A 130333-nucleotide genomic window follows, 5' to 3' on the forward strand; every position below is an offset into this window, starting at 1 on the left:
GATGGTGTGTTGTTTGGAAAATTGGTTTCGTCAAATGGTCATGCAAGGGTATGCCACGGGAATTTTCACGCAGCTCTCCAAACCGGGATGCGTTGTGTTGGTGGCGGTTTGTGCTCGGCACTTTTCCGTCAATGCTTCGGGCGAATCACGACGCTAGCATTCTTGGAAAATAGTTCATTTCTCCATTTAGAAAGGAGTATGAGCCAATTATTCCTCTGACGTTTGCAGCATTTTTCGAGCGTAGAAAAAAATATTGAAGGAAAATGGCAAACGACAGATAACTTAACAGATTCAAAGATTGCGATTGGGAATCATTTTATATTACGATTCATAAATTGTTCAACCTTACCGCAAACTTGACCTATGTGTGGACGTAAAGTTTAAAACATTATTACGCAAAAATCCTTAACCAACGCTTCATATCTTATTGAGTGTTCAGTAAACGTATCTGCAAATAGTAGCTTTGCACTTTGCAGTTTCGAACTGTCACTCTATCCGGCCGCCATCGTTGAAGGAGGATAGTCCAGTAGAATGGCATTACAAATCGGTATCAAATGCGGCTACCTTGCACCGGTTGGCCCCAGCCGTACGTCAATTAGTTTGAGAGCAAAAGGTTATTTATTGAGCGATAAAGTTAAACAGACTATTGACACGTACAAGATGGAGATACACATATTCTGATGTGCTTCAAGGGCCAGGAATGTCATAATGGTTGCATATGCATATCGGTGTACGTAATGGAAGGGAGAGAATTTATTGTACGTGTTGTACTTGATTCGACTCAAGTGCTAGTTGCTGTTTTGCTATGTAAAATAGTGCAGTGTTTATGGTAAGCTGGAACAAAGTGCATGAGAACGTCTCCATTTCCTTTGTGAACTTCTGTGAGAACATCTAAATTGCTCGTCTAGTGTTAGGCTAAGTGCAAAATATTGTTTTCTAGGTACAGATAGCCAAATCATCATTATTTAAATTAGATATCCTACATAGAAATCAACCCTCGGGCGTAAACAAATCCTCAAGGCTTAGTGTCAAATCATTCTGACGTTTGATACAGCCATTTGACAGTTGAAGTGGCAAAGAATACAGCTACTAAGTGCTTAATTTCCTCGATTCTTTGATCTGCAACCAGAGAACTTTGTCACAACCATCTTTCGATCTTCAATCGGGTTGTTTTTTTTTTATGAACTTCCTGCTCCATTCTCCATCTTCCAATTCTAGCAGAAGTAGATGTCGTACTATTTGGTCTTCCAAAACAACTAACTGTCTGCCATTAGCATTGAATCGATCGTACGATTCCACTCCCGGTGTTTTCAGCGTTTAATTTTTCTTGCTTCCTCGCCCAACATCAGCTCCGCACACACCCTTGGAAGGAGTTGTAAAAGAAGAGAGTTTGGCAAAGAGTAATCTCTCCCTATAATCCCGGGGCAGTTTCTATAATGGCCATATAGATTGGTGCGTCTGCCATGTTTGTAACGACAAACGTTTTTGTTCCGTTTACCCTTTTACCATTTCCCTCGTCAATCCCCGTACACCATCGGTCTCCGGTAAGCGCAATGAATATGGAATACGGTTTCGGTACCGGGTGAAACATGCTCTGCGATGCGCGACTCGCTCCGACTGCCAAACGTTGTTGGCGCACCGGTATGGCCATATTTGTTCCGAGGATCCGCTTGTGGTCGGATCGTTAGAGCAAAACACGGTCGCTCCGCTGAACATGATCATCATGATTCGTTCGTTTACTTTATGGCGAGGGGGGGGCAAAGGGCGCAGTGGATGGGGCTGGTGGAAGCCCTTGTCTGAGCCGCTATAACAAGTTAATAAAACTGTAACGGATATTGTCGGTTTGGTGCAAATGGTGAAATGAAGTCACCAGTGGGTGATCGTGGCTGGCAGGGCAACATAAAGGCAGAAGAAATCGCCGGGAAGGACGAGACCCGCACAAGACATCGATGAATAATCGATCCGATCCGGTTGATCAGGCTCGATCAGGCTCGGAACTGGAACGGATTGTGTTCGCTTTTTTCCACCTCCACCCCCTTTCATTTGCACACTCGTGTATGTGTGTGTGTGTTTGTGATGAGGTGATGAAGCTGACGGCCAAAAAAGGGGATTTACCTGAGCTATTAAGCCCGGGCAGCTTCCGCGGCTACGCAGAGACACCACCAGCAGAACCAGAAGCGCTCGCTGCAAACTTCTGCGCGAACGATGAGTTCAATTTCATGGCCATGGTGGGCCCGTGAGCGCGAAGGATGATCCACCAAGCAAACCGTCGCTTCGACGCTGGCCTAAGCCTTCGGTTGTGCCTTGATTTATGTAGCATTGTTCGTCGCTCCGTTTCGTTAGTTTTCTTGCGATTGGGAGCGGTTTGAGGTAGGTTTACCAGCCACCCACCCTCCCTCCCACCCACCGACATCCCTTCAGGGTTGTCTCGATTTTAATTTAATGGGTTGCATCGTGTGTGTTGCAGCGGGTTCGCGACGAGAGTGCATCGTTTGGTACGGTTTGATTGCAGTCTCGTCCCACTCAGACAGACGGATGGATGTGAACGAGCGCGAGCTACTTTATTGCCGGTGAGGATTGGATTCGTTAATCTTACATCGGCGTTTGTGAGGGGGGGGATGAGTCGACTGTCTGCCAGTGAGAAGGTTAAATATTTGGACAATCAAACAATTGGTAGTTGAAGTACACCGGCAAGATGGTTCCGGGTTAAGGATAGGGTGAAATTAAATAGAAAACTGAGATAGAGTTGCTGTAAACTTGAAGATCAGTGGTGAGGAACGATGTGATATTGAAAACATTTTATTACGGCATGTGAACTTGTGTGCTGGAAACACCTTTACGGACATTAAAATGGGGGCTATAAGTGGTTGTAAGCCAGAAAATTGGAAGAAAAAAAAATCCATTTCCTGCAACTAACGTCTTACGGAGGGAAAATAATTGTGCGATATTAAGTTGGCAATTATCTTGAACCATCACTAGAATTACTCCTTAACGGGCCGAGCTAAGTAAACGATCAATAAAGTGTAGCATTAAGACAGTCTTATCATACTGCTCGCGTATGGTAACGAGATTCGATCAATTTCGCTCTCCCAGGGAACGTCATAAAGTGAAACGATCAATCTAAACACACAATCGCTCGTGTCTGTGAAGCCTTGCGCTATAAAGTACAACCTCAGCGCTTTGCATACTGCAACCGAGATTAACTCGTCCAGAGGGCAGATAAACCGTACGACATGATGATTGAACATTTGCAGTTTTGCAACTAAGCGTACGCGTACCTCGGGTACGGTTCTTGGTGGAGGCTCCGAGATCGTAACGACAACTGCGCCACACGGTGTAGATCACACCCACACGCTTGCTCTGGAGCCAAAGCACCATCTGCAGGCAATCTAGAACCCGGTACGAGAACTAGGAAGCAATAGCGCCCCGATGCATCGTAAAGCATCTGGATGTGATGTGGTATAAATTATATACCCGACTTCACTGCACGGCGCAGCGGTGTCTCCGCTGCGTTGGTTGTTTTTCTGTCGGTGAAAAGAAGTTGGAGATGCGCAGCAGCGACCTCTGGCATCCGTTCCCCAAACCTCATTAGCGGCAATAATCGAAGCGCACCGCGTGTTCGTGTCCATCGTTTATCGTCAATGTTTCGACGTCGTGCGTCGGCTGTGCTGGGGCCCGTCCACACCGAACGTTGGCGAAAGCTGGTGAAAACGTTTGGGCTCTTCGGTGTCTGGAGGTCCCTGCGTTTGGCGAATCGAAGGAAAGATGATTTATGACTCACCGTCATACCGGAGGTGGTGGTTGAGATTGCAAACGGCAAAACGTACTTGCGTTCGCTGCGTTCGATGCGCTGCAGCTCTTGGCAGGCGATTTCGTGCCGGGTATTCTGAACCCGGCGTCCACAAAATACCCGATCCGGTGGGGTTTTAGGGGTACACGGACACGCTCATCAGCACACTTTAAAGCGCACCAGGGCGCGTTCTAGGGTACCGATGCCGATCCATCATCGTGTCTTCCTGGGCGTTCGCGTCAATCGATGGGGAAGAGCAACGCCTTCGACGGTTTCGCGGTGCGGTTCTGGTGTCGGCAGCGATAAGCCCCCGATTTGGTGGGATGCTTGATGGGTCATAAAAGCTCACCCCCCCCCCCCTCCCCTTCCCCTCCTCCCAAACAGTGTTTGTGTACGTGCACAATTGTGCACGGTTGTAGATCCCTGGACCAAAAGGTCGATCGGTGGGTAGCGTTGCGATCATTGCCAGACGAGCGTGGCCATCATGAGTAGTGCAGACAGGATCTACCACAGGTCATGTCGTCGTAAATCCGTCCATTTGGCTGTCAGTCAGTTAAATTGAAAGAAGAAAAAAAAAACACCGATCAACACACTCACGCACCCAAAACATGTCTGGCCGAGCTGCACCGCGTGCGTTGCTTTGTTTTGTTCCTCACGGGGGTTGTTGTGTCTTCTCCACTGCATAACCACTGCCGAGCGTTGATCTCCAGTCCAGTTCGCGCTTTGATTCACCTCCCAGACGGTGCACGGACAGGATAAAGAAAGGTTAAGCAAGCAAAAGCAGTCAAACACACACACAAGGATTTAATTTGCAGGGACGGATCAGTCCCGAAAAATGTATCGAAGGTGCGAAAGAATTTAAAGTGCAATGCCGGAGTGCATTAAGGCAGCGATTTATGTATACCGCAGTGCCGGGTTGCAGTGCGGTAGCTCGGTTTTGGTGTTGGAATGGACGGTACAGAATGGTATTTTCCGTGCTTGAACACGTTCGCTTGGGGTTTTTTTGCTTCGTTGGCTGAAAGTAAATAAAAATTACGCGCACTTCACGCCTCGTTTTGTGTACTCATTAAGCGTCACCTTTTGCGAAAGGGTAAAACAAAAACCCAAGCAAAAAGGGCCACAACAGTGTCTGAGTGGTAATTGGCAAACAAGGAACGCATGCTGCACACCGCGGTGTGAAGGTTAAATTGTATATCATGAAGTTAATTTGTGTCACGTCAAGATAATGAGGAAAATGGGTGGAAAATACATTAATGGGGGGTTAAATGTATTCAACCTGAAAGAGGTAAAGATGATAAGATGGTCACTGTTTACTTCCAATGTTAAGCAACCTAGCGCTAAAGTGCAATATTCTCTTCTCGCTTCGCTCGGGGTTTTCGTTCGTTCTGTACCAACATTGACGCTTTACGCGGTTTTTCTTCCCATTTCCCAATCGGATGCAATTGTTTTCCAGTCACCATGCAAATCGCCATCGAAAATGCGTTTCGAAGCATTTGCGCGAGTGAGTACAGCGGCGACTTGCCTTTAACCGCCGTCTGCCGATCTTGTCAGCGATGCCTTCTCGCGTCGTTCGATTCACAACCCCGCCTGAATGAACTCGCGCTCGCTTCTCGTGTAGGCGAACCCTTCAACGCCGATGGGTTCATGGCTGTTTGCTAAAAGGCTTTCGATTGTACGGGTGAGAGTTGCCAGGGGGGGCTTTTGGGAGGGGGTAGCTGGTAATCAGTGAGCAGGGGAATTGGGAACAAGGGAATTATCTTATCCTCAGCTTCTCCCACGCACCGTCCCCGGCCGCCCCGCGGTAAGCATTAGCTTCCAGTGGGTTTTGGGGTTCTTGGATTCTGGTCAGTTTGGATCGTAGTTTCGTTGATCGCTTTAACCGGTTCGCCACACCGGCTGCGGTACAGTCGCCTCCAGCCGGCTAACCATTCCGTTTGGTTAGAAAACGGAAACTCGGAATCGTTTATGCATTGCAAAATCTTCAAGCTGTGCAGAGAGCCCCGGGTGAAGTTTTGGCGCGTGGAAGTATCAGGAGCAGCAGGAGAAGAAAGCTACAGCATAGTGAGCTTTCTCATCCGGTGCCTTTACGCTTCTTATCCAATGCGCGAGCGTTCTTGCAGCAAGCGCTTGATCCTACAGTCCCAGATATTCCCGTCCGGTGAGATATACTACCAAACTCCCTAGAGACACCAACACCTGCTTTCTGTGCAAGTTACTTACTTCGTTTTGATACAACTCCGTCCTGCTTTGTGCTAAGTTTAGTGTTGTGCTTTATGAATCTATTGAGAAGAGTCATGCATAAGCATCTTTATTGAGGAGCCATTCAGATCAGGAATCGACTCTCAATCCTGCATAAATCCTCAGAGCAGTGGTGTGGACCAGTGCTCTGGATGTCCTAAGCGAAATGATTGGAGGTTATTAATCTTGGATTATTCTTGAATCTTAGACTATTTCAAAGAGAGATTCAGATTAATTTCTTTCGGTTCGAAGATTCATTCAGATTCATGAATCAGAATCAAATTCACCCGACATTAGCTAAGACGAATTTTTGAAATATTTCACGAAACATTTCATCATACTCCACACGAGTAGGTTCTTTTTCAATGTTGATCAACATTCAATCTTGTTTGTTTCGGTGTGTTTTCTATCTTTATGTTGGATTGTTGGACAAACAGTAAACATAAGTCAGAAGATAACCGAAAACATCTTTTTCTTGTATCGGTACAACGGCCGGGTCGTATATCTTAAAACCGAAAACAGCTGAAGTCATACGAAACTTCCAAAGAATTTGGTTCCAATTGTGATAACGATTGCGAGAGCACAGCCAAGCGTTCAAGGTGAGAAAACACTATCTCCTGTATGTTATGAGTCAACAATCCACATATCTCCTTCGAGAGTAAAGAAGCCAGAGCACTCGTACTACTAAGCTTTTTCATTTGCTCTAATATAGAGGACTGATCAGTTCTATGGCACGAATGTGTTACAAGTCTGTCAGTCTATTTACTAACTTGCTGATAAATTGCCGTGTTTTGATAATTCGTGTGGTTCATGAGAATTCCGAAAGATGGCCGTCAAACTGTATCACAAATTCTACAGATAATATTCTTCGACAAGACGAATATTTGAAAGCCTTTAAGTCTCCAAAAATCTCTGAAAAACTCTTGTCCAAGAAGCCTTTCAGCGAGGATATTGCAGAGATTCCAATACTTTTTCGCATCTTTCCCAAAACGAGACTAGCAAACCAGGGCCCGGGCAAGAAAGCCCACACGCTTCGAAAAGAAAATCACACACAATCGACACAATCGAGACGCTCGGAGCGAACGGGCCCCACGTTTCGAGTCCGTGACCACGAAGAGCGCGCAAGAGCGTTGCCGTCCATATGCGCGTCCCGGTCGTCGAACGCGCTGCGGCTGGCTGCATGCAAGTCTTCTCTCCCCTGTGCCGAGTGGAACATAACTCCACCACACCCTGGGTGTGCCTCCACCCCCCACCGCCGCTCAGTTTGCGGCCCGTTTCGAGCCGAGTCTTTGACTGTTTTCTTCGTGCGCGCAAGTGTGCACTCGCGTAGCGCGCGACGAACCGCTCGCGTGAAGCTTAACCGGCCCCGGGCAGCGTCAGTATCGCGTTGGCGTGCAACCCGAACGGACGTGAAATCGTAGACGTCAGGTCAGGTTGTGGCGTGTTTGTGATCGTGCGTAACCATTTTTGGCCGTGTGCGTGCGTGTGTACATTTGATGCAGTGCGTGTGGTGCGCCAAATTTATGCACCGAAACAGCATCCACGAAGTGCCGAAGAGTTTGTGCGTGCACGACAAAACTAACGCTTGTCTCCATATCAATTCCCGTCGGATGCGGTCTATTATCTAGCCAGTGACATTCACCCTTCCTGGCAGCGTTCCTGCAAAGGACCGCTGGATGTTCTGGAATTCTATTTTGCACCGATTTCATCTGTTTCGCTTGCACGAATCAGCAAAGACGACCCCCTGCAAGGAAACCAGGCCCTCGTAGCCGTGGAGAGCGTACCGATTCGCGAATCACTCGAGGGCAAGTAACAGTTCTTTCACCCGAGACACTGCGCCGGGAAAGGAAATAGAAGCGGAATCCAGCACCCAGGCACGAGCTGGCTGCATACTCATTATTTCTGTACACCGTAACGTTGAAGCGCACCCGTTAAATAGAGCAAACGTTAATGTTCGAGCTTTGGCCGGTGTGATCTCTACGGGCATCGCAGTACACGGCGAGTGGTCAAAATCGCTTAAGCAACAGCTGGACTTGTGGGGTTTTTTTTTTCGTACCGGAGTGCCACTCGTCGCCAGCTGGCAACGAGTGCCCAAAGTCCCTGGCGCCACTGTATCTGGAGCAAAGGTGACGGAAGCGGCGAGAAGAAAAAAAAATCATCTGAAGTGACTCCGCACACAAAGTTGCCCACCGTGTGTCCCACCGTACCGGACCGCAGATCAAGGTTATTGGACGAAAGTTCACCGAGCCAAATGTCTGCACGGGCCGTACGAGCCGCTTGAGACCACAGTCCGGCGGATAAAGTCCGCGCGCCATCTGTCATCCTACCAACGACCCGTGGGGATTTGGTTGGAGTAGCTCAACAGTCCGCGAGTTGTACAATTAAACGGTGCCAAACACAGTGCAATCAGCGCTTTTTGCCTACAATTTGGGCACCGGTGTGTGTGTCTCGGTGTTGTGTTTGCCCACGTTGAATAAGTGTTGTCCCCGCTGCTCGTGTGGGACTGGGGCGGTGCTCAGCGAGTGAGCCTAAATCGATCAATCGCAGTAAGCGTGCAACGAAAAAATTACGAACTCAGAATCGAGCTAACGGAAAGGTACCTCTTGTAAACTCGAGCTGAAAGCAAGTTTCAAACCAGGAGAACAGCGTAGTTTCCTCCAGAAAAGCGGAAAAGCGATCAGTGTGTGTGTGTGTGTTTGAGTGTGTGTCTGTACGCCATTGTGTGTGTTTATGGTGCGTGTATCGTTCCGTGACCGAGAGCCCAAAATTTGAGGGTGGAAAATTGCCCTTCCACATTAAGGTATCGCCCGGAGGAAACGGCCAGGAAATAGTGTATTGACCGTAATAAACGAACCGAGAAATAAACAACCCACGAAACGAACCGGACGGACCGCTTTGATTCGTCGCTTCGCAACCGCTCCGTGCGTCATCCGGGAGCGTAAATCGCCCGTACCGCTTCGATAAAGAGGTAAATATTAGCCTAGGTTTGCAGTATGGAAACACCGCAGAAAGATCGTTTCGTGGTGCTTTAGACCGGTAGCACCGGTACAGCACCCAGAAGCACGATCGGGAGGGAATGAGTTGGGAAACAGGAGACGGGGAGCGTGGTAAATTCTTAAGCCATCCGTAGAACGTGCGGCGGGGGGGGGGGGGGGGGGGAGGGTTGGCAAGATGCTGCGAGGGCTTGCCAACTCGCCCTCACAGCGTCTCGCACTCGCGGCATCCGGTTGGGTGGGAGTTTGTGGCCAAATCGGGAAACTTGGCCCTGCGGGCGCACTGGCAAGAGGTTGGCCCACAGCCTAGATATCTAGCGCGGCACACCGGTGTAGGTTTTGTTTTTTTTTGTTTTGTTTTTGCACCGTTTCACCGCACCGGACTGCTTCGTAATTAATGATTCCCGAACCCCTCCCCCGGGTGCCAATCGGGTGGGGAAACAGAGAGCTGGTCAGAATTTGTGTCACATCCACGTTTGCCGCAGCTGTAAGTGTTTGCACATTCTTCTGCACATCTGTCAGTGGTTTCTGGCTGCGCGGTACAGTTTGTGCATTGTTTTACGGTACGTGGTCGTTAATGTAAATAGATCTTTGCCGGAAGGCAACCTGAGCACTGAAGCCGAATGTCGCCGAAAGGGTTCGAATGCCTGACATTGTTCTCCAGTTTATCTGCCATGAAGAAGATTCGCGTATGCGCGATTTACCCGTACCATCCGCGTTCCTTTTGTGGGAATGAAGTGTTTGTTCATGATTGGGTGTGTTGTTGTTTTTTTGTTATTGTTGCTTATAGCTCCCGTAAGTTGTTTTGAAAATAGAAACCAAATCATTGCCGGTGTCGTTTCGCTGATGGCGACATTGCTGCTGTTATGGTGGATGCGGCTCCCATCTGGTCTGGCCGTCACGTACACTGCCGCGCTGCCGAAACAATTTCAGACGTGCGCATCGCCGACAGTCTTCCGTTGAATCCATCCAATCCAATCCACCCATCGGACGGGTCCGCCAAATAAGGACCGTATCAATTATGACACCTGAAGAAGCACTCTGTCCACCGGCGCCGATCGGTATATGACAACGTTTCGTTTAGACTAGCCGATTGAATTCTTAAGTAGCTGCACCGTACGAAGCGCTAGAAATGTCCATATCGGTAGAATAAAATTAGCACCCCGAAGGGGGCAATGAAACTTACTGTGACTAATGGTGATCGATTAATCAACGGAGCGCACCAATCGGTTTGTGTTAAACAACCTACCCAAAGGATACAGGCGGATAGTGGAATTTCTTAATGGGGCACACATCTTGCAAATCTTTGCTGGGATGGTGCTTTTCTTTCACACCATCCAGGGTGAGTGATTTATGTGGACAGATGAGTGTGATTAATAAGCGACAAACCTTGCACGGGGGAAAAGAAGGACGCGTATTTAATTACAACTATCGAGCCGCTGAAGGCAAAATGTCTGTTCTTTTCACTAAGTGGCCGGTGGCTTATTAGCATAGCCCTAACACGGGAGATATGAGCATCGTCTGACCTAGTTCTTCGCACAAATAAATCACCCAGGGCCCGAGCTTTCCCGTTGCATTTTCCTTTTCTCCCCGGCGATGGTTGGAAATTGGGTCAAGTTAATAAATATTGGATCGCAACCTCGCAGATTGCAGATTAAATAGATGCCGAAAGTGAAATCTTGATCGATCGGCCCGATCGGTACTACACAGCCGGCGTAAAATTGCACCCTGCGTTTAATGGGCCCGCTTTTACGCCGTAAAAGAGTGCCGGCGAGCGGTTTTGCTCTGTGATCTACTTCCCAGCGATGGGCAACGTCTGTTGGAAGATCACATAACAAGCTTTGTTTGATTGTTTACCAGCTTCAATGGCCGATCGCAGGAAATGACTAATTCCTTCGTTGTGCGCCGTGGTTTGTTTACGCCGTAAGGTTTCACCTTCTTCTGCCTCTACGCTTGAAGTTCCGTGGGCGTGTGCGTCGGGCAAAGGTTTGGTGCGTTGGGATCGCTTTGCTTTGTTGGAATTGTGTCACCAAACATCTGGCTGCTCTTTTGTGCTCAGGAGCGCCACGAAGTACTATCTCTCGTGCACAGTGCAGAAAGCGTTTTGACACGCACCTCATTCGTCAGGTTTTTGGAATAGCCGGTGGCTACATCGTCGATGCGTCAATGCCATATTTGTGCACATGATACGGCCAGATGAAATGTGAGTCGAATCGAATAGACACGGGGGCTGACGATACGACGTGGCGATTATAAACTCAGCATGCAACATAAAGTTTAATGTATCAGCTTACACAGCCGATCCATCGTTAGATTTCGATTCTTACTGCCCTTGAACTTCTGTACGGCTGGTTACCAACATTTCTCGTCCCGGGAATGGTCTCAGAACCGGACGGAAGGGTTAGTTTGCAGTTTTATTTTTCTGTTTCATCTTCCACTGCCATGTGCAGCTTAAAAGCTTCACGCAGATCTTCCTCTCCTGATTATTAGCGCCCACTTAAGCTGGCCGCCAAATATGGCCACAGTTTATCAACCGTCAATCGTGGCGGATGAGATGCAAAAACCCAACCAAAAAAAAGAAATCCTCGGCCCGGGCGGGTGAGGTTGATGATTTATAGATGTAGCCGCTGGTTGATAAAAACCAAAAGCATGTCTTCATTAGTCCTCGTGGGATCGATTCACCATTAAACCGTACGCGTTGCGAGTGGTTTGCTTATCATGCCCGTCGACAGCTGCATCCCGTTCGATTGCGCAAGAAGGATCCGGGCCGGAGGCGCGCGTTTGAGCGCAGAAACAAAAGACTTGATTGAAAAAGCGACGAACCTCGCTTGGTTGCTGCTTCGTTGCTTGTGCGTTCTTTCCCGAGCGTGGCGGCACACCATGGTGCAAAGTTCAAAATGTCAGCGTTGACCAGTTTAAGGAGGTTTTCTTCGTCCTCTGTACACTTTTGTTCGCTGCGAAACGGTTTTGTGCAAAAGTTTCGGCACACTTCAACCGGCATCCTTGACGTTTGAACCGGCTTTTTTGTGGTTTGTGACGAATTTTCAACATGCCGACAAGGACTGGGTTGGCATTGTTGGACAAACAGGTTGTCTTGAGATTAGTGCTACAGTGCTTAGCTTAACTATACGGGCAACGAATTTTTCAAAATTTACTTAAAATTGCTTCATAAAAACTTAACGTTTGGTTTCTGCCTATATTAAGGCTGCTTTACGAAGCCTTAAACCGAATATTTTTTTTTAGGTCTTCCAATAAAAGTTGTGATGTTTGTGCCGTTTGTCTCGTTTTTTCCTGTACGCATCTTTTTTCCACCGCAATTTTAGCAAGTTGGTGAGGCTCTTGTACTCATTAAAAAAGTATTTGTTCAAGACATACATACACCATTTCATTGGTATTTCAAAAAGGAACATAAAAAATAATAAACATAATTTTTAAACACTTTAAAAATAAATTGAAATACCAAGATGTGTCAAATTTCCATCTAAAATACTTAAAAAGCAATTAAGTAGAGTTAAATATACTTTTTATAAACTGCAAAAAAAATTTTTTTTGCTAACGCTTGTTTAAATAAACCACTGATATTTTATTTTTTAGATTTTTAAACCCATTATTTAACGCTATAAAGGTTTTGTTTTCTAGGTGTCCCTATAGTTGTGTTGAGCACTGTAGTGCTGTTCAGTTTTTGGCACGTGTTAGTTGAAAGCCGTTTTTGCAAAACTGCATCTCAATCGCTCAAAAAATCCATCGATGGCGTATGGTTTATGTTTAGAATTATCTAAATTAATTAATCACGTACCAGTTCTAATCTCCCACACTGTTCATGGTAAGCATTAGTGTTTAAGAGTCATCGACTCTCAATAGATTAATGAATCCTCAGAGCCGTAGCGCATCAGCTCTCTGAAGGTCCTAAGCGAAATTGTTGGAGATCATTAATCTTGGAAGATTCATTAATCTCAGAAAGCGAGATTCAGATTCATTCATGCAGGTCAAAGATTTATTTAGTTTTATAAATTTAGCTCAGATGTACCCAACATCATCATAAGGTCAAAAATTAATTTTCGTTTACCACACACACACACTCAACCAAACCGGATCGTATGATGTGGACACGTTGCAAACTGCATTGCATCCACTTTCGATTATTATTCACACTCTCGAGCAGCTATTTTCTTTCCTTTGTGCCGCGTATTTTTTTGGTTTTCGACGCCCGAATGATTCCTCGAATTATTGCTGCACTCGCGATCATTATCATACCGTGGCGAACGGCATGTAGCTTGTCTTGCGGTGTTACGTTTCTGGTTCCGCTCGGTCGGGCCGGCTTTAATTGAGCTTGAAAATGATCGATGCGATGTGCAGCCCGGTTTTGCTTCGTCCCGGTGCACTGCGAAGCTGACGTGAAATTGGAGCTTTCACGAGCAGACGGGATTCTAAACGTTTCTGCTGCCTGAGTGGAGTTCCGAGCAAAGGAGCCTTTTCGATTGGAAGGTACCGCCGTAACTTCCGTTTCGTGGCGTAAGCTCATGCTACTGTCGATGAAAGGTTGAAAAGGGGAAGCTTTCTTAGAAATGGAACCCTTTTTTTAAAGCAACACTGGCGCCATTTTTTGTTGCCTCTTTATGAGCGTATTAAGTTACACGCTGCATTAAAATCAGTGTCCCGTGCTGTCAACTGACAATATACAGGTTTTCATGATTGATCCATGCTGTGCTTACCTACCCAAAACTCGATATTCTCTCTCTCTCTCTCTCTCTCTCTCTCTCTCTCTCTCCTACTCTCTCTCTCTCTTTCGCTTCCCATTTTAACGAACAGCGCAACAACGGAAATGTAAATTTTTGACTCACCTTCAACGAGCGATGAAACATGATGAACGACGACCATTGACAAGATGATCGACCTTCATTGTTGCCTAACCCTGCCTGAGAACGTCCCGCCTGTACGATGGATCGGCTTGTCGGAAACGTCGATTCGACCGAAAGCTCCACCGCCTAAACGCGCCGACAAAATGTTAAATCCCGATTTAGAAGCCCACCCGGGCTAATATTTCGGCTGTGACAATCAATCAACGGGTTTGCGTTTTTTTTGGGATCGCGCACGCTCGTGATTAGCCATATTTAGCAGCTTGCTGCTTCGCGATCTCCAATGCCGCATGCTACGTCTTCAGCTGTAGTTTTGCGCCGGTACGATTGTCGATCATGTCGCGACCGTATGAGTAGCACTTTACATTACTCACTTGCACACTCCAAATCGTAGTCTTCGGTTATGGTTGGGATTGCCAACGGATCAGCAAGTTCAAGATGACTCAGACGGCGAATCGTTCGTTTGGAGGGTGACTTTCGTTCGAAAACGGTTTTACCTCTGCTTTGGAAGTAAGCTTTGAAGATTGGATTGGCCAGATTCGAGATGGTGACGCGACACCGATTGGTCCTTGAGTTAATCTTGAGAGAAATTTTTTTTTCTGTCAAGGCTTTCACTTACATTCTCGATAGCGGTGTCTAATTGGAATTACCTTGAGAAATGAATTAAATCATCGTTAAATGTTGGCTGCTGAAAGGTTGCACTGTGATCTTATACCGACAAAAAAGTGACAAATCGCGCGATGTATGCGTGTTCCGCTTTAGTTTTCAAAAGGTCGACCAAAACTGTCCTCGAACCAGTATTAGTATCATGCTCGTTTGGCAACTTCATTATCAATTAACACCTTTTTGCGCGGTTTTTTATATGCAAATTTGCCAACCACATCTGAAACCTGAAACCTGAGAACGGGTGTTTGTGTTTTAATGTTGCAAACTTTCCCAAATATCAACATGGCCAGATATGCCCGTCTCATGTTTAGTAGACTTTGCGGGGCAAAGCGTTAGAATTAGTTCGAATTGCTCAGAAAAATGTAATAGTACAAATTAATTCTTTCAGAGGGCGCTGCAATATCCCACGAGGGTCTAATTTTAAGAGTTGACCCTCGCGATTCACAAAAGTTTAACGTATAATGGGAACTATCAATACATTAAAGTTACTCAATTATCAATTATCTTTTTATTACCATCTTGATCTTAACAGCTAAATAATTGAATATTATTTTACAAAAAAAATCTTTATTTAATTTTATGCGTCACAATCACCGGCAAGAAGTATTACGCCTATTGCGTTTGCTTATATCCAGTGTCCTCGCATTTGGAGATATCCTTCACCAGATCGTACGCATCAGCAATCAACTTATACTTACTGAAAGCGGCACATGATTTGAGCCGCTGAAGGCTAGCCTTTGTCTCGTACGGGATTATCTGCAGTATAAGGTCGAACTTCTCCTCCATCAACCGGAACAGGGTGTCAAGAAATACCCCGAGCTGGAAGTACGAGATCAAAACCAAGCGTTAGAAGGATGTTTTAATATATCACGCAGCACATCGGTTGTCACTTGCCGTATCAACGCAAGGATCACATGCAGTTGGACACGGTAGAATGTTGGCGCACGTGTTAAGATTGTCGTAGAGTTCGGCCACATTGAACATCACCATATTGACGATGTGCGAGATGAGTCGGTTCACCGAGTAAAGACGGTTCAGCTCCAGCGCGTAGCATTCGCCAATGTCGTAGAAATTGTGCACGGCTAAATCGATCACCCTTTGGGAGTATTTTTTGAAGCAGTAGGAAGCATACGGTCCGCTTGCAATAAGCACCTGGACGACACTTTGCAACGCGGGACAGATACGATCACCGTACACCGTTACTAAATCATCATCGAACGTTTTGGACTGATCGATGTAATCCGCAACCGCTATGTCTAGCAGTGACGTTTTCTCCTCGATCGAAGCAGGCGACAGCGCAAAGTCAAACGTTTCCATCGCGTTAGTCAATTCGTACTGATAGTTGGAAGAGGCTTGCACCTTCGGCAATATATCGGCGATCAGCGTTTTTTGGTCACTGTAAGTTATCCCGAGCGTTGATACCACACCGTTCGTGTCCTGCTTCAGCTGGCGTAGGTTGCCGTTAAAGTTCACCACCTCCTGATGCGCATGCAGTAGAGCCGCTTCAATGTCACTTTTTGCGGTAGTGATGTACGTATCGGATCTATCCAGCTGGGCTAGCGGTTCGTGGATGGAGTATATCAGTGGCGAGATGGCACCGGGTATGCGAACGATCGTGTCGAGCAGTGTGTTGATCAACCGGGGTGTAACAATGCCGCGTGCAAACTCTTTCGGCACAGACTTCCCATCGCCACCTGCCTGTAATTGCGTCTTCAGCGCTGCCATTTGAACCTTACGTAGAATTTCGTCCAGTGTCGTTAACGTTTGGCTAATGTAGTTGAAGCTATCCGCTAGTCTGTCAGTGATAAACGACTTATCGCGTGGCCGTAGTGTTAGGAACTCCTGGGTAAAGCCGGTACTGAGCACATTTTGCAGATTAGCTATGGCCGCAGTGGTAGAATCGAACGGTGGACCGACGATCCCCGAATCGTCGTCCGCTAGGAGCGAAAGCTTGTCTGTCATTGCGATTCCAGCCGTGGTGAACTTCTCACCGATTGCGTAGTATGCGTCTTGCATGTTGTAGAGTACCTTGTACTGCGAGCCGAGCTTGATCTTATAATCGCTGAGCGTGCCAATGATGAAAGATGTACTACCGGAGCTGTCAATCGCTATCGAACTCCCCACAATATTGCCGTTCAAACCAAAGTCTGGACGACCGGCGACATGCTGCGAAGAGAATAAAAAAAGTAAAGTTCCACGGCAACTCTAGATTGCTGACTCTGCTTACCTGGAGCACACATAGGAACGCAAACACCAACGCGATAATCGTTGCCATTGTTGGTTACACGGCTGGTTAGTCTTATGTCACTCGAAGCCTATCCCGAATTGGAACTCCACCAACGTGTCGATGTAATGCAACTAAATTCGCATGTGCGGGCTAGCTGTGCTGGAAACTTGAACATCTCTGGTTGCCTAACATCTGGACAAACATTCGCGCTCTAACCTCAGCCTAAATTCTTTCGAGATGCAAAAAAACCCTCCACAGGCAGGGTTTGCGGTTGTTTTCGCACCGGAAGGTTGTTCTAGCAAAACAGATTGTTGGAGAAATTTCCCAATGTTTGGTTAGAGGGTGTGCAAAATGCCACCAAAACAACAGCAGGGTCCGATACGATCTGCATTGAAATATTGTTGTCATCATCAGTACAAGCTCTTATCTGCTACAGTATTGTCTGCACAGCGTTGTGTTTTTAGAAGTTCAAGTTTATTTTAGCAATCCTGTGCCTGTGTGGCAAGTAGTAAGAAGATGTTTAAACTACTTCAAGTTTATTTCGAACCTACAAAGTTATCCAACTGTTTTCTTAATAACGTACATAACCGTTGGAATTCCAGCGCCAATCTCCTCCAACGCAGTGAGCACACGGCTTACCAATGTGGGGGAAATGAATTTTCTTACTTGGAGTGACGTCACCGGTCCACTGCCAGCTGCTTTCTGTGCCTGTTCAAGCGCAGCCTGCAAATTGCCAAGGGCCGTTGACAGATTCTTCAGCGCTAAACTGATACCCCGGAACCCATCCGTAAACTGTCTGCTAAGTGACGGGCCAAGCCTTGCGGTGAGAGTGTTTAGCTCCCCACTCAAGCCACCGTTGAGCAGCTGGTTGAGTGCTGCCAGGGCTTGGTTGACACGTGCAAATACATCCACTATGGGGCCGGTATCATCGTTCGCCAATGTCACGATCGTATCCATGAATGCCGTACCCGAATCGGCCAGCTTCGTGGCGATCGTGGTGAAAAGCTTGGCAACGAGTATCAGCAGCTCGTAACCGGACTTGATGCTGACGGTGAAGTTGTCCAGCTCATCGAACGAACTGCGTATGGCGGTGGCACGTTCGGCAACTCTCGCACTGTTTGCTATATCCGGTGCGATGCCGAAATCAGCTCGTGGCAAACCGAAAGCAACGGACTGTAACGAATAAAGATTAAAGTTTTGCATTCTGAGACAAAAGGACCGTTGCTAACCTTCAGCATCAGAATAAGGGTTAGTAGAGTGAAAATCTTCATATTAAAAATTCGCAAAGCCTGTTTCCACTAGCTACACTGGTAGCATTCAGATATATCACCACTGATTTGACGCAGTGTCTGACAATGAAAATGCTCTTGGTGGCACGCAACTCTATCGCTCTATCAGCTGACAGCTGAATCCATCTGAAAACAGAACATGGAACGCTCAACTGAATAAACAACCGTACATGTCCTCGGTGAGACTTGCTCCAAAACCAGACGAAAGATGGCTAACAGACCACACGTACTGCTTTTATTTCACTAAATTTATTTACACCCCACTTTGATTAAATAAGACTCATGACATGGAACCTGCGCACCGTGCTAGCTCCAGAAGTGGATTTGTTTTCTATTGCACTACCACCTATGATTACAATGGCCCGTTCAGCTCACAACTATCGATATCCGTTCGCATCGTTTCAGCATCCAGCATAAGCAGATGCTTGCTGTTGCTGAAACATCCAGCCAGTCGAAGATAGCTTGCGTTAGTTTCCTTCGTCAGCAGACGGTACAAGTAGTCGCGCTTTTGGGTAGTGTACGTGAACAGGGTTTGATATTCGGGGCCAAGCTGCGAAAGAGAGTGTAGAACGAAAGCAAACAATCATAATACTGTAATAAACACAACGAAATGGATCACAGTGATGCATACAAAAGAGGCGCAGTTCTGGATATCGTTGAACAGTGTGCAACTCTCCACATTCGCGATAAAGTCGTCGATGTCGTGCAGCATCAGCTGCACGATGCTGCTCACCCCGGTGCGCAGTTGGTCGAGACGAGCCAACTGCAACCGGAAACAGTCCGCCGCATCGTACGTGTGCAACACGAAGAAGTTGAACACTTTCTGGCCAAACTTGCTGAAACAGAACTGTGCGTTTGGACCGTTCTCAATCAGCACCTGCAGCAGACTTTGGATGATGGCACACATGCTGGTTCCGTAGAATGTGAGCAAATCATCGTCGAGTGCCAGCACGAGTTGAAGATGCGTGGCGAAGACGCTGTCAATGGTACCCTCGATGGAAATGCTATCGTCGAAAATGGCTCCAATTTCCGACAGTATACCCTCAACCACGGGTTTTAAGTCAGCGTCCGATTGCACCTTACTCTGGAGCGTGTCTCCGTAGCTTTGGGTAAGCTTGCTGTACGCGGAGGGCAGATCTGCCGTGGCCGTTTTCACCGTACCGACGAAATCGTTCACATCGTTGCTGTAGCTGCTTCCCAGCTGGTTGACGTCGTTTACGCGCAGGTTCGCTTCATCGGCGATGCCTACTAGGTACTGGTCGGCTGTCTGGAAGGAGCCAAGCGTCGAACGGACGATGTACACCAGAATCGGCACGTCAGACTTCAGCAACCGCACGCCATTGGTGATATCGCTCACAATGCGCGTGGTCACATACTTTTTGGCAATGGTCGACGACACAGTTGGTGAAGAGCCGGCAGCGGTACGTGCGCTTGTTACGGCCGCGCGCAGACTGGCCACGGATTGGGAGAGTGTCGCGAGCGTTAAGGACATCGTATGAAAAGTGTCCCGCAGCTTAGCCGACACGTAAGTGTTGATAATACCGTTCAGGGTGTTGATTTGTCCCGTCAAACCGGTCGTGATGAGCGTTTGCAGCGCACTGATGGCGTTCGTTATGCTGTCAAAATACGTCGCTATTGGACCGCTGTTGTTGAGTGCCATGGTCGAAATGGCCTGGCTAAGCGTAACACCGGCTGCGGATAGCTGGTTAGCGATGCTGGTCATAGCTACCTTCGCGGTCTCTAACCGTTTGTACCCTGCCTGTAGGTCAAGGACCGTCCCACCAACGGTCTGGTACAGGACCTTCGTCTCCAGCGCGAGTGACGAGACGGTGCCACTGCCAGTAATCGCAACATTGATGGCAAAATCTGGCGCAGGTTCCGCTCGTCCGATCTGCAATGGTCATATCGCGACATTAATGGTAGCAGCACGACGCAATCGGGCCCATGATACTAACGTTCAGAAATAACCAACAGCAAAGAACTGCACTTAAAGTACTGGACCTGCGACGGCGAAACATCTTATGTGTGTCGTAGAGTAGCACCAACTAAAACGAATGTATTCTTTTAAGTTTTTTCAATTCTAGAACAAACCCCACGGGTTTGTGTACATACTCACAAGCTTTATTCTTAGAATCTGGATGTCTGGATCGGTTGAACATCGGAATAGGCGGGAGTCGACCGTGCGATGTACACCAACTGTGCAAACGTCGCCAACACTTAGGCAGCATTGAAAATTGCAATGTTTGGAAATTGATTCCATCTGTTTATGCGGACTAGTCAATAGAACAGAGACACGCAGTTCTGTTACACACGTTGTTGGCTTACCCGTAGCCGCTCACTTAAAGATCATATACGTCATCGGCCGAATGACGTCACGATAGGGAATAATTTCCGCTTATTAGTTTTCCCTTACAACCTCAGTAGCAATTACACGTTTGTATACTTGATAACTTACTTACCAGCAGTTACAACCGTTTACAAAGATATTGGCTTGCTGCTGGAGTCCTCTGAACCGCTCACGGTCGAACGTTGTCGTCTGCCAATCCAATATCCCGACCTTCCTGCCTGGCTATACTTCTGTGTGCGGCCTTGAAGTCGATGAAGACATGGGAAGGTAGAGCTGCCGCTCCGTCATCTTCTCGAAAATCTGTCGCATGGTGAGGATCTCATCTGATCTTAGGATCGTATTGCAATCCTTTCTGATAATTTCCAACTACCTTTTCGACGAATGGCACAAGATCTTGTAGTATAAGAGAGAATATCTTGTAGGCGCTATTGAACACCGCAATGCCAATACGCAGTAATTGCTGTACACTGGCTTATCTCTCTTCTTGTATATGGGGTAGACGATAAAAAAATTTCAATCACAAGACATCGATTCACTATCCCGTACCTCACTAATAATTCGATTAATTTCGTTTCTAGTGCTGCGCCTCTTTTTTATAATTCCGGCTAATATTCCGACAGTGCCTGATGCCAACGGATAGCCTTTCGGGTTTCGTTAATGCTAGGTGGTAGTAGCATGAAAGTCGTCTGCTAGCGGAGCTTCTAGCTGCTCGTTGAACAGATCGTTTGGTAATTCATCAAAATACTGAGCTCATCGCGAGAGAACCTCTGGCTGCTAGATGGTCAGATCTCCATTCTTATTTCGAAAACAGTTCACCTTATGTCTGAAGTTGTTTCCATGGCCTGCTATCTCTTGGTAAAGCTTTCTTCCGGGCACGTAACGCACTATACACCAGTGTCCACCGATAACCTTATTTCTGTCATTTGAGTAGAATGAATAACGAGGCTAATAACCTTAATCATCTCGATCGTCGAAACGTACCGCATCATCCTACATCTTCACACGATAAAGCCATCCGCATTTGCATGGCTCGATTAATCCTAACCGCGTCTCTGGAAGATCGTTCGTTTGGAAAGCGAAACAATTATTTCCCAAAATGGTACAACCGAATGGCTATTAAGCGTTCTAGTATGCAACCGTAACACACACACACACACACACACACACACACACACACACACACACACACACACAGAAAAGCCCCATCATTCCAAAATCCCATTCGACAAAGAGCGAAAAAAAGCAATAGCCTCGCCTTTCGGTTACAATATTTTATCCAAACAAATGACGCACTGGAAGAATTCTAATGCGAGCACTAAAGGTGGCGGCGTTTCTTCTGGATGACATCAGAACCACAGCCAAACCAGGGGGGGAACATTCTCGGGTCTCTTAAAACAGGCTCGGTTTGTGGTTGGAAGCAGAGGGGGGGAGGGGGGGGCTATCATTTCGTTTTGGTCAAAACGCAGCGGGATCCGCCGGCATCTTGTGCGAGTGGTGTATATCGACGTTCGAACTCGTTTCTTTCCGCCTGGGCTGAGCATTTCAAAATTTGGAACCTCGTTTTTTTTTGGGTCCACAGCGCATCGAATTGCTCTCGTTTCCTGTGTCGTTTCCTGTTTCGCACGTTTTAAGTTATTGGATCTCGGGCCCCCTTGTCACCGGGACAGTTGACTACCTCAGGTCGGCTGAACTGCTGTATAATCAAACGCATCAATAATCGAAATGGGTCACTAGCCGGTAATGGACCGTGTTCTAGCGGTAGATTTGTTTTCCCAATTTCGAGTGCTGCCTGTTGTGGTGATGTCTTATTCGTTCTGTAGCTCGCTTCGCCGTTTCGCTTTTGGAGCTCTTCTGGGAGAGTGTGCGGTAGATCATTGCTCTCCAGTCCGTTCGGGAAGCAGAACGTGGAGAAAGTCGGCCAAGTCAAGCGCGTTGACATGCGCTGGCCAGTGTTGTAAAAGTACCGTTTGATCCGAGGAGGGGCTGCAGGCGAGAACGAGAAAACAGAGAGCAAGCCAGAGATAAAGATGCTACCGCAGGAGAACGTCTGCTTGTGGGCTCGTAAGAAGTTTTGACCACCGTTGCTCAATCAGTGTGGTGAGATTTTCGGTGCGTGAAAGACAGAAAGTTGCGATATGACACGCTGGATATATTCGCTGCTGATCGTTGGTGGTGCTTTTCTTGGAGGATGCCTGTGTGCGGGTGATTTTGGACTGCCGTACAGTGTGCCCGGGTTCGATGCAAACTTCCGCAGTGCCATTGGGTCGGGAGTGGTGTCAATCGTGAAGGCTAACGCGAGTTTGCTCAAGTACGAAGCGAACCTCGATCGGAGTGGTGTGACGGCGGTACTGTTCGATGTTGCCAATAACCTAACCACTCCGCTCAACAAGCTGTTGGGCCACGTGGCAGCTACGTTTGGTGCGAATGGTACCGACACGTTGCAGGCGTTGATGGATGAACTGCAAGCCACGGTATTACCAACGACTTCCGCACTCGAGAAAGCTTCTAGCACCATCCACAACCTGGAGGGAGTGGTACGACCGAACGTATTGGATACTCTCACCGCTAATGTGAGCACGATAATCACAGAGATCGGAACACTCGCTCGCAATTTGCCACCATTTGCCGAGGCGCTTAAAACGGCCAGTTCGTCCGATTCTTCCTACAACAGTAAAAACATTTCCACGCTCATCACTACCAGCATGGTACAATCGTTAACCTCACCAATATTGCTGATCAACTCGGCCCTCGGGGACATTGCCAACGTGTACGGTGGAGTTGCCAAGGATCGTACCACGGCCATCGGGTACGAGACGACCACCAACACTAGCATCCAAAACGCGCTGCAGGATCTATCGGGTAGTGTGACGCTTGTCAACCGAACGATCATAGACACTGCCCGTCAGATGGAACTCCAGTCCAACGGAAGCGTACGTCAAGTGCGTGACGGATACTCGTCACTGTTGCAGAACCGTCTTAGTGACGAATCCGAATCCAAAAAAGTGAAAAACTTTCTCGACCAGTTAGATGCCCAAGGGGTGGAACACAACAAACGCGTCGGCGAACTGTTGAGTGATCTTGCCACCAATTATAAGCGTATAATTCAAACTGCTGGTGATGCGATCGGGAATCGAATGTTCGCTGCCACAGCGTCCCTTATCGATGAGGCAACCGTCAGCGACAACCTCTATGCGGATCGGTGCTTGCAGCGCTATATCGGCGAATTCCGGCAAGCATTGTTCACACCGACTCGTCTAACCTACTGCTACCAGGTGGATGCACGCACGATCGTTTACTTCTCGTCGGCCAACAATGCTTTCCTGGAGCAGCTACGCAATACCGCTGTCTATGCTACTCAGGCACAACCCGTGTGTGCGCAAGGCTCCACCAATTGCACTACGGAGGTAAGGCCGAGTGGGTATGGCAGTTGGAACGAACACTAATACCTTTTCTCCTCCATCCCTACAGTACGTAGAACAACTGGAAGGCTCTAGCAAACAGAACCAAGCCCGTTTTAACGCGTTTGCGACGTACCTGGGCGAAGAATTGGTCGCTTTAGTCGAACGATACGATGCGTGTACGCGAGCGATCCGAGCGGACATTGAGTACCACGTGGAGACGACGAACCAAAAGTTTAGAAACTGTTTCCTAACCGGCAGATAGAGATTGAATGGAATGAATAAAAGATAATTACATAGCGTTTCAGCTGTCTTGCGTATTGTTCGAATGGGAAAATTTCTTCTCGTCTAGTGGAGAATACTTACTTTAGGGAAACAATTATACCTTCTCAGGGAAGAGCTAAGATAAGATAAGGTTGAGTTTTAAATGGAAGAAATTTGGAGATGGACGAAGACGTAAACAAACATTCACTGAAGATTGTTTTCATCATGAAGAAGAGATTGAAATTTGAATTATGTTACTGATTACGGCAACAATGTGTTTTCTAAGCGTTAATGACATTCAGCGGTTTAAAGTTGTAAAAAAAAACCATGTGAATTTTCTTTTATTTCGAAAGACATTTGTGATGGAGTGTGTTTCTTGCTCAGCTGATTGAATAGTCAAAAAATGTTCACAAATAAAAGAAGGGTCTCAATTAAGTCTTGCGTTCAAACATAATGCACCATAGGGCGGGAGAAGAGATTTACCATCTTCCTTGGTGTGATAGCCTGGTATAACTTTGGAACACAGCAATCATTTACGCTGGTCGGCAAACTCCATCCCCGGTGACGGGGTTTTGTCGGCGGCATTGAACTTGCCGTGTCAAGTGCCCACCGTGCGTGGCGATGCGTGTTCCTTATGGGATTTGCGCACGAACGAAAGACATCTTGCGATCAAGCGACGAACCCGTTTACGGTGGCCGTATGTGCGAACGGTTCCGTGCGCGTCCCTTTTATGGGCGACGCTGGCGCAACCCGAGTTCGTTACCCATCGGAGTTCGTTTGCCTGTGTTGATCTGCGATAACAAACAAAAAAAAAACGCCCGGTCCGACAGGAACCCGCACATTCTGTCCGGGCAGACCGGTGCATCGTTCTGTTTGGCCCCATTTAGTTACTGTTTTCGTTCTGATTTACACTTACCATTGTCGGGGCGTGCTTATTTATTGCAGACGTTTCTCACATTTGTTTTCCTCTAGTTGTATCAACTAAAAACAGCAAAAAAAGCCAAACAAACACACTGTATAAATTCACCACCACCGTTCTTGGGGTTGTCGCTTTACCTTTTACAGGAACCGTCGGCCCATCTGCGGAAGGAAGCAGTGTCGATCCATCCCCTAGCACGTAAAACGCATCCCGTGTAAATTGGAACACGACCGTTCCGACGAAACCGGTCGGAAACAGTCATACACACCACCAGCCACCAGGGATGGAAGTGGCCGCGATTGCAACGGGGGCCGGTACGACGGCGGCAACACGGGCACCATTCCAGCGCGAGGTGCGCGAATGGCAACATGTCGATCCAAATACGGGCGCCCTGCTGACGGGACGGCTCGAGGCGGACCGCTGGGTAAATGGACCACTCAACAGCTACGGCAAGGTAAGGTTTTTTTTTTTTTCTCTCCACCCTTTCGGTAGCATCTTTTCGACCTAACGGCTCTTTCGCGCGCGCAAAGGTGCAGCAGCAGTAATGAGAGAAAATCGAAAGAGTCACAACATGCTTTTAACATTCCGGTACGACACCCGTACGGTTCGGGGCCTGTCGGCTTGTCACCCTGACCGTTGGCGCTGTTGATGGATTGTTCCAGTTTTGGGGTTGCGGGCCTCCCTGATGGGAATGAGCGACAAGCGAACGGGGAGCTGCTCGAAAGTACATATTTTAACAGTCGCCGGAAGGTTTCTGTGAAAAGATCGTTGCCGTGGAAATTGGTTCACTTGTACGAATCATTGCCTCTTCATCCTGGTCACGGCACCAACAATATTTTGATGTTTTGTGCTTTGTACCACCATCAAATCATGTGGATATCTTATAGGCAGTAACTTCTTCAGTAGGAGTTTCACATCTAAACGACCCACATGTGAGTTTATGAACCCATCTTTAAGCAATATTTGACCTTAAGACCTTTCAAAAGTATAAAATGCTTATGCAAATATTGGAACCAAACTACCTGCAGTAACTACCAGCTCCACCGCTTCACATTGTTGACAGCAAGAAAGTGTGCTAAAAAAAAAAAGAGTTTGCAAACCAACTGACCCCGGAGGGAAGTGAAGCCATTCCACGCCAAATTATGGTGCTAACGTTCATTTCAACGCCACGGTGCGCTGGAACAATTGGCCACCGTGATATTTCTTTTTATTAGCTTTTTTTTTATTGCATACCCACGGCGAAAGAGAAAGTCTTCCCCCGGTGTAGTGCTGCGAGCAAAATGGTTTCCAAAAGTGCAATCCTCTCCTCGGGGAGGTTACGGTTCGGTTGTAAAATGTTGTTAAGCCGCTAACATGATGTTCTGTTTTTTTTTTTTTGCGCAAACGAATAAGCGGAGCTAAGAGTGGACTATTGAGGAAGGCATCAGGGTTTTGCTGGTGCACAGTGTACAGATATGGCCGGCTCCCCGTTTCCGGGCACCTTTGCCCACCCCTCCCCGCCCGAAATCTGCGCCCCGCGGAAGGATTTGTAATGAACTTGCCCTTTTTCACCAGAACAATGGGCTTGTAGTTGGGAGTGTGTTTTCCATGCATTAACCTCTGTTGCGCTCACCCCATCCCGCGGTGTCAGCGGTGGAATTATCGTCTTCCTTTTGGGGCTGATCTTGATACAGATATTACGGCCGCCCCCCCACTGTGGACCTCCTGGCCATTGTCTGCGTAAGCGGCCGGGTGATGCCGGTTCCCAAAAACGGCCTATCGGCTAAGACATCGATCGGAACGAATGGCTCATTTGCCTACAATTGCAAAACGGTACAGTCAGCGTGTCGTGTCATGGACAGAAGCGTCGTTATCGATTGTTCGAATGCGCCCCCCCCCCCTCCCCCTCGAGATAGATTTTACGAGACCACAGATGGAGTGTCTCAAGAACGAAGCGCAATGTTCATCATGGTTACAATAGACTCGGGCAACACTGCACAGCAAACCGCAACCGAAACCGAACAACGGAGACGACCGTATCGGTATCGAAAGTGAATCAACTCGCTGTGCGAGAACTGGCAACGCTACAAGACATCTGGGAATTTATGATGGGACACTTACCCCGGGATACACGACCGCGGTACCGGACGGACGGGCACCGGCAAATGAACCATTAAGGTCGTCTGGGCGAGGGCAGTTCGCGAGACTTGTCGCGCACATAAGCTCTGCGGTGAAGCGCGTGAGGGTATGAAAGGTACAATTATACATTGTAAGAAGTCATGTGTGTTTCCTGTCTCCGGACTGGAAGAGAAGATTACGATGATGCGAACAAGCGCCCGTACGCTACCTTGAAGTGTTGTTGTGTGGCGAGTGAATTCATACCGGGTTTCGCGCATCGTACAGCACACTACCCGTTTTGTGGTAATGGCGCTGTGTGTTTTTTTTTGTACGGTAATTTCTTTGTCTGCTGAAAGCGGAAGTATCACTTTATTTCTTTGAAACTGTTTAGAAGCTTGTATATTGCATCTCATTTAATCCACTTGTACGCGAGAGAGGTTATAAAGCTCGGTTTGCCGGTTTTCCTTGATAGAAGCAGTGCCAATAGACCAATGGAGGCAGTAAAACCGTGATCATTCTCAAGACTATGCACAATAAAAATCTTTTGGATACGTTTTTATGACTTTCCTTTGTATTTTGAAAGTTTGATTTAAAGTTGTGATTGTGATTTGAAATTTCAACTCCTTTCTGAGCCAAACGCGTTTTTGTTTTCTACATTTTTGCAATGCTATCTCAAAATTCTTGTGTAAAAAACTGCTTCAAAACCCATTGCAAACATGAAAAATACAAAAAGAAAATGTTCTCAAGGAGGTCTCACTCTTTGAGAGACCGACAATGTGCTCGTGACTTTATGGACCTCAGGTTATTTAAGATAAGGAAGAGGACTTGAGGCTCGGTAGTGTATTTGTAGCGACGCCATTCTTCACACGACAGAACCGGTCCAAAACCTCATCCGGACCAATCTTGCGGAGTAAGGACTGACCATCCGGTTACGTGGTAAAATAAGTCTAGTAAGCCATAAATGGGGTAGATCATCCCAAAACTTAGAAAGCTTAAGCTTTAAGCCTGTATCTGTCAAATAATCCAGGTACCGGGCTGTATCATTCTGTACAGATTCGTAAAGGACATAGCATTTTGACATAAAGAATGACACAAGGGATCATTTTTGTGAAACTAAAATTTGAGAAAAATCGATTTAAGTTTAGTAATTTGATGTTAATTTCAATGTATTTGAAATAATATACAAGTCTGATTATCAAAATAATCCTTTTTCAGTTCTTTTCTTTAAAATAAAATTGTTTACCTTTTTCGCACATGGGAAACTTGGCCTAACCTGGCTCAGGCCAGCTAGAAAAATTCTTTGTTTTGACATTTGTCGAGTTTGGGTTTTGGGTACTTGGGTACTTTCCTTGAGAAACCAATCTAATCCTTCTTTCCTAGGCTTAATTTGGCTTGCCATTTGTATGGCGAGTTGTAAGCGGATAAGCCTGGAAACGTCAAAACGCATACAAAAAAACTGGCTTAGACCGTGATCTACCCCAATGGTAGGCATGACCTAGTAGGTCGTTACGTCAGCAAGAAAAAGAGGACTTGAGCATTATTAGAAGTAACTAAAGTCTAAATTTGGGAACTCCAACTTCAAACTCTCAAAAAGAAGAAGAAGAAAAGGAATTGAGCACTTTTACAAGTAACTAATTAACTTGGGAACTCCAACTTCAATGACTAACTTTCGGAACTCTAACTTCAAAGTCTAACTTTAGGAACTCCAAATGCAAAGACCAACATCGGGAATTCTTAAACCAAACTTTAAGAGCTCGAGAATAGTCCCGCAGCGCCAGAATAGCGTTGTATTCATCCATCAACAGTAAACCATTTCTTGAAGCTACAGCATCGACGAACTGATTCACATAATCAATTGTTTCCACCGTAAAAAAAAAATGCTCTGCACTCACACTCCCCGGAAGTTGACCCAGGCTTGTAGCAGATACCCTCATAATGAGCGGTTATGTTCTGCAATGCGCGTCGTAACTTCATTACGTACATTCCCCGCAACAGACCCGCAAGCAGGGAAGCGTCTGCAAAACAAAACTTCGCCCTGTACGGTTGCGGTTAATATCCCACGAGGAAGTAATCATCGCCGATTTCGTTGACGTCTGGCGCTCACATCGGCTAGCAACAAGCGTTACGCTCGCAGTGCGCTTGTAGTTCACAGCTACCAGGCTTGTCTGCTATGTTTGCACCGTGCTACGCACGCAACACCACGCGCTCGAATTCCCATTCCCCCGGTTCGGTCGAAAAGGGATTAGTTGGGGTTACGCAGCGGGTGGGCAATTGCCTTCCATCGGTGAGGTCGTTTTTAGCAGCGCTTATCACGAACGAGCGACATTGTCGCTGTGCGGTGCAAGCCGGAGGACCTTGCCATATATCTCTGCAAGATCGACAGTGATTAAGGGAAGGCTGCAGGTGTCGAAGGACACCGTTGGAAGGAATCTATTTAAAGCATCACCTGCCCGCCAGCACGTAATGAATATATAATTGTGTGCCGGAGGTGTGTGCACTCTGGGCAGTAGACACCCAGTAGAACACTTCCCCGTGTCAAGTCCCCTAACGAGATGTGGCCGTTTATTTACGTTCAGGAACGTGCAGGAATTACGCGGCGGCGGGCTCGGTAATGGCACACACGAAAAGCAACGCACACGAGTTGTAATTAATTAAAACTGCCACCACCGCCCGGAGGGTGCGTGCCGGACTGCTACCAATTACGGTAAACCACTTGAATCCATCGATTAAAACCGATAGGCAGGCGATCGATGTTAGTTTATTTTCTTCGACACTATCACCGGATCGGTTCGCACTGGTGGGTGATAGCTATTTTCTCTCTCTCTTTCTCTCTTCTATTCATTCACAGCTGAGGTGTCTTTATGTCCAACATGCGCATTAATTTAACATTTAACTAATCGGGGAAAAGCGCACTAGATGGCTGGTTCCCCCCGGCACGAACCCACACCAATTTACGCTCCAGCGTGTCGCCAAGACGCAGGTGACAACACTTTACGGCACTTGTGCTGTGTCCGTTGGTTATGTGCTCTAATTTTCATCGGTGCCAATTACAGTGCCACCCCGCAATCGTGCGCGACACGGCTAATTCCGTGCTGCCGTACTAACCGTGTCGCTTAAGCGTGACCCGAAAAATTAGACCCATTTTGTAAGCCCCGCCAGCTGATTCGTTACCGACCGGAGCCGTGCGGTTGCAAACGTTTTCCAAATTTGCACCGCCGGCCGTGTCCGGTGTGTACTACCGGCCTGCCGGATGGAGCGGAATGCCGTCAATTAACTGTCAATTTGATTGTCGCGTTGAATTGCAAAACCAAAAATGCCCGAGACAGCTGCGATTTGCCGATTGCGATCAAGCGGCGATTGCAAGCGCGCTGTACGGTGCTGCCATCTAGATGTCAAGTGTGGTGAAGGAAGTTTCACCATAAAGGCAATGCGCTCCGGCGCAGTGTTGCGCCTGCTGACCTTCGAAAAGAGGGGTAAAAAAAACGGGGCGACCGAGGATCAGTGGTGCAGCAAAAACTGTCGTCCTTCCTCCCGTGCAGTGGATTGTTCCATTCACCCCCGTTGCAGCATAGCTTTAAAATTCTGACGTGCGTTCTTCTTGTCTTCCAGATGGTGTCACAGAACCTGTCCACACCGGACGGTACGCAGCACACGCAGCGGAAGCAAATGGAGATACTGCAGGCCCGCACGTCCGCTGGTTCGCTGCAAGTCGTCCGGGCACAAACCGTCCAAACGACCTCGTCCCGCTGGTCCTCATCGATGCTGCATGCGACGGAACAAACGTCGCACGGTGTTGGCGCCACCACCGCCGACAGCATCATGGTACCCGCCTCCCACCAACTCACCACCAACGGGTTCTCTAGCCATCATCTGCTGTCCTCGTTCCACCGTCCACTGTCCTCTGGTGCCACTAGCAGCAGTAGACTATTGGTAAGGCAACGGTTCGAGCCGCCGCCCGCATTTAAGGGTTGTGCGTTTGTCCTCAGACGAGCAATCAAGTGCTCCTTGTTGAACATTCATTCATGCGCGATCGCGTGATCGCTGCCGGGGTAGTGCCTGGCAATGGGTAAATATTTTTCTTTCAGCCAAGAGCTGCACGACGCCCAGCGTGTGTGCCTGCAAATTCCGACGATGCACGAGTGCGGCCACCAGAAGCAGGAAGTATTTGTGTTGCACTACAGATTTTTCGGTAACATCCGTGTTGGATGAAATAATTTATATTTGATACAGACAAACACACACACACACACTGTATCTGGGGACATCTGGGGAGATACTCCGGAAAAGGGTGTTTAAAACCTTAGCGCATTTTCAAACAGCGCCGGACACGGACGATTAATCGTCAGCATCGGTCAGAGACTGACATTTATCTGTGCCGTACATCAAACAAACCCGCTTGATAGGTTGACCATTGTTATTTATTACCCACGGGGTTGAAAACCCACACGGGATCAAAACTAGTGACCGAAATAAAAATGCCTGTGACATTGACATTTGCCCCAAAGATGGACAGACTAGCGAAACTAGCGCTTTGTATGTCCACTGCCGAACCTGGTCCGGCGAATGTCAAATATTTGGCCAACGGCTTCCAAAGTGCACCCACACATATCGCAATGCGATCGGTAAACAATTTTCACTGCAGTCCAATTATCGCCGATCCTTGGACAAGCCTCCGCTGCGGTGTGTCGCATCGGCAGTAGGAAGCAAGGAAATTGGATCCAATAGCGAGTGGCTAAAAGAATTGTAACCCGGTTGTCCTTGAGGACCAGAAGTCTAGCGTGGTGTGACTCGCTACCTTCCACTGATGATCTCTTCACCGCTCTACTCCCCAGGCTGCAGGATCGGGTAGACCCGATGCATCTCAGACGACACCACTAGCCGGTGCAGCGTACGTGAGCTCGATGAAGCCATTTCCTCCATTTTCCAGCCCCACGTCCAGTTTCACCAGCACCTCCGGTGCGCCGCTCCGATACGGCCGGGTGTATGCAGTCGGTACGGAAGCGCATGACGATCGTTCCCCCTACTACCATCCAGCGCACACCGCTGCCGGCGAGCAGGAAAGGTAAGATCTCATCGACCCGCTGACGACGATGACGATGAGGTGATGTATAAGAGCGCGTAGGCTTGAAGATTTCTATTTCCACAAACCGTTCGCAGCGGGTGGAAAGCTCGAGTTGGATATAATGATCGCGTTTATTGGTTTACGATCGTGCGGTGTTGGAGAGCGCGCGCGCGCCCGTGTGTGCTTTGCCAAATTCCACCAAAACCTGTGGTCTGTGGAATGTTCGTCCGCTGTTGGTGAAGGAGTGAGTTTGGATTTTTGTTGTTGTTTTGTCCGATGATAGTCATTCCTTTTTTTGCGTGATATACACATTAGTGATGGGAACTCCGGAGCACGTTCCTGATTCCATTCCGACTGCGATTCGATCATAGATCCGGAATCGATTCCGGATTACTCCGGAATTAACTTCAAATTTGACACCGAATTAGTACGCCATCGACTTCGGATCGATCAAAGATCCGGAATCGATTCCGCATTATTCCTTCAAATTAACTTTAAATTTGACACCGAATTAGTACGCCATCGACTTCGGATATGAGTCTCGGAGTTCACGCTGGAGTAAATACCGGGGTCGACTCCAGTGTTGGCTCCGGTGTTAACTTCGGAGTATTTCGGAGTCAATCAACGCTATAGTCAACTCCGGATCATCGGATCACTGCTGAAGATCAGTGTTCCACGGAGTTTAGGATAGTATTTAAAAGGGGTTTTCTTAGTTTTTCGTAAGATTTCTAGTAGTTTCCCTCGGATTGTACAGCATTTCCAACGAATTTTCCACAAGAAATGGAGTAATTTTCTTTGGATTTTTTTTAATACAGTATTTTGGAGTTTGAAGTTCCTTGAGGTTTCTAAAAAAAATCCTTTGCTATTTCAGCTCTATTCTTTAGTGTTTTACTCAGTGTTCTAGAAAGAATCTGACAATCTTCCAGCACTTATCAGTATAAAAGTTTCTATAGAATTTTTCTATATTATGTCCGGCAGAGTGTGCCGAAGTAACTACTGAGCAACTCCGCCATAAAATGGATTGTACCCAACACTAATACGCACACACACACGCACACACTGAGGATATCAAACTTTCGAACTGACCGGGTCGAAGGCGATTTATGAGCGCAGAAAAACAAACGACGCTGTTTAGCAGACTGATAGAGTATTGTTTTTTCGCGAATCGTAGGCATTTGCATGCGATCGGAACTACGGTAAAAGCTCTGTTGTTCATCGCCATCCCTGGACGGCGGGCGGGGTAATAAATAAGCGGGTGACGCGGTGCAACGGGGACAGGAATCTAGCTGTAACAACTTCACTCCATAAATCAGGTACCACACAAAAGTGAACGGCACCGCTTGACAGTTTATCGACCGTTGGTTCTTTTGCGTTCGGAGAATGAGCCTCGAGCTCCCGGGCGGAGATACCTCCGGCGGGGAGATATCTCCCGCAACCGCCACCACATGCCGTTTCAGCTTCATCCACCCAAACGGCTTCAAGAATGTAGGCGCACGGAGGGATACTGCTTTTACCATTTCAGTAGAAATGCCATCATCGCGCTGTTTCCACGTCTCCCGCAGGAGATCTCCGGTTTCGTCGGACCCCCTTCCCTCCGCCACTAAACTAGCCCACCCGGGTTCCCGGGTCCAGTACGCCTGATCGGGTTGATACAGTTCGTTATGTCATCGGGGTACGCCTACGGAATTTCTTCGCCCGTGTTTGTGTTCAGGGCTGGCCACGATCGCGTGTAGGACCTATAAAACTCCACGCGCTTCTAAGCACGAGCTTTCATGCACAACGGTTTGCGTGCAATTACCGGTACCGAAGAATAAGACAGAGGGGATATTACCAAAAAAGAATAAAAAAAAGCGTTTAAAGTCGACAAAAAAAAACACATTCAGAGGTCCCAAATGTTCATGCAAAGTCCGTAGCACGCTAAACAGCAGAACAAACGAATTAAAGGAAAAGAGGTATTGCACGGATGTCCATTGAAATTCGATTGGTTCATAAAATTTCGGCAACGGCAACTGGTAAAAAAAACCCGTGAGCCATCGAAACCGGGGTACTACACTTCATTAAAATACAATAAACGTTTGTGCGGCAAAGTGTTCAAAAGCCGACCGAATTGACAGTTTCGTGGTTTTTTTTGTTGTTGTTGTGTGTTCGGAGTGTCCGATTCCGGTGCTGTTGTGTGCTGTATTGCTACCGATTTTGGTTAATGATCGGGTGTTTTACTATAAAGGGAGCTAAATGTGCTGTTCGCCTCAATGTGACAGTGTTGCGGGACGGGAATCCCTAAGTTTATGAGGCCTCCTACGATTTTATGGTGTTTTTTTTTTGTATGTGTTTGGCACTGAGCTGTATAAGTGGCAGACACAGTGGCGTGCCTGAATAATGTCAACCATGGCCACACGCTTTCCAGCGTAAGATCTTGCGAGATCTTGCACACAGAATGGATATGTTTATTACTATCGATAATGAGGTTAGGAAGAACTGGAATTCCTCAAGAATTAGTGATGGGTAAATCTGATTCAGGTTCATGAATCCGAATGATTCTTTGAAGTGAATGAGTCTGAATCTCTAATGCAAAGATTCGTTAATCACCCAAGATTTATGACCTCCGCCTATGAGCTTGTCCAACACCGACACTGCCCTGCAGATTCTTGAAACTTATGAGAGTTGGTTCTTGACCTGAATGACTCCCCCTTTGAGATTCATATAAATGACTCTTCTCAAACGACTCATTAAGCACAACACTATCGAGAATGTATAGTCCAGCCGGATGAAGGTTCTTACCAAGTTCAGCTTACACGGATGCAAGTTCTTACAACTCAAGATCAGCTTAGAAAGATCTTCCAAAATATTTGAACACCAATTGATCGGTGTTGGTAAACGTCGCCCCCGAAACATGCACAAATATCTCCTCCCATGCTGTATGATTCACACCGTCCCCGTTGACGATGACGACCGTTCTTCGCGTTCGCTCACTCAGCGCACCCAGCCAGACGGGGCGCGAGCTTTTTCGGTACGTGGGTTTTCGGTAGGCCGGGCACCCGAACGCACCGTGTACACAGGGCCGAGACCCCAACGCGTCCGGATCCTCTGCGCACGTCATTCTACAAACGTCGATCGTTGGATCAACAGCGTCTCCGGTGACGCGATCGAAACTTCGACGTGCGGTTTTCGTGCGGTGTTTGAGCTGTTCCAGCGCTTCTCGCCAACACACATGCAAAACTCATCCGGCAGATCGGGTAATCTGCCTGGATTGATGTTAACCAGTGAGTGTTTTAAAGTGCGCAGTGTCCGGGCCGAGATTTACTGATCGGCACGTATTACGAGAAGGCGGTCAAACGTAAAGGTGGGAATGTTCGTTTTTTTTGACAGCGATCCAATATTAAATGATCGTAAAATTGAATTATCATAAATTGTTGTGCGTCAGTGCGGGTTTGCAGTTCCGACAGAGTGTCTTTGTGTGTGTGTGGGTGGGCGAACAGTGTTTGGCGTGCCGTACGGGAGTGGTTTGCAATTGCACATCAAGCTCGGCACAGCAGTGAACAGTGAATGACGGCATTCGCCCACCCGTGCGTCCCAATACGACGCCCGCCTGCATGAAGGGATGCACACGGTGGAAGTTCGATTAGGATCGGGTGACAAGAAAGAAAGACAATTAAAACTCACCTACACCGCCCCCGGTGCGGTTGTTGTGTTTCTCAATCGCAATTGCAGTCTGGGGGAGAGGGGGGAGGGGGGGGGGGGGTTCTCTTGCCAGGGGGCTGTCACTTGTACAACATTTAATCTCACCTCTCCCGTCCTGTTTTTTTCTCTACCCCCCCGGTGTTCGCGTTTCCGGTTGCATCGGAACAGCATCAACGGTGGCAACGTACCGCTGGCCCGCGGCAAAAGCATCTCGATCGAGGACCTTTCGACCGAGCGTGACGAGAACAACTTCGATGACGACGTCGAACCTACGCAGTGGAAGCGAGTGAGCAAAATACGGCGATCATTACAGTTCCCAAGGAAAACTACCCCGAGGTAAGTGGAATGTGTGGTGCTCCACTCTGGAGTACGGGAAGGTGGTGGATGATCATTTCTGGTGTTGTGTCGCGCGTGTCTTGGGAATTGCTCTTATTAAAAATGGTGTACTTTTTTTATTTTTGGAATTTCGGTGGGGTTTTTTTTGGTTCACTACGCCCAAACCGGACCTAATAGACATGTCATGTTACAGAAGTTTGACTCACCTGACGGGTGATTTCATCGATCGTTACTTTTCTCCTTTTAATTCCATCAACCGCTTGGAATTACCTGAACGAATCAGTACCAAACGAGTTGATTGCAGTTACGTCTGCACGGGATTCGCTTCCGGTTTATTTGGGGGTTTTCTGCGGTGCCACCAACTTCCCATTCCTGTGGGGCGGGCACAGTACTAAAAATAAAACGCACACCGCACGATGACGCGGACTTATCCACTTGAAATTCAAATCAGCCAGAACGGAACCGTGCGGTACGTACCGCCGTCCGACATCTGGCGGTGGACCGGACGTCCCTGGAACCGGCATGATGTATGATTCAATCGGTGCGCGTCGCCCGAAGCCGAAGTGGCTCGCCTCGTGTTGGTGATGCAAAAGCAATAACGACAACGAACGCAAGTGCTTGCAACATTTGCACATCATTAAATGAGGCAGGTTATAGGCACGGGTCTGGCCGTACGTTGGTAGGTAGCGTCGAAACTGCGTAGGATGGTCCAGTTCTCATACGAGCACGAGTCAATACTGCACACCGTTTGTGTAGTGTCGTGTATTTTCTTTGCTGGCATTAATAGGAAAGAATCAAAGTAAAGAAGTCTCGAGGCTTTGTTTTAATTGGTGGGCAAGATGAGGTTAAGTTAACTTACCACCGGGTGTTCAACTTCGTTATATGTAATGTGTTGCCTTTTACCTTTCATTTTAGAACCAACACACGGCCGATCGATCTGCCCGAGAACTCCGTCAGTGTGTCCCGCATCTGTCAGGAGCTGGAGAACGGCCGACGGCTGAACACGGCCATGCGCAACAATCACATCGACTTTGTGGCGTTGGACAACATTCTGAAAGGTGTGACCGATCAACCCTGCACAACTGCGTCCACACCACCCGTTAAACCGGCGGAATCGTCCGCAAAGTCACCGCCGAAAGCGTCATTCCTGACGGCGGACACGTTGCGTGAAATTCGTGGCCGATTGCGACGGCTCAGCAACGAGTCGCTCTACCGTGACGACATGAGTCCGGCCGATGATGCTACCGGCCAGCAGGATCATCGAGGCGGTGATGAGGGTGGCGTAACTATTACTGAGGTGGAGACACGGCTCGGGCAGCTGGAAACCAGCAGTGCGTCAGATTCAAACTATCGGAGCAGTAGCTTGCAGTCGAGCAAGAAGCCCGCACCGGATACTACCGTACTAGCGCCGGACGATTGGCATTCGCGTCGCAAGTCGTACGGATTTGAGCGGATGAGTCAACAGCCGCTCGGCAGCGGGTTTGCAATGGCCAAGATGGATTCGTCAACGGACAGTGGGATAGGCCGCTCGTCAGACTTGAGTTCTAGCTGGTCTAGTGCGGCTACCGAGAGTGGCCAAGGGGGAAATAATCTGGCTAACGGTGCAAGCACCTATCATCAGCGCTCAACGATTGTGACCTTGGGCGAGAGGTCCCAGATGAAGGAGAAACAATCCACGAACCCAGCGATGGTCATCAAAATCACCAGTAAACCATCGGCAAGTGCAATCGATACGTTCGTGCCTTCGACGGAACCGGAAGAGGAGCCGAAACGTCACTCCATCGCGGTCGATGAAACAAGTTACGTGCGGGATAGTTTGCGCAGCATGTTTGAGCGCAAATCGTCAGTAAACGTCAACGGGTTCAGTCACACCTTTATCGACGACCTAAGCCGCAACAAGAAGCGTGTGGAGTTCTGCAAGACCGAGGTACACTTCACGGCCGACTCGGGCCGGGTAAACATCGTCGAGACGGACGAGAAGCCACCGCCAACGAACAACTTCCGTCGTCGCCGACGATCCTCTGGAGGTGCGTCGCCCGGAAGTGCGTCGTACTTGGTGCCGAGTCTCGAAGGGGAGTCGGACACGGTTAACGCTACGGATGAATCGAAGCTGGCACCGGCGTCTGAGGGAGTTGCATCGGAGCAGGACTTTCCACCGGTGGTTACAACCACGATCGGTATCGGCCGTACCGCACCGGAACCGACACCGAGAAAGTACGTACCATCGTCCATTGCGGCCGGCACCGGCGGTGTGACCGTGTCGGATGAAAGTGATGGTCACTCGACGGATGAGATATCGCTTCGCAGCATTCTGAAAAACAAACCGATCAAACCGAAACCGTACGTGCTGGGTGAGAATCTGGACAGCAATGAAGCGCTGTGGGGTGTGAAGCTGAGACCGGTCGGGACGACCGCATCAACGGTAGAGCCGGGCGCAAGGTTGAGCGTTGAGATGGGGCACGACACGAAAAGTGCATCGCCCATCGCTGCCGGAAGCTATTCAACGAAGATCAATTTGACGCAGCAGCCACAAGGCGGTGCAAGTTCCTGGAATAGCAGCAATACCTCAGGTAAGATCTGGTGGACTTTCACCACGATTTTGAGTGGCATTTCTCCTTTAACCGATGTACAATTCATCCTAACAATGCGATGGGAAGAAACCCCTGGATACTCCCGGGACGGATTTTGTACAGCTTCTAAAAATCATAGCAGGCAGGAATGTGAGCGTGAAGTTGAAGCGAAGAGCGTGAAGTTCTATTAAATGTGCAGCGAAATTTAAACATTTACCTTACGCTACGCCATGCTGTACATTTACGCTTGCCTAAACTGCACAGATGTACTCACAATCTATCGGTTAATTCGTTACCGATCGTCTACAACAAGTGCTTTTAGGTGTTTTTTCGCCCGCTCGCCTTTATTTTGACCGCTGTTGTACAATGGGAATAGATCATGATGGATAATGGTCATAATTTACTTCGATGCTTATACTACATTGCAGGGTTTCGATACGTTACAAACCGCTAGTAGAACACTTTGGAAGTTTGCAATCATGTAGTGGAATCTTCCATACAGCCAGAGACTGTTTTACTAATTGCCACGTTTGCTGCGTGTTGTTATAAATATGTTAATATGAACAAACGAAACGAACGAAGGTTTGTCAAGAATACACAAAAGATTGCAATGTTCCACAGCAGCGTTCCTTACATCATTTGGCCGTATGCAAGAAAGTCGATTATCCAGGGCCAGGTTAACCGGCGGGTGACAGTGACAGCTAGTAGAAAAGAAATATTTTTTTAAAACGTTTACTCCATTGGCACGAGAGGGCTTTGAGAGTTTTCTGTTTGTCAGCGGGTAAACTCTCTGGAAAATATCCCATATTGCTAATATTAAATATCTCCCGATATAGAAAAAAAAGAATGCTTCAAGCGTTGACCTGTCGTCTTCATCCTAATAGGCGTGTTACCCTTAGGAATCGATTAATCGGCATGTATCCGGTTCACAGTTGCTCGGTTCACGATAATCAACGTTCTACTGTACACGATTGCAAACTTCCATAACGCGATTACAATGTTTCACTATATTTTGCAACATTCTCCTAATTGGTTGAACAGTTTCATCATATGGATTGAAACCCTGTATTGGTAAAATCCTGTTATAGGAAATAATTCATATCAAATATAGGTAGAGTAAACCCTTGCATAAATTAGTGATTATTTAAGCTTGAAGTTCATTTAACATTTGCATCCGTTTAAATTACAGTGTAATTTTTCAAAAACTAATTCTGACCTTACCGAAGGCACACTGATGCACTGTGCAGTTGCAGCAGAAAAGTGCGAGCGCGTAAAATCGACTTAAAGCGCCTAATGTAGACGATCGGTTAAGCAGTACTGTACTTGATTTGTGTTAGCTCTATATTAGCCCTACCTTCCGTTTTCTTCTCTCTTCCCTCTCATGGTGCTACTCTGTTGCGTGTAATGCTCTCACCTTTCTCCACACCGCACACTGTACATTACCAAACACACGAACACGCTCAACATCGCCTCCCCTTTTGCCCCTTTCCTAACCACCTTATGATGCACATCCCATACACCATCATTAATGCACCGCGATCACATCCCTCCGACCTGGGGCATGGGCGAGTAGTGGACAAAGCGAACCATCACGGTGCGGCCACCAGCGCCGAATCGGCTGCTTCGAAATCGACCACCAAGATACTGATCGACATGACCGCCACGAGTGACGAAACAGCATCGGCAACGACATCCAACACCGGGGATGAGCTCAAGTCGACCTCGCTGATCATGCGGACCATGCGCGCTGCAACGAAGCTAGACGAAGCGCTGAAGAGTCTACAGGCTTTGCGGAGGGATTCGCTCGGCGAGAACGGCACATCACCACTGTATCAGCGCAGTAACGATGTGTCCAGCCCGAAAGCGCGCAGACATTCGGCGTTTTGTCAGCTGAACGGAGGCGTGGCTGGTAGCAACAGCAGCGGCAGCACGATCAGCAATAGCTCGATCGCAAAGTCAAGCAGCGCAAGCAGCATCTACGCGGACTATCCGAAGCTGAGGGCGACCAAGTACGCGTCTTCGCTCGATGGAGATTCCCTGGAGCGCGACGCCTCATCCGGGTACGGTGTGTCCCGCTACTCTTCCATCCTGCCGTCGACGACGGCGGCGAAACGCATCCTTACGAGCGAATCGCGCCTGTCCGATTTCGAGGCATACATCAGCAAAAACACGGCCGTGCGCCGTTCGAGCACGGCAGACGATGTCGATCGGCTGTTCGGCAAACCGATAGCGGCTCCGAGATTGAAGAAGCTCGGCTCAACCGTCCTTAGTCAACAGTTGTCCCAGCTGCGTAGGTTGTACGATGCAGCCGAACTGTACGACAGTGACAGCGACAGCGCGAAGGCTGACGAGGAGGTAAAGCTGTATCTAGGCAATCTGGCCGATACCACCTCCTCGTCGACGTCGTCCTTTGGGCAGGCCACCGAACTGTCCGGCAGCTGGAGCCGCATCAAGGCTAAGCGAAACATTCAGAAATTCAACAGCAACAGCACCAGCCTGACGGCTGCCAAACGCGTTGAGATCAAGGATGCGTCCTTCTCGGTGAACTCGTCTGCAGGTAAGTGAAAGCCCGGGTCCACTATCACTATCTATCTCCCCGCCCACCTTCACACAGCACTTACCAGCACGTGTTGATGCTTCCGAAGTTGTCTATACGTTTTGTGTGTTGCACTCTTAAACACTAGCCCCCTCCCCTCCCCATCAGGCATACGTTCGTGTCCTGACCATCAGATACTAATCTAACCGCGAGATCAGGTGATAACGAAGGTGGTGACAACAACTCGTGATTGATGGTGTATTTGTTCTCTTCAATATGTTGCAGAGTTTGATATTGTAAAACCCTCGGCCCTGGTCAGCCGTCAGCCGAGCAAGCCTTCCGCTGTGATGTCGATTGAGTTGAAGAGCCCTACGCCTGTGAAAAAACTACCATCATCCCACACCTCTAGTCCAGGTACGTGTAGGACCTCCGTTGGAAGTACCTTAAACATTGGTGATTTATTCCGGATATCTCATTTGTTTCAGACCCATCTACGACAAAACTGACTGCGACTGTAAATGATGAATCGATGGCAGATAGCCAGCAGCAGTCCCCAAAATTCCGGAGATATATACCGACCGCGGCCACCACACCCGGTGCCGTGCGTAACGAAGAACGAGCCTCGCTCCGGTTGTCATCCGGTGCGCGGCAGTTGCGCGAGAATGAACTGTCATTTTTCGGCGTCAACCCGAACAAGCAGCAGCCGTCCGGTACGGCGGCTCCATCCGGCAAACCGCCAACGAATTCGACGACCGCCCCTAGCTCACCCTTTCAGCGATCGGCCACACTAACGTCTTCCTTTATCAGACGCACTGGAACGTCCAGCTCCGGTGAGGGTACTGCCTCCAAAGCGTCCATCTGGCAGCTAACGAACGATAAACCAGACCTACTGCGCCACAGTCAACTAGAACCGTCTGCAACGAAGGTGCAAGCTGTGGCATCCCCTCGTCCAGCAGTTATCCGTACAGCAGGAGGTGGTGCATCGGCGATTGATGCGACCGGCAACAGTGTGAGCGTAACTAGCAGCAGTAGCAGTGTGACGACTTCCACACTTTCTTCCGCCGATGGTGGTAGTCCACACTACGAAAATTTATCCAACTTCGTCATGAAACCGAAAGCGGCGCAGCGTTCGGTGGGTGCTTCACCTGCCGCTGTTGAGCCTGTGCAAGCGGGTGACAGGACGATCGCTGTAACTCCTGCATACGATCGAAAGAAGGACTTGGAAAGGGATGAACGTATTCTGGAGGAGCTAACACGAGCCGCGGATGAAATCATGAATGTGAGTATGTGGAATATGGTTGTGATTAGTGTTGGGTGTATCTGAATCTGCATTGGGTGAATCTGAATCTCTAGTACAAAGATTCATGAATCCTCAAAGAGCCATGAAACATGCATAATTTATGACTTGGATGGAGCAACCTCCCCCATTACCCACCTCGGGTCTTGAACTTGCCCACTGCCATTTCGCTTAAGGTCTCAAGGGATTTGATAAGCCTCTGCTCTGAAGATTCATGAACCCATTGGGAGTCGATTCGATTATTTGAATAACTTCTTACTTAAGATTCATATGAATGATTCTTACACAACTTGTGATCTCCGGCTTCTGATGGATTTAAATTTGCTGCCCAGGTTGTCAACAACATGTCGAACGGGGAGAGCATGGAGAGCATCTTGAACGAGCTGAACGACGGCGAAGGACACCGTCGAAGACTTTCGAACGGTGGATGCACGCTCGGAACCATCCGCGAGTGTTCGACCACGAACAAGATCATGAAATCGCGCGGCGTACAAGTGTCCAAGAACATCGACGACAGTCTCAAGCGTCACGCGCAGCGTCAATCAAGACGTGAGTTGCAGTATTCCAGGAATCCCAGGGACTGTAATTACAATTTATGAATTTCTCGCTTACAGTATCATCCGCTTCATCGAATGAAAGTATTGGCCACCGAGCTGAAGGAAACTTCACGCGCAGCGTTTCACTGCGGGGTCCATCGAGTGGGGCGGTAACTACCGGGGACGGTGTGTCGAATCGTTCCGGGTCGAGCCGGCGAAGCCGTGCTCCGATGGCAACCGAAGCTCGTCGCCTGGTGCGAATGTGCAGCAAGGAGAAGCTGCAGTCGAATGCTAGCTCGTCGGAAGATCTTCCAAACAGTGGCGTCGTTGAGCCGCCACGTAGACCGCGCCGAACGCGCTACCAGCCGAAGGATTCGAAGGACCAGCAGCAAAGTGCTACCAGCAACGGTCACAGCACCAGAGCAGAGCAACGCACCACGGGATCCTCTTCGCGATCACATCGCAGCGAGCGATCGGGCGGATCGGTTAGAACAGCCAGTTCCAGACTGGGTATGTTGTCGGAACGAGATCATTTAAAGTGATCCCTATGTATTCCTACGGCTCTATTTCCGATCTCATTTTAGGTCACAGTGCTGCCTCGAACGGACACACCCAGATGGCCGTAAGTGCCGGGAACGTTCACCATCATCATGCGCTCCATTCCGCATCGTGTCCGTCGTCCCGCACCGTAAAGCAGCCGGGTGTAAACGGGCACCATCCGCAGCTGGCATCCGCCACCACAACGTACGTATTGCAATCGTTCATGCTGGTACCGCCGCCCCGGCGCAAACGACGCCAGCAGCTCCAGCAGCACCCAACGAAGGTGGCCAAGGTTGTGCGACGGCATTCGTCGCGGATATCACGCCATTCGCGGGAGCAAAAGCTCCACCCGGTGCGCAAACGACAACGCCGCCGGCTTGAGCAATGCATTTGTTCCTAACGGAAAACGAAGCGCACGCGTCACGTGCCGGTGGTGCGTGGTGCCATTTTGCTGGCTGCTTTTATTCTTTACCATCCCCGCAAAACACAACACCCGCCCCGCCCGAATGCTTCGCATCGTGTTGTGCGGGCTGTCCAGTGCCGCATTACTATTCGCCGAATTTGCTGCCCGTGTGCCTTGGCACTGTACTTACAGCGAGCTTATGCGGGGGTTACATACATTGTGGTCGGGACCGCCGGGCCTAGCTTCTTTCATTTGACCGCTGCCTATGTTGTGTGCGTGTGGGCTAGTGTGTGTGTGTATGTGTGTGCATAACATCGAGGGTCAAAACTCCGCGATAGGTGAATTTTGCAAATTTATCATTTTTTTCAGTTGTTTTCTTTTTCCTACCCTTTTGACACTCGCCTTCCCGGTTGCGGACATTAATATCCTCCAGCAGCTACTGATATTAAACAGATAAAATTTACTAATTAATTGCTTTTACTTGAAAGTTGTATTTGAACATCACTACCGAAGATTAAAAATGATGAAGTAACCCATTAAGCACTAACAGAGTATAATAAGAATGGCATCAGTTCTGACTTTCTGGTAACGTCGCAACTACTTACTTACTTACAAGGCACAGCAAACGGTTCGCGGTTCTTGATCTGCGCCTTCGTCTGCCAATCCATTATACCGGGCTTTCTGGCGGACGCATCGACATCATCACTCCATCTCAATGTGGTCCCACCGTCTCTGTCCATGTGGACAACCTAAAAAAGGGTTTAAGGGCTGGGTCATCCTGTGTCATTCTCATGACATGACCAGCCCACCTGGCGAGTCTAATCCGCCAGTTTCGAGTTTGTCGTCCAGCTCCTAAAAGCTCGTCATTCTAACGCCTCCTGCATTGTCCTTCCACACATACGGGGCCGAAAATTCTTCCGTGCATCTTCCTCTCGAACACGGCTAAGTGGATTTCGGCACTTTTGGACAAAGTCCATGTCTCAGAGGCGTATGTTAGTACTGGAACTATATAGGTTCTATATAGTCCCAGCTTCGTTCGTCGCGACTTTAAAAAGACCGGTTGGCAGCCAGCACCCTAGCGCATATCTCAACATGAATGTTGTTGTCGGTGCTGACTTTTGACCCAAGATAGGTGAAGTTTTGGACGACTTCGAAAGAGTGCCCACCTATTTGTACGTCACCCACGGATCCCTGCGTAAATTATGGCCTGTTAGCCGTGCCGCTAGTGGAGCCACCATCAATTTGGTTTTTGTCTCCTTAATATCCAACCCGAGGTTTCCCGTAGCCTGCTCAATACTTTGGAGAGCCGTAAACCAACGATATCTGTGTCATCAGCGTATGCCAGGATCTGGATTGGCTTATAGAAGATGGTCTCCGAAGTTTCCACCTTCGAGTCGCGGATGGCTACTAGGTCGACAGACAGTTCTAGGCTTGGTCGAAATAGATGAACTAACGTCGCAATGCAGCGCAGCACCGATTTGTACATCGATTGCTTACATTGTGTCCACTTGCACAGTTCGCTCATGCACTTTAATCAGTCGCTCGTTGATCAATGTTTATGCCTGATGTTCCGCACTGGTCATCAAAATTACTCCCCTCCACTGGCGTGTGTTGTGCCGGTTAGATTGCGCAAACGGGTGCACGAGCTTCAACTCTAACACCCACCCAACAGACAGACCGTGGGTACATCCGTGATCAAGATCACAGATGGTCGATGATAGCTAAACTACCCATGCTGGCGCTTCATACCCGCCATCGCGTACGGACTTATCAGGGGGTGCATTTTTTTTCTGCCCCACCGTCTTACTGTACGAGAGATGCGCATTATGCACAGCAGTACCACCGGCTGTGGGAGGGGGATTCTGAGAAAGTGAATCTGTGAACGTGATGCGTAACACGTAACAACCCGTTGGGCAGGGTTATCAGCCGTGCTGGTAAGCCGGTCGGACGATACACAGTGATCCGCCTTCAATCTAACACCTTCACTGCTCGCAATGCAGGAAAGTTTACAAATTGCTTTCGCATCAACCGCATCCTTGGTGTGTGATGTGTTCTGCGTATCGATCCGCTCCGGTTCATGCACTCGCGTACGCTCGCGAGGTCAATTGTGCGGAACGGAACGCATCGCATACACGAACGGAGGAGGGGGGGGGGGGGACGCGTGTCGGCACCGTACCGGACAGTGATCGGAACGATCATTCATATTAAGCACGTGCTGTTGCAGTGATCGAACAATTCCAAAGGTTTCGCGGTCATCCAACGCACTCACTTGACCGCTTGACGCTCGGGGTAACTCCGGCATCACCGGACGGTTAGTTCTAGAAGAACGCTATCATCGTAACGCTCTCAGGCGGTCGCTTATCAGGCAACGGCGCTGCATTGTCATGCGTCTAATGTTAAAGCGCGTCCATCGAACTAGGGCCAGGCGACCTACAATTTCGTTTTACTTCTGTGCCACTCGTAACTGCCAACGCCCAGAACTTCGCTTGCAGTGGGAAGCGTAGTGTTACAAGTTAAGCAAAAGTGCTTGGGTTTTATTATGTTTTTTTTTACTTTCAAAACATCGAGTTGATTATATTTGTGGGTTGTAATGTGTGATAACAACTCACTAACAGTAACAGGTAGCACAGCGCTCAAAGACTCCACCCCGGGAGCGTCCTTCGTCAGGGGACATACATTCGGACTCCACTACTTCCGTCATCATCCGCCATCTTAACGTGTTTTAAACTATTTACTTCCTTGCCATAACATGATCGCTGCTCGATCGTGTTGCTTGAGGTTCAATGCAACCATCCTTCTTTCATAATACTTTACTTCGCGGACGGTTGGAACCAACCGTGCAGACACTTCGGTACGGGCCCGGGCGTCACAAACTCGCAGCGCCCGAGCTCGGTAAACGACTTCGCATCCAGCACCAACAGCCCGGCCCGGTTTTCCTCCTCACGGCCCCAAACCATTGCCGCCAGCACCACACCATCGTCCTCCGACTGGGGATCCGGTGCCGGCACAAAGATCGGCTCGCTCGGGTAAACATTCTCCTCGCACCAGGTCAGCCGGCCCTTCGTCACCACGTCCACCTTGATCAGCGTGCCCGGATTGCTCGCGTCCACGTCGGAACTGATCGCGTAGAAGTACCGGTACGGACGTCCGAGATGGCGCTCGTAGTAGATGCGCGGTGTTTCGCAACCCAAATCACACAGCAGCTCCGGTTTGCAGAAGATGGTACGGTTCGGCATAATGTAGGCCGTCGCCTTCGAATCCTCGATGCGGACCAGATTCTGTAGCACCAAACCGGCATCCTTCGCGTGCAGATTATCACCGGCCGCGAATGTGCTAAGGTTTTGCCACATATCCGCCCACGATGTGGCGGAATCGGTGGACGTACCCCGGTGAAGATTGCCCTTCGCACGTGCCGCACCGTAGTGGAGCGGTAGCACAAAGCGCAACGGACGTCCACGGAACATCTTCGCGTAGTCCGGATTGTTCTGCATGTTGCGCATCGTGTCGACGTACATGCAGTTTAGCATGGCAGGATCTTTGTAGCAGCAGATATCCAGCACGACGTGACCCTCGCGCTCGTACTGGTTGATGATGTGCAGATAGAAGAAGGGTTCCGTGTGGAACGTGTGGCGCAGCTCGCCCGTATCCCGGTCCAGCAGATAGATGTACGTCTGCTGGCTTTCGAACCACTTGAGGGCGGCCGCCATCGGACGGTTGCGTATCTGGCTGACCACCATCGTCGGCACGGAGACGCTCAGCGGCTGCTCCACGATCACGAAGTAGTTCTCCGTGATGCCGAACGTGTGCATGTACCCCGGGTGGAACTTCCAGCGTGCCGGTACGGATGCAACGATGCGCGCATTCTCAAACATGCCCGGCCCGTGCGGGAAGCATATGATCGTGTAGGCCGGCCCGGTTTTGGTGACCGAGCAGCCCAGATTGTACACCGTACCGTCGGACATGACGTGCGGGTGGGACGTGTGGTTGACGATGCCGACGTAGTCGGACACGTTCAGCTTCGCCTCGGTGTCCAGCGTTTCCGGATCGATCCGATGGATGATTGGGCTTTCGGTAAATGCGAAAAACTCATCCCCGAACGGATAGATCGAGATCATCGCGTTGTCGGAGTTGTTCACGCCCGGCTTGTTGAACACGGCAGCGATTCTACGGCAGAAGGGAAAGATCTCCGTTATTAGCAGCTTCACGCAGGTACGCTTGTGTGAGCTTACTTATGGAAGATGGTTTGGCACGGATCCGGTACCGCACTGGTACCAAACTCGGTCACAACGATACGTCTCGCCGCACTGTTCTTCTTGTACGCGTCCGACTTAAGGAACCGACACTGATACGTTATTTTCCTGCTATCGATGTTAAACCTGCAAGAAAAAAAAAAACCTCGAATGTTAAAACTTCCAACCGGGTCTTTGTGCTGCCGGTTCTCAGCAGTTGGATCGCTACCTGTGTAGCAGTGCCGAACTGTCAAACAGGTGGTTGAACATCATGTCGCCCACCTTCAAGCTGCCCGGCCCATTTCGCAACAGACTACCGTTTAACCAGTCCGGTATCGTACCCTGGACTTTGCCCTCGATCGGTTCAACGATCTCCTGCTCGCACGATCGTAACCACACATTCACATCACAGTTCGGGTACATATCTTCTTTCGGTGCCGATTGTTTCGCTTCCAGTGGTTCGTCCTCTTCCAGCTCTGCCTCCGAATCTGATGCAACACTCGACACCTCCGATACGCTCGTTTCGGTTCCCGCTTCTTGTTCAAGCTGTTCAAGGGCCAAAAAAAAGAGAGTGGGGAGGAAGGGAGGGGAAAGAATCATAATCGGACAGTGGGAACGCTCCTCAAACCGAGCTCCGCTCTTAGCTCGCAACGAAGCCCTTTTATCACAGCTACAACCACACGCACACACACACATACACACGGGTGGCCCACCTGTGAAAAGACGATCTGCTGACTTTTGTCACTCAGTGCGTAGATCACATTGCTGGACGTGGGCATCGGGTTCCAGGTGAAAACGGGCGTCGCACGGCCACTTATTTCAAACTTGGTCGCCTCGGTGGGCAGATGCGGCAGGGACCATTTGCGCGGATTCGGCGGGTTGGTGCTCGTCACCCCATCGCCACCTTCCTCCTGTTCCGGTTCGCTAGAATCCGGTGGTACGGGTGTGGTCGCAAGACTGCAGCTCCTCGTTGAGCATACGGACGATGGTCCGGAATGGGGCGTGAAGCGGCCATTAATCTGCAGAAACCCAATGTTGAGCAGCTTGGCCGGATCGAACGGGCTCGGACAAGGCGATTCGGGAAAGTTGGTTTCTTCGCAAAAGTCTTCCACGGTAACGTCCATGGTGTGTTTGCTTGGCAAAGGGGGAATGACACTGCTGCTCGATACGACGCAAATTCTGTCCCGCCACTGATGGTATCGGGTTGCCTGGTGGATGATTTTTATACTGCCGGAAGCGAAGCGTGCGAGTATGCGCGGAGTGTGCTGCCTGGTGGACAATCCTACCGGGACCACAACATTACCTGTGCCCGGTCCCACGGGAGGCCATTCGGATGCAACCCGATTTCTTCGCCCGTTGTGTGACGTGACCGACATGCGCCGTACGTTTTTCGGCCAAGTTGTTTGTTTGGCTTCCCTAATGAATGTTGAACGTTCTTCCTCCCGTCCCGTCCCACTCTGGCCAAACTGGTGCAATTAAATTAATCCACTGTACGCCATTCATCACACGGATTGCGTCACCTGCCGATATGCCGTCAAGAAACTCCCTACGGAAGACACTTGTCTCGAAAGCAAATAGTGCGTAGAACGAAACACCGAAACTTACCGAACACTGGCCGAAGCACCAACTGTAAGTAAACGGGGGAACCGTCCACACTCTGTTGTCCGGTCGTTGGCCACACACGATTTGTTTCCGCGCGCGTTTTCTACAGCGTGCACGATCTGTACCAAACACCCGCTCGGGATAAACCGTGCGGGGATGCTAATTCACGCCAATCATTGTTTATTGCCAATCATTGTTTGTACTGTCATAAGGGCACGGGCAAAGGTGCACTTGACCTTGCACGATAGTTGACGATAGTGCAGTGTACCATGTGGGAAAAGGTTAGCGACGGTGTAGTTCCGGTATTAAATTACGTAAACATTGGATGTATTCGTGGATCTGTAAATCGCTTCACGTGACTTTCATGTGCTTCTCGTCTGGTATCCAAAGTCACCCCAATAATTGCCAATGGGAATGGGTGGTGGTGAAGACAGTGACAGCACCTCACCCTGGAACTTGTATAGAACGCATTAATCAATGACTCTATCGTGAGTTTCTTCCTCACGTGAAAGACTATATCATGTCGATAACTAGCTTTGCTGGTAGTTCCTGTTAACGTATAGACTACCAAAATACACAGTGCAGTCGCAGAGCTGAGTTGCAGGAGGAGAGAGAGGCAATTGTGATTTGTGGAGATCGGTAGGAAATTTGATGAGTAAGATATCTTGACAAGGCTCGTTAGCCAGAAGTTCGTAGAATGTTACAAACAGTGGCAACAGATGGCAGAGAACCTTGGGTCTTAGATTATACGAACAAATTGACAAAAACATCTTCAGAAGATCTGTTGAGCACATGACGTCTCAGGAATGAGATCCGCATAGGTGATTAAGCCTTTACGTACGAGATGATCTTTACATATAGATGATCAGGCACGGAACCTACTAAAACATTACCTCTCTGTGATTGTTGTTGAATACCTCAAACTTCGTTGTAGGTTAATTCCCCAGCAAAAGGTACCAACCGGCCATCAAACCTCTTCTAATGGTTGAAAGTGTACAAAGTCCTCCTACCTACATTGGTAGGTAAGAAGCGTAGCAGGAATGTTGAGTCTCAATGGCAGTAGGCTTTGAGTCTCCTGACAGGAATGCTGAAGACTCCTATGTTTGGAGAGTTAGTGGACGAACCGATTCAATGACGTACATCTATCAGATGTACAGTGATTCAGCGTGATGTAGCAGATTGAAGATCAGGGAACTGTTGCCCTACATGATAGCAACACCGAACGATCTACTCCTTCTACACTGTCCACCATGCGAAGACAGAGAAGGGAACGATGAATGGGATACACGTGATCTGCAATTAATTAGTGATCGATGTGACATTTTCTAGTACGGCACATCAGTTGGTGTACTTGAACCCCTGATTTAGGTAAACTGCTGGATTTTTGTGCTTCATGGGAACGGAGATCTTGCAGTTGATCTTTTCATCTTTTTTCCAACGAAGCTTTTTATTTGTCGTTTTCTATTTACTATCTTTGTGACGGTAAGGTAAGCTCTGGCGATATCATTTTATTCTTGATCTCTTATCACAGTTGAGCGTGTCTCGTTCGCTTGCTAGTTCCGCTACAGTGATTGAAGTTGATGAAAAGGGTATTGCGTGGGACTCGTGTGACTCTTCGAAAAGATCTGTTGCAGAGTGAAACAGTTGGTTAGTGGTGGATTTTGGTCCATTAGCACCAGCGTCAATAGTTGGTTAGTCAATTCACTTGTTAGGAGTTCGATACATACACAGATGTTGAAGATTTTGTTGCAAAATTCCTTTGTGCGCCATCATCAACGGAATCCAAACATTCCGTTATCGCTCATCTCATCTCGATTGCGCACCGAAACGACTTTCACTCGACCACCGTTTCGACAGAGGTGGTGCGCTGTGCGCTCGTTGTGTCTTCCCGCCCGATTACAGCTGGTTGTAAATCGATTACGATCGATCACAATCGACTTGCGCACGAACCGTCGAGGGAACTCCACCGAAACTGGTCGAAACTGCCCACATCCGGATGTTAGCGGGTACTAAGTAGTGCGCAGGCTTGTTGATGTCCCTTCCTGATTGGCGAGTTTGTCATGTCCGCCGAGATGCTTGGTTATGTCGGTTCGCAATTCGCACGATAACGATAAGCCAGTGAAACCGCCTCCAACCGGTACGTGTCCGGAATTACGGTGCATTCGGATTCTGAACTAATCATGCAGCGCGCTAATCGTACGATGCTAACAATCACTCCTAATGCAATGCTCTCGGTGTGCTGCTTTTTTACACGCTGACATTCGGTACATATCGTACCGAGCTCTGGCGATAGTTCGCGCTCCACAGCCCCCCAAGATCCGATCGCGTCCCGATCGCGCGCGCGTTTCTAACACGGTTCTTACCCGCATTCTTCTCTTTCTTTTACAGGTCTTCGAAAAAACATCACCGATAATGCTACAGCGGCTCCTGTCCGGTTCCATCGTTCCGCACCGACGCTGCTTGTCTGGCCACGGTCGACGTTCTGCCGGTAGTTGCTCGCAACAGCGACGGCGAGTTAGTAAATTCCTAAAGGCGGACGAAATTTGGAACAACGCAAAACCAACAACTGATTGTTGATGAACACGATCGCTGTGTGTGCGATGGGAAAAATGAGGCACGTCTTGCTTGTTTGATTAGTGATGGCGATAGGGATAGAGGACAACAGCAAAAACACGAAAATCCCCCAAAGTTGACCCCCCTCTCCACAGTAGGCACATTGTTTGACGGTGATAAGCTAGGCAAGTTGGCAAGTTTGGTGTCGGATGACGCGACCGGCCCATGTGTGTTTTATTTTTTTGGTAGTGGTTAAACGATTGCGTCCGAAAACAAGCTCCACGCACACGCCGCAGGGAGGATCGACAGGACGCGCTGGCAACAGCGCAACGATTTTGCGATTGTGGCGTGAAATATTTCAAGCACAAAAAGAAAAACAAAAAGAAAAGATAATGATTAACGCAACATGAGAAAGATTAACACAAAAGCACACGCACGGGCGCTCTTTTAGTAGTGGCTAGGACGAAACGAACAACCCCGTGGGGAAGGACGGACGGACAACGAGTTTGCATTATGTGTATTATGACTTTAATTATGAAGAAAACGAAACATTCCTGTCCCGTTCCAATTGAGAGGAAACGAATAAGGTTCTCACACTAACATTAACACAATTATGCTTTCCTTTAAAAAAAAAAAACAAAACAAAACACAAAATATATTGCAGCGCCAAACGGTAGGGCGAATGAAATGCCTAGAGGATCGCCCCAGCTCGGGGGTATTCCTGTGATCACTATGTAATAAGCCCTAGCACTGTGGCACCTACCTATCGCAGGCTGGCGCAGGATAACATTGTCGTACTGTTTTCTGTGTGTTTATTCGATAAAAATGAAAATAAAACTCTGTACTTATATGAACTTAGCTGTTGTGTGTTTTGTTCCATCATGCCGTTTAAATCGTCGTCTGAAGTAAAACAAAATACAAAACCTCACTATTTTCAGGATTTCTGTTATCAAGAGATCTTCATTAGGGCTTACCACGCCTCCTCTGTCCATGTGGACGACCTAAAAGTACTTCACGTGCTTGTTCGTCCGGTGTCATTCTCATGACGTGACCTGCCCTCCGGAGCCTGGCATGTGAAATTCGCTGTACGACAGCTCGTATCTTCCTCTCGAACGCGGCTAAGAGGGTTTCGTCGGTTTAGGACAAAGATTCCATGTCTCAGAGGCGTATGTGAGTACTGGAACTAAAAAAATCTGTGCAATCTCTGAGAGTTTATCGTTCGGTCATTGCCATTCGTACTAGCCCGGTAAGATTGGCCGGGATTCCAAAAACAGCCCGTTTCGTCGTAAAGTTTTACCCTGGCTATGCTGTCGTGTGCGGCTTTAAAGTCGATGAGAAGATGGAAAGAGTGCTGCTGCTGCTCCGCCATCTTCTCGAAGATCTGTCGCGAAAAACTGATCATTGGTTGATTGGATATTCCGTTGCCGGAATTTTCTCCGATAGTTTCCAACTATGTTTTCGATGAAGGAGACAAGACGATCTTCCATCATTCATCGCGTTCCATCATCACATTCGTAGAAATCATCTCATCATTTATGGTAAAAACTGTCAAGTACTTACCAATTTCAGCATTTCTGATATAACCTCTTGATTTATATCACTACGTGAAGGATGTAAATAGAAATCGTGGAGCCATTAGAGCCTTATGAGGAAGATCTTCCACTATTGGTGGAACTATTATCACCTCAAACACTGGAGAATGATCGATAGTACAGGTAAGTATAGAGTGAAGTAGAAAATATGCTTTTCGTTCCTCTGTAGTAGAGATAAAATTCTTTACAAAATAACATTCGTTCAAACGTTGCTGATAGTTAAGAAATAATCACGAAATAGCGGTCATTAATATTCTCCGTTCTTAGCTGAGATCTGTTTTTAATCACCGATAATATCACGTGATGTGACACGAACACAACACAAGATTGGCCAACGGCTGGTTCAAGCGCCGGACTTCACAAGACAGGACCAATCCAGGAACAGGAACAGGACAGGAAATTCCAATCCGAAACCAATCCACCGCACGCAGTACCAAAGTCAACGAAAGCCAGATGTGGCAGGCCGCTCTCGATCTCTCGGGGTTGTTGTGTCGATAAAGAAGACAAAATAAGTCGTTGGACTCACAAACGCCTCAAACGATCGTGGCGGAACTTTAGCGGCCGGAAAAGCGAGATGCATGTAATAAAGTAATAAAGAATAAATTAAGAAAAGCACACACACACACACATCATGTTCATATAAGTACACAGCTTTATTTGTATTTCATAGACAACACACAGAACGGTTTAACTGAAATGTTATCTTGGAGCCGCTAGCTCGCTCACCACCCGTGAGTGAGCGAGCGCTCCACCGTACGTAAAACTGCGTTCACTCACCATATGCACTGTGATCTTTCGCACACAATCATACACTAATAATAAGTAGCCTAGTTGCGTTATATATATATATGCATAAATGTATAGCTATTATCGAGGACCTATTCACTACTGCGTTCACTAAGGATAAACGGGCGAATAAAGCACCATAGGAGCATCTCACGAGTCTCATTCCGTGCGGTAAGACATTGCCGCTTCGGACACAGAGCCACACTTAACAAATTACCACCCCAGCTGTACCGCTACTGTACATGCCCATCGACGAATGCACGCAACACCCGGATCTGTTCCTGCACCGATAGGCGCGATGTGCCACCGACCACCGTGTACTGTTCCACACTGTTCTCGTAGTTCCAGATCCGGCTGATCGTTTCGTCAAAGTGTGGGCTGATCTCCTGCAGATCCTCCAGCGTCAGCTTGTTGATCGGGATCTTTACCTTTTCCGAGTGGGCGACCACTTCGCCGGAGATGTGATGGGCCTCCCGGAACGGGATGCCACGGCGCACGAGGTAGTAGGCCTGCACGGAAGGTGAGTGGATAAGATAACACGGTTATCACGTAAGCGAGTGCAACACAAACAAAATCGAGCCGGGTCCAAAAAGGGTCCTTACCATGTCCGTGGCGAGCATCTCGTAGCCGAGCGAGCTGAGACACCGATCCTCATCGACGCGCATCGTTTGGATGATGCCACCGATCAGCAGCAGGCACATCTGCATCTGATCGTACACCCCGAACATCCCGCTCTTGTCACACTGCAGATCCTTGTTGTACGTCGACGGTAAACCCTTCAGCGTCATCAGGATGGCACAGTGCTGCCCAAACACCGGGCCCGTAATGCCGCGTATCAGCTCCAAGCTGTCCGGGTTGCGCTTCTGCGGCATCAAGCTGCTGCCCGTCGTGTACTCCTCCGACAGCTCGATGAAGTTGTACTCCTTGGTCGAGTAGAGGATCAGGTCCTCCGCCAACCGGCTCATATGTACCGCCACGAGCGTGCACAGGAAGTTGAACTCCACCACGAAGTCCCGGTCGCTCACCACGTTCATGCTGTTGTGTGACACACCGTCGAACCCGAGATCGGCCGCCAGCTTGTGGCGGTTGATATTGAACGGGTTGCCCGCCAGTGCACCGCTGCCCAACGGCAACACGTTCATGCGCCGGCCAAACTCTTCGAACCGGTCGAAATCTTCCTTGAAGTAGAACGCGTAGCTCAGCAACCAGTGGCTGAAGCGGACCGGTTGGGCCCGCTGCATGTGTGTGTAGCCCGGCATCAGCACCTCAATGTGCCGTTCGGCCACATCGTTGATGGCGCGCACCAGCTCCAGCAGCAGCCGCTGCAGATCGGCAATGGCATTCCGCATCCACAGCTTCATGTCTACGACGACCTGCTCGTTACGGCTGCGCCCCGTATGCAGCTTGCCCGCGATCTGCGGTCCAATGATCTCGAACAACCGGCGCTCGTTCACCGTGTGGACGTCTTCGTCGCGCGGCAGCAGCTTGATCGTGCCCTTGCTCCACTCATCCCGTATCGCGTCCAGCCCGTACACGATCACCTTAAACTCGCTCTGCGTGAGCAGGCCCGCCTCGGCCAGGCTCTTCGCGTACGCGATACTCCCATCGATGTCCTCCGAATAGAGCCGCTTGTCCACCGTGAGCGAGTTGTTCACCTTCGACAGGACGTGATCGGTCGCTTTGGAGTAACGGCCACCCCACAGCTTGAACGGGGTCTGCACCTGCTCGGTAGCGGACACGATGCGATTGTTGCGACTGCTCATCCTGCTGCCCAGACACGCGGAATTTCACTAGAACGCCACTGGAACGTTTATACACCAGACGCTTACTGTTCGCCCTGCACTGCAACGACCACGGAACAGCTGGAGACACTGAGCTTCTAAAACGCTTGGGAGCTTGGGAGCGCACTTAAATACCCATCCGCCCAGTGCGATAAGCGTCTGACGGTGTGCTGCAGGTCATCCGGACAGGAAGGTTATCGGATCGCTCCGCGAGTTCGTACGATCGGGCAGCGTATCGGGCGGCAGCTGGTTGGGGTACGGTGTGTCCGAACCATCCCGACCCGGCTACCGAGAACCGACGACTTTGAACTTGAACGCACCGGAAACGGACGCCCGGTGGCGGACGCGTGGTTCTACCACCAACGATTGCTCGGACCATGCCGGGCGACACTTTAAAACTGGACCAAAGTTGATTCACCTTTTGGCTTATTGCGTTGTTATTTCTTTACGAACGTAAAACAGTCCGTTGTTGGCGGGGTTTTTTTTTGTTTTCGGAAAGAGTTATTAAACACCCATCGCGATACGTTTGATCACTGAACTTTAAGCTTAACTTGGTGCAAAAGCTATTTTCGTCCACCCCATCCGGAACGTCCAGTGCCTTATCACCAAACCCCCTACAGGGGTCACGTCGCAGAAATAGACCTCACCGAGACGTCGGACTACCGGCGTACACCCGTCACGGTGTTTTGGTAGTCTGTGGCCACCATAATAATTATACATGGTCTGGCTTTAATCAACGTGTGGGGATTGTGTACGCGATAACTTCGTTTCGTAATTAGAAGAGCAGGCTGGAATATAATGTGCATGTGTCTGTAGTGGCTTGATGTCGTAATACGTATGTTTGGTTGGCAGAGATACAAGTAACAGGTTGGCTGATAAGTCCCCGGTCTGACACATAGATGGCGCCGCTAGTATTAAATGCATATTATTTTTATATAGTACCAACCTTCAAATAATTCGTGTCAAAATTTGACGTCTATATGTCAATTAGTTTGTGAGACAGAGCGTCTTTTGTCAAGCAACTTTTGTTATTGTGAAAAAATAGAAAAAAAGGAATTTCGTGTTTTGATAAAATACTGTTTTGTGAAGGGAAAAAATACAGTGGAAGCAAAAACTTGGCTTGATAATGAGTTTCCGGACTCTGCCCCAGGGAAATCATCAATAATTGATTTGTGTGCAAAATTCAAGCGTGGTGAAATGAGCACGGAGGACGGTGAACGCAGTGGACGCCCGAAAGAGGTGGTTACCGACGAAAACATCAAAAAAATCCACAAAATGATTTTGAATGACCGTAAAATGAAGTTGATCGAGATAGCAGAGGCCTTAAAGATATCAAAGGAACGTGTTGGTCATATCATTCATCAATATTTGGATATGCGGAAGCTCTGTGCAAAATGGGTGCCGCGCGAGCTCACATTTGACCAAAAACACCAACGTTTTGATGATTCTGAGCGGTGTTAACTCGTAATACACCCGAGTTTTTGCGTCGATATGTGACAATGGATGAAACATGGCTCCATCACTACACTCCTGAGTCCAATCGATAGTCGGCTCAGTGGACAGCGACCGGTGAACCGGCTCCGAAGCGTGGAAAGACTCAAAAGTCCGCTGGCAAAGTAATGGCCTCTGTTTTTTGGGATGCGGATGGAATAATTTTTATCGATTATCTTGAGAAGGGAAAAACCATCAACAGTGACTATTATATGGCGTTATTGGAGCGTTTGAAGGTCGAAATCGCGGCAAAACGGCCCCATATGAAAAAGAAAAAAGTGTTGTTCCACCAAGACAAGGCACAGTGCCACAAGTCATTGAGAACGATGGCAAAAATTCATGAATTGGGCTTCGAATTGCTTCCCCACCCACCGTATTCTCCAGATCTGGCCCCCAGCGACTTTTTCTTGTTCTCAGACCTCAAAAGGATGCTCGCAGGGAAAAAATTTGGCTACAATGAAGAGGTGGTCGCCGAAACTGAGGCCTATTTTGAGGCAAAACCGAAGGAGTACTACCAAAATGGTATCAAAAAATTGGAAGGTCGTTATAATCGTTGTATCGCACTTGAAGGGAACTATGTTGAATAATAAAAACGAATTTTGACAAAAAAATGTGTTTTTCTTTGTTAGACCGGGGACTTATCAGCCAACCTGTTAGGCTGTTGCGAAAGTAATGCGCAGTCACTTCCATGTCGGTTTCGATTCCACCAATCCGGATCCGCCTTGAGATCGATCCTCCGGATCCGAATCCCGCTTCGGATACCAAAGCTTGTTAGAGTGATATTTGGGCGAAATATTAATTCTTTCTAAATTTGATTAAAACTCACTCCTCAATCAAGGAAGAAACAATCTGTCATGTAAAAATATTTTGTTCAGATATCAATTAAACCTGAAAAACCTTTGATACTTTTAGACTTTATGAGGACTAGAATTCCATTTCCATTCAAGGTTTCGGGTATGCAAGATCCGAATAGCGAAAGATTTGCATTTCGATTCCGGATTCTCATCGTGATAGATCCGAATCCGGACTCTTGTCTTGGATCCTGGACTCCAGTTATGGCGGATCTGTTTTGGACTCTTGTTTTGCATCCGAAGTCGTTGGATTGATCCAAACGATCAGGATAGTTTTGGATTGATTCGATGCAAGATTGAATCATTGCAATCAACCAACACTATTTTGGGATGTGAGAATTATCCTTAACAGCAGCGCATTGTTTGCATTTACCTGTATTTTCAACTGTTTAAACAGCAGTGCCGAGTAACGTTCACCGAAAAGCAAAGACTTAACCCGAAATGACAAATGACATTTTTGGTCCACTTTTCAACCGATTCATCAAGCGATTAGTGAGATTTGTTTCTCTCACGTGTTCAATACATGGTGAAGGCTTCCCTTTGGCGTACTACAGTAGTCTTGATTGCAGTACACCCTTTCGCTACTCTAAAAGATACATATTTCCAGGGCATTACACTCAGCACGTGAATTATGAGGGCTGGCAAGATAACGTCATACCGTCAGGCATACACTTTATTGCGAAATGAAGAAATGAACTGCCACGTTCACTTCTTCTCGTAAGCAACCACCGCCGCGAGTACTACATATCGGTGGCTCGAATATTCAGCACGCACGGTAGTGTTTGGATACCGGACCGTTCTGCGAATGGGTAGCGCACAGAAATAATATACTCCGCACCAGAGCCGATACCATATTACACCACATTTTTTTTTGGATCAAATTTGCACAAGTGCAACCCTGTTTGCGAGTGCTGTCTGTGTCGGGAGCGGCGTAGAGTTTCGTTGTCTGCAGAAACGGTACGAAAACTATTGAAAGCGTTGCTTTTGGGAAATGATTTATGGACGATATAATACTACTGCAATAATGGTTGATTTCACTATCTAAATGGAATGAGATAGTACGCGTTGAGGTGCTTTTTTACAGTACCCTCAATATTAGGTATCATTCGAATGAGTTTTTATATTGCGCCAACCATGTATACACGATCACGATTAAAAATTAACGTATTTTTAAGCTTACTTCCACCTGTTTCGTTTACTGATACGGCAATTTATGTCCTTCTTCTTTATCGGCACCATAATCTCAAGAGGTGTAGGCCTGCCATTTTTAGCTTTCTGTGACTTTATCTACTCGTAGCTAAAAAGACTGCCTAGAATAAGAACAGATATTCTGTTAGAGATCAAGGAATAGCTGCGACGATATCTAGCCGGAGAAATACCCTACTTGTGAAATGAACTCCCAGAGAATATCTCTATTCTAACACTCTGGTCCAATGACGTCGTATCGCATTCTGACGTCTTAATCGGTTCTATTCGTTAGATTATCTTGTCCGGAAGATGGGATAGGCAAAAACCTTTTTCCAAACAAACTGCTGCAAGCGTAATACAATGCAAATATGGCACTACAGGGAAGAAAGGACATCTTCAAGGCTCGCTGTTCGTTCAATCGACTCCTTCCAAGGTATTCGGATGCTCCTAAGCTCTTCTGAAGATTAAAACTAGCCCCGGGCTAGGCATACTGACACCTCCGAACGGTTTCCATAAATGATCGTGCGCTATTTCTAAGAACTTTTCTCGATCGAATGTGTGTATGCGTGTGACGGAAAAGACCTCAATTCTAACCTCGCCTACCCAAGCAAGATGGCAATAGCAGCAGTAGCGGCATCAAAAACAGACAAATCTGCACACACTTTCTGCGACGGAACATTGTTTGATCAGGTGATGGATTCGGATATCTGTCACACGCAGCCCCGAAACCTTCATCCACACCACCACAACCTGGCTGCCCATTGGCTGGAGACCGAAACCGTCGCTAGGAATACACGCCGGCACCCATACACCGGTACGTGAAGTGCAGGCGGCCAGGACCGGTACGCGGGTACCTCGCGACGACTATAAATGGAGCACGCAATGATTGAGACCGACCAAAAGTAGCAGCAAATCTGCAACATGAAGGCGTTCTGCTTCACTTTAACGATTCTCTGTGTCGTCCAGGTAGGATATTCTGGGGCTGAGTACGCTAACACCCATTCTCCCTGGTGACGATTCTCTTCTTTTTATTTTTTTTTTTCAGAGTACTCTGGCCTACCCGAGACCAGACTTCGGAATCAATGGAGTAGTGTCGGGTTCGGCTTTGGTTAAGTCAACTTCGAATGAACTGAGCGCGGCAGCAACCGCCACAGGCAGCGCCTCATTCACACCCAATTCCGGTTATACTAAGCTTTCGACGGTCAGCAACGCCCTGCAGGCCATTGGTGATGCCGTAGTCGACGCCGGTACTGCGGTTGCGTCGGCACTGAACACTCTATCTACCGACACTGGCGGTCCAACTTCGACTGTGTTCGGTGCGGTCAATACCAAAATCGATGCCTTCACCGGTTTACTGAATGGGCCATTCAGTGGTAATTTGGCTACGTTGACATCCAATACTGGAGCGGACATTCCGAAGCAGTTCCAAGATTCGTTCACTGCCACTAAAACCTCATTGTCTGCCCTCAAATCGACACTTGCTACGCTCAAAACGAACATTGACGCTGCGAAAACTGCCGCCGGTGGATCGTCGTCCGTGTCAGCCGCCATCATTCGGGCGAAGGTGCCGGCCAAATCTGTCAACGACGTGGTAACGGCAATCCGCAATCTCAAAACAAATATGCCACTCATCCAGTACGTCATCGAGAGCTCGTTGGACAACCTTCGGCTTATTGACTCGTTCGTTAAGGACATAAATACCGAGGTCACCGGTACTGTGACAGGCAGATACAAGATCTCGTACGAAGGCTTCCAGCTGAACCTCGGCACGGAAGCGTCAACAATTAACTCAAAATTAACTGCCGGTGTCGGAAGTCCCGTCTCATCGATTATTTCAAGCATCAAGGCGGACTTGGATGCAAACGCCAAATACACTTCCGATCTGGCTACACCAATTGGCAACCTGGCTAATTCCATTCTGAATACAGTATCGGCTAAAACCACCGTCATAACCACGGCCTTCACTATCTACTCTACTGCTGTAGCGAACGTCTTCGCAGATCTGGCATCAACCCTCGGTTCAAGCATCTGCGGCGCGATCAAATCCGTATCGGAGGCGCAGATTGCTAACGGTGGCTTTTCCGATTTCTGCTTCAGCAAGTTCTCGCCACGAGTGTTCGCCCAGGTTGCGCTCACCATCGATGCGTTTGATGTGTGCTACGAGAAGGAGGTGAATCGCCTGATCAGCTTTGAATCGTCCGTCCAAAATGTTGCCGTACAGATTTCCTACAACACTGCCGACCTTCTAGACAACCTGAGTGCCTGTCTGGCACTGCCCACCACTGACACCAAAGGTGCCTGTTTCACGATGGTAAGTGGGCTCATCAGTGGGCTGTGTTAAAATTCACCCGTTAATCGATCACCTTGCAATGCTGCCTATTTTTTACAGCTCGGTCCGTACTACACCGCTGTGGGTACGAAGGTAGACTCCCTTCTTACGTCGGTAAGCAATCTGGTTGCAGCAGAAGCGACAGCCAGCTACAATCGCCTCGGTGCCTGCCTCAACACCGCGATCGCGTCGACGGCTCTGGTCAGTGCAGGTATTAAGACGGATACCACTGCCTGCATGACAAGTGGCCCAGTCGCCCCAGCACCTTCTGTGTAGAATCCCTAAGTTTTTGTCAAACAATACAAGCGATGGTTCAATCAGTGAAAATATAGTTGAAGGATAACGTGCACCAAAACCCGCATCGTTTCAATGCGTCGTGAGCGCGTGTTATTATAGATCAATAAAATGGAGCAATTGCATTTTGCGTCACTCATTAGCGACACAAAACGTTCATATCGTTTGACATCTTCGCCAGCGAATCGTTCGAACACGCTATAACACTGTTCACTACAGTTTCGATCATCGACATGCTAGCGACCAACCAATCAAAGCATGCGAACTATTGACACAATTGGCATAACAGCCTGTCAAACAATTCGTGGAACTTCAGCAACAAAAACAGAACTTGGCATGGTACCGTATTTGTGCAGCTTGCAAACGAACCAAACGGTGCAAAATTTACACCACTTCATCATCAATACGTGGAGATCGGAGTGAAAAACATGCTTTAATTTTTATACTAGAGTTTGTCCGCTTCTTGATATGCTACACGCTTCTTTCAGTGCAACGCGTAGCGGACACGTAGCTGCGCTACGATTAGATTCCTAAGCACAGGCAAAACAAAAACGGTACGAACATTTTTTTTATCTGCTCATTGTTACTATCTTTCTGGACAATGTGTCCATGGTATCAAGCCATCTCTGGCTGAGTCACATATCCTGCTCTTGATGGCACAACAGTATTACTGAATGGACATGTTTCCATTTGCAACTCTCTGTCTATGCCTCTACCGCTATCTAACTATGTCTATGACTATCTAACTATCCCAGAGAATATTTGGATATTATAAGATAGTATTCCGGGAAATCAACCATTGCTCAGATTTTCATCATGTGTCACATTTTGGACAAGATGGCGAATCAGCAGCGTTACTCCTTTTCATCTCTTCACGGACTCCAACGCCACATATTATGGCACTACCAGGTTTACGGCTCTTCTACGTTGCAGATCGAGATATCCAATAGCAGAAGAGCGAGCGAATGACGCGTTCTCGAGGCAAACACTGAAATAATAGTGGCAGCACTAAGTGACTCTGTAAGGAAATACAAATCTGCTCAGGGGTGATGTGCAGGAAGAGGATCGCACTTTGAAAGTCGTGCACTATTGATTGAAATAAGCTGTACGGTAATTGAGTGCCCACCAGTTATTGCATAGTTTGAGGAACCCCAAACACTCCGTGGCCGGTTTGATACACGATACTGACATATGATTGGAAAGTGTTGGGAACGATTGTTGGGTCCCAGATTTGTGAGAGGATAATGGAGGAGCTAATGACTGGCTAATGACTAATGATAATGGAGGAGCTAAGGAAAATGACGGTAAGTAAGACGATAGATGGCAATGATAGTAAGGATAAGTAAGTACAGTGATGAAGCTCTCTGAGTTGCACGAAGAATGCACTGTCGTGAACCATGAGTACTATCCATATACCACGGCAAGTATATATTATGATGGCCTTGATCCGTCCACATACTTACTTACTTACTTACTTACTTACTTACTTACTTACTTACTTACTTACTTACTTACTTACTTACTTACTTACTTACTTACTTACTTACTTACTTACTTACTTACTTACTTACTTACTTACTTACTTACTTACTTACTTACTTACTTACTTACTTACTTACTTACTTACTTACTTACTTACTTACTTACTTACTTACTTACTTACTTACCTACTAAATCTTATCCAGAGATTAACCCTGTGCTATTACATCACGAAATGGTGGACTTCCTCGATTTTATTGACATGTAGGAAGACGAATCTGCAAATCGAACATTTCTGATACCATTCGCATCCTGTTTGAATGATCCCGATGTGTCTATCGCGGCGTTCAGAGATGCTTGCTTCTGTCTTTCGCCCATGTCCTACACGCAGACAATTGCGTTACATTTGGATATGTTTTGTTGGGCAAGTTGCTCGACACGTACATCTGTTGCGCGATGTAACCCATTGCCATTCACAATTGCCTGATGAACATGCTCGTCAGTGCCCCCCCCCCCGGTAAAGTGTGTAGTACTCCTGTACTTACAGGGGTGTGAACGCATAAAAATTCTCCAACATTCAGAGATCTTTACCCTGTAATTATTTTCCACCCGTGTCCTTGTCCCGTGTCCACCTTCATTCCTTCCCTGGAGTAGAGTTCGTTTTGTATCCCTCTAAGGGCATCGATAGATTGATTGAATGAATGACTTCCGAATGTGTAAAATGTAGAGTGTTTGGCAACTCATATATTATGAGAAAGCGAGTGAGTCACTCAAGATCCCTACGAATGACTATTTTCAAAAGATTCGTTTACCAAAACACTAGCCAATATGCATCTTCTCACTTTCCACTGAATTCCATTTTTTGCTTTGCGAAAATCTCTACTCCGACAATCTATCTCGCTCGTCCGTCACGATGGTGTATGTTTACATAGATGGCGTAAAGGCGCACGATAGAATAGCTACGTTACCGTACGGCACACACAGAACACAACGATAAAAACTTCCTCTGCTCGCTCTCAAAATGGCATCGGCAAATGATTTGAGTAGAGGAGTGATCGAGTTCGATATAAACGAAGAACACGTCGCGGCCGCACCACATTCGCAGTTCGAAAGGCCTTGGGCAAACGGGTAGCGATGAAAGCGTATGTTGTTACACTAGTACTGGTGCTTTGCACCATCCAGGTTAGTACACAGTGAACCGGAATCACGCTCCGCAAGCTGCCAAAGTGTGTTTAAATTTGTCCACCATTCCAGATATCGTTGGCCATCCCACGGCCCGACTTTGGTATCAATGCGGGTGTTTACGGTAGTGCAGATGTTTCCTTAACTGCGAAGGATAGTGGTACATTGATTGATAAAGTGAATGATAATCTGAACATTCAACTGGATTCGGGCTATCCTTTGCTCACCACTATCAAGACCCAGCTTGTCGGTATTGCCAACGATTTCACCACCAAGGGCCTGCTGGTGTCTGGTGCGATAGATGCACTGGCTGTTAGCACCGGTCCTCTTAATGATGGGTTTAGCGCCTTAAAAACGGCCAGCGATAATCTGATCGCACTGATGAACACTGGATTTGCTTCCTACTTCACGGCGCTTAACACAAACCTAGACAACTCCATCACCAACATGCTGACCGATGCGTTTGATGATGTGAAGGCAGAGTTAACAAAGCTTGCCGGCTACTTAAACACGCTGCAAAGTCAGCTAGCGGCTGCGGTAACTGCAGCTGGTTCCAGCCCTCCATCGAAAGCCATCCTGCGCAAATACGTGTCGACGACCGTGACGGCCAACGTCGCAAAAACTGTCACGTCGTTGAAGGCCAACATTCCGCTGGTGACGTACATCGTTGCAAACTCGCTCGAAAAGCTTAAGGAAGCCGATGATTACATTTTCCAAGCGGGCGATATCGCGACGGCAGCGCTGGATAGCGTCAACAAGGGCCTGGAAGCGCTTGAAACGGAAGTGCAGCAGTACAGTGATGACACCAGCCAAATTACGGCCGTCATCGATCCAGTGGCTCAGCCCAATTTGGATATGACCGGTATCGATCTGTCCGGCATTCCGTTGATTGCTAGCGAAATTAATGAGTTCAAAGCAACGTACACGACGGATCTGACCAGTACGATCACCGATATCAAGGCCGCCTATGCTACCTACAAACAAGCGGTACCGCTCGTATCGGATGGGCTTACTGCGTTCTACAGTAGCAGCGCATGCAATCACCTGAACCAGCTGGTAAAAGTGTTAATCTCGAACGGAAAGTTTGCTGAGTACTGCTACAACAAGTACAGCCCGCGCACGTTCGCCCTGTTCGATCAGCAAGCACGTGAAGTCGGCCGATGTGCAGATCTAGAAATCACGCGTCTACTGAAGCTGCCACCGATACTGCTTTCCATCGCCCAGATGCTATTGTTCGACGTCGAGGATTTGCTGGCAGAAATCACGATCTGCGTAAAATCATCGCAACTATGTAACAAACTGGTAAGTAGTGTGTTACATGCTGAGAATGATCTTCCAATGAACTGCCACCACCATTATTTACGACATTCGCTCTTTCTTCGCAGGAGATTGAGACTGCATTCCACGCGGTGCACACCGCCGCAAAAGCGCACCAGGACTCGATGAAGAACTATGTCACCGCTGAAACTGTTGCCGGACTGCAGCGCGTGAGTGCCTGCTTTAGCACTTCCAAGTATTTGCTAGTGATTGCCATCAACCGCATGGTGACTGATATCAACAATTGCGCAAAGGATGGACCTCTGGCATAGGGAAAAAGAAAATAATTACATTAGTTGAATCGAACAGCAACCATTGCATTGCACTTCGACGCGCCTCCCTTTCAATTCTCGGGCAGGCAGTGCATAGGGCTACTAATGGGGGCAGGAGGCAACATTGTGCAATCCAAACAATAAATTAACGAAAACCTTTATGAACGTATTCATTCTCAGCAAGCATTTCGTTGTTTCGGCTGGAAACTACATTCGTCAGATTTGGGCGACGTGTACTCGTTCGGCGCGAAAAGTCTAAGCTCTTCCGAAAATTTCCACCCACACCAGACAGCTAAAGCTGTTGATTCAGGTGGTTGGATGCAGCTTTGTTAGCTTTATGGTGTGTTTTTTTCTCCAAAATAGGCGAGAATCTATTCGATACTCTTGGAACCGTGCTAATGTGTACACTGAATAAGCGCTGTGTGTCGGGCACGCCTTTGCCAGCACTGATTTGTACAATTACTTATCGGACAGCTATACCGTTTCGTATTATCTCCCTTATAATTCCATTACTTTCACAATGAATAACCATCTGCAGGGGCATATGACAGTGGTTAAATGTGATATAATTCGCTTCTTACCTCATACCTAGTTACTTATCAGGCACTACAACCGCTCCGCGGTCTTGGCCTGCTGCAGTACTCCTCCAAACCACTCTCAGTCCAGGGTCATCGTCTGCCAATCCAATATCCCGGCCTTTCTGGTGGACGCATCGCCATCATTACTCCATCTCATCTTAGGCCTACCACGCCACCTCTATCCATGGGGACGATCCAACAGCACTTTACGGACCGGGTCGTCCGGTGTCATTCTCATGATGTGACCAGCCCACCGGTGCCTGGCGAGTCTAACCTACTGTACGACAGTAAGCTCGTCATTGTAGCAGCTTCTCCATTGGCCTTCCACAAATACAAAACTCCTCAAAACTCCTTCTGAGCATCTTCCTGTCGAACGCGGCTAAGAGAGTTTCGTCAGTTTTGAACAAAGAGTCCATGTCTCAGAGGCGTATGTGAGTACTGGGACTATATAAGTGCTATATCATTCCAGTTTCTTTCTTTGTGACTGGTGTTTCGAGAACATTCTAAATTCCAGAGGCCCCTTATGTTACTTCGGGGCCTCCTTCTAGCATACGAAGAAGGTTGAAGCGGCGCTTGTCGGACTCATTTCTGGTATACTTCAAACACTTTGCTGGTGCCTCTATCAACTTGGTTTTTGCCTCGTTAATCTCCAACCCGAGGTTTTCCACCGCCCGGTTTTCATACTCTCTTCAGTAAAGCATTGCTTGAACTTCCAAGAAAAATGAACCGATAACTTGGTTTACACACTTCATCCATCGATACTTCAACAGTTAACGACCAACACCAACATGCACGATTTGCAACACGAATAACGTTGACATCATCGGACATCTGGGGCGGTGTGCGATACGAAATGCGAGCCTTAATGGACGCAGCACCCGTCTGAAATGCGAGCCTTAATGGATTGAGCTAAAAGATTGAGGACAGCGTACCTGTTTGCCGAAGGCTCTGATCGTCATGGAGCCTGCCTGGGAAGCAGATTCGACGGTGACGATCTAGTAGGTAGTAGAGGAGTTTTGCTTCCTTTGGCATGATCGTAACTTCGAATAATTGCGGCACTGCGATGGGAGGTCGTGCATACGGCGAGCTTCACAAACCCCTACAATCCAGAAGACTCCAACAAGACGCGAAATGCAGCATCTATCGTACCGTGATACCTCCAGTAGTCCTCGATGGTCAGGAGTCTTGGACGGTACGGGCACGATAGAGATTTTCGAGCGGCGGGTGCTTCGGACTAACTTTGATAGAATTTGTGAGCAGGACTTGTGAAGAAGGAGCAGATATGCTGATGGGTGCCAAAGCCGAAAGGATAAGATGGTCAAATGCACCTGATAAGGATGCTGGTCTCGTGCACTACCAGGAAGGTTGACGTCAGCGACCCGTTCGACACGAGGCGTCGAGGACCGCAGCGATCTGGATGACCTGACGGAGATCGAGTTTCCTGGATAGGGATTGGTGACCGGGCCGTGTCATCGAGTGTAGACCAGCCAAGAAGGAGAAGAATATGAAGTAATGTCACCAACATCTGCAACGAAATTTATCAAGGGTTTTTTTTTGTGCCCAGAGTGACAATTCTATTTGTATGTTTCTAGAAGATTAAACCATAAGAGGCAACTATGGTTCAGAATCTTGCAAAGATAAACTAGGAGACAAAACTATGGACACAATCTAGGCGTGGAGTTCATTTAATTTCGGTAGCTATAACCCGGTTTTGGGGGGTTGTTGAATGTGAAAGCGGGACGTCTAGACTAGACGTCAGATTCCAAGCTGGTGCAACCTCGGGTACGGGTTGTTCACTACCACATCATTTTCTTGTGCAACCTTTACCTATATGCACCCGCGTCTGTCGAAAACTGTGCTTCTTTTCTGTGCTCTTTCGTAACGAAAGAACTCTCTCTCTCAGCCGATAGTTGTACAATAGTGCCCAGCCCAGACGCGGGCAATATTGATACAGTTTAACTGAGCCTGGCCGTGATGCAATCACACGATCCGCTGCAAGCCTGCTGCATCCCATATATAAATCCGAACCCAACCGTCACAATCCGGTGGAGGATAGTTGGATGCGTTGTCTGGCCGTACCCGTTCTGTTTCCTTAGTGTTCGAAGAGTGGTAACGAAAATGCAATTACTGCACGGTTTAGCGGTGCTGGTCCCATGGCTACTGTTGGGCTTGATACAGGTAAATGGTGCACGAAACGCAGAGGCGGCTACATTGATCAAACGGGTTTTATTTCACACACACACAGACCACCGGTGCGCTGCCGAATCCCGATTTTGGCGTGAATGCTAACGTTAGTCCAGCGCGTGCAGATGTACTAGCCGAAACGGTCAAAATAATCGACCATTTTAACGCTATCGCAAATGTGAGCATAACGCTCAGCTCTGGGGTGCAGATGTTTACCCAAATGCAGACGGCCATCAACTCCATTGGCACCAAGGTACAATCTAGCGGTCTTGCCCTGATGCAGCTAGTGCGCACACTCGCCACGGACAATGGACCATCGATTTCGGGCGTGTTTGATCCGGTGTACGCAGCGATCACATCGCTGCAAAACCTCACGCTAAACGGGTTATCAGACGAGATGACGAGCATTGCGCAGGTGGTGCAATCGTTCGTAACGCAAAAGTTTAACGAAGTGTTTGCCGATCTGCGGCGAGTGCTCGACGACCTGAAGGCCAAACTCCAAGTACTGGAAGCTGATGTACGTAAGGCACGGACAGCGGCCGGCAATGCGCCATTCGTCTCGGACACGGTCGTACGCAACAATGTGCGCGCCAAAACGCAGAGTGACGTTACGAGGGCGCTCATCGCGGTGCGCTTGAAGGTCGATACGGTACGGTACATGGTCCGGACCACCCTGCAATACCTGCAGGATGCGGACCAGTTCCTGCTGGATGTGGTCGGTCAGGTGACCGGCTTTAGGAATGCATTAAGCTCCTCACTGTTCGAATTTGGCATCGGTATGAGTGGGGTGCTGCAAAATACCCTCCAGTACGTCGCTCGCTCGTTCGGCTGTAGTCTCGCGGAACAGACTGCGACCCTTGGCCCGTTCAGGTCAGCGCTCAGTGCGGTCACTAACTTTTCCACCACACTGCAACCACCGCTGGACGATCTTCTCACACGGCTGACGCCCGATTCGCTGTCCACCGCGCAGGATGCGTTCGAAGGCCAGCTTACCGCCTACTCCGTCCGCTTGTTGGGCGCGTCAAGCGCCATGGAACCGTTCCTACGGTCTGTCACATGCCCGCTGCTGCGGAAAATGGTGCTGACGTTGATTGCCTTCGGACCGCAAAACGAGTACTGCTTCAACCGGTACGCCTCGCACGTGTACGGGCTGTACGAGCTGCATCACAACCTGGTCGACAGATGCTACGTAGCGGAACTCCAGCGCCTAACCACGGTGGTCCAGTTCCTGCAGAACGGTGTGGATGTTCTGCTGTACGATGTCGAAGACCTTGCCGACAATGTGTCGGTGTGTGCGAGAATTTCGGACGATCGCACGTCTTGTGTCCAGCAGGTAGGTGTCCCCTGACAACCCTGTGGGAACCCGGTTCTTCTTTATGGTATCAATTGTTTGCATTTCCCATTTCCACTTCCAGTATGGCATGCTGTACACAGCGGTACTCGACCTGTTCGACTCGATGTTGAACAATGCGGTAAATTTGTTTTCCGAAGAATTTGCTACCAGCTCCGTGAGGTTCGATGCGTGCGTGTCGTACAGCCAACACACGACGCTCAACGCCATTGCTAAAATCGACCAGCGGCTGACATCGTGCCAGCAAACGTACCTTAAATAAATACATCGCAACGCACCCAGTAGCATCAGTTGTAAATGCAGCGCGTGACAGGGTTACAACATATCGTTCCTCAAAGCATGATGACCTTTTTCCGGGATTTTGCCAACGAACCTACGGAAAGGCACCTCGGGTGGAGTGCCTCGTGCTCGTGTTGTAACGAATTTTTCCCTCGTCGCGAGCTGAAACGCGCTTGTGTTTGATCAACTGTCGCTGGGTAAAATCTGTATGCTCAGACAAGCGCTGTGTTTTTTTACCAACCGTCGCGTGTAGGGCGCCCGAGAAAGAATGAGCTAGGTTCAGTGCTGTACGCGCGCTGTTACAGAATAAACGATGAAACTATTTACCGGTTGGTTCATCCTGGCTATACTCGGGCGGGTAAGTGACTCCCGTCTATTTCGGCGTTCGGCGAACCATCGCGCTAATCCCGCTCGTCTGTGTTGCAGGACGCCTTGGGCGAGCCCAGGCCAGACTTTGGCATCGATGGGACGATCGCTGGCAGTGTGCAAGCGAAAACGGTAGCGAACGAAGCGGGCGTATCCTTCGATCAGATCGATTTTAAGACAATTACGCTGAAATCACAGTACGTTGTGCTGAAAAACCTGAAGCAAGCCATGATGGGTATCGGTACGGTCATTGCCAGCACGGGCCAGCGGTTGACCGGTAAGCTGGAAACGCTCGCACCCAGCATCAGCGGTCTGCCGCAGGTGTACGACGATGTCAATGGTGCGATCGGATCGCTCAGCGTGCTGCTCAAAACTGGCCTGACCACCCAAACGACAGCGATACAGCAGATGGTGGGCACGTACATTACCGACATGCTGACCGATGCGTCGCGCCAGCTGCTAGCAACGCTCGACAGACTGTCCGCCCAGATCGCACTGGTGCAGAAAGGCGTGAGCGACGCGGTGACTGCGTACGGTTCGTCCACCATTCCGGATCCGTACCTGCGCCGGTACGTGTCACCAAGGATGGTCTACGAACTGTTGCGCATTCTGCAAGATCTGAAAACCGACCTACCGCTCGTGACGTTCATTATAGAGCTGACGCTCGGACACCTCAGTACGGCCGACGCCTTTCTGCTCGAGTTTATGGCCAATGTGGACCTGAAGGTGTTTGATACGCTCATGTACTACGACACCTTGAAGCAGGAGGTGCTAGAAAATACGTATCAGATTTCGAATGCGATTGTATCGCCGTTGGAACTTTCCTACGAAAAGCAGCTGTCCAAATTTGCCTACATCAAGACCGATCTCGCCGCGATGGATTCGTACACGGATTTCCTGAAGCCCGTCCTGGACGCGTACGAAGCATTGCTGGGCGTAGCAAACCGTTTAACGATACCGGACAAGGTGGAAACGATCTACAAGACGTACCTAAAGGGTGTGGTATCACTGGACGATCATCTGGATAAATTTTACAACGAGAAGCTCTGCACCCCGACCAAAGCGATACTGCAGGTTTTGATCGCGTCCGGACCGTGGGCTGACTATTGCTTTAGCAAGTACTCACCGCGCCTGCTGGGGTTGGTGACGATGAATTCCGACCGCTTCCTGATGTGCTACCAGATCGAGGCGGATCGATTGTCCGGACTCGGTGAGCTGGTCGATCGGTTCATCGTGCAGATAGTGTACGACATCGAAGACTTGGCCACGCATCTGGTGGAATGCTTTAACCGCTTTGAAGATGGTTCGGACTGTATCGCCTCGGTAGGTGCAAGAGGGAGGTGCAGCAAGGGGTTCTGTATGCTGTAGGGGAGGCTGTATCGTTCGTTACTTACGCGTGCCAATGTTTTTTTTCCAGATTGGACCTTACTACTCCGAACTGGTGGCGAATCTGAAGCTGAAGGTAGATGATGTGCTGCGGCTGCAGAGCGTACAGACGACAGCCAGCTACAATCGGGCAGCGGCCTGTGTCGCTGCTGGGAAGTGTGGCTTCATCGCGTCTACCGAGAGCTACGCGAAGGACATCAAGCTGTGTGACGATAAGGGACCGAAAGCTTAAACGACGCGACCGTGTCCATTCACCACTGAATAAAGTATATATGTTAAATGATCTTCTTGACGTGCCTCATTACTAACATGCTAACATCTGTACCGAGACCGAGGGACGACAACAATTTTGAACCATATTGCATTGCATGCGTCGTTGACCATGTTGGATGAGAATGCTTTTTATCATGAGATAAAAAAAAGACAAGCGTGGAAAAACTAGAAACGAGTGTTAGTGTACGAATGTCCCGCCTTGACACTTGGTGACAGCCAACACATATTTACGTTTCCTACACACGGCTGTGTGACAATGAAAAGACCTTTGCGAAAAAAAGTGGATAACAATATAAAACAGCGTTCTGCGTTCCACCAGTAAGCACACATTTCCAAGAAATATTGCATGTATGAACGAATTTGAACAGCTGCATGTCTACCAGCAAGTACACGTCGTATCATTTTGTCTCGAGTTTCGTATAATTTTTTCGTTTTCTTTTTTGGTTTGTTTTTCTACAGTAATACTACTACATCCAAATAGGCTGTGGCACAGTGAAAGTGAAACAAACACACTGTAAAAACAGAATGTTAGTAGTGTTGCGCTTAATGGATGTTTTGAGTGAAGTCATTCATATGAGTCTTTGAGAAACGTCATTTGAATCACGACTAGTGTTGTGCTTAATGAATGAATCTATTTAGAGCCGTCATTGATATGAATTTTGAGTCAATCAAATACGGAGTCGACTCGCTAAAGATTCATGAATACTCAGGGCTGTGGCGGATGTAGCCGCTTGGAATGACCATTGTAGGCAACTAGGATGACCGAGGGGGATACCTGGTGGACAAGCTCCTCGAAAGCCATAAATAATAGATGATTATGAATCTTTGAAAATATTTCCGATTCATGAATCTGAATCAGAGTCACTCAACACTAATTCAAAGCTTAAAAACTTAATGGAACTCTAAAGATGTCCATAGCACCTCAAAATCTGAATCTCTAAAGAGTCATGAATCTTCAGTAGTCCTTGAGCTCGAAAAACTTGAACGTGTCACCAAAACGCTGAAACTTCAGCAAAGATTAATGCACTAGTTAATAATTCGTCAATTTATGACATATATTGAACAAACTGAAGGCACTGCCGTTAATCGATCCGATCTCATATGTAATTGACAATTACCATTCACGCGATACTGTAATGTCGGCTATATTTTCGTTTAAGTCAAATTGTTCGAATACGATATTGAACATTGGAGAGACAATGTTACTAAAGCTATGCAGTGTATGTCCGGGACATTGATACACCATCATCGACTCCATTAAGGTCGACTACTTTAAACAGGGGATCTTCATACTTATCATCTATGTATTTAACAGATATTTACGTTGCTCCGTTCGTCTATAATGTTTGTATGTTATGAGTTTTCGATACGAATGGGCATTAACATGTGTTCAGCTCGTTCGTTCGACTGGGACTTAGCACGGAATAGTTCCACTGGGTCCAATACTCGGCTCGAAGGACCAATGTTGGATATTGGGTATTGAGTATTCCAGTTCCGAATTTCATCCAACTCAGCGCTCCTACTCAATTTGGGCTTTCATTGCAGACGGTATTGTGCTGTTTTTAAATGACACTGGAAAAATCTGCACCTCCATCAGGCAGGACAGGAATCTGGTCCTGCAATAGATTTTTTTTTTGTGTTTTGTTTGGGCAGCTGGAATTTGCTAACTGTGCAAATCAGCAGAAAGAAAACAACACACGTTCTTACAGCAGTAAGAACGAAAAAAAAAAACAGCAACGTTTCGCTTCTTCCCCTCTGGCAACGGATGGCAAGTGTCTGGCAAATTGAACACACTTGTGGGTACACGGTTAACACTCCAGTTGGTTTGGCAGCGTAGTACCTTTCGCTACATACTCGAATAAGTGTGACGGACGCTTGAAGTAGCTGCTGACGAAACTAATCGACTAATCATCGACCACAGTTGCGTGTTTTTCATTCCATTGCATGATTGATTCATTGCAGCGATGCTGCTAAAATCGGTATTCCCGGCCTTGCTGCTTCTCGGTGCGCTGCAGGTGAGAGAAAACAGTACCATTATTGCAAAAGATCCTTCCTTTTTGGCAGCACTTACCAGATTTCTTCTTTGTGGTGACCACCACTAGCGCATCGAAGCCGAGCCTCGTCCGGATTTCGGCATTAAGGCTACCATCGCGGGCACAGCGAATGTGGTCAAGCAGTCTTCCAAGGTTGGCGCAACGTTCGATACCGTCGATAACGTGGATCTACCGCTATCGAACGGTTACAAGCTGCTGGAGAACATGAAAGCTGCCATCATTTACATCGGCACTAAGGTTACAACGGACGGTATGGCTTTTTCAACGGCACTCAACACGCTCGCCGCTGATAAGTCGAACGATGTGAATGCAGCATTTGCCCCAGTGTACAACGCCATCACCACGTTGCGCACGTTGCTGCAGAGTGGCTTTACGGCGCAGTTTACCGCACTGCAGAAGCAGGGCAACTTCATCACCAAGCAGCTGCTGGACGCGTTCAAGTCCATACTCGATCACTTAACGCTGTTTAGCGGTGCGCTGGATCGATTGAAGGCGGGCGTTATTGCGGCACGGGACGCACCCGGTAACCCACCGAACGGTATCTCGACCGCCAATTTAAACCGCTACGTGACGTCGAAAATGACGTTCGATTTGCAGGATGCGCTGTCACGCATGTACGGTGACATACCGCTCGTCCAGTTCGTCGTGTCTGACACGCAGCAGAAGCTAAGCATGGCGGACGTATTCCTCGGTGATATGTACAACGAAGCAAATACGGCCATATCCGATGCGAAAAATTCGAGGGACATGCTGCAGAGTGATGTGAACACCATCAGCATGAACATCGTTGCACAGTTTAATGACCAAGTAGCGCCGGTGTACAACGATCAGCTGAAAGCGATTGGCTTGGTGCAGAGCACACTGCAAGCATTAAGCACGTACACCGATGATCTGAAGCCAGCCCTAGACAGCTTGGCGCTTTTGCTCAATGCAGATGCCATTACCACCGTTACCAACGCTATCGAGGGCACCTTCGATGCGTACAATAGCGACATGGACGGCTCGATCGCAAGCGCAACAGCGGTGGGACAGTTCTTCATTGGCGAAACCTGCGAGGGACTGCGCATTGCCATCGATGCGCTCGTGGCCGCCTCGCCCAATTCTAACTTTTGTTTCAGCAAATTTTCCTCCCGACTCTTCAACCAGTACGCACTGGCATTTTACACCGTGTCCGAGTGCTACGACATCGAAACCTACCGCTTGTACAGGCTGCAGGACCTTATGGCACTGGTTGTCAATATGATCATCTACGATGTGGAGGATCTTGGTGATGCCATCAGCACCTGTGCACTGCTCACCGATGGTGCACCCTGCCTAACACTGGTGAGGACGAACAATTTTGTTGTGCGCTTTTATCAACACTGAACAACCAATTTTGTTTTCCCTCTTTTTTCTCACAGATCGGTCCGTACTATGAAAAGCTTGCGACCACCGTGGATGAAAAGCAAGACTACATTGTCAACTTCATCCAGGCGGAAACCAAATTTAGCCTGCAGCGGCTGGGTGCATGTGTCACTACCTCGAAGTATACGATTGTTATTTCGGTGGCCGCCATCGTTTCTAATCTGAACTCCTGTACCCAGACCGGACCGGTAGCTCCTTAAAGGCTAATAAAACGATCTAAAACACACCCGCACACCCACAAGAAAAGCACAGCGCACTTAATTTTTTACATTTTTTGTTGCGCGCGTTTTACATATTTTGCTTTCACGATGAAAAATATAAAGCTGTGTTAGATGAAAAAAAAAGAAATTAGTTCCATTCTTTGCACACATTCAAATGGCTTTCTGTCAGCCACCTGGCGCCTCCATCCATTGGCAATACAGAACCGTAAGCGTAGTTAACTTCCACCCTATCACCCGCTAACCCTTACGCAGGGGTCGGCACTCAATTTATGCATTAGGTTGCCGATTGAATAAAAGTTAAATACCCAAAGTTCGGACTGTTTGCAGCACGATGCACGATAATGCTTTGAACGCCGCTCTCACATGTGTTTTTTTACCTTTATTTGTTTATACTCCTTAATTACACATTCGTCATTTTGTTTCCCTCATTTCACAGTTTCACACACTATAATCCCCTGTTTTATTTAGAATGTTTAGGTATGTTGCTCACAATTTCATGCAAAATGAGCAACAACAGAAAAAAAAACAAAATCAATACATTCAACCATCGTCAGTTGCAACATATTTTGCTAAATCGAGCTTATATGTTTGCTCTTTTTTTTGTCCTGTCCTAAACCTGTTCGGTGCAATCAACACAAACCGGGAGGGGAACAACTTAAGGAAAGCTTTGGTTTACCCTGCACCCATGTACCTTACGTTGGCCCAAAGTGTTTAATGTAATGACGGGTACAGATATAATTTATTATCCACATAACTTTCCGAACAGAAATTCACTAATCGCGTAAGCTTATCCACTTATGGCCGGATTAGTGTACATAATCACTGTGTATAAATCATAAACGGTATCAATATTTGATTAGTGTTTTGCATCCATCATCCTTTACATTCCTTCACTGCGTGTCTAACTATTGTACATTTGCATCCATGACAGACTGCACACCACCTCGACGTTCCTTATACAATATATTCCCTTTGCAATGCTCCCGCTTTGCTCCACTTTCTTTACACTGCCATACTATTCTCCTTATGCTGCGTAAATCTAACTAACAACAGAGTGTTGACGAGCGTCGAAAAAAAAAACATGGTTGAAAGATAGAAAACACTGAAATACATCAATTAAACAGGAACAAGGGCGTGTATGACTGCTAGACGGACGCATGGTCACAGTGAATGCTGTGTTTACCATTTAGCGGAAGGGCAGTAACTAAAATTACACTAATATTGATAATCATCTGAGACATATTTGGATAGCCATTGCTTGAACCAGCTCCGAGAGCTCGTTTTCTTAAGCGACCATATGCTGCACAGAATTTAGTAACGGAATGAGCGAATCAAACTAAATCTATCGTGCGCCACGTGTGCTGAAATGAACACCCTCTTCTATCCTCAATCCATCAACTAAAGCGTTATTCTCGGCGCGGGACCGCGAGATAAACATGCAATGGGTGTTTGTGTTTTACGGGTATTCAGTAACTTTTCATATAACAATAAAATAGTAAGGGTAGACCATAATCTTAAACAACGATTAAAAGGAGAAGCATAAGCCTTTGATGCGTCAGTGCTGCCAGCTGCTGTGCTAACTCCTGCCTAGAGAATACTTTTCAGTAAAATATGGAATCACAAGAAGCTCTTAAGGGGCTCGAGAACAGAACAGAATGCCTAACGAAACGATCTGTATGTGTGTGTGTGTGTATTTGTTTTAATTAGATTGAACCGAAACCTCATTCATTGAAATTTCACCGTCGTACAATTGTAGTTTGTTTCCCTTTTCACAAATATACCTATAGTTCATCGAATGCAAGGCACCGGAAATGAGTTGTCTATACTTGAATTACAGCAAAACGATGTCGAGCTCAACAACATCGTGCTTAGTATGATTTGGTAATAGGAACGCATAGTATGTCAACGGACTATACTATTAACCTAACCTGCGTTACGTACGGTGCCTTCCCTTCTCTGTCCGGACAAGTGTAGTGTACGGATTACAAAAAAGCGAAACAATTTGAAACATCGGCAATGTAATACCGAAGGTGCCAAATTATTCATAATCGTAACGGACAAATCAATCACAGTTACAGTCGTTTCATGGTAATTTCTTTTCACTTTTCCACGGCTATCAACACTCACCCGGATAACGGATTGCTCTAAATCTCACCATGATTTGCAACATAAGAACGTTAGAAACAACTGCAAAAACTCCTTCGGTTTGCTAAATAAGCCCTCGTAAATTGTGTTTTTCGTATGTTTTGACCAAACGTACATACCCTTACCCCCACACACGATCCACTCTTCTGTATCGACGATTCCTTCACGCTCCTATAATACATTGCGATAATTCGTTACTTAGTCACCTGCCTGTTTGTACATGCTTCTTTCCATTAAGGTTAAGTTTTTTTCCGCCTCTGTGTTCGGCCCTTTTTTAGACATCAATTTCCTATTTTTGTATAGTTCCTTTGCCGACCCCTATGAGTGACAACGCTGTGTGTATATTCGCTCCAGTTGATGCACACACTTTTTGTTTTTTGCTAGAAATAATTTTTCACATTCCCATTCGGTTGTTGCACCAGCAGCCATTACCAACATTTCTAAACATAAGTTATCTATCGTTTTCACTTACTATACAACTCATTCATTTTTTTCCTCTCAAGCGCTGGGCACTATCAACGTTCTTCATTTGCTAGCATTAGTTCCTTTTTTCACCCAGCAGATCCACCAAGCACGCAAACAACCAACAGCACTAAAATATTAGCCACATCTTGCAGTTCGATAACAACCAACAAATATGCATCCAATGTATCCATCTTCTGCCATTTAGCTATTCTTCTCGTTTCCCGACTTTTTGACATATACTTTTCGGCAGTACGAACAACATTAAAACTTCGCACCACTTCACGTCTCGCGTTTCGCTGCGCACACTATACCCATCTGTAAGGGAGAGTAAATTGCTCTCATTCATTGTGCCTCGGAAACTGCATCCTCTCATCAACGAACTGTAATGAACTTTTACGCGACTGTATCCTACGACAAGAAGATATATCAGAGTTTGCAATAGGAATATCTATCTGGGTACACAAATGTATACAAACTGTGTTGATGTCGCTTCAATATTTTTCTTCTCTTTCCCTTTTGCTTTCGATCCGGTGATTAGTGATATCCTTTCTGCCTTAGTTTCGCTGCTGCATGTCCAGTTTCGTTGTTAATTATTGCACAAATGTAGAAAAATATCTATTGTTGTTGTATAGTTACTATTAGAAACGTCACGAATGGCAGAGCACCAACATTTTTTGTTTTGTAACCTGGTAAATGAATTTGATTTCATTGAGAATGACTTTTCTGCCGAGGGAAGCTTTTGGTCTGCAATATAGTTCTTCTCCCCGTCATTGCATGCTTCGTGTTATCCAATCCCCCATATCTCACAGAGTTGGGTACGGACAAAACATAAGGTCATGCGCGCGTATTACCCTCTACTTCTCATTTTACGAGCAATCCTCCGATACTTCATAGAGCGAGAACTACGAACAGGGTAGAAAATCTTTTCAACCATCATGTATGGGCGTATTTATGTGCATTATATCTACTTTATCCGTCTCACTGATCTTTTGCTTAGCGATAGGCTTACTGTTATAGTACATCTTCTCCTAACATACTCCAAATCTTCATAACTCCCCAAGCACAAGTGTGATAAAGAAAAGATTGCCGTTCCCACCTTCGTAATCCTTCTTTTCTACTTCCTTCTGCAATGATTTGTCATCGCACTGAGCCCATGCCGCTTGGATGAATCACAATCGTTCTTCGCTTCCTTATCGTCCTCGTGGAACAATCGTTGAACGGGAAGATGACGCGGAGGACTTAAGCGTCCTTCGATCTTCACCCCGGTACGAATCCTCCTCATTATCAAAAATGGCATCATTGTTGTGGTTGCTATTATTTGACGTTTCTATCACCTTCTCTCGCCCACCGTACTCAACCTCTTCTTCCTCCCCATCTAAATCTTCTGAATCTTCGGCCACGACTAGCGGCGCCTTCGGGTGCTCTATCTCCGTTTGCGCATCCTTCGATCTACTCTTGCGCAATCGATGCCTGTTGGACGTTTTGGATGTTTTGGAAGTTTTCGAAGACAACGAGGAGGATGAAATGGATGACGATGGGGACAGCTTCGATGCTGGTGCCGCTGATGTGTTGATTGGTGGTTTCGCTGAAATGTGTTCTTCCACTGCTACTACTGCCGGCACTGCTACCGCATGATGCTTGGCGCTCTCTTTTAGAGATCCGTGCGGGGCGCACTGCATGCCGGGGGATGGTTGTTGCAGAAGAGGTTCGGTAAGCTCCTCCGTATCCTCACCCGGAGGAATATCGTGCTGGGCGTGGACCTCAAGGGTGGTTCGGTGCTGATTGGTTGGTTGCTGCTGTTGCTGGGATTGCATCTGGTGTCGTGATTGTTGCCGTGCTCCGGAGTACCCGGGCCCGCCAGACGCTCCTGTTGCCCGGTATCCTCTTCCTCTTTGGGTTTCTTGTTCCTGGCGAAGCGCAGGATAATTCGATTGCTCCGTTCGCTGAATGTTTGCCTGCTCGTCATCGTCGTTGTGGTGGTAGCCGTTGTAGTCGGGAGATTGTCGGTCGTCATAGTACGCTGCATCCTGTTCCATATTCGGCTCCTCATCGATCTCATTAGCACTGGGGTGGTGTGTGCCGTTGGAAACATCGTTGTGGGAGCGTCTTCGGCGGTGCATCACGCCTATGTATGTCGATGTCGGTGTACAGAGAAACGGTGAGAAAAGGAGGGAGGCAAAAAAAAACAAATGTAAATACGTGATAGAAACTATATCTCAATCAAAAGAAGTAAGAAGTACATAGTGTAGGAAGGAAAAGATCACGCCACAAAGATCACTGTACACAACTTAAACTAAGTAAAGCGCTCTACGATGAGGTCGATCTACAAGAAAAGGGATATAGCAAAAGAGAATGGCAAGGAAAAAATATTCACATGTAGCAATTCAAACAAACCTTAATCAAACCCAAACAAACACTAAGAAGCGAAAGGTTGATATTGGCAGTCCAAATGTATAAACACAAAATGTTACATATCTGTGTCAATGCAAGCTATAAAAGGCATTCTGCAATAATCATTACTTCTTTTCCTATTTGCACAACTCGTTAAAGTATAATATAAATGTGAAACAATACGACTACTCTGACAAACGCGCACTGTAGCGCCTGGCAAAAGCTTTATATTATGATGCAAACTGTGACCATCGCATGGTTGAAGTGGTTTTTGAACATTTCGCTAGTTGTACTTCGGCATGGTCGGCGAAATCAACCAAATACGCATTTTCATATGCTTGTTACCGCATAATCAGTTGCTTTCGGTGCATTGTTCTGTTTTTGCTGCTAGTTTGCTGTATGATGTATCATATTTACACGATATTTTGCTGTTATGGCGTCACTGTATGTCAAATGACGATCAGTGCATTTGGTCCTCTAGCAGCGGTGGCTCTTTTGTGTGGTTTTCGCTACAAGAAAACTCATTTAAGCGTAGCATGTAAAACTAGTGAAACTACTCTATCGTTACTATTCCAGTAGAGTAGCAATACACAAAAGGTACAAACCTTTTCACTCACACTCGAACACTTTTGCGACTTAAGCTAAAAGGCACAATGGCGCCCCCGATAGTCCAACCATCGTTTCAGATTCAGGTTTCAGATAGGTAAACAGATAGAAACTACACATGTACCAAGAATAACAACCAAAGAAAAATGTGGCTCGAGCAGTACAAGTTTAACCCATTGCAGCTGAAGACGCTAAGCGTTATCCTGCATCACAACGAACAGGGTATAAAAATAAGTTTAAAAAACACATAACAAACCAAAACATAAACCATGATGAAAACAATAAAAAATCTTTTAGTTTTTAACGAGTAATCGTGAATGTATTGCAGTTTTACTGTGCAACCTAAACATTGATATCGAAAGAAACGTTAGCAAAACAAATGGTATACATTCGACGACAAACGTAATCCAACGAAAAGGTACATGTAGGGCGTTTTTTTTTGCATGGAATGGAAATGACTTCCCGTTACGGCAAGCGTGTACTTTACCATTCCACACACCGAAGGTAAAAGCTTCTTAAAAAACGATGCAACATGAAGAATGGGGGCACTCTAGTAGTACACACAAGAGAAAAAAAAATTGAAAATAAAACGAAACCGAAGGAAATACAACCGATAAAAGGGAATACTTAGTAACCGTGTATATCGGCCTCGATTCGCTCAAACATAAATATTCTTTCATCCCGGTGCAGCTGTGGCACACGCGCACGCACGCCCGCACGCACGTTGAGGTACGGCAGAAGGAGCGGCAAGAGAAGAACGAGGCAAGGAAATCCAGAACAATGATAGAAAGAAGAAAAAAAAACAAAACGAAACGACAAACGGTAGGGAAATAGAGATTAGTTATTCAATTACAACACGGTAGTGCGTATCACGCTAAGGTAGTGCAAAGGTGGTGCAGTTGAAAGGCGCAGCAAAATGAGGCCACGTAGAAGAAAATTAACTACCTACACAGCAACATCACACAGTCAGTACAGGTAATGCAATAGACAACATAGATACTGTATAGTCCTAACGCTTCCGTCTAACAACGCTCGTTCTCACTGTATCATTTTCCGCAGACACCAAGATGTACTTCTCTTCCCAACAGTTTCATTCTAACATATAACATGTTAGCATATATATATCATTTTGTTGTAGATAGCATGCTGCCGTATGCCGATTAAGTTAGCGACGTGTCAGAATGATTCTGTCGGAAACGGAGTAAATCTTGTAGCTCAAGAAGGGTTGAAATTTCTTCAATAACCTCTTTATAACTTCATTTAGTGTGTGATGATGCCAGATGCAAACAAAATATATACAAAAGATACAATACGCAAACACACCACTATCAAACGTTTAACAAAAGCAAATAACAAAAGAAACATAAAGAAACAAAACTAAAGGAAACCACACCATCTAGAAATGATTAAAACGTTTAAAAAGATGTACAATGAAAATAAAACCAAACCTACAACAAACAACATAAATTGTAATCGTATATATGCATACTCACAATCTCGTAATAACGAAATAAATTATAATTTCAATCAACAAGATTAAATGAAAGCAACAATCGTCAGTATGCATACGTACAAAAAAAAAAGTGAGTTGTCACATGCAAAAATGCATAAGAAATTATACATACTTCACATACACAATGAAGAAGCACTTGCAGAATTAGCCCGTAAACGTAATCGGCAGTGTTATTGGGAATGTGATAACTTAAGGCAACTACATCTTTTTACAATCAACATCATGCTTGGCCATGCAATGGGTGGCATTGGTGGTAACATCGTTCATCGGTAACGTTACATTGAGACAGTATTCTGCATTAGAGTAGTACGTATTTTCCCCGGTTAGCTTCGACCGTTTGTTTGTCCGATGCTTATTACGCCAACGTTGCCACCGATGTTGGATGCAACCACACAACGCTACCTCCGTACTAGCAGCAGTGCTATTGTACGTCGTCGACCGATCAGTTTCCCGATCTAAGGACGACTCATTGGTGGCGAGTGACGATGATGCATGCGGCGCTCCGACTGCTGCTGCTCCACCGGCCGCCCCGACACCCGTGGGTGAAGCGACCAGCTTAAAGCTACTTGATTTACACCATGCCGTGTGCTGTGAGCAGCAGCAATCCCGCGCATAATGGCACGATGGTGAATGCCTTCTCCCAGTGCTAATACTAAATATTGTGCGAAAGCAGTGCAAGGGCGACGTTGGAATGGGTGAGGTGGATGTCGGTGGTGATAATGGCGGTAGATTGGTGATGCTAGATGAGGATGCGTTGAACGATGCAGGTGGCACTACACAACAACGACAACCACGACCATCGCGACGACCACTACTACTATCCACACGGCAGCAAGAGCCGTCCGCCAGACGGGCGCTAGACTGCTGATGATGGTGAACAACACTGGTTGGATTGGGTTTGCTTACGGTTGTAGAAAGGGACGTTTCCTGGGTTTCCTGCATCGCTTGCCGCCGGTGATTGGCCAGTTTAACTTTGTTGATAGGGGCGCCTGTATTTGTACCACGTGTTTTTTTTTTCGTTTTGTGTTTGATTTTCCGACACGAGAGAGGTTGCATTTCGATTTCCCGCACGTGTTTGCATAGTTTGCGAAACATGAGGGCATATTACAGCGCAACGAAACAACGGATGGATGGGACGCAAGACAAATTCATACCCACACACACACACACAGGACACACGTAGTGGCGAGTGTGTGTTATGGCCCAGTTGAAAGTAAACGAGTTTTGTTATGCGATTTGATGGGAAGAGAAGAAAAACGAAGAGAAAAAAATACGTTTCAGGATTAATAAATTTTGCTTCTAAACGTGCTGTTGCATATGACGGTTATACAATGATGGTGGGTTCTTGAGGGCGGTATTTTAGGATCAAATGTCTATGTTTCTTCAGTTTTTTTTACTTATTAACTACAGATTACGGGGCGTCTGTACTAGACGCAACAACAGCACAATCTAGCTCAGAATCATGCACTACGCTTCAACACGCTTGATACTAAACACGAGACAATAGTGTGTTAGCAGTTATGACTTAAACAATATGATCTACACATGGCGATGAGAACGACTGCGAAACCGGACACTAATTCGTACAGAAATGCTGTGTAACTAATCGCAACCCCTAGTCGAATCGCATATATCCGATGCGTGAAATCACAAAAAACATAAAACTGAAAATCGGTGTAGTTGATTAGTGAACAATTGGAATGATCTTTTGAGTGAAAACAAGCAATGGAAAGCTAGATTTGAAGTAACGAAACGTGATTTAATGCTTCGGAAAGTTTCGTACAATAATATTTGCAATATAAAAAAATACCAGCTCTTGCACGAAAAAGAAAAAAATACACACGCACATAAAGCGTATAAATGTGAGGTTTTGTACCGACGGTTTAAGTTCATAGCGGTGTTGATCCTGACTATCGTCTGTACAAAACCGTATGTGAAAAAAAGTTAAAGCATTGCCGTTAGCTACTAATAGCCTGTCAGAAGTAAGGAATTGTCAAGAAATAAGAAGATAAATTGAAGCTTAATGTGTATGGATTTTGTCAGCGTCAAGTACAGAGGAAGGATCCAAAATTGATTTACATCCTGCTGAATGCTAGATAAGCACTGAATTAAAGCGCTCACAATTGCTCACATGACCAATGACTGATTTAGTCTGATGCAACTAAAAATGCATAGGAAGTACAACAAACGAGAATCAAAATCGAAATTATCACACAAATACCACCCGCGCACCCCCTCTTCCGCAGGTAACAGGTTTAAATTTCAATGGCCTCAATATTATCGATACTCACCGATATAACTTAGAAGCACCGGCAGGAACACGAGTCCGTGAGCGGCACCGTACAGCACAATGCCCAGGTACATACGGAAGTAGAACACCTGGAAGATTTGGCTGTGGGCGAAACCGAGCACCAATATACCGCCAAACTTTGTCAGCGTAATACCGGAGAACACAGAGCTGCCCATTTTGGTGAGCGCATCGGCTGCTCGCTTTTCGCGCGTTTCCTCCACCGACATGGAGAAACTGTGCACCAAATGTGAGCAAAACTCTACGCTGATGCCGACCGCCATTACGAGATTCACGAGCGACACGGCATTGAGTGAGATGTTCCAGTGGTACATCAGACCACCTATGTTGATTACTATCATGGTAATCGTGATCACTACTACTAGCGACGAATGGATATCGAAGCCCATCAGTAGGAACGTTACGATAAAGATGGCTAGCACTGAAATGCCCATGCTCTTGAGCGTATCAGGCCACATCGTAAGGTATTGTTCGTAGAACACGTAAAACACCGAGTATGGGAACACCTCGATTTGTTGGATGTCTGATTCGCTGCGACCCTGAAGGCGAAGATTCGCTTGAATCGTGCTGGTAATGTTTGCCGAAATTTTACGTGCCGAACGCAACGCTTCGTAGTAGTCGGAGGACGATTTAAGAATCGTGTGATACGCCATAAAGTAGGTCGCTCCGACATCACTGTACTGTGGGGACAATGCATCCGGTTGATACTTTACGCCGCTACCGTATGCAGCGTGACCCGCTTTGGCACATGCCTCATCTGGGTTATCTTCCAAGAAGAAGGAAACATAATGCCGGAAACTGTCCTCCGCAGGTCGCTTTTGAGGTGTCAGTGAAATGTTACACGCTCCACAGGCACTCTCTGTCGAAATTCAAATAAAAAAGAATTAAAAGAAATGTCTTTGAACCCTTATTGCTATATATTGACTTACTTTGATGGGGACAAAAGCTTCCATTGGTCCATTGCTTGCAGCAGCCTGGTGCAGCCGACCAATCAATGTAATCATCCAACCAAGAAGATGCCGGTCGTGCCAGATAAGATGACTGGGGCTGTTTGCTTGCGATATAAACCTGCGTGGAAAGACTGTCGAGATTACAGTACTGTCCACCGCATATCAAATTCTGATCATGCATGGTCGAATAGTTCAATCCGTTCTTCACCACAAAGTATACCGGAGGGCCGATACTCAAATACTGCTGCAAATAGCGGAAATATTTCAGCACGAAGCTATCGCCCGGCATTGAGAGCTCCTGATCAAGTCCAATATCAATGTGCGGTGCGACAGCAATGCTGGAGCAGAGCCATCCGAAGAATACGATCATCACCGCCACACGGACCGGTTTGCGCATCACAAATGGTACGTAGATACTTTTGAAGAATTTGTACAACAATCCCTCACCGATGCTGCCCGGCATATCCTTTTTGGAGCCGCGCAAGAAACACAGCACGTCCAGCCGGTTGTCCGTCTGGCGGATGGTATCGAGCGCCAGCAGACTCACGAAGCAAGTGATTTGTAGGAAAAAATCGATTAGCAGCGCCATACCGGCATACAGAGCGAATGCTCGCACGGCCGGCATATCGGACAACCCGCCGAGGAAGAAGCAACAGCTCTCGCTGACGGAGGTCAATAGGATTGATGGTCCAACGCGTCCCAGAATGCGTCCGATGTGTTCAGCATGCGTTTCCGTCGGTTTTTTCGTATCGCGCTGGTGCGTCTGCACCAGAATGAAGATGTTGTCGACACCGACAGCTAACACCAAAAATGGTATTACCTCCACAATGATCAGTGTGGCCGGTACGCCAATGTATCCGAAAATACCGACCGATGCAACGACCGATGCCAGTACGATCGCAACGCCTCCCAAGCCAAGCGTCACTTTTGAATCAATCAAGGCACGTTTCAGCTGGTTTACGTGCCCCAGTGAAATGGCGATGTAGGCGAACATGATGATGTATGATACCAAAATCGTGGACACATCTGACTGTGATTCGCGCGCCAATTCATCTTCGATGGAACGCTCGGACGTGAAAGCGATGCTCATGTTCTCCCGCGTCCAGTTCTTCATGAATGCTACGTACTCCGTTTCCCAAGCTAGAGCCGATTGGAGTTTGTTCTTGTCATGGTAGTTTCGCACCAAAAACGTCAAGATAACAGCGTTTGCTTCAGTGTAACTGGGTTTCTCTTCTGGTGACTTTGGTTGCGGTATACCTCCGAGTGCGATGGCCGGATCGATGGGTCCACCGTAGGGCGCCAGGCATGATGGATTGTAATAATTTCCAAAGCACTGAATCAGCTTGTCCAGATAATTTATCACAAAGCCCTGTGCGTCCTCTTCCTCGTCATTAAAGTCATCCATGTCGTCCGAGAAGTAGCCCCACAACGATTGGACCACGCATTCTTCCGTACGCGTCTCTCCATTACCCGTGCTAAGCGGTGCAAAGCAAATGTCTTTCAATCCAACCGTCTGATTGCTGCCATCCTCTCGCACGGCCTGAATCTTCTTGATTTGCTCCTGCAGTTCGAATACGTCGAGCAGAAATTGTCGGTTAAATACCGGCCCGAATGGAATCACACCGTTGGAGGTGTTGTGCATCACGTTGGTGAGATTTTCTGCCTTGATGATAATCTGCTCGATGCGGTAGAATGGCTCAAAGTTGGAATCGAAGTACTCGCGTTCGACACGGGAACGTGAATGTGGGGAAGCCCACAGCTCAACTGGGTTTGTCGTGACACGGAGGAAGTTAATGCCCATACCCATTGCAACAATGAAGATAAGCCCTGCAAATATGAAAAGAACGGATGGTATTTTTAATATCCAAGCGTTTTAACACGTGAAATAACATTTACGTTACCTCCAAGCAGCACAAGCCAGGGATGTTTAGCACACGTTGTTCCCCAAGCAGTGAAGAAGTGTTCCAAGGCGGTTTCCGTCTTAGCTCCGAGTCGTTCGAAATAACCGGACTCATCGTCATCTTCATCGGCTCCCACACCGGACGGATGAGGACGAAGTTCTTGTTCACCGTCCCAAGTGGCACCTAGATAAAATTGGGATTGTACAATTTCGATCAGTTATTAGTTTTTACATGATAAATGATGTGATAAATACATGCTCGTACATTTTGCACACATAGTTACACGTTGAATTACAGTTAGAGGATGGTAAAAGTGCAGTGAAATAGACAAACAGCGTCAACAGGACAAATGTATGTTTCGCTATGTGTTTTTGAACTTATGTGGACATTTTTTTTCCAAAATTACGTTCAGATCTAAATACAGCACAGCTAATGCATTGAGAACATCCATACATAATGTCGCGTTGAATATGAGCTTTTTCGTTTTATTAATATCACAAGACGTGAAACAGTTTGTGTAAGCGTGTATAATGATTGATTAACAATGGTTGAGGAAATTATATTGTGTCTACCAAATTTCAAAGAAAGTGCCGTAACGAAAGGATACCACATAAAGCATATTCCTTAGCTTTGCAAACCATCTGTTATCAGGTAAAAGGTTTAAAAGGAGTGAATGAATATTCTTGCATGATGAGCATGAGATGATGTTATGGTGATTGTGAAATATGGTTCATATTCCACTTTAAGACATAAAACATTGTTAAAGCATTAGACAAACAAGTATTATTTGAGTTGTGCACACGTGTGTGAGATGAACCGGATGAGGATGGATGAAAACACGGTTAAATGATAAAAACAATGGCAACGAAAATCGTATCCAGAACAAACCAGAACGAAAACCTACTCGATCGCTTCGACTGTAGGGGTGAGTCTTCCCGGTCCGTGCCCAGATCGCCACTGTTAGAGGAGAGACCACCGGCCAACCTGCGGCCCACCGAGGACCGCAAGTCCGATGGCTGCGCGTCACCACTATTAACCAACAGTTCTAAGGGTAGTATGCGAACCCCACCAGCAGCAGTGTTTGTTTGTTTGTGTGTGTTGTTGTTTGTTCGGTTCAGTTCAGTACGTGGCAGAGGAGTATTGCGTTGTTCCAAGGGTTCATATAAAATGAAAAATTTTAACATGATAATCCGATACGTTGATGAAGAGATGATGAGTTTGATATTTGAGTATTGGTTTTGTTGATTGCCATTCCGCGTTACATGTGTTTTGTTTATGTTTTAGCATAACCGAAGAAAAAAGGAAGAAAAAAGAAAACGAAAACACGGTGCGATCAGTCAGTTTGTTAATTCTTTTCTTTTGTTATCCAATCTCCAGTCTTTGTTTTATGGCTCGCATGAGGAAAACCAGAAGAAAATGGGTTTAATCCGAAACCGAAACCTGAACCATTGACTCGACACATCTCGGGCTCGACACATCATATGCCTGTTAGTTACAATTTAATATAGTGTTAGGACCTCTCTCGAACCTTTATAAAATATTTAAAACTTCCTAAATCGTTAAGGAAATACTAAACATATACACACACTGTAAGGTGTCCTTTTTTCTGCATCAGCCTTTATCACCATGGTTTAAATGAGCTCCATTTAGATACAACGTCCACGACATCATTAGATCAACGCTAATGAGCCGCGGATAATTCCATGCAAGCATCGTTGTGCCACTCCTTTCATGGAGGCAAACGCGACCAAAACCCCGATCGAAATAGTGATAAAAATAACCCTCATAATTATCCACCCGTTCGCTCCATCTGTTTCCTCCAAGTTTGTCTGTAAGGAAACAAAACTTAATTCTGTATTGATGCCGGTGCTAGAGCGAAAAATAGTTGATTCAAACTAAGCGTTATCTACATTTTAGGTTGTGGCTATTATCTATTCAATGTTAGAGGTGTTGTTTACCGGTATTTGCAACGGTAACAAACTAAATAGCAGAAAGGATACGAGAAAAAATATTCACTGGCGCATCCTTTTTGTCGCAGTATAGCCAAACTACTGCTACCTGAATAGTTGACACGCAACCTGATAAACTGTGCTCATTTGTTAAAGGTGGTAATAATGAAAGGGGAAAATTCAACTATAACGTACTCAGTTTTATTATGTTAAACTAAGCGTGAGGAGTAAGCATATACCATGGAAATACTCTCGAACGTACTATTCCTAGAATTTTCTTGATTAAACACTACCATCCACTACTAATCGATCGAAACCAAGCGTATCACACAGCAACGTTTCATACTAGCGGAAGTAAACGCGACAAATTCGAGTCTCATCCGCGTAATCAGTCATGCGACACAATCGATCGAGGTCAACCAATGTCACCTCCCCTAGATGATAATAATCAATCCCTTGCTCATTGTGAAGCCAAAAAACAGAACATTGGTCTCGTTGCCACAAACGAGTAAGAACATTTGTACAGGGTTTCTGTACGATTCCATTTCGCGTATGTTTCATTCATAAGTGTTACGCATACGAAGGCAGACGGATTTCGTTTCACCGCCGCTCTTGAACTCATTGTCGCGTCAATTTAAATATTGAACCTTGGGATCGCAAATATATGTGTTTTGCCGTTGCAAAATGTTACCATACGTAAGTAAATTCACCGGCTGACGATGAAATTCAACCATCGAAAATTTCAGCACAGAACACGTAGGCGGTTGATGGAACATCCCTTTCAATTCATCCTTAACCGTTACCATCCTTACATCCCTGCATCTGTTTTGCAATGCAATCATGCAAAACTCCAAACCTTTGCGTCCGTTTCTTTAAAATTACTAAACAAATACGTTGATAATCAATTCACATACATATGGGTGTAACTGTATCCTGTATCTTGATTTGTACTGCACTGCATAATTCATACAAGCATTTCTACTAGCAATTCTGGTAACTTATAGTATTGAGTAAAAAAACAAAGAATAAATCAAAAATTTATAGCCTACCCGTACTAGAACAAGCGAATCATGCTGGAATCTCTAAATGAAATTGCGTAATTATGCAAATCTTATGTAACTTTTTTTAAATATATCAGTGCATTTTAAAGTTTACAAAACTGCAAATAAACTATACCATTTCACTTGCACTGCCTGCAATAGATGATCAATTCCAATCAATCAATATAAAAAAAATATATATATCTTGACAAGAAGCTAGCATAGAAAGTGATCTGCTTGGCAAGAAGAAAATATTACAAAAAAACACTCGGTGCCCAGTTCCACATTCGGTGATCTGTTTTTCAGTTACATTTTCTTTTTAAAAAATTAGAACTAGTATTAGAGAAAAATAAATTAAGTAACCCAATGACAGAAAACTCACTTGCTCCACTGCTGCTTCCACCGCCGGTACCGGTGCTCGAATGGCAAAAACAGGCACCAATCAAAAATAGGCCGCTACACACGACAAACACCACAAACATGACGACCGCGTATCCATCCATACCATAAATGACGAAGGGTTGGGGTGGACTGGGTGGCGGCGGTGGCTTTGGACAGGATGCTTCACAATCGACGCACGAACATGCCGGTGTGTTTGCCTGGAAGATAGGAAAAAGGTTAAAATATTTTGCAAATCGGGCCGAGTTATATGTGCGACGCGTGAATGACTTACATCCAACTTTTCACTGCATGGAACGATGCGAGGATTCCACGGTATGTAGCCGTCGATGGTTTCATTGGTCGAACTGTGCGCAACGTAATCGATCTGGAACGGAACGTACAGATTGTTCTCGGCGTCGCCCATGTAGTGGAACCACTTCGTGGCACTGCATCGGGATGCACCCCAGTCACCGCACATCAGATCTAGCGCGAGCTGCCCGGTCGACGGCACCGAAACCTGGTTGCACGATTGGAACGTACCGTTCAGGTACTCCTGCGTAATGTGGATATCGATTTTGGTGATATATTCCTTGGGTGTGGGAGCCACCGTGGTGCCCGGTTGGTCGGATTTTTCATTCCCTTCCTTCGGTTCGACCTCCTCCGTCGATACCACCTTCATGAAGCTGGACTGCTGTGGGCTGCAGGTGAAATCACACATGTGTCGCACCAGATTGGCCATGCAGGAAGGGCAACGTGCGAGAAAATTGGCCGCTAGTGCCACATTTTTGTTTAGCACTTGCATCTACGAAGAACAAAGAAAAAGATCAATCAACAATTTAGTTTAAGTATTATGTATAGTTAATTTTATAGCTTATATTTTACCCCGAATTCAAATAATGGCTCAATTCAATAAGAGTTAAATTAATTTCGAGGACATAAGCCGATTTCTCTAGATAGATAATCAACTTTTGAGCGATAGACGTCTATCAAGGACACACTGACTTTCAAAACGTCTATTTGACAAAAAAAAAACAGTTTTCCAATCGAAACAGACCCCGGAAACTTCGAGAAACATTACTGACGGTAAAAGAATAACAATATAGTTCATTTTGTGTACATTTGCGCACCAGGCAATGGGTACGCTAAAGCATCGTTTGATGGTTTTACACGCAAACTGGTTCGATGGGGAAATGAAAATAATTGAAGAGCGTCCATCTATCAGTGCGTCAGCGCAATATAAGACAGACACGGCGCATACTAACTGTCTAATGGATGTCGGTAAAAATAGTTTATTCCCGAAAACCAGGCGCTAGGGAAAGAGCTTACATAAACCCGACCAAGCACACACTCTTTTCCAAACTGAAACGCGCCGGTGGGTGTGCGCGTAAGTACACATTTTAATATTTATTTTACATCGCCAAACGCATATGCAGAATCGCTCCAAACCCTGACGGACATGCCCCGGAGTACTAGAATACGATCGATATCGCCATATCTTTCTTGGGGCTGCTTCCGCCGCACGCTATGACCTTCCTACGCACAAAATGCAAAATATACCGATGAGCTACAACCATTATCGACCGCAGACCGGTTCTGGGGTAATTCTCTGGGTCAACCCCGACTATGCTAGGATATGCTTTAGGCAACTGGCAACGCTACAACCTTGACGCGTGTCGGTGCCCTCCTCCACGCTAAAACCTGCAAATATTATGTTCTCTGCTTTGCTATCGTGTCCGATGGGTGCATCGTCCCCGGGCGGCCTTTAAACCTAAGACCATCAACACTAGCAACAAGTAGCAACTAGAGCGCCTATTGCTTTACCCATGGTGTCGCCCTAGGTCGATTGCTTCAAGATTCTCAAGCTCGTTACATGAGTTACGCTACTTTTAGACAGTGCGATGCACTACTCGCTCACTGTAACAATGGTGCGCACTAGTGTTTGCATTCGTTAGATGATACGATCGCCACTTCATACGCATCACCAAAGCAATTTGCAACGTGCTTAGGATCTTCAACGTGTTCAAGCCACACCCGAAGAACTTAAACCACGGTAAAGACTCCCGAGTGGAGCAAAAAGACTGAGGAATGCGTAGAATTTCGTTTACTAATGAGACAATGTCGCCGAGCGACGGACTGAGAGCTAAGCGAGCAACATTATGCTACGCATCAACGAAAATCGACACGCTCGGGTGGGTGGGAGATGCGGAAATACGCAATTCTGACTGTGGAAGGTGATGCTACTCGTTTCGTCACTGTCAAGGTCAACCGGCCACTAAGCGTACCGTGCCAGCTGCTACGCTACCTCTTACTTCACAGCTAGCGAAGCGAAATGTTTTGGCTTGCGGATGAGATCACAGATCTGTTTTCAAAGAGTACGACGTAGAATCTGCGCTGGGTTTGTGACAGTTAAGCTGCTCTTCCTACGGTTCCCACTACATTGGACGAGATATGGAAATTGGGAGATTCACTGTACCAAACTATACTTGTCGAGTCTAAGACCTTTAATCGTTTTCGTGATCGTGCTAACCATGTTCTAGATGTCCGGTTCTAGATACTCACCTGTGCCGCATCACAGCACGTGTTTATGTTGCCCGTGGCATCTTCGACCAGCAGATGTTTACACCACATCTGGATCAGGTCCCTTGCCTTCGTGTCGATCGGTTTGGCCGTCCCGTTGTACGGGCAGTACTGGGCGCGATTAAGCGAATCGACATTGCAGATACCATACCACACACACTGACTGCCGCCTTCATCACCGCCAATCGCTTGAGACTGAGTCTGTAGAGAAAGAAATAAGATAAAAAAGGAAAATTCCGTTTATTAATAACTGCATACATACAAGCAACATGCATTTGTGAAATATACGAATAAAGTTGTAACCTAAAATCTATTCTGCGGTACATATTCCGCGCGTGGCGAGCAGAGTCGGTGACGTTCGGCAAGATTAATGATCAAGTTCAAGCACAGCGCAAACAACCCGAAACGCGTTTTAATGATCCTTTTTTTCCTTCCTGTTACCTTCAATTCGTTGCAGTTCGTGTCATCCGCCTTTACCACTAGACACTAGACACGGTTGAGAACGCTTCACACAAAGCGCCATCTGCAGGAAAGATATTTGTTTCCCTTTCTGTTGCAAGGACGTGTCGCGGTTTGCTAACATCCGGCGGACATTTTTCTGCTGCACGTCGGCAAAACCTCAAGTCAGTCTTCGTATGCCCTTTTTGCCAATGCCGTTACGAATATTGCCAAAAATAATCAACACGGAATGGAACCGCGTCACCGGTCATGGCAATTGCCAAATTTCGACCGCGTACGCCAGAAGGTTGTTGGGCGATTTTTCTCGCAAATCATTACGTAAGAATGCATTTTTTTTTATTTAAACGGCACTGTTTCTCATCAGCCTTTAATGCTAATATAGATGATCTTGCATCAAAAAGTAGCAATAATCAACTAGTTCAATGTTTGTCCAATGTGAATGAGTGAATAAACACAACGAAATGCCAATTTGTTATGTATTTTTGCCCTGTTCCTCAATCTTCGATCTAATCCCCCAAAGGCGCTTTAAGTAAACAACAGTTGCCTGCCATCCTAGTAGCGGTTTGCATCGCGTGTCCGATGGAATGGAAACTTCCTATAAACCGCGCATACACAATTCAGGTTCTTGCCTCTCGCAACCTCGCAGTACCTACCTAATAGAATGTATCTACCGCTTCCCACAATTCATAATTCAATCACATCCCCGGCCGACCCGGACGAGACTGATGACTCAGGTCATGATTTTCAGCGATACTTTTCCCACCGCCCATCGTGAAACACGACCCGCGCCGGCCTTAGAGTTACGGTTAGTGTATTGCAACCGGCCCGGCTTGGATGATTAGCATCAAACTCAATTAACGCGCGCACTGTAGTAAGCGCGAGCGATTGGAGCCGAGTTCCGAGTTGTTCAAAATTCCACCAAAAAAAAAAAAAACCAACCGTGAACTGTGTTCCGTGAAAGTGCCGTTCTGGAAAGAATTCTAATTAAACTTTGAGCAGCTCAGCTCAGCTTCACCTCCCACTTGCAACGGAGTTGCATCGATGCGACTGACATAATCAGAAAGGTTCTCAGCAAACCGACCGATTCGAGTGATGCGGGTACACCGAAGAATGAGGGCAAATTCCTGTGACCATGAGAAGCTCACAGCGGAGATCGGATCATGGCGCCTAATTGAATCAACGTCAACGCCGTGAAAGTCAATTGGTCAAGACTTTAACGAATCAAATGCGTTTGGGAGTTCTCACACCCTCCGGACAGGACAGATGTCGGATGTTACTTTACAATGCAATCTCTTCCTAGTCTGCAGGAAAATGTTTATTAGATCATGAGACCTACAGATAATGATGATGAGAGGCGTGTGGTGATGCGGGTAGCTCGGAATATAGTTATAATTTCTTAGTCGGTGAATTGGGTGGGAGAACGGTGACCAGATTTGCTAGTTCCTGAAGTTCTTCATACACTTGTTAAGATGTTAAGTTATACGATCAGAATTGAATGATGTTTACGTGTAGATTTTTAAACTTTAACCTCAGTAAAATGTATTCTCTTCTCCAACGCACCACTCATCACAAAAAAAAAGATCAAAGTAATAATTTCACTAAACTTTACACCGATCCTCGTTAAGATGCGCCTGTTTTCCATTGTTTCCATCGTACACCAACCGATCCGATTCGCACATACTCGCGTGTGTCTTGAAGATTATTTTTATCCTGCCGAAAAAAAAACCCACCCCGTATCGCCGATTGTTTGGGTGAGGTGGTAAAAATACACCAATCTGTTGTGTCTCGCCAATGCGGTTGGCGCTGACCCTTCTTTTCCTCTTCTCACCTGGACGCTCCTCCCGAAAGGAGACGACGTTTGGCCAGATGTAAAATGATGCGTTACGTTTTGTGCCGCGCGGCACAATGAAAGGTTACATTGAGTAATTTCGAAACCGGGTTGAACACTCCTCTCGCGCGTTGTGGATTGTCAGGTGCATTTATTATTCGAATAATTAGCAACTACTTTGGGTGTTCATCGTTTTGCATCGTGCTACATGCACGCATCACTCATCACTGCTACAACAAAAAAACAGCATCTTAAAGTAAACACTACAGCAACACGGCGGCGAAAACAAAGTATCGAAATGGAACCAGATTTTGTTGCTGTGAAACGGTGCGGCCGGTTTGTTTGGGCACGTGTTACAGGCGAAGATAAAACGTGGCTTCATTTTCCGTCAGCTTCATTTTCCGCCGTGCATTGTGCTTTGTTCACGAATGATAGCCGCTTTATATGGGCGGGAAACGATAAACAAATGCACTTTGATTACGCCTCATGACCAGGTGTGTCGTTTTATTACGGCTATCCGCTTTACGATTCGCACATGCGTAAATGATAATCATTGGTAAGGAGTTACACGCGTAGCGCGTAGCATCGCTCGTCAAAGTCAAATGGAAGACATGCTTGGAACTGGGGAAAAATGTTCCTTGACAACCGGTATTCTTATCGTTTGCCAATACACCCGGTAGAATACAATGTCTTTTTATTGTTGCAAGTTAAACAATCTAGTTAAATTCTACATCTTCCGCAGCGCATACAAAAATCCATCTATTGGCCATGAACAGTGTTCAATTTGCATACTTTCAGGCGTATCGGAGTTTGTCAAAACTTCCATTAGAATTACATACACTTTTAAAGGCTCTACATATCATAAATGGCAACACGGAGATGGTTACAACATTCTCCTCCTCTGTGTGATTTTCTCATTGACAACTCACAACAAACCTCGCGTCCGGATCGTACGACGCGCATGACGCTATTACGCGTTCCGTAAAGCGTTAAGTCATCGATACCGTGTGGCTTTGCTTTTAACCAACGATAAGTTTCGCACCGGTTTTATTTTTTTCACTGGCATAACTGCGTGCCTACCCCATGCACTGGGGTGTGTAGCAGATTAGCTGGACGAGAGCCTTACTCATGCCGAAGCTGACCGGTTGCTTACACGACCGAACCTTACCACGCAAGCCCCATGTAAGGTCACACACAGGTATTATGACAGATTGTCCCTCGAAAGCGTGTAGGTTGAACACGCGGAATATGTGTTCGCCTCATGTTATGTTGGTGAATCAATATAGTATATAGTGAAAAGTACTCATGAAATATAGTAAAATGATACTACGTTCAAATACTGCAGAGTTTAGTAGAACACTATCCCCACTCCAATTAGGTGACCTTGAACGGGGTAGATTCTTCTCGATTTGCATCCACCAATGACGATGGCAAGATGTACGCTAAACGTTTCCTGAAACTGCAAACATGGCCTATGAGTGAAAATTGCAACCACAACCGTTTGCTAATTTATGGAAGGTTGCATACCTTTACTATTGCGCAACGCTGTTGTTGTGCACGCACTCAGTAGCAGTAAGACCTTTTCCAGAGGCTCACCTTGCTCTCCGCGGAGCAGTTTTTACTCGATACGAGCGCGAGCAAGAGATACGATTCCGTCACGTTCCCGAATCAACTACCTAGACAACCTTGATGCCGCTGGTTGCGCTGCAGTGTACACTGTGCGTAATGCGAACCGACAACTAATCACCGGAGGTTGAAAGATCATCATATCAAGAGGAAAACGATTGGACGATTGGAGATCGAAAGAAGTAAGGTATTTTATCTCGAACAAAAATATTAACTAAAAGGACAATTCGAAAGAATCGTACTCGTTTTGATGTATACTTGATTAAAATTGCATCCATTCTACGCTTCTGGAAAACCCTGGAAAGATCAAGTCCTCAGGTGCAACATTTGGAGCATAACGATGCAGAGCAATTTAAGCTATTTTCAAATAGCCGTAGCCCCGTTCCAGATCAGTTGATGCATCTTCAATCAGGTAGCAGAGTGGCGTTACAACAGCCTCGCTATTTCGAACACGTGGTTGAAGTTTGCCTCTTGTTGCTCAACTATTTGGAATGTAATAGTAGACAGACTTGGGAAGAAATTCATTAGGATTTCTTTCTTTGTCCAATTTGTGCACTTTTACACACCTTGATTATGTGCCATTGACCATAGCATTGACGCTACGATTGTCCCATTCATAGAAAAAGGTAGTTAGAAACTATCAGAGGTTCACCCAGGGTCTGCGCCAAGGGTATGGACTTGCTTGTCTACTAGCTTCAACCTAGCGCTAGAGACGGCCATCTGCGACTCGGAGGTGGAAACTTCGGTGATCATCTTCTAACCATCGGTGTAGCGTCGGATAGTTAAGTAAGATTACGGCCCATAAGTATTCTCATAAGTGTCCCACAAGTATTCCATACATAAAGCAATGTACTCTCTAAAAATAAATTTTTTGAAGATGTTCTCTTCGGGCAAACCAAAAAGCAAACAACAAATACTTTCGAAAACGCGTCATAAGGGACCCCTTTTCCAAGTATCGTTCATTCTATTTGAAGAAGAACGTATTAGCATCCCATGAACAAGCTTCGGAATGCAGTAATCCTTTCCAGACATGACGACACCGGAATCTTGGAATCGCTAACGAAGGTAACATGAAGCAACATTCCTACGCTTTCGTATTATGATCCCTTTTTTTTTCTTACCCCGTCCTTTGGCGCATTAAGCGTTCCATCATAAATTATTGAAAGCATTCACGCTGAGCCAATCCCCGCTGCGGGAAGATGGCTTTTGGGGAGAGCTTTGGTGGTTCGCCGGTGTTCTAGAATCTTCCGATACGACCTTCAGGATCACTGGAAGGATGGTTAACTGTCGCTGCCATTGCCACCGTGTACCACAACAAAACATACAACGGGAGGGGAAAACAAATCTGTCGAGAAATAAAAATAACGACTTTGTGCAAGAAGCTCCACAAGTAAGACGCTGTTGCACCGCACTAAGGACGATTCGCTACGAACATAATCCATATTGGAATATAGTAGTGCTTTATTTTGACTCTAAAGATGTGGAACACGCCACATCTTCACCGAAGATGGATGATGGATGGATTATTATTCATTATTCCGATTCGTTATTGCAAACCGTTAAAAGTGCCCGTCAACGTCCAATACTCCGCGGTGTTTAGTGATTTAAACCCCCCCTGCATACATAAGTCGCCTGTCGCCTTCCGGGCGCGGCATGCGCCCATACGACGGAGGGCGGACATACAGTGCGACCCGGTTGCATGTTGAAAGCCCACCAAGAAGTGCACCGTGACAGTGGCGATTTGCATGTGCGTGCCTTCTATCCATACGAAAATATGCACTATGCACCACCCAACGAGACGCGTCCGTCCGGGTGACAGTGGAATATTGAGCCAGTTCTGACGATGAAAGTATTTTTTTGTTTTGTGAAGCAAATCACACCATAAACTAGGTTAATGCTCAATTTACATAAAATGTAAACGCGTATCCGTGCGGGCAGCGAACGTTTGCTCGCGTTCTGGGAGTCAAGCGCAACAACAAAAAAAAACAAATAACACCACGCTGGAAAAGTCACTCCGCTCCAGAGCATGGTGTTGCAAGTGAAATAAATTTCCATGCTCGAAAATTAAATTACCCGGGAACGACCGAACCGATCCTTGATCTAGTTTCGCACACTTCCTGGCTGCTGGCACCTATCCAGCGGGATTGGCTAGCGGTTCAGAACCCTGGGAGCACACACACACACCGCCGTGGTCACGTTCATGGAACGATTGCAAATGGAGGGCACGCATAGTTCACGACTACATGCTCCTGTTCATGCTTAACTGTGGGCCAAGCAATTGTTTTTTTCACTTCTACTAGGGATAATCTGGGTCGAGGACAAGAACACATCATACAAAAATGAGCAAAACAACATAAAATTTCAACCTAAAATGTGTGGCTATTGTCGTTTCGGTCAACGATTTGCTCCGGTTTAAAGTCGGTCAGCATATAAATCACAGCTTTCCCTACCCCAAAAATAGGGCAAGGATAGCTAAATTAAAATCTTTTCGACGAGAATTTGTGGTGGTCCAATATTCTCAAGTCTTTTAAGATACTCAGTAAAAGAATTCCTTAACTCCACGGGACTTTCAGTTTATAATTTGAAACCTTGAGCATTTCTAAATGCATCCGCATACCTAACAGGTGTCAAAACACCTACGCGCGACAGAATCGTTTCATAAATCATGATCTTTTAGTTTGGAAACTCACCCTGCAACAACAACAACCTGCATCTTATCACCGGTTCCCCAAACACCTGCTGCTTTAATCATTTATTTTTTTTTACAACCGCAACCAATATCGCCCCCTCTCACAAACGCCTCCGACAAGGAGAGCGCTAGTGATAAAAAAGCTGAAGGTCAACTATAATCATTGAAGAGCGTTAACGACCGAAAGCCCACAACATAGCAGCCGCAACTAGTTTATGGACGGGACGCGACCGCTCGACTCTCATTTCGTGCATCAAAAAATTAGCTACGGTAATAATCCAACTTCCTTTTTCACCGTCCAAAACACAGGTGGTGAAGCTGGTACGAAAGGAAACAAACTTTCCGCCCAGCCGGGACGACACACAAGACACGTCGTTGTGGCATTGAGCAATTCTTGCAAGTTCTTACATTATTCAAAAAGCCTCACCAGTACCGCAGCCAAACGCCTAGCACTGAACGGTTGACCTTTGGATTTCGAGGCCTTTTGGGGCGTACGGACGAGTTGCCGGGACACCGAAAAGCATTGTGCATGCAAATTGCCTCACGTGATCGAATGCCACCGAGTGGCTGACATTGGGGCCGTTACACATGATTTCTATCGTGATATGGCACGATAACAGTGCATTACTGTACAGCGAATGTGTTCAGCTTACGGAGCTCGATTTCATGTCCGTGGTAATAATTTATGATTGAAGAATGTTTTAAATTCTACGGTGAAAGGAATTCGTTAATGCAGGATAAAGTTGATGGCAAATTAATGAAACACTGAGGACACAGTCCTTGTCGTACAGTAAAGCGTTAAGAATTTTGGTAAAATCAAAGTCCGAGTTGTTAGAATTAGGCTTCATTTTCCGCATGACCCTCGATCGCAGTTGACGGTTAATTAACGGATCCACGGCTTCCTCCTTACGGACCGTCGTCTGAGTTGTTGTTTACTGTTTTTATAGAGATTTTGAGCTGGACAGCTGCATTCGTGTCGTCCGAGTCTCCTTAGACTTTTTAATCACAGTCGATTTAGGCAATTTTAACCGTTTTGACGCGAGCGCCACCATCATTAAAACAAAATGCCCCTTTTCTAAATGAACCACTCCGTATAAAATAATCCTTTGCGATTGCATAATGTGGAACAACTTTCAAATCATTAACAGCAATAGATTATCAAATGATCGGAGTTCTACTGTACGCCAAATAACACTAAATAAAAATTCATGGAAACAAAAATGCCTCATCAGTGGAATGCTATACGGCGGTAATAAAAACCACCTGCATCCACCAGCATAGACTCTTATCAGTGGAATACAACAACAACGGCACAGCATCGTCATGCTTCACTGTTGAGAAAGCTGACTCATCAGGCGTAGCTACAGCACATCACACGATTGCAATCGCAATGCCAATGACCACCGTCGTACAATGCGCGATTTCAAATTCGAAACGGAATTCATGCGACGGTTGGCTGCTGTTCAGTGCAATCAGAAACCGACCAGCTCCAAAGATTGTGGTGCGTTAGAATTCTTCCTCATAACACAAAGCGCTTACCGTTCTATTCGTTTATTTTTTTTCACGGCACCAAAGGAATGCAAGTTGCATTGCCGACAAAACGACAGTATAATATCGGGAAGAAAAGTATCTTCTCAGCACAATCTCGTGCTGCACGAAACCGGTTTGGACCACTTTTGTTTTCATGTCCAACGGGGTTTCCAATGTTTTGATCGGGAATTCTCTCTTTTTTACTGAAGTTCATGTTGAATTTCTTTATCATTTTTTCGCTTTTGTTCGACAAATTAAACACATTTAAATAAAACAGGAAAGATTGAACAATTCCGAAGAGATAAGTGAATTATAATACGAAATCAAAACATCTTCAGCACCCTGCGTTGATTATACGCAAATAAGAAAGCGTCTCTTCCAACAGCCCATCCTTATCAACCTGACGTTGCTCACGTGTACACACCGCATTAAGACACGCTTTGCTTCTCACTGACAGCAAGTGACCGATGGGTAGACGACGGGCCGAACAACACTCCCATTCCGTCCACATGGCTGGCTTGCCCCGGTTGAGTTTCTTTGTTTCAAACGGCGTTGGTTTGTGGTCGTATGACGCACTCTGCACACTTTACTGCAAGGTAAAGCATGTAATTCAACGTGTACACATCACTCTTCAGCAACACCCGCAAGATAACGTCCAGCAATGAGGGAATGGTACACGATGACAGTTGCAAAATACTTTCCCGTTTTAAGGTGCTTTTAAGGAACACTGCTCCGTCCAGCGATCGTGTCTTCCGTTCACGCAGCAATGTATAACCGTGACTAAATTAGTACACACGTTATACGATCATTACTTTTTATCGTAGGTACTGTAGCCAAGTAGCACACAAAGTATGGCGGCGGGCGGTTCTCGGTGCGGGAAGAAAGCGTAATGCAGATTTTAACATCCATATTTGCACCGTGAAAGCAAACGATACGTTACAAAATGTTATGCAAATACAAGATAATTTATATCGTATTTGCACAACGTTTTGATGCCAAAGGGGATGCTTCATCTCCACGATTAAAGATGCTTGTTCACACCGAAAAAAATGACTTTTCGTGTGCGCTCGCATCAACTCTCAGCCACTGCTTATTTAACGCTTAAACTACCAAGCGTTTTAAGCGTTTTTCATTGATGATCACTTTTGAAAATTTGATTTTGATGTCTCGGAATATTTTCTAATACGTTTTTGCGTTCATACTACAGAAAAGAATATGTTAAAGTCATGCATCAGCTATGGTGGAACTGTTTTACCCCCTAAAAATTAAAGTAATGAAAAATGAAGCGTTTCAGTCGAAATGACTGATCCGGTAGTTCTAGTGTTAGTGATACAAACTTTCACCAATCCAATGTTTGCATCAATGTTTAACATGCTTTACGTCATTATTCCTGTATTTTGTCAACGTAATGGGACAAAAAAAAACAATTTGCAACAAATATCAAGGTGAGTTGATTAAGTTTACCTTTGAGTGCCAGAGAAACACGACGGACTACTGGTTAAGCAAATAAGAAACTCGAACAAAAAACAAATCAAAAACTTGACCCAACATAAACCCACGTTGTCCCAAGCCTTGTTTCCCATCTGCCCTCCCCGTTCAAAACCGTGTCTCTCTCACACGGTGGTGCTTCGGTGCGTGATTGGCATTTTTTGGCATGATTTTTTTTTTGTTCTCTTTTTGGTGTGTTTGTTTTTACTCGATGTTTTGCATAACGTTTCCAAAAATAAATCATCAATTGCGCTTTCGTTTATGCACGATCGCTCGCTGCGCTCTGCAAACACACACACACACTGTGCCTCATCATCCATCGGACGGAGTAGCAAATGATGAATGAATAAACAGCTAGGCAAGACTTTTACCCTGTTCCGTGTTCCGCCTCAATATGGTGGCGGTATAGAATTTGGTACATTTCGAGATATTTGCGGCTGATGTGTTGTGTATGGGTCCATCCAAATCGAGAAAAAGCCCCTTCAGTACGTTTCAAAGGTCAAGTGCAATGCAGGAAATGCAAAAAAATAGCTTCTCGTTCGTGTTGATAGCGAAAGAATTATAACTCAATCACTGTATCACGTGGTATTATCGCTCTATTGTATTCAAAATGGAAGTATTCCTCATAATACGTTTAGAAACTGACGATCATTGTCCCAATTACGCACGCCAAGAGCACATATGTGTGAACCCAAATTGAAAGTAGGACAACAAACCGACTCATTTCCGACCAGAACCCATGTTTACTCCGTCTTTTGTCTACAACGATGACTGACTCCTACATCCAATTGGATTGGCAGGTGTCGCCATACGCGACATGCACAGCTTTTCTGCAAAAATGCCGATGACTAGCGCACATCTCTCGCAAAGGCTTTTTGTGTGTGTGGCCAATATCGGCGATGAGTCAGAACATTTTGCACTGGAACTGCAACGCAACACCGGCAACACTTGAAACAAAACCGAAGAACAATTCAAACAACCGTTGGAAGCCCACGGAAAACGATGACGTCAACGACGAGCCATGTCTATTGACCTCACGAAGGACGTGCCAGGGATGGGCACCAGGGATGTGTGTATAGTACAGTCCTTTCTCGCACACAAGGAACCTTACATTATCCCGACAGTGTCAACCACTCCTCCAGGATCATATAAATACAACCATGGTTTGTAAAATCGATGACCGTACGTGTAGTCCCCTGCGTCCTTTACGTACGGGACACATCACAATATGCACAATGGTGGCCACCAGTTGCAATGGGGACAGAACCACCGAAGCGCACATTTTCCGCATCCTTGAAACCGGGAAAACTGGCATGTTGCAGGGATATGATAAAATGCCGAAACGCAGTACCATTTCGGCTCGACTGCAATAACTGCGCAGACGCGCATTGGAAGCCATCGGAATAGTGTGTTGTTGGTTTTTTTTTACTGTGCAAAGTCCGTGGAAATTTTAATGGACAGCCGCGGGGGGAGGTGTTTTGCTTCCAGTGTTTGCGCTTGCAGGTCATTTCACCCCGGGGACAGGGAGACGAACTCACGCACACTTCCGCCAAACAGCTGATGACTGCACAGCAGCAATACTATCAGCAAACCGGCACATACAAGCGTTCGTAACAGACGGCCAAAAAGGGGACACATTACATGGTAAGGGACGTGAAAAAATGTGATTTATTCTCCTACGGCTAAAACATGCGTATCATAATTTGGTCATGTGGCAAAGCAACGTGCACTTTATGCGATTGGAAACAATTAAATGTCAATTTGGCTGTCCCATCGTTCAGGATAGTCCACGTGAGTACACACTAGAGATGGTAAATTTAATTCATTTAAAGGATTTAAATCCTAGTTAAAGAGTTTGAATAAAGATTTAACTCTTTTGCTCACTTTTCAAGATTAAAAAAAGCGTTGAGGAGGGAGAGGGGGGGGGGGGGGGGAGAGGGAGTGCTGCGGTCTTCATCTCACGATTTAAATCGCGAATTAACTCACGAAGGTCACCGTGAAGAATTAATTCGCGAGTTAACTCCCGTAAGAGCCATGAGTTAAAGGTCGTCGTGAAGAATTAAATCTTAACTATTTTAATGATTTACTTGTTTGTGAATGTATCATAAATAAATCATAAAAAATCAATATATACCAATATCAATATATCATAAAAAATTGTCAAATACCTCAAGTTTTAAGTTTGAGCTCATAGTACACTCATCTCCATTTCATCCCACCATAAGCACCGCCCCATCTATATAATTGTTACATTTGTAGATTAACCGTGAGTCATGTACGATTTGGAAGAAAAAAAATCCCTTTATTTGATTGTGTTTTTAGCAGCAGCTTACAAAAATTGTGTTTGATAACTTTGTAGCATTAAACACTTGGGAGAATAGTAAAATATGTGAAGAAATATCTCTAGCAGCTAAGAGATAGCACAATAAACTATCTTAGCTCTGCGTTCAAGTGCTGCAAAGAACAAAGAAGAGATATTTGCCGTCTCATTATCAGAACGTTGACGGCGCGACAGCTGATTCATCCACAGCAAAGTCTTACCATAACTGTTTGTTTATTTTTCTGCTCGATGAAGATATGCAAAGCGTGGTGGTATGGAACTCTGCTAACTAAACAACAAACGTTAAACTGAACAATTTGTTCTAGTGTTGAACCATTGTTCCATCATTTATTCCTATTTAAATACTGCCAGTGAATTATTATCAGACAATAAAAAATATAATGTTAATGATTATTATTTTTCCGAATTCAACGGTTCGATGAACAAATCTCTAGTCCAGACAACACGTACACTTGATGCAATACGTGCTTGCTCTCCAGTGTGGAGTCGCTTGATTTTCAACTGAATGCAACTGGAATGAATACACACTAGGTGATTAGAAGTAGTGCGCTTCCAATGGTTCGATTTATTCGAAAGTGCTCGAACACTTTCTAAACAACGTACCTTCTGTTGTGTTTTCTTTCATCGTTCAAACCTGGCGGGAAGTTTCTATTTCAACCAACAACCCAACAGTGCAACACACCACCGTTAAAGCGCCCGAAACGCCAAGGGGCCAGCATCACGACGGGGCCAGCCGAAAAGGGAACGTTACAGTTTGGTTTTTTCGCGATCGATTCGCGCTTCAGAAATAGCGAAAGAAAGAAATTGGTTCGAAAAACACCCAACTGAACGTGGTGCGTACTGTTGTGTGCGCTTGATCGCCCAGTTTCGTGCTGGTCTTTCCAGACGTTTCCAGCGGCCAATTCGCTCGCCCGCCCCATAAGAGCGGCGAAGGTTATGCACCTTCGGTACAGCGCATAATGAATTCACGATTGCTATCGACCCAGGGCGACGCTGGCCACCAAACCATAGTTGAAATCGATCAATTGTTTGTTTCTTGGCGGCTTCCACTTCCTTTTCTTCAACGTCCAAACGAGTGCCGCGTGTGACTCAACATCTTTTCGTTGTACTACGTCCGGCTAACCTTCAAATATTGAGAGACCATCGCAAAACGTATTAGGACAACGGGCAAAATGAAATCATAACAAACAAACCCTACACCAATAAATCTGACCAACATTTAGCTCAGTTGCAGAACGATCACGTCCCACCGACATGGGAGGTCGGGGAGCGATCGAATACTACTCGACTCTAAGCAGGGAGGGGCTGTAAAAAGCGTGCACACGATGTTGAAATCATCCATCGTCGGTTGCCATCAGCGTGTCAGGGCATCCCCTTGGGACCGTCGGTGTTGAAGTCCGCTTCATGGTTGGCATAATAAATTGTGTCTTAGACACTGGAAAGGAGAAAAATGTCAAACACACTGTCGTCAAGGGTTACATTAATGCACTTGAAGGTGTTTAATACTACGCCGCGTTAAGCAGATGGATTGCCCGGTGTCACTTTCATCACGTGGAACAGTAGTTCCAAAATTTCTCCAAATGCTCTCCGCACTTGCGAAGGTATTATTACAGCTGTCTCTTCAAAACGTCAGATTAGTGTCACCAAATTTTCGACACGTTTCCTGCTAATTAAATATAGCATTTGGGCCACATCAGGCGACATTTCATTCGTCTCGAACGTTACACTTGTGGAAAAAAAATCCAATTACACCAGTGTCTGGTGTAGTAAAGCCTTCGGACGTCTTCACACTCATGTCTCCTCTGTACACGTTAACTACCGTGACAGTGCCGATCAATAGAAAATATTTTCCTCGCCCGGCTATTACACCCATTGACTCCCACCGTGTGAGCAGTTTGTGACTATTCTTCGCTACACTCTACCATGCGAAAATGGCAAGTAAGTACCACAGTCAACACGAGCCCACTGACTGTGACATGCAGCCATGAAACAAAAAAAAAAAGCAACATGTGACCGACAAGCCCGTACAGTGTCTTCTAATAAGTTCGTGTTGCAAAATCAGCTTAAGCCAATGTTGGCCAACACACAAACACACCTTTAGCCGTTGGGGGACGATTCCACCCGCCAAAATTGGTGAGGCTCTTTATTTGGGATAAGCTATGGAGTCGCATAAATAATTTCACTGTTGCTCTCCTTTTTCCTGCCTGAAATTGACAGTACAACAGTGCTTTTAGTAATAGCGACACTTGCCAAATTTGCAAATGCACACAAAGCAATGTAGTTTAATCTTGTATAATTTCACTATTGACAGTATAGAAGCCATTCACTTCAAGTGATGAAATGCCGTTGAATAGAGAAACAAATGAAGCAAACCGTAAATGTGTGCTCCACTCTAGCCTTATTGGCGACTCTTTCATTTGTATTTGCATTTGTCAAGCATTTGTACATTATGTAACAGCATCATACGAGCATAAATGGCACATAACCTTATCGACTGTTCGATAATTAGATTATCGGTCCAACACGGGAACACGTGTGCCACATTTTCTGTCCGATGCACCTGAATAAACACTAAACTCGCTCCAAGCAAATGAATCATCATATACTTTTGCGAGTGCTGCTTCGCCGCTGTTCGTAAACCAAATCCCAGTGGAGAATTGAAGTTAAGCTTTGAGTCACCCAATGAGACCTAGAACAATGCCAGCACCGTACGGGGAAGCTACTATTTCAGCCGTGACAGTCAGCACAATACCAATCAAAACAACTGCGACGTTTAAACATTCCGTGCGGCATTATTTATGCCTGGCGTGGAACAGCTTTGACAACGCTCATGAACACGAAAAACAAGAAAACGGTTTCCGATTTCCAAAAATTTGATAACACATGACTTTTATCGTTCGTATTGGGTTTCTTTTGCAATTCTAAAGATAGCAACTCGCCTAAGCTGTCTTATCATCGCTAGAATTCGTTCGGTTTATCTAAGTCCTAAATATAACGCTGCTACATTTTTATCTCCTCTGGATACATTTTCCCTCCGCTCTATTATCACTGGTATAGCGTAGCAAAACAACCCCCGGTCCGGCCAATTGGCCGGCCCTTCTTATTAGACAGACCGTGCGAGAGGCATTAAAATCACGATAAGGTACAGTCAGGCGACCGTACTAATTGACCCTTTTCAATTGGCATTTCCCTTGACGTCGTCGCGCGACCAAACGCGGAAAAGCTACGGCGTGTGGAGCATTACTTGCGTCAGGCTTTGCGCACCATGCCGCCTGTCATTCCACGTTAACCTGTGTTCACACCCCGACCGATTTCACTTCCTGTAATGCTCAACATTGCGGGGCAGCGAAGTGTCTGCAATAGATATTAACACGCAGGGCTCCATTCATTGTTCACCTATGAGAAAAGGATGATTTTTATTGAACAGAATGAGATTAAATTGATTAAACAAACTATACACTCATTGTTTCTCCAAGCTAACAAACAAAATCAGATAAAAATTGCCAATTCATCGAAATCATCTATCAACTTCTTTGCACTAATTAAACCTGTACTACAAATATTAAATTGAAATGAAAATTAAATTGCTCGTTTCACAGCTACTACCGAACGCCTAAAACCTAATTTGCAAACCACAACCAACGATCCCACCAACCATCATCACCGGGGAAGAAAATTGGTAATAATTGAATTAGTGGTTTTCTTCGTTCGTTCAACATTCCTGACGTCGAAACGAAACCAGTTTTAGCGAATTAACTTCGTCTGACCACCGTTCCGATGCGACCCTTACAGGGCGACAGGAAGTCAGACTAGCGGCAGCCTTTTTCACTGCTACGTCTCGCGGTCTGTGGAACCGATCACGTGATCTCGTACGACCAGACAGCTTAAATTACATGGTGTTAAAGAGCGGACAGTGAATTTAAAAAGCACGGCAATTCTGGCCACGATCAGTTGTTGGATGGAGTTCGATCGTTACAAATTCTGAGCACTAATGCTGGGTTTCGCTAATCATCGAATCGAATTCTTACACCGTGTGTTTTTTTTTCAAATTAAAACCTAAAACAATTAATATTATACGCTTGTTTGCAACGAACTGCTAAAACCCTAAACATTAGTTTGCACGATTTTTTCATATTTTTAAGGTTTTGTTTGCAAAAGCACAAGCAACAAAAGAAGTGGACAGTGTGCTAATATTGAACCAATATATGTTATTGATATCCGACAAACATCTATCCAATGTTCATCGCGGAATGAGCGCCAACTTGGCCGGATACACAAGCAAGCAGTGCTTTATGGTACTGACGAAAGCCAAGCCACAAAGAAACACCCTAGCTTAGGGACGTTTATGCATTGCCCTGACCCACATTGACTCCAAGTCGATAGTATGTCATCACCGGTGATGTGCCCGGTCCGGCGCGAATCACACAAACCAACCAAGTGTCCTTCGTCCATGGTCCCGGAGGATGGTAACCAATCCCATGTAAACAACCTCGCTTAGAATAATTGCGGGAATCCTGAATACGGGACAAGGTCTGAAGGAGCGTTGTTTATGAAATGATACAGCGCTACAGCTATTATTTGACGTTTGTTCTAAACATTTCGCATTATACTTATTTGAGGGGCTAAAATACATTCTGCAATTTGCTTAAAATATTATTTAACATTAAAAAAAAATATTCTCGGTACTAAATTTAAAGACCCATTCACTTTTCTGCCTGGGTCCCCAAATGCCCTAAGGACCTTCACCACATTTATTCTACCACATTTATGACCATATTCCGCACAAAATCAATGATTACCTCGCACCATTGCGCAGTGATGCATCGTTACTGTACGCAAACATTGATAAGAATGTTGAATGATGATATGAAAAAATGCTACGTGGTACGGGCTCCTCGTGTGTAAAACACCTGGGCCAGGTTTACCTGCAATCTGATCTAAACACACCTGATGGAACCAATCACATTGTAAAGAAACACCAAACCCACATTGCAGTGAATCATATCCATAAAGAAGGGATAAGGAATTCGGACAAAGTCGATTAAAATATCAGCTCTGATAACGCGTATTCTTAGGAATTCGTTCTCATTTCTTGCAATGATTCAGTATTTTCTATTGCCTGCTTTAGTGGTGCTGGATGAGCTATTCGAGAGTTAGTCACAGCAAGTAGATTGACTCCTATCATTACGATTACCATTGTTCAACGATGGTAAATGGTGTCCGGATGCTCTTATCAAAACAATTCCATTTCCCAATCGATCATATCAATCCAGACACAATAGGCACGCAGCTAAACATATTTAACTGTTGAATGACTTCATTTGGGACGAAATTTCCTTCAGAATCTAGACTTGTAAACACATTTATAACTTACAACTCACACCGCTAAGATGTTCCAATAATATATTTCAATATCGCACCGGATCTCAAGTGGTTTTGTTTGTGTACCTATAAGTTTATCGTTCCACTACGAACGAGCAATATGCGATACGGTTCGCCCCATTAACACCGGGAGGGATGAAAAATTATATTTGCCATAACAATTATTGCACTACCCCAACCAGTAAAAGCCACAATTTTCTTCTCCTCTCGATCGAGTTGTGAAATTGAGGTTTTTGTCGAAATATGGTTAGAGCCTCTCCGGTGGCGAGTGGTACACTTTTGAAGGATTTTAGCAAATTTCTACACCTCTTTGCGTCGATTATTCATCCGTGTCAAGTGACGAACGGGTTTAATCTCGTAGTTACAGCGACGGGCTTCAAGCTTCCACTTCATTTATTGCATTAAATCGAAGCATTCAGATAGTTCTAGAAGGTTTCATGGTGCTTTACTTCACCAAGAGACAAGCCTCCAACTACCGGCAATATACACCCGGTAGAGCTGAAGGTCAACAGAATGAAATTCGATTTTTATTTATGTATTTTTTCCAATGGAATAAAATAGATTTTTGATTTTGATAATATACATATTTTTTTACTTATATTTCCTTATGCCTAGACCGTGTGACTATAGCTTTTGGGCCTTAGTGTTAAAAAAAATGAAATGGCTTTGTAACCCAAAGCAAAAGGAACAGGTTCAAGTGTGTTTGTTTTCACCCGGCCCGGAGGCCAACAACTTCACAACACACACCACATACGGTTTTTCCAGCTGGTATCCGAAAAGAAACCACCGCGTCCACCAGCCACCACCCACTCGTGCAATGGGCAAACTTTTTACAGATGCATTTGTGTACGTGTGCGTGTCCGTATGCACCACTACCAACGGCTGGCACCATCGATCGTACGATGTGCTGTCCTCTTGAGCATTGGTCGTTAGAGTATGCCCTCTGCTGATGAGCGGCAGCGACAAGAGGGGTTAAAGAGACGGCGCGAGGAATCCAATTAGTGTCGCAAACAGCGCACACCTCAACCTGCTCATCCATCTCTGCCAATTTTTATCTAGCGTGAAAATAACAGGAGGAAATTGCGCCACGAGAAGAAACAAAACCAAACAAATATGTTGAATTCGCAACTAACAATCCATCGCGCCCCAAGCGCTATAAATCGTGACGTCAAACGTGCAGAGAACCATGGAGCCGTGGTTTCATAGTTTTGCATGATGATGGTGGTCGTAAACCACTCACTACAGGTGTGTGCTTCGTATCTACTACCAACACTGGCACGCTGCATCATTATACATGCGAACATGGGCAGAGGTGCAGCATAAAAAGTGGAAAAAAAACAGTGAAACAAACCCACCAGACACAGTTGAGGGAATAGCACTGTTTACAAACAATCACAACATCATGATAGGCAAGCTGCATTAATGCACTTTTGTAATATCAATTACGAGATTTAGACCTTCAGTGGGTGAGTAATAGAAGAGGAATATAAACTTTGTAAGCTTTTTAAACCCCGACCGGACGTAATTTTGTGTCGTACATTACGCAGATTCTTGATTTAAGCTCCTTTGACGCGTTTTGCTATCAATAATGTATCGTAAGAATTTGAGCAGCTGGTTGGACCTTTCCTTATACGGGTAATCATATCCTAAAAATATTTCAAGAATGTCATTCTCTACGCAAATGATTTAACTCACCTGATCAATCAGCAAGCACCCAAGGACAAACAGAGGAACAAAGAACCAAAATGCGACGGATTGCCTTCGGCAGGAGACCGCTGTCACTCCTCCTGCTCGCGTACTGTCGCTATTCATTTTCATTTCTTTCCGCACGATTGCATCTATTGCCACTTTCTATCGAAGATACGACGTGGTGATCGTGGTCACTGATTTTTTTTTCTCCACTTCTCGACCCGGTAAGGACTGTGGCACGCACCGCCGCGCTACCGTGCCCTTTTACTTCAGCTGCTTAGTGAACTTTTTGTTTCTCACAGCACTGCTCAACACACAAACAGGTACACTACACGCACATACACACGGATAGGCTGTAAAACAAATAGAGATGGTAAAAGATAGGAAGGACACACAATCACTTTACGAAACCCTCCAGATATGTGATGCGCTTTCCCGTGTACGGTTTCCAGAAGGGGGAGAGGTTATTTTTCTTTATCTCGGTTGCACTTCTCTTCCGTTTTTTCTAATCGTGACGACGACGATAACGAAAGCGACATTGATTTCCCAATCGATATCGAGCGTTAGGCGCCCCGGCAGCAGTTGTTAAGCCTTTTTACCCTGTATTAATTTACATCCCAAAACTGTTGATGGATTTCGCTTCAGAAATGGTAGCAATCTTTCACGTTTTCACCGCGACAGTACACCACTTTTATCTCGAAGGTAGATTTTCTTCGCGCTATACAAAGGTACACCAGTCGCACGGTAGCTCCGCCATTTTCAGGAAAGCATCCGAAAGGAAATGAGCACGCCACACCTTAGGAAACTACTTTTCACCTTTTCTCCCCGGCTGGGGTTCCGTTTTGAGGGTTTTCTACTACAGCGTATAACTACGGCAGTGCAAAGATCTAGCAAAATTGTGAAAATTGTTGCAAAGAAACCGTGAACGAAGAACGCGCACACCCACCTCGCACGAGCACAACTTTTTTTCTGTTTGCTCGCTGCACGTTTGACGTTCGTCATTGACAGTTGCAATTACGTTTTGTCCGTTTGTGTGTCCCATAGTTTGTGTTGACGAGTTTGGCAGAACAATATTTGCCCACTGTTGTTGATGTTTCCACAACTTTTGACCAAATGTGAATAATTTTAGTCCAATGGTCTACGGAATTAAAACGGGAAGGAATAGTTGAAATATTTCAAAACACTCGGATAAATTGAATTCCAAGCCATTCGTGCGACCATCATATTTTTGTCCTAGCTTTTATTACATCAACATCATTTTCCTTTGAATGATTTAATTTTAAAATTTGCTCAGCTTGCAAATATCTTGCTGTTTAGATTACATTCATTGGTAGTTCCCTTCTCTCTTATAGTAACTTATAACGCATCGTTTCTGCTTGAAATCTAATGCTTCCGTTTCTTCTTCTTTCCCTTTGACTTCTTCCGATGCTTGCCGTCTTCAGAGGAAACAGAATCCTTCCGCTTCCGATCCGACTTGCTGCTGCTCTTCGATTTCTTTTTCGAAGATTTCTTCTTCCGCTTTTTCGATCGTTCATCCGACTCACTGTGCGAACTTGACGAGGACGAACTATCCGATCGGGATGAACGAGAAGAGCCTCTCTTCCTTTTCTCCCTGGGTGGGGGACTCGATGAACCGGAGCTTGACGACCGCCGTTTGGATGGTTTCGGTTCACGTTGCTGATCTCGATCGGACGAGATGGTGCCAGATTTTGTATCGGTAGTTCTGCGCAAATCCGTACTGGCCCGCTGCTGGCTTGTTGGTTGGCGACTTACAACACGCTCTGCATCATTTTGTCGACGTCCTTTTGCATCGCGTGAGTTTGATCGGTAACTTCTATATCGATCGGAGCTGTTGCGGCGATCCCTCGAACGAGATCCACTACGTGAACGTCTCATGCGACGATCTCGCGAACGAGATCTAGAACGACGTCGTGGTGGTTCGAGACGCTTCCCACTGGAGCCTCGAGGACCCGAGTTGCCACCACGTTTTGCATTCTTATCGCGAGGACCCTTCCGTTGTACGAAACTGTTGGGATAGGGACGATTCTTATAATCCACCTTGCCTTGATTAATGCGAATATCCCGTCCATTTCGCTGCTCCAGATAGGCTGAATTACGTTCAGTCAATTTCGGCTTTCGTGCGCGATTACCACTCTCTTGTACGTTGCGCCCTGCAGAACGGTTCGTATCGCGATCCCGGTTTTGCACACGATCACGCGAACGGCTGCGTTGTCGACTCCGGTCAGCTTTGATAGGCCTTGACCGTGAAGCGGATCTCGAGCGAGATCTAGATTCCGACCGATTCCTCTGCTTTTCTTGTTCGCGCCCTCTTTTCGGTGAAACATTCTGCCGCTCCATTCTAGAGCCTCCGTTGCGATTTGATTGCTGCTTCTTTCGGTCAAAATCTTTAAATGATCGCTTATCGGCTCCATCTTGAAACTCTATGCCGCGTCCCTTGCCGCGCCACTTAACCTTCGAGACGGACTGCGAAAAGTCAACGTGAATGCGCCGATCATCAATTAGCACATTGTCCATCTTAAAATACGCATCCTCGCAAGACTTTTGGTTTTCGAACTCGATGAACGCGTACTGCAGTGAGTCTCCGGTCAGCTTGTCGCGGATCACCTCACATCCCTTGATCATTCCGAACCGACTAAAAATGATCTGCAAATCGTCGTCCGTCGTGACCGGATTCAGCTTACACACAAACAGTACATTCTCCGGTGGTGCAATGTCCGCATCCGGTATGTCACCAACAATTTCTAGAATCGTGGCCCTCGCTTTCGCCTCCCGCTCGGCAATCATTTCCGCGATCTCTTGCTCCGTTTTTCCTCCCAGATCGTCGATTTCCTCGTCCGCCGCAATGCGCCCTCCTTGCAAACGCTCTGCCGATGGGGAAGGAGAGCGGCTCGGCTCGCGGAAACCACGCGGATCGTCGAACGGATCGTCCAGCACAACGGTGTGCGTGATACGCACATCCTTGTACGGTCTGTGTCTCTCATCGCAAATGACTTCATTTAACTTCCGCAGCACCTCGTGGCCCTCCGTTACTTCCCCAATCACGGTATGGCGACCATCGAGCGAAGTCAGATCAGCTCCAAGGGTGAAGAAAAACTGCGACCCAATCAAATGCTCGCCTGCGTTTACCATCGACAGCAGTCCCGGCTCGGAATGTTTTATCTTTGGCACAGTTTCGCCCTCAAAGTAGCGCTTGTGTTCTCCCTCGAGGATGCCCCAGATCGACATGCCACCATCACCGACACCGGACGGATCACCGGTTTGTGCAATAAACTCCGACTGGATCGTATGGAACAGGTTGAAATTGTAGTACTTCAGCTTGCACAGCTTCAGAAAATTTAATGCGGCCAGCGGACGTTCCTTCAGGAACAGATCCACCGTGATGTCGCCTATCGTAGTTTCGATGACAACCGACATCGCTGCAGCCGGCCTAAAACAAGCGCAAAATGTATTTAATCGACTACACACTCGCAGCAAATGCTCTTACCTTGTTCGCAGGATGAGAAATAACTTATTCAGCCACCTTTTTACCAATTCATTTGTTTACAATCACTAATAATTGGTGCAGAAAACGCGCGATTGCACTGAAAAACTTTCTGACGGCCTGAATTGACGGGCGTCCCTTTCGTACGTCAAAATCGGAAATGTCAAAAAATGTAAATAAAACAAAGCTCTCCAGTACAAAAAAAGAGCCACAACCACCAAGAGCAGCAAAGAATTGATCGATTTCCCAACAGTTTAACTCTGCTACAGGCACAAAAAAGGTATTTTTTACACGTTATGTATACATATTGCTTGCCTTAACTCCGATTCATTTCATAGCAGTTCTCAAATGGAGTCGGACACAACCAGCGATGCGAAAAGGAAATTACCAGCCTATTACTACCTGCAACCCTCCAAGAATGGTGATGAAGAAGCGGAAGAGGAGCTATACGATTCAAACGGGACGCACATTACGTCCGACTACCTAAACGATGTAGTCGCCGAATCCATGTCGGACAAGTACACCGTCGTGCAACAGGATTCTTCCATAACACCACAGTACAGGTGTAACGAATGCGATAAAATTCTTCCCAACACTGGCCACTTGATAGCGCACATAGTGGTGCATACGGGTGAGAATCCGTATTTATGTAGCCTTTGCCAACGATCGTTCGCAAACTCAACGCGTCTTAAGTTGCATCTAAAAACGCACTGCATCAAAAAATTGCACCCAGGATTGACGGTGACACGGATTACGAAGGGTGTTCCAGTGTCACCATCCGTACCGTCTACCAGCATGGTGGAAAATGTGGATCACAGTCCACCTATTGTAAAACCAGCCACATTTCGTTGCATTGAGTGTGAGCAGACACTACCGAAGGACACGCTTTACCAGCACATGAAACAGCATCTACAGGAGAAAAATATTTTCTCACAAAAACCACCACACAAATGTAGTCATTGTGGCGAAACATTTGCTAAAGTGTCAACATTGCAGCTACACCAGGAATCTTGTCAAGCGTCATCTATAAAGGTGACGTCGGAGGTAGATCTGGTGCCGATTAACAAGCAAGATTCGTGCTCTAGCTTTAAAAAACAGATCGAATCAAATCCCATCCTATCGGGACTGCTAATGAAGGAATCGCCAGAACCTCCACTCTCTGTTACTACAATCGAAGTAGATCACCAAGATACAATCCAGCCTGAAGATACGTCCGAGAACGTGGAACAACCATGTCTTAAAGAAGAATTGCATGAGCATGAAAAAGTAAAAATGGAGACAAACGAACTGCCTCACGAGGATGTGCCATCTGAACTATCTGAAAGTATGATCAAAAATACTTCCGCAGGGGTTGGATTCGTCATTAGTTCGGTAGCTACCGTAGATCAGCAGTTTCTCGAGAATCTCGCCCAAATGGAACTGCAAACACAAACTCCGGAGCTGGAAGAAATGGCCGCGGACGATTCGGAAACCCAAACATTACCAGCGGCAACGCTTCCCGGCTTCAATTCGGTCACATCGACGACATGCGGTTTGTGCGGTAAATCGTTTGGCGAAAAATTTGGCCTTCGACAGCATATGCGCATCATGCACTCTGATACCAAACCGTTCAAATGTCCCGAGTGTAGGAAACGGTTCGCCAAAGAGAATTCACTTTTGATTCATCTGCGCGTACACGTAAGCAATCGTCCGTTCATGTGTATTGTGTGCTACAAAACGTTCACTCGCGCAACTGCACTGAACGGCCATTTGTCTTCCCATTCGCACGAGCCACTGAAGTGTTTTTCCTGCGAAGAAACACTACCGAACGTGCAGAAGTATGCGCACCACATCGAGATAGCTCATCCTCAGTTTCCGGAGGTATTGTACCGGATACGAGCGGAAAAACCGGAACACGAACGGACGAAGCTATTGCGGCAGCTGTTACTTCAACATCGTCCTGCTTCATCAACGCATGAAACTTGATCACAAGCGTTCGAGGAATCGATGCGTTAACTGCTAAGTTTGCGGTGGTTTAAGAAATTGGGAAAAGAATTGATTATAAAATAAATAATTTATTGGATAATGTATAATAAATCATTTCAATTCATGTAATACCCAGTGTAAGCTATAGGAGCGTTTCCATCGGGACACGGCCCAAATTTCGATTTAATGTACCAAAAACTTCAATGCACACTAGACCCGTAGGAAATTGATTATCTAGTGAAGATCCCCATGAATGATATTCGTTGAACACACTTGATAACGAATGAAGATTTAATTGATGATAAAGGAAGTTGATAGCAACACTTCCTGGTCATTCTTCTTATTGAGAAAAATAAGGAAGTTGATCCTCGTTCGAGATTATCATGTAAAAATCTCTCTAAATAGGATCTCTTCTTGTTGCCAATCCTATTGGTGGTTTGTGTCGTAGTGAAACATTTTCCGCTGCTGTCCAAATACTGCATTTTTAAGAAACAACTAAGTTTACCTGACTCATTTATTGCATACTTAACATAGTGTTCTAACATTTAACTAAAAAAAAAAACAAAAGACGGGATACCTTTACAGCGTGGTACAAAGTGAAGCGGAGGAAACTTATATAAGAAATACCCGATTTATTGGAAAACACCTCATCTGGTGGGGACAAGTTGTGTTAAGGTCGATATAATGTACACACATCTTGATCCTGTTGCAGCACTCTTGTCCGTTTTGAAGATTTCCTACCAAATATGCATCATAATAGGTTGTTTCATAATGAATGTATCCAGCGTAAGAGAGGAATAAACGAAAGAGTTCTTTAGCTAGCCTAGTTGAACACCATGTAAAGGTGAACTCCACCCTAAACCCTACAACGAAGCAGAAAAATATGGAAGTTAACGCAACGATGAAAACGATAAAACGAACTCGTATTTACTGTGCTTCCTTGTATTACTACGAATTAAACTGCTGAACAGTGTGCCACTGATGATGTATTTGCTGTGGTTGTTGTTGCTGCTGCGGTGACTGCTGTTGCTGTTGCTGCTGTTGCTGTTGCTGCTGCTGCTGCTGCTGTTGCTGCTGCTGCTGCTGCTGCTGCTGATGCTGCTGTTGCTGATGATGCTGCTGCTGCTGCTGGTGCTGCTGCTGCTGTTGTATTTGCTGTTGCTGCTGCTGCTGTTGGTGTTGCTGCTGTTGCTGTTGTTGCTGATGCTGATGTTGCTGTTGTTGCTGCTGCTGATGTAACACTGGATCAATTTGCTTCAAATAGCTCGGATCAATCGATGCAATCTGATTGATAACGTATCCACCGGATCCGTTTGTTGTTCCACCACCACCCCCACCAATCACATTCCCGCTCGCATCCTTTATACTGAGCTGTATTGGGGTAAGTGTTTGTGGCGCTTGCCCTTGTATCTGTTGCGGTGCGATCGACGTGATGATGCTGTGATGTGGTGCCGCTCCACCGGCTGTCGGGCTGGTATGGAGAGGAATAATTTCGATCTGATTATGCACCGGTGGAAGGATTTGCTGCTGGTGATGGTGCTGGTGCGTGGCCGCTATCGGTGTCGCCGTGATAGGCCATGCAATCTGGGACCCTTGTGCGATCGGTGCGAGTGTAGCAGTTGGTGACGTTTGGTGCTGGTACGGATTAACTGCGGTCAACTGTGCACTATCGATAGCATGCACCGGTATGACTATTCCGTTTTGCATTACCAACACCGTCGTCATCGCTCCGTTCGATGCGCTCGGAATGAACTGGGCCGTTGGCTGTAACTGTTGCGGTTGCTGTTGTTCCTGCTGCTGCAACTGGTGCGGATTGTGTACGATTTGATGTAAAGCTTGCTGCTGCACCAGAGGCCCGCTCGGGTGCGCAATGACGTATGGAGACGGTCTGCTTACTGCCTGATGTCTGCTTTGATAATGTTGCCGAACGTCCGACAACTGCATGAAGGTCATGCTGCAGAAGCTACACTCTAACGGTGCGGTGTGTGAATTTTCATGCATCTCCAGCTGCTGCTCGTCCTCGAATATCGCACCACACACGCAGCACTGCATTTGGTCATCATAGATTGCATTCTCTTCCGCCGGTTCGGACATTACCTTCTCGCTACCATCATCATCATCGTCGAAACCATCGTCTTCCTCCTCGACTGCTTCGACCGTTTGGATTACGTACGGCTGCTGCTGCGGCATCTGAGCAAGCTGGTGATGATGCTGTATCAGCTGTGGTGCCTGTATCTGTATTTGCTGTAGCTGAATTTGTTGCGGTAGTGTGTGCGGCACGGGTTGTTGTATTGGTTGCTCTAGTTCAACTTGTTGTTCCTGTTCCTGCAGCGCTGGTTGATCTTCCTGCCGCTGTTGTTCTTCCGCCTCCTCCTCTAACGGTCCTTCGGGACCTTGCGAATCTTCACCACTCGATGCAGAACGCAACAAATCGGTCGCGTGAAACTGTTTGCGGCGTTGTTTTTTGGATATTATCTCCGTCATCACCGTACCACCGTTCCGTATTGCTTCGTCCATTTTACGTAGCTCTCTCATGCGAATTTTAACGAAATGGAACCGCTCGTAATGTAGCTGAAGGCATTTGAAGCTAGGCGATGTGTAGTCGTGACACCCGAACTGACACTTCAACAAGTTTATCGTATGTTTGGCCCTGTAAAATGATCTCGTGAGTAAGACAATCAACCTCAAAAGCGTACACCGTTAGCAACTTACTTGATGTGTATCTGCAGCTTGCTCGGGTCGAAAAAGTACTTTCCACACTCCCGACACGTATGTTCATCCTCGAAGTGCAACCGTATGTGGCCGAGCAGTTGCATCGTTTTGTTAAACGTTACGCCGCAAGTTTTGCACTTGAAGCCGAGCCGTAGCTGCTCTTGCGAACCATCCGTTACGACGCGGAAGTGTTGTACCATCTTAACGATTTGAAAGTCGCGAAAGTTGGGAAAATCTTCCGGATTCGAAGCTCTCGTTTTATCCGACTCCTGATAGTCCTGTTCAATATCAGCCGCAGAACGAACTGTTTCATTCGTTGCCATCCTGCTGTGGTACAAAAATCGCCACCTTCACCAAAAACACTCCTCTGCCTGATCTGCACCAAGCTGGTCGCTTTATCGCTGCGTTTCGGATGAATGCTATACACAAAACTATGTGCTTATGCAGCGGTAAGCGAGTTACGAGTCCTGGCAGCCCGGTAAAACAGTTTCATCGACAACTTTGGTAATACAATAAATAAATGCTGTATAATAGATTGAATTAAAAAACTTATTTTGTAATTTTGTTGTTCACCAAACATGCTGTTTGACGTTTGACGATGTAAACAAAAGCCCGGTGAAAAATAGTATCCACTCACCCGAACACGCCGACTGCACAGTGGTTAGTCTACAGGTAGTTGGAACAGTTAAAAATATTTTTTCTATTTTTGAGTTTTTTCAAACCAAATCTGATTTCTCAACTGAGTTGAATTACTTTTTCTATAAAATTGAGAGCCACGATTACAACACTTCGCTTAATTATGGATAACAATGCTATCTTTCGAGCAGTCGGACGACTACGGTGTTTACTTCGAACAACGACATCACGAATAGAAAAATACGATTTTTTTTACCTATTTTGTATTAGGTATACAATATGGTACAACTTGCCTAACTTTAGTAACGCTTTTAGTGAATTTTAAACCCCAAACATCGAAACCGTACCGATTGTTCGGATAGAAGGCGAAAGAAATTAAACTGTGAATCAGGCGGATGAAGGCTAAGTACTTCGTTCATGGTCCTGTAATGAGTTTGCATATGCATTAAGCTGCATTAGAAACATGGTCATTCGCACTAGAAATGCGACAATTTGCAACGGTGAGCAAATATCTTCCTTTTCTTCAGGCCACTTTCCATCCGCATCCGTGTGAGCGACGATGCAAACGAACAGGTTCGTTCGGTCGTTTACGATCACGTCCCCATCATGGTCATCGTGATCGAAAACGCGTTGAGTGCGATGAGTAAGAAACAGGTTCGTTCAGTGTGTTGTCTGTAGAGCGCGTTGAGCATCTTGCACCTTTTATTCGCAGCTTCTGTAGTTCGAAGCCATGCGAAGCCATGTGCTGTGTCGCGTACTGGCGCTGTTTTGCAACAGGAGTGTTTTGCGGCACCCTACAAAAATGGAAACTCACTCTCCCAGGCTGAAGGTCACTGAGAGCAGTTAGGAGTTATGAATCGTTCACTCCAAATTTGGTGTTCGCTGCGAAGTACAACCAAATCCTAAACAAAACATAAACTGTGTCAAAGATTGAAGTTGTGCCGGGTAAAATGTAACACCTTTTACGCAGGACATCTGTTCAACAATTGGGTCCCCTACCAGCAAATGAATTTACCAAGAAATTCTCAAACCTGCTCAAGTCATGCTACAGCTCGTGACGGAACGGTCTTCGTCCACAGCGGCTAAAAGTCCTCAAGCAACAACGCACACTACACGAAACCAGTAATTATTTGCGCTGTTCGAAATGCATCAGTCAACTCCCAATAACGACAACGAACGGCGGCGGTCCCATCAGCTCGCAATCATTACGAAGCAGACGAACCCGCTTTGATGGTACCGTTCAATTTTTCCCAATTCAATCAAAACGATCACGAGACCGTTGGAAAAATACGACGAGGCAAGCACCGGAAAGGTGGAGACGGAGATTGAACCTTAATACGTAGTCGGTCAGGTCCTGCATTTTTCCGCCTGGACAATATTTTAAAGCAATAAATTATGCCGAACAATTGATTAGCGTGTACGTTAAATAAGCTGCCCAAAAACAGGGATTCGTTGAAGAGAGATGTTCAAAAGGAGTTCCAAAATATGTGTGCGGCCAATTACAACGCTTCATCATGCCCGTTCGGCTATATTTTGCGAACATAGCGAAGGAACAAGCAAAATTATGACTCTGGCTACCTTTTACATTGTTGCTGTATGGTAATTCTTTTCGGATATTTTGTAAATTGAATCAATCACGCTACATTTGAATGTTGGTAATAATGTCGTTTGAATTAATATCGTAAATTGTTTGAATATGAACTGTGGCAAGGGAACGCTATGTCTGTACTGTGGGATAGAACGGACTTCCAATGCGTAAGTGTATTTGAACGAAGCAAGATGCAGGTATTTCATTCCTTATTTTTTGCTGTTATGCATGATTAAGGCATTGTTTCAAGCGTGTTCATGGTCGACGATAAGAACTAGTGTTGTGACTCTTTTGAGAAGAATCATTCATATGAATCTTTAGTGAGGAATCATTGTTCAATCAAATCAAATCAGTAGTTGATTGTCAAAAAGATGAATGAATCCTTAAAGATTCATGAATCTTCAATGATTCACGAATCCTCGTAGATTAACAAATCTCTCGGGAAACATGATTATAGGACCTTTTAGGTAATTTTTAAAGTTTGTTTTATGAAAATTGATTCTGGGTAAAAAAAAATCTTATTTTAATAGCAAATATAATAAAATAATCTTAAAACGGCAGGATTCAAAACTCAATCAGGGTTCATGAATCGTTGAAGATTCATGAAACTTGAGGAATCATGAATCTGTGAGGATTCATGAAACTTGAGGAATCATGAATCTGTGAGGATTCATGAATCTTTGAGGTTTGATGAATCTATGATGACTCATGAAACTTTGGAAAAGAGATTCAGATTAATTCATTCTGTTCAAAGAGTAATTCCGATCCATTAATTTGAATCAGATGCACCCAATAATAATAAGAACCACTAAACGACTTTAAACTTTGTTTTAACACATTGGTTCAACAGCAATTCACCACCATTGGTGAAGACAACCGTAGCAGAGCGAAGTGTCCAGGTTCCCTTTTCGCGTTGCCCACCAAGCTGAACGTTCCGTAATGTTTCGGCTTGGTGCTTCCATTACGACTCCAGAATGGTTGCCAACGTTCATTACGTACGTTGCTCACGTTACGTTTGCCTGTGTGTCTACGGCACACGCCGTATCGCCGTGTTTACCGTAGGGGTGTCTTGCATTTCTTCTACTTCAGTCGCCCGTGCGTGGTGCGGGGCACAACACGGCAAACGCAACCGCCACAGACCGGAAGCAGAAATATACACAACCCCCTTATAAAAGAATGAAATCCACCTTCCTCACTACAGCCCCACCCCAACCAGACAACCACCGAGCGAGCGCGGCGGTTGTACTTCTGCCCATTTCGGAAGTTATTATCAATTTCGTTTGGAAGTTATTCAGCACGGTGTGGCCGCGTAGAGTACGCGATCGCGCGCGGTAAAGCACGAATTGCTAATGACCAACGGGCGGCCATCCGTAGCCGGCAGGAGGGCAAGAACATGGTAAGAACGGCTCTGGAGCTGTGCCGCCCCGTAATGGTTCGCTGGGTATAACAACAGCACCGGCAGCTGTTGGCTGAGATCGGCGATTGTTTCCCCGTGCGTGTGGGGGGGGGGGGGGGGGGGGGGGGAGGGCGGGGGAAAGAAAAACTTTTGCCCCAAACCGTTCCGTTAGCGTGCGTTATGGGCTTTTCACTGTCCACTTTTATAGTGCACACGAGTGTTTGTGTGTCTGAGTGTGTACCGAGTGGTTCCGTACAATGAACTTCTTGCGTTGAACAACACAAGAAGAAAAGCTTACTTTTATGTTGGGCCCCTTTGGATGATAATGATATTTTGGAAAAAAAAAACCCCAAAGACTCGCTGATACGAGAATCCTTCCCGAACAGTATGATACAACACGTCAGTCAATCGACTTTTGGTCTTTGTTGCAAGTTGATATTCAGTCGTCAAAATACTCTCTTGCAGAGGCTATACAATTCGATATTCCAGATGTTATTCTTTGTTTGCGAAATGGAAACTTCAGCCGACTTTGACGAAGTTGACGGACTCAGGAAACATCAAGTACACCCGGAATGTCTTCCCTTTCCTATAGACATTCGATATCCATGCTCTGCTTCAATTATAGTTAACTTCAAGATGACAGTTACCTCACACAACTTCCGGTTCCGATCCGATCATTCCTGGAACATTGACCGATTTTAGACGACCAGAGCGTCCAGAACACCATCAGAGGAGGTACGCTCTTGGTGGAAATAATATTATTGTTGTGCCTAACGAATCTTTTGAGAAGAGTTACGGAATAAGAATCTTTAGTGGGGAGTCACCTCAAATCTAGCATCGACTGTCAAAAGATTCATCTGCTTGGAGAAGTGGCGGACCATGTGCCTTGGAGGTTTCGAGCAGAATGAAAATTAAGGCCATTTTTAGTAACTGATGACCGGTGAGGAGGAAAGCACCACCAGTCAGTTAAAAGAATCATTCAGTTTCATGAATCTGAATCAGACTCATCCAACACTAAATAACATCAGCTAATAATAGTTAAAACTCAGCAATTGCAGGCTTTTAGACGTGGTAGTGGCGTCGATTTCACGCGACAGAACCGGTACAAAAGCCTAGCCGGATCATTCCCGCAGAACTATCCATCTACGGGTCTCATGAAGTTGTCAAGAAGAATATCAAGGTTCCTCTCATTTATCAACGTTCCTCTCATTGCGTAGCATTGAAGCCTCTACACACTACTATTAACCACAAATTTAGTTGTAGAACTTTAGGAATTACAGCCCGACGACTTATTGACCCGCCTGTTCACATTAAGGAAATATAAGTTCAACGAGTTCCGAAAGCAAATCATCTGCCCGTTTCCATTCACATGCTAATTGGGCATTGTGGAAGTGATCGGGATGCGCGTGCTATGCCGATCAGTCACAAAACAATTAACCATCCTCCAAAACGTTCCACCGGAACCTAACACACTGCCGCGGACGGAAATGATCCGAATGTGTGTAGCGCTGTGTACGCGTGTGATGTCGTGCATGCAGATGAGCTTCGGATGGGTCGTCCGGTCGGTCGGTTTGCCACGTTACGGTGTGTCTATTGACCCGGTGGTTGATGTCGCATCGCGAGTGTGTGACCGTGAACCTACGTGGTACGCGCATTATTAGATGATTAGACCGGTACCGGTAAACCGGAGTACCACATTAGAGCATTGGAATTAATTTTAATGCTTAGCTACAGCTTTCTTCCTTTCTATGTGTTTTTATGTTATTGGTTTATGTCCGTTCGAACGGTGTTGTCGCTTCCCTTTTTTCTCTATTTCTTTGCCGCTGGCAGGCCATCACTTCCGGTTGGATGGCAAACGCACAATGTCCCACTGGTGCCATATGGGGAGCATCCGGTGAATGCTCGCGGCATACAAAACGCGGGTTCTGATGAACGGTGGGATATACCACTACTATTCCATTATAAATAAACGATCGTTAAAATTAATGACCAAGTTTAGTGCAGAACAATAGCATCTAAAACTGTAGAATAATTAAATGTTTTTAAATAAAAACACATTTTAAAAAACTTTAAGTAACTTCGAAAGGGTTCAAAGCAGAGAGGAGCACTTCTGCCGTTAGCAACGCTTCAGCAACGAGACGGATTGGAACCCCGCCAGGCTCCGTTGACGTTTGTCATCAAAGCAACCACCCGGTCGCTGGTCCAGCGTGACGTTCGTTGTCGAGTGTTAATTAGCATCAATTAGCGTGTAGGTATGTATGTTTTTTTTTTTGCTCTCCCTTCTTTTACGCGAAACCACCATCACTCTATCCCGCACTCGCTTTAAACGCACGTGTACCCATCGGATGGAAAACATTTTCCGCATCACACGGCCATTTTAGGGACGCACGGGAATAATTCTGTCCGCTCCGTGTTGCTTCTCTCGCGGGACCATTCGGTAAGGTAATCGGTCCACTTTCCAACCCCAAAGATGGTTGAATTGATAGTAATTTTATCTTACTTCTTCTCATCTCCAATCAGAAACCCCGTAATTTGCCATTTCAACCCGTGCAGATCATTTGTGATGTTGGTGGCCGCACCGGTGCAGTGCGCTGGATTGACACCGAATATTTTACTTGAAAGCAACGAAACAGCGACAGTAAAAATAGCACATATCATGTGCGGACGACTTTCTTTGTCTGGCCATTCGCGAGCGTGTGCTGCTATTAATGTAATAACTACGCTTACCCATTATTTAGCGCTCGAAATAAGAGAATTCGGTCTGGTCGCTGCCCACAGGGGCCACTGCTACGGATTGAAAAGACGCACGCAATACCGCCCGGATGACGTTAACGTTGTTGATGCTTTACACGTACAGAGGTGCGCGTAACAACGACGATCATATGGTACAGTTGGATCATAAACACTGGACCAGGAGGCGGAGGGGGTGAAGTGAGGATAAACTTAAAAAAAGGGCGACGCTAGCATAAAATTACCTTCCACAAGAAAAAAAAAGCATCCAGTCTGAAACTGTTCCAAAACAGCCAAGAAAAAAAAACCCACTGCCTTGGTAATATCATTACGTAGTTCGCGCAATTCATACGCTTCGGTTAAGCGACATAAACGGGCATCACGTCTTTTTTTTTTTTTTGAGAAGGGCGAAAAGTTTAGCCCCAACCGCTCGTATGTGCGCTTCTGGCGGAACCGTTTTGTTCTCCAACCGAGTGGTGTGTTTCTTCGTTTATTGTTTTCCCCGGACAGGCATTCGTTTGCAGCTTGTTGATTATGTTTGATGCTGGTGCCGGGGTACCCTCCGCGTTTTGTTTTAGCTCGATTTGGTTGGCGTTTTCTCGCGCTCCGAACCACCGCCGACAGATGGTACCGTGCCAGCCGCGGGAGGATAAACAGGGGAACCGAAACGCAAGGGCAACAGTAACATAAAAATGTATAAAATCGACCAAAAACGGTCCGAACATCGGATCGGGGAAAACGGCATGGACGGAGCGCAAAAGAACGCCCAAGAACGTGGCGTCGATCGCTTCATTTGAGACAACCCAACCCAACCCTACGCTGATCGGAAGCGAGTGCTAAAAGAAGTGGAGGAAGAAAAAGCGGAAAACCATTGGGGAAAGGGTGGAAAATGGCAAAGAAAAGGTTGAGGAGAGAAAAAAAAACAGGTCAACACGGTACTTTCATGGCGCGATGAAGCGTTCCGTTGTCTGGGTTCTCTCGGTACGATATCTCGATCCAGCCCTGAATCAGGTTTCAGAGATTCTTGCTCTCTTTAGTGTCCCCCCCATCCGGGAAGGCATGGCAAATTTTTTTTGCTTTATTTGACCAGAATCAGCAGCAAACAGTACCTAAAATACGGTAGTGGTAATGGTATAAAGTGAAAGGAATAGCAAAGGCCCGCTAATCGGACCACGGTGGTGGTGATCGTGAAGGTCGGACAAAGCATCACGAGCGAGATGAGAATTTTGCAAAAACAGAATGCTAGAATGACGCTTGAGCGTTCGTTGTTGTTTGTTAACATACAGTAAAAAAGGTCGGCTTAGGGTCAAAGGTCAACAGTGATCCGTTTTTATTCGAACCCAAGGTTCGTCGCTTGCTGCGAAGCGAAGTCTTTTGTTTCAGCATTGAAGTCACCGGATAGAAATTGATGTGAATTTTATATCTTTCTGTTGGTTTTTCGTCGTCTATAAACACACACACA

At 46.4% G+C, this 130333-nt stretch overlaps 15 protein-coding genes across 17 annotated transcripts; 7 read left to right on the forward strand and 8 right to left on the reverse strand.

The window, feature by feature from the left end:
• Nucleotides 1-15155: 15155 nt before the first annotated feature.
• LOC128715222 (uncharacterized) lies at nucleotides 15156-16818 on the reverse strand. Its single transcript, XM_053810103.1, has 3 exons — nucleotides 16771-16818; nucleotides 15438-16709; nucleotides 15156-15362 (listed from the first exon to the last, which is right to left on the reverse strand). Exons 1-3 carry the CDS (start codon nucleotides 16816-16818, stop codon nucleotides 15156-15158), a joined length of 1527 nt encoding a protein of 508 aa, XP_053666078.1.
• Nucleotides 16819-17325: 507 nt separating this feature from the next.
• Nucleotides 17326-18041, reverse strand: LOC128715275 (uncharacterized). Its single transcript, XM_053810157.1, has 2 exons — nucleotides 18000-18041; nucleotides 17326-17943 (listed from the first exon to the last, which is right to left on the reverse strand). The coding sequence occupies exons 1-2, from the start codon at nucleotides 18039-18041 to the stop codon at nucleotides 17326-17328; spliced, it is 660 nt and encodes a 219-aa protein (XP_053666132.1).
• Nucleotides 18042-18411: 370 nt separating this feature from the next.
• LOC128715211 (uncharacterized) lies at nucleotides 18412-20077 on the reverse strand. Its single transcript, XM_053810092.1, has 3 exons — nucleotides 20015-20077; nucleotides 18691-19950; nucleotides 18412-18609 (listed from the first exon to the last, which is right to left on the reverse strand). The coding sequence occupies exons 1-3, from the start codon at nucleotides 20075-20077 to the stop codon at nucleotides 18412-18414; spliced, it is 1521 nt and encodes a 506-aa protein (XP_053666067.1).
• Nucleotides 20078-22541: 2464 nt separating this feature from the next.
• Nucleotides 22542-24069, forward strand: LOC128714849 (uncharacterized). Its single transcript, XM_053809730.1, has 2 exons — nucleotides 22542-23810; nucleotides 23875-24069. The coding sequence occupies exons 1-2, from the start codon at nucleotides 22542-22544 to the stop codon at nucleotides 24067-24069; spliced, it is 1464 nt and encodes a 487-aa protein (XP_053665705.1).
• A 1201-nt stretch (nucleotides 24070-25270) lies between these two features.
• On the forward strand, nucleotides 25271-44039 carry LOC128710792 (serine-rich adhesin for platelets). Its single transcript, XM_053805645.1, has 11 exons — nucleotides 25271-25441; nucleotides 30694-31014; nucleotides 31917-32146; nucleotides 35993-36160; nucleotides 37076-38730; nucleotides 40304-41287; nucleotides 41552-41680; nucleotides 41752-42545; nucleotides 42896-43112; nucleotides 43178-43609; nucleotides 43684-44039. Exons 1-11 carry the CDS (start codon nucleotides 25271-25273, stop codon nucleotides 44037-44039), a joined length of 5457 nt encoding a protein of 1818 aa, XP_053661620.1.
• A 2813-nt stretch (nucleotides 44040-46852) lies between these two features.
• LOC128711718 (carotenoid isomerooxygenase) lies at nucleotides 46853-49395 on the reverse strand. 2 transcript variants are annotated; one of them, XM_053806601.1, is made up of 4 exons: nucleotides 48985-49395; nucleotides 48501-48778; nucleotides 48272-48418; nucleotides 46853-48206 (listed from the first exon to the last, which is right to left on the reverse strand). In XM_053806601.1, the coding sequence occupies exons 1-4, from the start codon at nucleotides 49393-49395 to the stop codon at nucleotides 46853-46855; spliced, it is 2190 nt and encodes a 729-aa protein (XP_053662576.1). The 2 variants fall into 2 exon arrangements, with proteins under 2 accessions (XP_053662576.1, XP_053662575.1); XM_053806600.1 differs by having other exon boundaries at nucleotides 48501-48817.
• A 5642-nt stretch (nucleotides 49396-55037) lies between these two features.
• On the reverse strand, nucleotides 55038-56567 carry LOC128711499 (argininosuccinate lyase). Its single transcript, XM_053806379.1, has 2 exons — nucleotides 55407-56567; nucleotides 55038-55313 (listed from the first exon to the last, which is right to left on the reverse strand). Exons 1-2 carry the CDS (start codon nucleotides 56565-56567, stop codon nucleotides 55038-55040), a joined length of 1437 nt encoding a protein of 478 aa, XP_053662354.1.
• A 4469-nt stretch (nucleotides 56568-61036) lies between these two features.
• LOC128711182 (uncharacterized) lies at nucleotides 61037-62720 on the forward strand. Its single transcript, XM_053806046.1, has 3 exons — nucleotides 61037-61081; nucleotides 61161-62426; nucleotides 62505-62720. The coding sequence occupies exons 1-3, from the start codon at nucleotides 61037-61039 to the stop codon at nucleotides 62718-62720; spliced, it is 1527 nt and encodes a 508-aa protein (XP_053662021.1).
• A 2631-nt stretch (nucleotides 62721-65351) lies between these two features.
• On the forward strand, nucleotides 65352-66988 carry LOC128711184 (uncharacterized). Its single transcript, XM_053806048.1, has 3 exons — nucleotides 65352-65399; nucleotides 65472-66701; nucleotides 66785-66988. Exons 1-3 carry the CDS (start codon nucleotides 65352-65354, stop codon nucleotides 66986-66988), a joined length of 1482 nt encoding a protein of 493 aa, XP_053662023.1.
• Nucleotides 66989-71693: 4705 nt separating this feature from the next.
• Nucleotides 71694-73364, forward strand: LOC128714988 (uncharacterized). The gene is made up of 3 exons (XM_053809870.1): nucleotides 71694-71738; nucleotides 71807-73069; nucleotides 73164-73364. Exons 1-3 carry the CDS (start codon nucleotides 71694-71696, stop codon nucleotides 73362-73364), a joined length of 1509 nt encoding a protein of 502 aa, XP_053665845.1.
• A 2005-nt stretch (nucleotides 73365-75369) lies between these two features.
• LOC128712289 (uncharacterized) lies at nucleotides 75370-77063 on the forward strand. The gene is made up of 3 exons (XM_053807184.1): nucleotides 75370-75420; nucleotides 75508-76782; nucleotides 76860-77063. Exons 1-3 carry the CDS (start codon nucleotides 75370-75372, stop codon nucleotides 77061-77063), a joined length of 1530 nt encoding a protein of 509 aa, XP_053663159.1.
• Nucleotides 77064-80884: 3821 nt separating this feature from the next.
• LOC128715456 (NPC intracellular cholesterol transporter 1) lies at nucleotides 80885-114471 on the reverse strand. 2 transcript variants are annotated; one of them, XM_053810358.1, is made up of 11 exons: nucleotides 114349-114471; nucleotides 95293-95511; nucleotides 93026-93535; nucleotides 92735-92951; nucleotides 90268-90408; nucleotides 89364-89546; nucleotides 87442-89289; nucleotides 86496-87371; nucleotides 85111-85193; nucleotides 83327-83381; nucleotides 80885-81819 (listed from the first exon to the last, which is right to left on the reverse strand). In XM_053810358.1, the coding sequence occupies exons 1-11, from the start codon at nucleotides 114469-114471 to the stop codon at nucleotides 80885-80887; spliced, it is 5190 nt and encodes a 1729-aa protein (XP_053666333.1). The 2 variants fall into 2 exon arrangements, with proteins under 2 accessions (XP_053666333.1, XP_053666334.1); XM_053810359.1 differs by lacking the exons at nucleotides 83327-83381; nucleotides 85111-85193.
• A 1254-nt stretch (nucleotides 114472-115725) lies between these two features.
• LOC128712133 (peptidyl-prolyl cis-trans isomerase sig-7) lies at nucleotides 115726-117777 on the reverse strand. Its single transcript, XM_053807029.1, has one exon. It carries the CDS (start codon nucleotides 117775-117777, stop codon nucleotides 115726-115728), a length of 2052 nt encoding a protein of 683 aa, XP_053663004.1.
• Nucleotides 117778-118192: 415 nt separating this feature from the next.
• On the forward strand, nucleotides 118193-119809 carry LOC128714885 (zinc finger protein ZFP2-like). Its single transcript, XM_053809766.1, has one exon. The coding sequence runs from the start codon at nucleotides 118193-118195 to the stop codon at nucleotides 119807-119809; it is 1617 nt and encodes a 538-aa protein (XP_053665741.1).
• Nucleotides 119810-120757: 948 nt separating this feature from the next.
• LOC128714944 (putative uncharacterized protein DDB_G0271606) lies at nucleotides 120758-122844 on the reverse strand. The gene is made up of 3 exons (XM_053809826.1): nucleotides 122522-122844; nucleotides 121021-122459; nucleotides 120758-120849 (listed from the first exon to the last, which is right to left on the reverse strand). The coding sequence occupies exons 1-3, from the start codon at nucleotides 122842-122844 to the stop codon at nucleotides 120758-120760; spliced, it is 1854 nt and encodes a 617-aa protein (XP_053665801.1).
• Nucleotides 122845-130333: the final 7489 nt, after the last annotated feature.

This window comes from Anopheles marshallii, chromosome 3 (genome assembly GCF_943734725.1).
Source record: "Anopheles marshallii chromosome 3, idAnoMarsDA_429_01, whole genome shotgun sequence".
Taxonomy (NCBI): domain Eukaryota; kingdom Metazoa; phylum Arthropoda; class Insecta; order Diptera; family Culicidae; genus Anopheles; species Anopheles marshallii.

What these genes read in the sequence shown, in the direction of transcription:
- LOC128715222 (XM_053810103.1), bottom strand. Translation starts at nt 16,818, where the DNA reads ATGGCAACGATTATCGCGTTGGTGTTTGCGTTCCTATGTGTGCTCCAG. An exon ending in CGTTCCTATGTGTGCTCCAG is followed by an intron (nt 16,710 to 16,770) that starts GTAAGCAGAGTC and finishes TTCTCTTCGCAG; the next exon opens with CATGTCGCCGGTCGTCCAGA. An exon ending in GTGATCCTTGCGTTGATACG is followed by an intron (nt 15,363 to 15,437) that starts GCAAGTGACAAC and finishes TCGTACTTCCAG; the next exon opens with CTCGGGGTATTTCTTGACAC.
- LOC128715275 (XM_053810157.1), bottom strand. Translation starts at nt 18,041, where the DNA reads ATGAAGATTTTCACTCTACTAACCCTTATTCTGATGCTGAAG. An exon ending in CCCTTATTCTGATGCTGAAG is followed by an intron (nt 17,944 to 17,999) that starts GTTAGCAACGGT and finishes TATTCGTTACAG; the next exon opens with TCCGTTGCTTTCGGTTTGCC.
- LOC128715211 (XM_053810092.1), bottom strand. Translation starts at nt 20,077, where the DNA reads ATGTTTCGCCGTCGCAGGTCCAGTACTTTAAGTGCAGTTCTTTGCTGT. An exon ending in GCTGTTGGTTATTTCTGAAC is followed by an intron (nt 19,951 to 20,014) that starts GTTAGTATCATG and finishes TGACCATTGCAG; the next exon opens with ATCGGACGAGCGGAACCTGC. An exon ending in TCCAGAACTGCGCCTCTTTT is followed by an intron (nt 18,610 to 18,690) that starts GTATGCATCACT and finishes TCTCTTTCGCAG; the next exon opens with CTTGGCCCCGAATATCAAAC.
- LOC128714849 (XM_053809730.1), top strand. Translation starts at nt 22,542, where the DNA reads ATGACACGCTGGATATATTCGCTGCTGATCGTTGGTGGTGCTTTTCTT. An exon ending in CCACCAATTGCACTACGGAG is followed by an intron (nt 23,811 to 23,874) that starts GTAAGGCCGAGT and finishes CCATCCCTACAG; the next exon opens with TACGTAGAACAACTGGAAGG.
- LOC128710792 (XM_053805645.1), top strand. Translation starts at nt 25,271, where the DNA reads ATGGAAGTGGCCGCGATTGCAACGGGGGCCGGTACGACGGCGGCAACA. An exon ending in GCTGCCGGCGAGCAGGAAAG is followed by an intron (nt 32,147 to 35,992) that starts GTAAGATCTCAT and finishes GCATCGGAACAG; the next exon opens with CATCAACGGTGGCAACGTAC. An exon ending in CTCGGTGAACTCGTCTGCAG is followed by an intron (nt 41,288 to 41,551) that starts GTAAGTGAAAGC and finishes AATATGTTGCAG; the next exon opens with AGTTTGATATTGTAAAACCC.
- LOC128711718 (XM_053806600.1), bottom strand. Translation starts at nt 49,395, where the DNA reads ATGGACGTTACCGTGGAAGACTTTTGCGAAGAAACCAACTTTCCCGAA. An exon ending in AGTTCGGCACTGCTACACAG is followed by an intron (nt 48,419 to 48,500) that starts GTAGCGATCCAA and finishes TTTTTCTTGCAG; the next exon opens with GTTTAACATCGATAGCAGGA. An exon ending in TGCCAAACCATCTTCCATAA is followed by an intron (nt 48,207 to 48,271) that starts GTAAGCTCACAC and finishes CTTCTGCCGTAG; the next exon opens with AATCGCTGCCGTGTTCAACA.
- LOC128711499 (XM_053806379.1), bottom strand. Translation starts at nt 56,567, where the DNA reads ATGAGCAGTCGCAACAATCGCATCGTGTCCGCTACCGAGCAGGTGCAG. An exon ending in AGATGCTCGCCACGGACATG is followed by an intron (nt 55,314 to 55,406) that starts GTAAGGACCCTT and finishes CCTTCCGTGCAG; the next exon opens with GCCTACTACCTCGTGCGCCG.
- LOC128711182 (XM_053806046.1), top strand. Translation starts at nt 61,037, where the DNA reads ATGAAGGCGTTCTGCTTCACTTTAACGATTCTCTGTGTCGTCCAG. An exon ending in CGATTCTCTGTGTCGTCCAG is followed by an intron (nt 61,082 to 61,160) that starts GTAGGATATTCT and finishes TTTTTTTTTCAG; the next exon opens with AGTACTCTGGCCTACCCGAG. An exon ending in AAGGTGCCTGTTTCACGATG is followed by an intron (nt 62,427 to 62,504) that starts GTAAGTGGGCTC and finishes TATTTTTTACAG; the next exon opens with CTCGGTCCGTACTACACCGC.
- LOC128711184 (XM_053806048.1), top strand. Translation starts at nt 65,352, where the DNA reads ATGAAAGCGTATGTTGTTACACTAGTACTGGTGCTTTGCACCATCCAG. An exon ending in TGGTGCTTTGCACCATCCAG is followed by an intron (nt 65,400 to 65,471) that starts GTTAGTACACAG and finishes CCACCATTCCAG; the next exon opens with ATATCGTTGGCCATCCCACG. An exon ending in CGCAACTATGTAACAAACTG is followed by an intron (nt 66,702 to 66,784) that starts GTAAGTAGTGTG and finishes CTTTCTTCGCAG; the next exon opens with GAGATTGAGACTGCATTCCA.
- LOC128714988 (XM_053809870.1), top strand. Translation starts at nt 71,694, where the DNA reads ATGAAACTATTTACCGGTTGGTTCATCCTGGCTATACTCGGGCGG. An exon ending in TCCTGGCTATACTCGGGCGG is followed by an intron (nt 71,739 to 71,806) that starts GTAAGTGACTCC and finishes TCTGTGTTGCAG; the next exon opens with GACGCCTTGGGCGAGCCCAG. An exon ending in GTTCGGACTGTATCGCCTCG is followed by an intron (nt 73,070 to 73,163) that starts GTAGGTGCAAGA and finishes TTTTTTTTCCAG; the next exon opens with ATTGGACCTTACTACTCCGA.
- LOC128712289 (XM_053807184.1), top strand. Translation starts at nt 75,370, where the DNA reads ATGCTGCTAAAATCGGTATTCCCGGCCTTGCTGCTTCTCGGTGCGCTG. An exon ending in TGCTTCTCGGTGCGCTGCAG is followed by an intron (nt 75,421 to 75,507) that starts GTGAGAGAAAAC and finishes GACCACCACTAG; the next exon opens with CGCATCGAAGCCGAGCCTCG. An exon ending in GTGCACCCTGCCTAACACTG is followed by an intron (nt 76,783 to 76,859) that starts GTGAGGACGAAC and finishes TTTTTCTCACAG; the next exon opens with ATCGGTCCGTACTATGAAAA.
- LOC128715456 (XM_053810358.1), bottom strand. Translation starts at nt 114,471, where the DNA reads ATGAAAATGAATAGCGACAGTACGCGAGCAGGAGGAGTGACAGCGGTC. An exon ending in GGTGCTTGCTGATTGATCAG is followed by an intron (nt 95,512 to 114,348) that starts GTGAGTTAAATC and finishes CTTTCTCTACAG; the next exon opens with ACTCAGTCTCAAGCGATTGG. An exon ending in AAGCTTTTGTCCCCATCAAA is followed by an intron (nt 87,372 to 87,441) that starts GTAAGTCAATAT and finishes GAATTTCGACAG; the next exon opens with AGAGTGCCTGTGGAGCGTGT.
- LOC128712133 (XM_053807029.1), bottom strand. Translation starts at nt 117,777, where the DNA reads ATGTCGGTTGTCATCGAAACTACGATAGGCGACATCACGGTGGATCTG.
- LOC128714885 (XM_053809766.1), top strand. Translation starts at nt 118,193, where the DNA reads ATGGAGTCGGACACAACCAGCGATGCGAAAAGGAAATTACCAGCCTAT.
- LOC128714944 (XM_053809826.1), bottom strand. Translation starts at nt 122,844, where the DNA reads ATGGCAACGAATGAAACAGTTCGTTCTGCGGCTGATATTGAACAGGAC. An exon ending in AAGCTGCAGATACACATCAA is followed by an intron (nt 122,460 to 122,521) that starts GTAAGTTGCTAA and finishes ATCATTTTACAG; the next exon opens with GGCCAAACATACGATAAACT. An exon ending in GCAGCAGCAACAACAGCAAC is followed by an intron (nt 120,850 to 121,020) that starts ATCAGCATCAGC and finishes AGCAACAGCAAC; the next exon opens with AGCAGCAACAGCAACAGCAG.